The sequence below is a fragment of the Pseudophryne corroboree genome, chromosome 4 (assembly GCF_028390025.1).
Source record: "Pseudophryne corroboree isolate aPseCor3 chromosome 4, aPseCor3.hap2, whole genome shotgun sequence".
Classification (NCBI taxonomy): Eukaryota; Metazoa; Chordata; class Amphibia; order Anura; family Myobatrachidae; genus Pseudophryne; species Pseudophryne corroboree.
Genome location: NC_086447.1, coordinates 228265542 through 228409720, shown reverse-complemented (window position 1 = coordinate 228409720; position 144179 = coordinate 228265542). Strand labels below are relative to the sequence as shown.

Here is a 144179-nt window from a genome sequence, read left to right as displayed (position 1 = left end):
GAAGAAAAAACGGCATCTCGGTCAAAATCGGGACCTTAGTAAATATACCCCATAAACTTGCCAATATGCCATTTACGACACGGAGTGGCAAGTAACGGCTGAGGCCCTGGCCTATGTTCATAGCTAGTGGTTCAGCTTCACATGACGATGGAAGCCCTCATCCTCCCGCTAGAAAAATTAAAAGAATTAAGCTGGAAAGAGCACAGAAAAGAACTGTGCGCTCTGAGAAGGTATCACAAATCCCCAAGGAGAGTCCAAGTGTGTTGGCAGTTGGGATGCCTGACCTTCCCAACACTGGATGGGAAGAGTTGGCTCCTTCCACCATTTGCACGCCCCCTGCAAGTGCTGGAAGGAGCACCCACAGTCTAGTTCCTGATATTCAAATTGAAGATGTCACTGTTGAAGTACACTAGGATGAGGATATGGGTGTTGCTGGCGCTGAGGAGGAAGTTGACGATGAGGATTCTGATGGTGATGTGGTAGGCACCTGGGGAGACACCTGTTGTCCTTGAGACAAAGAAGCCCATTGTGATGCCTTGGCAAACTACCAAAAAAGCCACCTCTTCAGTGTGGAATTATTTCTCCACAAATCCGGACAACAGGTGTCAAACCATCTGTTGCATCTGTCAATCTGTAATAAGTAGGGGTAAGGATGTTAACCACCTAGGAACATCCTCCCTTATACGTCACCTGCTGCGCATTCATCAGAAGTCAGTGTCAAGTTGTGAAACTTTGGGTAAGAGCGTAAGCAGTCCACTGACACCTAAATCCCTTCTTCCTCCTGTACCCAAGCTCCTACAAGCCACACCACCAACTACCTCAACGTCAACTTCCTCCTCAGAGAGGAACGTCCATAGTCCTGCAGGCCATGTCACTGTGAAGACTGAGGAGTCCTCTCCTAACCGGGATTCCTCCATAGGATCCTTGAGTGGTACGCCTGCTATTGCTTCTGCTGCTGTTGTTGCTGCTGGGAGTCAATCGTCATCCCTGAGGGGAAGTCGGAAGACCACTCGTACCACTTCCAGTAAGCAATTGACTGTCCAACAGTCCTTTGTGAAGAAGATGAAATATGACAGCCGTCAACCTTTTGCAAAGTGGATAACTGAGGCCTTGACAGCTATGTTGGTGTTAGAGGTGCATCCGGTATCCACTATTAGTTCAGTGGGACTTAGAGAATTCATGGAGATAGTGTGTCACCGGTATCAAATCCCATCTAGGTTCCACTTCTCTAGGCAGGCGATACCGAGAATGTACACAGACGTCAGAAAAAGAGTCACCAGTGTCCTACAAAATGTGGTTGTATCCAGTGTCCACTTAACCACGGACATGTAGACAAGTGGAAAAGGGCAGACTAAGGACTATATGATGGTAACAGCCCACTGGGTAGATGTATGGCCTCCAGCAGCAACAACAGCAGCGGCACCAGTAGCAGCATCTGGCAAATGCCAACTCGTTCCTAGGCAGGCTACGCTATGTATCACCACTTTCCATAAGAGGCACACAGCTGACAACCTCTTACAGAAACTGAGGAACATCATTGCAGAATGGCTTACTCCAATTGGACTCTCCTGGGGATTTGTGATTTCGGACAACGTCACCAATATTGTGCGTGCATTACATCTGGGCAAATTCCAGCATGTCCCATGTTTTGCACATACAATTAATTTGGTGGTGCAGAATTTTTTGAAAAATGACAGGGGTGTGCAGGAGATGCTGTCGGTGGCCCGAAAAATTGCGGGCCACTTTTGGCATTCTGTCACTGCGTGCCGAAGACTGGAGCACCAGCAAACACTCCTGAACCTGCCCCACCATCAACTGAAGCAAGAGGTGGTAACGGGGTGGAATTCAACACTCTATATGCTTCAGAGGATGGAGGAGCAGCAAAAGGCCATTCAAGCCTATACATGGAGGAGCAGCAAAAGGCCATTCAAGCCTATACATCCATCTACGATATAGGCAAAGGAGGGGTAATGCACCTGACTCAAGCGCAGTGGAGAATGATTTCCGTCTTGTGCAAGGTTCTCCAACCCTTTGAACTTGCCACATGTGAAGTCAGTTCAGACACTGCCAGCTTGAGTCAGGTTATTCCCCTCATCAGGCTTTTGCAGAAGCAGCTGGATAAATTGAAGGAGGAGCTAAAACAGAGCGATTCCGCAAAATATGTGGTACTTGTGGATGGAGCCCTTCATTCGCTTTGCCAGGATTCAAGGGTGGTCAATCTGTTGAAATCAGAGCACTACATTTTGGCCACCGTGCTCGATCCTAGGTTTAAAGCTTACGTTGTATCTCTCTTTCCAGCAGACACAAGTGTGCAGAGGTGCAAAGACCTGCTGGTTAGTAAATTGTCAACTCAAGCAGAACGTGACCCGTCAACATCTCCTCCTTCAATTTCTCCCGCCACTGGGGCTGCAAGGAAAAGGATAAGATTTCCTAGCCCACCCGCTGGCGGTGATGCAGGGCAGTCAGGAGCGAAAGCTGACATCTGGTCTGGTCTGAAGGACCTGCCAACGATTGCTGACATGTCTACTGTCACTGCATATGCTTCTGTCACCATTGAAAGAATGGTGGAGGATTATGAGAGTGACAGCATCCAAGTAGGCATGTCAGACAGTCCATACGTATACTGGCAGGAAAAAGAGGCAATTTGGAGGCCCTTGCACAAACTGGCTTTATTTTACCTAAGTTGCCCCCCCTCCAGTGTGTACTCCGAAAGAGTGTTTAGTGCAGCCGGTAACCTTGTCAGGGATCGGCATAGGAGGTTGCTTCCACTAAATGTGGAGAAGATGATGTTCATCAAAATTAATTATAAAATCCTCCGGGAAGACCTGTGATGGTGGATTCCAGTGGGGACGACTTAATACTCAGTGAGGAGGATGTACACAGTGAAAGGGGTGAGGAATCAGAGGATGATGATGTCGACATCTTGCCTCTGTAGAGCCAGTTTGTGCAAGGAGAGATTGATTGCTTCTTTTTTGGTGGGGGCCCAAACAAACCTGTCATTCAGCCACAGTCGTGTGGCAGACCCTGTCGCTGAAATGATTGGTTTGTTAAAGTGTGCATGTCCTGTTTATACAACATAAGGGTGGGTGGGAGGGCCCAAGGACAATTCCATCTTGCACCTCTTTTTCTTCTTTGCATCATGTGCTGTTTGGAGACTAGTTTTTTTAAGTGCCATCCTGTCTGTCACTGCAGTGCCACTCCTAGATGGGCCAGGTGTTTGTGGTGCACACTTGTGTCGCTTAGCTTAGTCATACAGCCACCTTGGTGCAACTTTTAGGCCTAAAAACATTATTGTGAGGTGTGAGGTGTTCAGAATAGACTGGAAATGAGTGGAAATGAATGTTATTGAGGTTAATAATACCGTAAAATTACCCCCAAATTCTGTGATTTTAGCTGTTTTTATGGGGGGGGGGGGGGGTGTTTCAAAAATCATCCAGATCCAAAACCGAAACCAAAACACGAAAGTGTGGTTTTGGCAAAACCAAGCCAAAACCAAAACACGAAAGTGGTATTAGAACCAAAACCAAAACACAAAACAAGAAAAATGCCCATGTCTAGTTAAAATAAATACTTTACATTTTTATTACATTGTACGTAGTGTTCATTCAACACAATTAAACATCCCAGTACACATTTCCCTATCCCTCTCTTGTTGCATACAACACAAGGTGAGCGCCAAGACCAACATTTCCCTTGTGCTTTTGCATGTAGACAGCTTTATTTTTACACTGCAATTTAAATCAGATTGGACACACCCCACACAAACCTCAATATCTTTGCACGTTACATCTGCACCTGTGCAACATGTTTTGCCTAGTTGCTTGATCCAGTCAGCAGCCACTACCAAAACTCTCATGTATCTCAGCGATGCCAATCATGTTTTTGTCCCAACTGCGGCGGATGTTGGTAGAAAGCCCAGATCACTGCTGTGCTGCATAGAGCATGATGTGAGTAGCATTCATATTGGTCCCCGAAGGGAGGAGAACTGGACAGGAGGTAGCCTATAATGTTGGAAACTCTAGTCTGTGACATGTGGTTATGACCTTCGCACTCATGTCCCCCTTCCCATGCACACTTGTTACCGCGGTAACACAATTTACATTTTAAGTGAGTAATATCTATGGTATTGATTTCCAAACCTTGAGTTTGCCGTGAAATGTTTCACAGGTGTATTGTAAAAATGTTCAGGGTCACAGCTATAATTAAACAGCTGCAAAGGAAAGAAAAACAACATGAAATGCCGGCAGTCACTCCACAAAATAAGGAGGCTAAAGGTATAAAAAGGTGCAACACCTAAACTTGCCGTTCTCCTAATCACAATGTGGACTGTATTATTTTTTGCCAGCGTTTTAGCAGTTTCTGCAGAACCGATAACTTATCATGGGTAAGAATACATGTTATATTGGCAAGGTTTATAAAGGTTCATTATACTCACTTTACTCTGTACATTTATTTATATTTTTCTAAAGGGACAAAGTGTTTCGAGTAGAGCCACAAAATTCTGAACATGTGGAACTTCTCAAGTCTATAGCTTTTAGCACAAAGGTATGTTATTGCTTTTATATTGGTTTTGCTCCTATGCTTCAAAACATAGTGACGTTTATTTATTATTCATTTTACTGGGAAATAAATACACTCACACTAGTTTCAAATTAAACAGATATCTATACTATAACATTTACAATAAGATTTATTAAAAGTTGCGTTATTAATTTGTGAAGTGAAGGGTTATAGCTGTGACCTTCCAGATATCATTCACTTTCTTTATTCCATTGCTCTCTGAGAATCCTCTCGTTTTACAAGTCTTGGAAACCGTGCTTTGTAGTGAAACGTGTTTTGTTTTTCTGTACATCACCACAGTGGGTGTAGTATGATATGCCGGCGGCCGCCGGCATACCTGCAGCTGGGTGAGCGCAAATGGGCCCATTGTGGGCTCGCTGCGCTCGCTATGCTGTGGGCACAACGGCATGCTGTTTATTCTCCCTCCTGGGGGATCGTGGACCCCCAAGAGGGAGAATAGTTGTCGGTATGCCGGGTGTCGGGATTCCAGCGCCGGTATACTGAGCGTCGGGATCCCAACAGCCAGCATACTGATTGCCACCCCACCACAGTATGTGACTGGCAAAAATGTTGATTTTATTTTGGCTTTTGCAATCTCTTGTGTTTGTTCTCTTTGTACATAAAGAAAATCATACATATATACATAATATTAAAATAGATGTGATGCTGCAATCCTGCAACATTCAGATAATATTCTCAAGTTTCAAAGTTTGAATGCTGAATGTCGGAATGTGAGGTTGAGAGCAGAACACTGCAGTACTGCATCTATCTAATAGTATTAAGTGGGTACCTTACATAGGGGTCTGTTTACTAAGCCTTGGAGAGAGATAAAGTACCAGCCAATCAGCTCCTAACTGCCATGTTGCAGGTTGTGTTTGAAAAATGACAGTTAGGAGCTGTATGGCTGGTGCTTTGGGGGATATTTAATAAACTAACATGTTTATGTTTGTTCACTTCTGCTGCCCACTAGGACAGTAGTAGTGAAAACGAGCCATCCTGGTGAGCTTTCAGTTGCTGCTTTAGGCTTGTGTGTAATGCGTATGCTGTTGTTCCTAGGAATGGTGAGTGTGGTAGATTATATGGAAGAAAATATGTTTATATTTGAGTTAATTTTGAATTTGATTTTCAGTGATCACAGCTTTCTCATGCACCCCTGTCTAAGCTCATTTACTTTCAATTAGAGATGAGCGGATTCGGTTCCCTGGGGCAAATTCCAGCATGTCCCATGTTGTTTGTGCCGCACACTTGTGTCGCTTAGCTTAGTCATACAACTACCTCATTGCACCTCTTTTTCTTCTTTGCATGATGTGCTGTTTGAGGCCTATTTTATTTTTTAAAAGTGCCATCCTGTCTGCCACTGCAGTGCCACTCCTAGATGGGCCAGGTGTTTATGCTGCACACTTGTGTCGCTTAGCTTAGTCATCCAGCGACCTCGGTGCAAACTTTTGACCTAAAACAATATTGTGAGGTGTGAGGTGTTCAGAATAGACTGGAAATGAGTGGAAATTAATGTTATTGAGGTTAATAATACTGTAGGATCAAAATTACCCCCAAATTCTGTGATTCTAGCTGTTTTTATGGGGTTCTTTTCAAAAATCATCCAGATCCAAAACCAAAACGAAAACATGAAAGGGTGGTTTTGGCAAAATCAATACAGATCCAAAACATAAGCATGGAACCAGAACCAAAACCAAAACACGAAAAGTGCCCGCCGCACATCTCTACTTTCAGTCTGTGTCAGCTGCGTCCTTAGTGGTAATTCAGGAGTTGTGTTGGTGACTTTCTCACCTTTAAAAGCTATAAGTTAGTTGGCAGGTGAGCTTTAAACCAGGTGGCACATTTTCAGTTTAACTTTGGCAAGATAGCATTTGCCAGGTTCTCAAAAAATCTGGGTGATAGAGTAGGACTTGCAGTGAAATGTAGTCCCTTGATGTTGAGCGGCAGCTTAACTGCATTGTACAATTCATGAACTAAGGGGTCATTCCGAGTTGATCGCTCGCTAGCTATTTTTTGCAGCGCTGCGATCAGATAGTCGCCGCCTACGGGGAAGTGTATTTTCGCTGTGCAAGTGTGCGAACGCTTGTGCAGACGAGCAGTACAAAAACGTTTTGTGCAGTTTCTGAGTAGGTCTGAACTTACTCTGCCGCTGCGATCACTTCAGCCTGTCCGGTGCCGGAATTGACGTCAGACACCCGCCCTGCAAACGCTTGGACATGCCTGCGTTTTTCCAAACACTCCCTGAAAATGATCAGTTGACACCCATAAACGCCTTCTTCCTGTCAGTCTTCTTGCGATTGGCTGTGTGAATGGATTCTTTGTTAAATCCATCACCCAGCACCAATCCACTTTGTACCCGTACGACGCGCCTGCGCATTGCGGTGCATATGCATGTGCAGTTTTGCCGAGTTCTGACCTGATCGCAGCGCTGCAAAAAACAGCTAGCGTGCGATCAGGTCGGAATGACCCCCTAAGGGCCTAATTCAGAGTTGTTCACAGCAGCAAATTTGTTAGCAGTTGGGCAAAACCATGTGCACTGCAGGGGGGGGGGCAGATATAACCTGTGCAGAGAGAGTTAGATTTGGGTGGGGTGTGTTCAAACTGAAAACTATATTGCAGTGTAAAAATAAAGCAGCCAGTATTTACCCTGCACAGAAACAATATAACCCACCCAAATCTAACTCTCTCTGCAAATGTTATATCTGCCCCCCCCTGCAGTGCACATGGGGGGTCATTCTGACCCGATCGCACGCTGCCTTTTTTTTGCAGCAGTGTGATCGGGTCTGAACAGCGCATGCGTGCGGGTCACAATGCGCAGGCGCGTCGCTGGTCGGCGACAGAGGTCGCCAGACAGCGATGGATTCTACAAAACAATCGATCGCAGCGGAGATCGCAAGAAGATTGACAGGAAGAAGGCGTTCGTGTTCGGCAACTCCCCGTTTTCAGGGAGTGTCCAGGAAAACACATACGTCCCCGGCCATTTCCAGGGAGGGTTCCTGACGTCAGCTCCGTCCAGGATCATCGCGGTGGCTGAGAAAGTCCTGAGCTATGCAGAGACTGCACAAACTTTAGTTTGTGAAGCTCTCTGCACAAACATTCGTACCACTGCACAGCGATTACCCCCTCCCCTGTAGGCAGCGACTACCTGATCACTGCAGTGCAAAAAATTGCCTGCTAGCAATCAGGTCTGAATCACCCCCATGGTTTTTACCAACTGCTAACAAATTTGCTGCTGCAATCAACTCTGAATTACCCCCTAAAACCCCATTGTTTATTAATGTATTTATGTAATAAGGTGAGGTGACTGAGCTTACCATGGTGAGTGCTGGGCTCGCTGAGTTTTTTTATTTAAGCAATGTCACAGGCCACTGCAATCCAACCTAACAATGGCAAGTGCAGGTGTGCACCCCATTCCTAGGAATGGTGAGTGTGGTGGATACATATAAATATATATATATATTAGTGATGAGCGGGTTCGGTTCCTCGGAATCCGAACCCCCCCGAACTTCACCCATTTTACACGGTTCCGAGGCGGACTCGAATCTTCCCGCCTTGCTCGGTTAACCCGAGCGTGCCCGAACGTCATCATCCCGCTGTCGGATTCTCGCGAGATTCGTATTCTATATAAGGAGCCGTGTGTCGCCGCCATTTTCACTCGTGCATTGGAGATGATAGGGAGAGGATGTGTGCAGCGTTCTCTCAGTTGTGTTCAGTGTGCTGCAAATATCTGTGCTCAGTGTGCTGCAAATATCTGTGCTCAGTGTGCTGAAAATATCTACGTTTTCTGCCTGAAAAACGCTCCATATCTATACTGCATTGTAGTATATAGTAGGAGGACAGTGCAGAATTTTGCTGACCAGTGACCACCAGTATTATATCAGTACGGTACAGTAGTCCACTGCTCTACCTAACTCTGTGTCGTCAAGTATACTATCCATCCATACCTGTGGTGCATTTTAGTTGTTGTGCGCAGTATATATAGTAGGAGGACAGTGCATAATTTTGCTGACCACCAGTATATAATATATAGCAGTACGGTACAGTAGTCCACTGCTCTACCTACCTCTGGGTCGTCAAGTATACTATCCATCCATACCTGTGGTGCATTTTAGTTGTTGTGCGCAGTATATACAGTAGGAGGAGAGTGCATAATTTTGCTGACCACCAGTATATAATATATAGCAGTACGGTACAGTAGTCCACTGCTCTACCTACCTCTGTGTCGTCAAGTATACTCTTCATCCATACCTGTGGTGCATTTAAGTTTTGCGCAGTATATATAGTAGGAGGACAGTGCATAATTTTGCTGACCACCAGTATATAATATATAGCAGTACGGTACAGTAGTCCACTGCTCTACCTACCTCTGTGTCGTCAAGTATACTATTCATCCATACCAGTGGTGCATTTAAGTTTTGCGCAGTATATATAGTAGGACAGTGCATAATTTTGCTGACCACCAGTATATAATATATAGCAGTACGGTACAGTAGTCCACTGCTCTACCTACCTCTGTGTCATCAAGTATACTATCCATCCATACCTGTGGTGCCTTTAGTTGTTGTGCGCAGTATATATAGTAGGAGGACAGTGCATTATTTTGCTGACCACCAGTATATAATATATAGCAGTACGGTACAGTAGTCCACTGCTCTACCTACCTCTGTGTCGTCAAGTATACTATCCATCCATACCTGTGGTGCATTTTAGTTGTTGTGCGCAGTATATATAGTAGGAGGACAGTGCATAATTTTGCTGACCACCAGTATATAATATATAGCAGTACGGTACAGTAGTCCACTGCTCTACCTACCTCTGTGTCGTCAAGTATACTATCCATCCATACCTGTGGTGCATTTAAGTTTTGCGCAGTATATATAGTAGGAGGACAGTGCATAATTTTGCTGACCACCAGTATATAATATATAGCAGTACGGTACAGTAGTCCACTGCTCTACCTACCTCTGTGTCGTCAAGTATACTGTCCATCCATACCTGTGGTGCATTTAAGTTTTGCGCAGTATATATAGTAGGAGGACAGTGCATAATTTTGCTGACCACCAGTATATAATATATAGCAGTACGGTACAGTAGTCCACTGCTCTACCTACCTCTGTGTCGTCAAGTATACTATCCATCCATACCTGTGGTGCATTTAAGTTTTGCGCAGTATATATAGTAGGAGGGCAGTGTATAATGGGGCGAAACTAGGATTTTCGGGACCCGGGGCAAGGCAGTAATTTAGCGCGCTTCTCTCCCCCCCCCCCCCAAAAAAAAAAAAACATGGAAATAAAATAAATAATAATAATGAAATAAAATAAATAACTAAAAATACAAACTACGCCATACGGTAGTGGACCCTTAATCTCATTACACTGCACAGTAGTATGCCTCATTAACACACACACACATATACCGTATATACTCAAGTATAAGCCGACTTTTTCAGCACTTTTTTTTGTGCTGAAAAAGCCACCTCGACTTATACTCAAGTCAGTGGCAGTGCAGTGTGACAGGCAGAGCAGTGTGAAGGAGGGACACGGAGCGCACAGCGCGCGCCTCTCCTGTGTCCCTCCTGCATCTCCGGCGGCAGCGGCGGGTCTATTAAAGGAAGTACCCGTTCGTGACCTCTGATCACGAACCGGCACTTACTTTAATAGACCCGCCGTGACCGCCGGAGATGCAGGAGGGACACAGGAGAGGCGCGCGCTGTGCGCTCCGTGTCCCTCCTTCAGAAGACAGCGTGGGATCAACGGAGGGGTAAGTAACAGGTACTGGGGGAGCATATTTGGCACTTGGGGAGGGGTCATATGTGGCAGCATGAGGGGCATATCTGGCAGCATGAGGGCATATCTGGCACTGTGGGGCATATCTGGCAGCATGAGGGCATACCTGGCAGCATGAGGACATATCTGGCACTGTGGGGCATATGTGGCAGCATGAGGGGCATATCTGGCAGCATGAGGGCATATCTGGCACTGTGGGGCATATGTGGCAGCATGAGGGGCATATCTGGAAGCATGAGGGCATATCTGGCAGCATGAGGGCATATCTGGCACATCTGGCACTGTGGGGCATATTTGGCAGCATGAGGGCATATCTGGCACATCTGCACTGTGAGGCATATCTGGCAGTATGAGGGCATATCTGGCACTGTGGGGGCATATCTGGCAGTATGAGGGCATATCTGGCACTGAGGGCTGTGTACGGCTAGAGCTGCATTTCCCACCCTAGGCTTATACTCGAGTCAATACGTTTTCCCAGGTTTTTGTGGTAGAATTAGATGCCTCGGCTTATATTCGGGTCGACTTATACTCGAGTATATACGGTATATGCATGTATGTATATATATATATATACATACATACAGTATAGTCCATCATCTGATATGCGGCACTTACGGGTCCTCCTAATGCAAGCCGAATGCAGCAGGTTTTCCTGGCTTGTCAATGTTACATTATTCATATAAATTTCGTTGTGTCCTGACTAAATTGACATGATTAAATGAAACTTTGACAAGCCAGGAAAACCTGCTGCATACTGCTTACATTAGAACCCGTGAGTGCCGCATCTCGGCCCTCATTCCGAGTTGTTCGCTCGCTAGCTACTTTTAGCAGAAATGCAAACACAAAGCCGCCGCCCTCTAGGAGTGTATCTTAGCATAGCAGAATTGCTAACGAAAGATTAGCAATTCCTCCGTTTCTCCAGCCACTCCTGCGTTTTAACCTGGCATGCCTGCGTTTTTTAGCACACTCCCTGAAAACGGCCGGTTTCCGCCCAGAAACACCCACTTCCTGTCAATCAGCAGAGCGATTGAAAAGCTTTGTTCGCCTGTGAGTAAAATAGCATAGTTTTGTGTAAATTTGCTTAGCCAGCAATGCCAGCAATGGGGACACAGTAAAGCCTTTCTGGATGAAGTACTGAAGGCCTTTTTCAGGTCCCGATGGACCTGCGGCAGATATCAGTACGATGTTCAGTATTTTGCGCATGCGCCAAATCGATACTGCAATGATGGATGCAAGGTGACATCAGACTGTCGGTGCTTGACAGATGCCGTTTGGGGTTGAAGAGGGGGCGTCGATGGCCTCCGTTGTGAGGGAGGGATGAGGCCAGGCTCTCCATCCAAGGACAGAGATTTCCTGGCCTCTTGGTAGCTCCTGCAGTGGCCGGCTTGCACGACCTCATGGGTCAAGCAGCCGGACGATAGTGTTGCAGATGATTCGATACTGCATCCTTGGACACAACTCGGATCAATAATGCATGCAGGAGATGTGACGCTTCCTGCTGCATTAACATACAATATAAGTGCTATCACTGCTGCTTCTGTGTAAGCAGCAGCAATAGCAACTCCTACCACATCTGAATCAGGCCCTATGTGCATGTGTTGACGGCTTACATGCATGTGCAATTAACAAAAATCTGTTGCCTGTAGCGTTATGCTGCATGCAACACCAGAAAGGACACTGCTGAGGAGGTGGAAATCGCTGGACTTCGCTGGACAAGTAAGTAATATTAAATACTGGTGGTATAATAGTAAGTATCACTATGAGAGGCAGGAAAACTAAACAAAACACTATCTCCCGCTCCAGAAAGCTACATTTCCAGTATGAGGTATGCGTTGTTAGGTCCACCACACATAGATCGATAGTCAATAGTTCGATTAATATTGGCTGACATACATTGGGTTGACATGGTTCAAAGGTCATATATAGTGGTAGATGCTAAATTAGCTTAGTGATATCACTCAGGGGCTTGCAAGTGAGGGGTATTTCTAAGCAAGAAAATAAAAGCATTTTGTTTCCCCCAGCACACTGAATGTTACTAGTAACCAGATTAAATCCTACAAAATAATAGAATTCATAGATCTTGGTTACATGTATTTGCGCAAATGTATGAATAAGCCCCCAAGCCTTGTCAAGGCCTCTCTGTATATTGGAGGTTCCTAGTGCTATATCTATATATGGTTCAAAGGTCGACATTGACAAAAGGTCAACAAGGCAAAGGTCGACACAGGAAAGGTCGACATGAGTGTTTCACTTTTTTTTTCATTTAAGGAAGTTTTTCATACTTTCCGATCCATGTGGACTACGATTGGGAAAAGCAACCGTGCGAGGGAACCCGGTGCACTAATTGGGGTTCCACTGATTTTATGGAGTAAACGACACCAAAATCAAAACACTCATGTCAACTTTTAGTCAAAACACTCATGTCTTCACTTTAGATGGGAGATCGGAGGCGCAAAACAATTGAATATCGTCCCAAAAATTAGTTATTTGAATATCGTTAAAGATAGTCTTTTTGTTTTGTGGCTTATTCTTGGATAACTGAAAATAGTCCTCCTTGTTAAAAGCAAAATGCACACACAGCACCAAATTGGAAACAATAAATTAGCTAATTAAAATGTGTTATGAGAGCCAATTTCCTTAACTTGAATTAGGAAGCATTTGTTCCTCAATCCTACCACAGTATTGCTTAACAATACTGATATTTACTGTAGCATCTTCCTTATGGTGACAGACTACAATTCATTGTAACTTTGGCACACCACTATTGTGCTGTATTATATTTATTATATATTTCATTTGTCTGGCATGTCACTCTTTTGTCATTCTGCTACAATTGGGAAAATGTGAGTCATAGCTGAATTACCAAATAGCAATACATTAATATGCCTTTCAGTATTAGTGTGTATTTGATAGAGATGTTGGAAACCTCATATTGCCAAAATATTCTCTATCAGCTTGGGACATGAAAGTATGAAATATAAAATTATGAAATATGAACCAATAAATTATTTCAAAGTATACTGTCACCATGTTACCTAGTTCCCAAAACACAAGTTCAAAGTAGAGATGAGCGCCTGAAATTTTTCGGGTTTTGTGTTTTGGTTTTGGGTTCGGTTCCGCGGCCGTGTTTTGGATTCGAACGCGTTTTGGCAAAACCTCACCGAATTTTTTTTGTCGGATTCGGGTGTGTTTTGGATTCGGGTGTTTTTTTCCAAAAACACTAAAAAACAGCTTAAATCATAGAATTTGGGGGTCATTTTGATCCCAAAGTATTATTAACCTCAAAAACCATAATTTACACTCATTTTCAGTCTATTCTGAATACCTCACACCTCACAATATTATTTTTAGTCCTAAAATTTGCACCGAGGTCGCTGTGTGAGTAAGATAAGCGACCCTAGTGGCCGACACAAACACCGGGCCCATCTAGGAGTGGCACTGCAGTGTCACGCAGGATGTCCCTTCCAAAAAACCCTCCCCAAACAGCACATGACGCAAAGAAAAAAAGAGGCGCAATGAGGTAGCTGTGTGAGTAAGATTAGCGACCCTAGTGGCCGACACAAACACCGGGCCCATCTAGGAGTGGCACTGCAGTGTCACGCAGGATGGCCCTTCCAAAAAACCCTCCCCAAACAGCACATGACGCAAAGAAAAAAAGAGGCGCAATGAGGTAGCTGTGTGAGTAAGATTAGCGACCCTAGTGGCCGACACAAACACCGGGCCCATCTAGGAGTGGCACTGCACTGTCACGCAGGATGGCCCTTCCAAAAAACCCTCCCCAAACAGCACATGACGCAAAGAAAAAAAGAGGCGCAATGAGGTAGCTGACTGTGTGAGTAAGAGTAGCGACCCTAGTGGCCGACACAAACACCGGGCCCATCTAGGAGTGGCACTGCAGTGTCACGCAGGATGTCCCTTCCAAAAAACCCTCCCCAAACAGCACATGACGCAAAGAAAAAAAGAGGCGCAATGAGGTAGCTGACTGTGTGAGTAAGATTAGCGACCCTAGTGGCCGACACAAACACCGGGCCCATCTAGGAGTGGCACTGCAGTGTCACGCAGGATGTCCCTTCCAAAAAACCCTCCCCAAACAGCACATGACGCAAAGAAAAAAAGAGGCGCAATGAGGTAGCTGTGTGAGTAAGATTAGCGACCCTAGTGGCCGACACAAACACCGGGCACATCTAGGAGTGGCACTGCAGTGTCACGCAGGATGTCCCTTCCAAAAAACCCTCCCCAAACAGCACATGACGCAAAGAAAAAAAGAGGCGCAATGAGGTAGCTGACTGTGTGAGTAAGATTAGCGACCCTAGTGGCCGACACAAACACCGGGCCCATCTAGGAGTGGCACTGCAGTGTCACGCAGGATGTCCCTTCCAAAAAACCCTCCCCAAACAGCACATGACGCAAAGAAAAAAAGAGGCGCAATGAGGTAGCTGTGTGAGTAAGATTAGCGACCCTAGTGGCCGACACAAACACCGGGCCCATCTAGGAGTGGCACTGCAGTGTCACGCAGGATGGCCCTTCCAAAAAACCCTCCCCAAACAGCACATGACGCAAAGAAAAAAAGAGGCGCAATGAGGTAGCTGTGTGAGTAAGATTAGCGACCCTAGTGGCCGACACAAACACTGGGCACATCTAGGAGTGGCACTGCAGTGTCACGCAGGATGTCCCTTCCAAAAAACCCTCCCCAAACAGCACATGACGCAAAGAAAAAAAGAGGCGCAATGAGGTAGCTGTGTGAGTAAGATTAGCGACCCTAGTGGCCGACACAAACACCGGGCCCATCTAGGAGTGGCACTGCAGTGTCACGCAGGATGTCCCTTCCAAAAAACCCTCCCCAAACAGCACATGACGCAAAGAAAAAAAGAGGCGCAATGAGGTAGCTGACTGTGTGAGTAAGATTAGCGACCCTAGTGGCCGACACAAACACCGGGCCCATCTAGGAGTGGCACTGCAGTGTCACGCAGGATGTCCCTTCCAAAAAACCCTCCCCAAACAGCACATGACGCAAAGAAAAAAAGAGGCGCAATGAGGTAGCTGACTGTGTGAGTAAGATTAGCGACCCTAGTGGCCGACACAAACACCGGGCCCATCTAGGAGTGGCACTGCAGTGTCACGCAGGATGTCCCTTCCAAAAAACCCTCCCCAATCAGCACATGATGCAAAGAAAAAGAAAAGAAAAAAGAGGTGCAAGATGGAATTGTCCTTGGGCCCTCCCACCCACCCTTATGTTGTATAAACAAAACAGGACATGCACACTTTAACCAACCCATCATTTCAGTGACAGGGTCTGCCACACGACTGTGACTGATATGACGGGTTGGTTTGGACCCCCCCCAAAAAAGAAGCAATTAATCTCTCCTTGCACAAACTGGCTCTACAGAGGCAAGATGTCCACCTCATCTTCACCCTCCGATATATCACCGTGTACATCCCCCTCCTCACAGATTATCAATTCGTCCCCACTGGAATCCACCATCTTAGCTCCCTGTGTACTTTGTGGAGGCAATTGCTGCTGGTCAATGTCTCCGCGGAGGAATTGATTATAATTCATTTTAATGAACATCATCTTCTCCACATTTTCTGGATGTAACCTCGTACGCCGATTGCTGACAAGGTGAGCGGCGGCACTAAACACTCTTTCGGAGTACACACTTGTGGGAGGGCAACTTAGGTAGAATAAAGCCAGTTTGTGCAAGGGCCTCCAAATTGCCTCTTTTTCCTGCCAGTATAAGTACGGACTGTGTGACGTGCCTACTTGGATGCGGTCACTCATATAATCCTCCACCATTCTATCAATGTTGAGAGAATCATATGCAGTGACAGTAGACGACATGTCCGTAATCGTTGTCAGGTCCTTCAGTCCGGACCAGATGTCAGCATCAGCAGTCGCTCCAGACTGCCCTGCATCACCGCCAGCGGGTGGGCTCGGAATTCTGAGCCTTTTCCTCGCACCCCCAGTTGCGGGAGAATGTGAAGGAGGAGATGTTGACAGGTCGCGTTCCGCTTGACTTGACAATTTTGTCACCAGCAGGTCTTTCAACCCCAGCAGACCTGTGTCTGCCGGAAAGAGAGATCCAAGGTAGGCTTTAAATCTAGGATCGAGCACGGTGGCCAAAATGTAGTGCTCTGATTTCAACAGATTGACCACCCGTGAATCCTTGTTAAGCGAATTAAGGGCTGCATCCACAAGTCCCACATGCCTAGCGGAATCGCTCCCTTTTAGCTCCTTCTTCAATGCCTCCAGCTTCTTCTGCAAAAGCCTGATGAGGGGAATGACCTGACTCAGGCTGGCAGTGTCTGAACTGACTTCACGTGTGGCAAGTTCAAAGGGCATCAGAACCTTGCACAACGTTGAAATCATTCTCCACTGCACTTGAGACAGGTGCATTCCACCTACTATATCGTGCTCAATTGTATAGGCTTGAATGGCCTTTTGCTGCTCCTCCAACCTCTGAAGCATATAGAGGGTTGAATTCCACCTCGTTACCACTTCTTGCTTCAGATGATGGCAGGGCAGGTTCAGTAGTTTTTGGTGGTGCTCCAGTCTTCTGTACGTGGTGCCTGTACGCCGAAAGTGTCCCGCAATTTTTCTGGCCACCGACAGCATCTCTTGCACGCCCCTGTCGTTTTTTAAAAAATTCTGCACCACCAAATTCAAGGTATGTGCAAAACATGGGACGTGCTGGAATTTGCCCATATTTAATGCACACACAATATTGCTGGCGTTGTCCGATGCCACAAATCCACAGGAGAGTCCAATTGGGGTAAGCCATTCCGCGATGATCTTCCTCAGTTGCCGTAAGAGGTTTTCAGCTGTGTGCGTATTCTGGAAAGCGGTGATACAAAGCGTAGCCTGCCTAGGAAAGAGTTGGCGTTTGCGAGATGCTGCTACTGGTGCCGCCGCTGCTGTTCTTGCGGCGGGAGTCCATACATCTACCCAGTGGGCTGTCACAGTCATATAGTCCTGACCCTGCCCTGCTCCACTTGTCCACATGTCCGTGGTTAAGTGGACATTGGGTACAACTGCATTTTTTAGGACACTGGTGAGTCTTTTTCTGACGTCCGTGTACATTCTCGGTATCGCCTGCCTAGAGAAGTGGAACCTAGATGGTATTTGGTAACGGGGGCACACTGCCTCAATAAATTGTCTAGTTCCCTGTGAACTAACGGCGGATACCGGACGCACGTCTAACACCAACATAGTTGTCAAGGACTCAGTTATCCGCTTTGCAGTAGGATGACTGCTGTGATATTTCATCTTCCTCGCAAAGGACTGTTGAACAGTCAATTGCTTACTGGAAGTAGTACAAGTGGGCTTACGACTTCCCCTCTGGGATGACCATCGACTCCCAGCGGCAACAACAGCAGCGCCAGCAGCAGTAGGCGTTACACGCAAGGATGCATCGGAGGAATCCCAGGCAGGAGAGGACTCGTCAGAATTGCCAGTGACATGGCCTGCAGGACTATTGGCATTCCTGGGGAAGGAGGAAATTGACACTGAGGGAGTTGGTGGGGTGGTTTGCGTGAGCTTGGTTACAAGAGGAAGGGATTTACTGGTCAGTGGACTGCTTCCGCTGTCACCCAAAGTTTTTGAACTTGTCACTGACTTATTATGAATGCGCTGCAGGTGACGTATAAGGGAGGATGTTCCGAGGTGGTTAACGTCCTTACCCCTACTTATTACAGCTTGACAAAGGGAACACACGGCTTGACACCTGTTGTCCGCATTTCTGGTGAAATACCTCCACACCGAAGAGCTGATTTTTTTGGTATTTTCACCTGGCATGTCAACGGCCATATTCCTCCCACGGACAACAGGTGTCTCCCCGGGTGCCTGACTTAAACAAACCACCTCACCATCAGAATCCTCCTGGTCAATTTCCTCCCCAGCGCCAGCAACACCCATATCCTCCTCATCCTGGTGTACTTCAACACTGACATCTTCAATCTGACTATCAGGAACTGGACTGCGGGTGCTCCTTCCAGCACTTGCAGGGGGCGTGCAAATGGTGGAAGGCGCATGCTCTTCACGTCCAGTGTTGGGAAGGTCAGGCATCGCAACCGACACAATTGGACTCTCCTTGTGGATTTGGGATTTCAAAGAACGCACAGTTCTTTGCGGTGCTTTTGCCAGCTTGAGTCTTTTCAGTTTTCTAGCGAGAGGCTGAGTGCTTCCATCCTCATGTGAAGCTGAACCACTAGCCCTGAACATAGGCCAGGGCCTCAGCCGTTCCTTGCCACTCCGTGTGGTAAATGGCATATTGGCAAGTTTACGCTTCTCCTCCGACAATTTTATTTTAGGTTTTGGAGTCCTTTTTTTACTGATATTTGGTGTTTTGGTTTTGACATGCTCTGTACTATGCCATTGGGCATCGGCCTTGGCAGACGACGTTGCTGGCATTTCATCGTCTCGGCCATGACTAGTGGCAGCAGCTTCAGCACGAGGTGGAAGTGGATCTTGATCTTTCCCTAATTTTGGAACCTCAACATTTTTGTTCTCCATATTTTAATAGGCACAACTAAAAGGCACCTCAGGTAAACAATGGAGATGGATGGATTGGATACTAGTATACAATTATGGACGGGCTGCCGAGTGCCGACACAGAGGTAGCCACAGCCGTGAACTACCGCACTGTACTGTGTCTGCTGCTAATATATAGACTGGTTGATAAAGAGATAGTATACTCGTAACTAGTATGTATGTATAAAGAAAGAAAAAAAAACCACGGTTAGGTGGTATATACAATTATGGACGGGCTGCCGAGTGCCGACACAGAGGTAGCCACAGCCGTGAACTACCGCACTGTACTGTGTCTGCTGCTAATATATAGACTGGTTGATAAAGAGATAGTATACTCGTAACTAGTATGTATGTATAAAGAAAGAAAAAAAAACCACGGTTAGGTGGTATATACAATTATGGACGGGCTGCCGAGTGCCGACACAGAGGTAGCCACAGCCGTGAACTACCGCACTGTACTGTGTCTGCTGCTAATATATAGACTGGTTGATAAAGAGATAGTATACTCGTAACTAGTATGTATGTATAAAGAAAGAAAAAAAAAACACGGTTAGGTGGTATATACAATTATGGACGGGCTGCCGAGTGCCGACACAGAGGTAGCCACAGCCGTGAACTACCGCACTGTACTGTGTCTGCTGCTAATATATAGACTGGTTGATAAAGAGATAGTATACTCGTAACTAGTATGTATGTATAAAGAAAGAAAAAAAAACCACGGTTAGGTGGTATATACAATTATGGACGGGCTGCCGAGTGCCGACACAGAGGTAGCCACAGCCGTGAACTACCGCACTGTACTGTGTCTGCTGCTAATATATAGACTGGTTGATAAAGAGATAGTATACTCGTAACTAGTATGTATGTATAAAGAAAGAAAAAAAACCACGGTTAGGTGGTATATACAATTATGGACGGGCTGCCGAGTGCCGACACAGAGGTAGCCACAGCCGTGAACTACCGCACTGTACTGTGTCTGCTGCTAATATATAGACTGGTTGATAAAGAGATAGTATACTCGTAACTAGTATGTATGTATAAAGAAAGAAAAAAAAAACACGGTTAGGTCACTGGTATATACAATTATGGACGGGCTGCCGAGTGCCGACACAGAGGTAGCCACAGCCGTGAACTACCGCACTGTACTGTGTCTGCTGCTAATATATAGACTGGTTGATAAAGAGATAGTATACTCGTAACTAGTATGTATGTATAAAGAAAGAAAAAAAAACCACGGTTAGGTCACTGGTATATACAATTATGGACGGGCTGCCGAGTGCCGACACAGAGGTAGCCACAGCCGTGAACTACCGCACTGTACTGTGTCTGCTGCTAATATAGACTGGTTGATAAAGAGATAGTATACTACTAATATTATATACTGGTGGTCAGGTCACTGGTCACTAGTCACACTGGCAGTGGCACTCCTGCAGCAAAAGTGTGCACTGTTTAATTTTAATATAATATTATGTACTCCTGGCTCCTGCTATAACCTATAACTGGCACTGCAGTAGTGCTCCCCAGTCTCCCCCACAATTATAAGCTGTGTGAGCTGAGCAGTCAGACAGATATATAATATATATAGATGATGCAGCACACTGGCCTGAGCCTGAGCAGTGCACACAGATATGGTATGTGACTGAGTCACTGTGTGCTGTGTATCGCTTTTTTCAGGCAGAGAACGGATTATAAATAAAAGTGGTGGTCACTGGTCACTATCAGCAAAACTCTGCACTGTACACTACTGAGTACTCCTAATGCTCCCCAAAATTAGTAAATCAAGTGTCTCTCTAATCTATTCTAATTCTAAACGGAGAGGACGCCAGCCACGTCCTCTCCCTATCAATCTCAATGCACGTGTGAAAATGGCGGCGACGCGCGGCTCCTTATATAGAATCCGAGTCTCGCGATAGAATCCGAGCCTCGCGAGAATCCGACAGCGTCATGATGACGTTCGGGCGCGCTCGGGTTAACCGAGCAAGGCGGGAAGATCCGAGTCGCTCGGACCCGTGAAAAAAAACATGAAGTTCTGGCGGGTTCGGATTCAGAGAAACCGAACCCGCTCATCTCTAGTTCAAAGTGAGGATTATTTATTTGGATGCCAAGGATGTATCTGTAGAAGGATTATATGGGAAAGCGCCGCATAGAGAACCTGAACAGATTTTATCATATAACATAATATTACTCTGGGGTGCCAGGCTTGTGGGCAGTGGTGGATTTCCCATTAGTCATGTGAGGCATGTGCCTAGGTGCAGGAGCGTATCTAGAGAGGAGGAGACCCGTGTGCAGGATCCGTCTGGGCTCCCTCGTCTCTAGCCGGTAGCGCTGTAGCTCTTGACACTAGCGTCCCTAAGGGACCCTGGCACTGTCCCAGAGTCTAGAGCGTATGCGCTGATCTCCGGGAAAATTGTGCAGCGGCCATTTGCCCAGTGATTTTCCTACTGTGCATGCGAGAAACACTGAGAAAATGGTGCAGCGCGGGACTCCGGAGGGTAAATATTACAAATAATGGGTGCAGGGTGTGCGGTGTGGGCCCCCTGGACCCCAGGGGCCCGTGTGCACAGCACACATTGCACCCATTATAAATACGCAAGTGTCTAGGTGCCTCACTTGCTTGGGGAGGCAGAGCAGATTCCCTGCATCATAGTACTAGCGCTGTCCGGTAGGAAAAATCAGCAATTAGGACCGCTAAACAGTTTCCCCTGCATTTCTGCAATTCTACTGCTCTGTTCATCTTACAACCATCACTCCTATTTCTAAATGTATAATCCTATTTACCTCATCCACACTACAGCATATCCAGCATGTCACTAACACCGCCAACACTCCTTGTCTGTACTATCCTTTTCTCTGTTCCCTGCTCCCACTTCTATCCTTCTTCCCTAGTCCCCTAAATCTCCTCTCTCCCCTCCTCTGTCTCCCATCCTCCCCACTGCTTCCCTTCCACTCCTCACCTGTTACTCCACTGTCATTTACCTCTACCCTACCTTGGGCCCAATCCTCCACCACTCTGCCCTGCTCCCTACCTCCTCTCCCTACCTCAACTCATCTCCCCCTGTCACATTCTTTACTCCCTCCATGCTCAACTGCTGCAGTGTCCCTTCCTAGCTCAGGAGCCAGCGCCCTCACTACACCCTCTGTATCCCTGCCTTCAAAATCCATCTCACCTCATTGCTACAGCAACCCTGATAATCTCATTTAAATCACTCCCTCAGACTCTCTCCCTCTCTACTGTGACTTCTGGAAAGCCAGATCTGTCTGTAATAAACTGGTCCCCAGCCATGACCTTTTCATCTCCAATTCCGTGCATCTCCTAGCCATCACTGAAACCTGGATGACCCCCTCTGACTAGTGATGAGCGGGTTCGGTTTCTCGGAAACCGAACCCCCCCCGAACTTCACGCTTTTTACACGGGTCCGAGGCAGACTCGGATCTTCCCGCCTTGCTCGGCTAACCCGAGCGCGCCCGAACGTCATCATCCCGCTGTCGGATTCTCGTATTCTATCGCGAGACTCGGATTCTATATAAGGAGCCGCGCGTCGCCGCCATTTTCACACGTGCATTGAGATTGATAGGGAGAGGACGTGGCTGGCGTCCTCTCCGTTTAGATAGAGAGTGAGACACTTGATTTACTGGAGCATTAGGAGTACTCAGAGAGTGCAGAGTTTTGCTGATAGTTATACTAGTGACCACCAGTTTTATTTATTATTTAATATAATCCGTTCTCTGCCTGAAAAAAAACGATACACAGTCACATACCATATCTGTGCTCAGCCTCAGTGTGCTGCATGATAATATCATCTATGTATATCTGACTGTGCTGAGTAGTGCTCACTGCTCACACAGCTTAATTGTGGGGGAGACTGGGGAGCAGTTATAACAGGAGTACATATTTAACAGTGCACACTTTTGCTGCCAGAGTGCCAGTGTGACTGACCAGCAGTGATCACCAGTATATTGTCTGCCTGAAAAAGTTAAACACTCGTGTGGTGTTTTTTTTTTTTTATTCTATAAACGCATTCTGCTGACAGTGTCCAGCAGGTCCGTCATTCATTATATTTCTATCTTCTTCATACTAGTAGTTTAGGAGTCTGCAGTGCTGACAGTGTCCAGCAGGTCCGTCATTATATAATATATACCTGTCCTGCAGTAGTGATATATATATATTTTTTATATCATTATCATCCAGTCTATACTAGCAGACGCAGTACGGTAGTCCACGGCTGTAGCTACCTCTGTGTCGGCACTGGCAGTCGCTCGTCCATAATTGTATACCTATCTGTGGTGGGTTTTTTTTTTCTATCTTCTTCATACTAGTAGTTTAGGAGTCTGCAGTGCTGACAGTGTCCAGCAGGTCCGTCATTATACAATATATACCTGTCCTGCAGTAGTGATATATATATATTTTTTATATCATTATCATCCAGTCTATACTAGCAGACGCAGTACGGTAGTCCACGGCTGTAGCTACCTCTGTGTCGGCACTGGCAGTCGCTCGTCCATAATTGTATACCTACCTGTGGTGTTTGTTTTTTTTTCTATCTTCTTCATACTAGTAGTTTAGGAGTCTGCAGTGCTGACAGTGTCCAGCAGGTCCGTCATTATATAATATATACCTGTCCTGCAGTAGTGATATATATATATTTTTTATATCATTATCATCCAGTCTATACTAGCAGACGCAGTATGGTAGTCCACGGCTGTAGCTACCTCTGTGTCGGCACTGGCAGTCGCTCGTCCATAATTGTATACCTACCTGTGGTGGGTTTTTTTTTTCTATCTTCTTCATACTAGTAGTTTAGGAGTCTGCAGTGCTGACAGTGTCCAGCAGGTCCGTCATTATACAATATATACCTGTCCTGCAGTAGTGATATATATATATTTTTTATATCATTATCATCCAGTCTATACTAGCAGACGCAGTACGGTAGTCCACGGCTGTAGCTACCTCTGTGTCGGCAGTCGCTCGTCATCCATAAGTATACTAGTATCCATCCATCTCCATTGTTTACTTGAGGTGCCTTTTAGTTGTGCCTATTAAAATATGGAGAACAAAAATGTTGAGGTTCCAAAAATAGGGAAAGATCAAGATCCACTTCCACCTCGTGCTGAAGCTGCTGCCACTAGTCATGGCCGAGACGATGAAATGCCATCAACGTCGTCTGCCAAGGCCGATGCCCAATGTCATAGTACAGAGCATGTAACATCCAAAACACCAAATATCAGTAAAAAAAGGACTCAAAAATCTAAATAAAATCGTCGGAGGAGAAGCGTAAACTTGCCAATATGCCATTTACCACACGGAGTGGCAAGGAACGGCTGAGGCCCTGGCCTATGTTCATGGCTAGTGGTTCAGCTTCACATGAGGATGGAAGCACTCAGCCTCTCGCTAGAAAAATGAAAAGACTTAAGCTGGCAAAAGCACAGCAAAGAACTGTGCGTTCTTCGAAATCACAAATCCACAAGGAGAGTCCAATTGTGTCGGTTGCGATGCCTGACCTTCCCAACACTGGACGTGAAGAGCATGCGCCTTCCACCATTCGCACGCCCCCTGCAAGTGCTGGAAGGAGCACCCGCAGTCCAGTTCCTGATAGTCAGATTGAAGATGTCAGTGTTGAAGTACACCAGGATGAGGAGGATATGGGTGTTGCTGGCGCTGGGGAGGAAATTGACCAGGAGGATTCTGATGGTGAGGTGGTTTGTTTAAGTCAGGCACCTGGGGAGACACCTGTTGTCCGTGGGAGGAATATGGCCATTGACATGCCTGGTGAAAATACCAAAAAAATCAGCTCTTCAGTGTGGAAGTATTTCAACAGAAATGCGGACAACATTTGTCAAGCCGTGTGTTGCCTTTGTCAAGCTGTAATAAGTAGGGGTAAGGACGTTAACCACCTCGGAACATCCTCCCTTATAGGTCACCTGCAGCGCATTCATAATAAGTCAGTGACAAGTTCAAAAACTTTGTGCGACAGCGGAAGCAGTCCACTGACCAGTAAATCCCTTCCTCTTGTAACCAAGCTCACGCAAACCACCCCACCAACTCCCTCAGTGTCAATTTCCTCCTTCCCCAGGAATGCCAATAGTCCTGCAGGCCATGTCACTGGCAATTCTGACGAGTCCTCTCCTGCCTGGGATTCCTCCAATGCATCCTTGCGTGTAACGCCTACTGCTGCTGGCGCTGCTGTTGTTGCTGCTGGGAGTCGATCGTCATCCCAGAGGGGAAGTCGTAAGACCACTTTTACTACTTCCACCAAGCAATTGACTGTCCAACAGTCCTTTGCGAGGAAGATGAAATATCACAGCAGCCATCCTGCTGCAAAGCGGATAACTGAGGCCTTGGCATCCTGGGCGGTGAGAAACGTGGTTTCCGGTATCCATCATTACTGCAGAGCCAACTAGAGACTTGTTGGAGGTACTGTGTCCCCGGTACCAAATATTATCTAGGTTCCATTTCTCTAGGCAGGCGATACCAAAAATGTACACAGACCTCAGAAAAAGACTCACCAGTGTCCTAAAAAATGCAGTTGTACCCAATGTCCACTTAACCATGGACATGTGGACAAGTGGAGCAGGGCAGACTCAGGACTATATGACTGTGACAGCCCACTGAGTAGATGTATTGACTCCCGCCGCAAGAACAGCAGCGGCGGCACCAGTAGCAGCATCTCGCAAACGCCAACTCTTTCCTAGGCAGGCTACGCTTTGTATCACCGCTTTCCAGAATACGCACACAGCTGAAAACCTCTTACGGCAACTGAGGAAGATCATCGCAGAATGGCTTACCCCAATTGGACTCTCCTGTGGATTTGTGGCATCGGACAACGCCAGCAATATTGTGTGTGCATTAAATCTGGGCAAATTCCAGCACGTCCCATGTTTTGCACATACCTTGAATTTGGTGGTGCAGAATTATTTAAAAAACGACAGGGGCGTGCAAGAGATGCTGTCGGTGGCCAGAAGAATTGCGGCACACTTTCGGCGTACAGGCACCACGTACAGAAGACTGGAGCACCACCAAAAACGCTTGAACCTGCCCTGCCATCATCTGAAGCAAGAAGTGGTAACGAGGTGGAATTCAACCCTCTATATGCTTCAGAGGTTGGAGGAGCAGCAAAAGGCCATTCAAGCCTATACAACTGAGCACGATATAGGAGGTGGAATGCACCTGTCTCAAGCGCAGTGGAGAATGATTTCAACGTTGTGCAAGGTTCTGCAACCTTTTGAACTTGCCACACGTGAAGTCAGTTCAGACACTGCCAGCCTGAGTCAGGTCATTCCCCTCATCAGGCTTTTGCAGAAGAAGCTGGAGACATTGAAGGAGGAGCTAACACAGAGCGATTCCGCTAGGCATGTGGGACTTGTGGATGGAGCCCTTAATTCGCTTAACAAGGATTCACGGGTGGTCAATCTGTTGAAATCAGAGCACTACATTTTGGCCACCGTGCTCGATCCTAGATTTAAAACCTACCTTGGATCTCTCTTTCCGGCAGACACAAGTCTGCTGGGGTTCAAAGAACTGCTGGTGAGAAAATTGTCAAGTCAAGCAGAACGCGACCTGTCAACATCTCCTCCTTCACATTCTCCCGAAACTGGGGGTGCGAGGAAAAGGCTCAGAATTCCGAGCCCACCCGCTGGCGGTGATGCAGGGCAGTCTGGAGCGACTGCTGATGCTGACATCTGGTCCGGACTGAAGGACCTGACAACGATTACGGACATGTCGTCTACTGTCACTGCATATGATTCTCTCCCCATTGAAAGAATGGTGGAGGATTATATGAGTGACCGCATCCAAGTAGGCACGTCAGACAGTCCGTACTTATACTGGCAGGAAAAAGAGGCAATTTGGAGGCCCTTGCACAAACTGGCTTTATTCTACCTAAGTTGCCCTCCCACAAGTGTGTACTCCGAAAGAGTGTTTAGTGCCGCCGCTCACCTTGTCAGCAATCGGCGTACGAGGTTACATCCAGAAAATGTGGAGAAGATGATGTTCATTAAAATTAATTATAATCAATTCCTCCGTGGAGACATTCACCAGCAGCAATTGCCTCCACAAAGTACACAGGGAGCTGAGATGGTGGATTCCAGTGGGGACGAATTGATAATCTGTGAGGAGGGGGATGTACACGGTGATATATCGGAGGATGATGATGAGGTGGACATCTTGCCTCTGTAGAGCCAGTTTGTGCAAGGAGAGATTAATTGCTTCTTTTTTGGTGGGGGTCCAAACCAACCCGTCATTTCAGTCACAGTCGTGTGGCAGACCCTGTCACTGAAATGATGGGTTGGTTAAAGTGTGCATGTCCTGTTTATACAACATAAGGGTGGGTGGGAGGGCCCAAGGACAATTCCATCTTGCACCTCTTTTTTCTTTCATTTTTCTTTGCGTCATGTGCTGTTTGGGGAGTAGTTTTTGGAAGGGCCATCCTGCGTGACACTGCAGTGCCACTCCTAGATGGGCCAGGTGTTTGTGTCGGCCACTTGGGTCGCTTATCTTACTCACACAGCTACCTCATTGCGCCTCTTTTTTTCTTTGCGTCATGTGCTGTTTGGGGGGTGTTTTTTGGAAGGGCCATCCAGCGTGACACTGCAGTGCCACTCCTAGATGGGCCAGGTGTTTGTGTCGGCCACTAGGGTCGCTTAGCTTACTCACACAGCTACCTCATTGCGCCTCTTTTTTTTCTTCTTTGCGTCATGTGCTGTTTGGGGGGTGGTTTTTGGAAGGGCCATCCTGCGTGACACTGCAGTGCCACTCCTAGATGGGCCAGGTGTTTGTGTCGGCCACTTGGGTCGCTGAGCTTAGTCATCCAGCGACCTCGGTGCAAATTTTAGGACTAAAAATAATATTGTGAGGTGTGAGGTGTTCAGAATAGACTGAAAATGAGTGGAAATTATGGTTATTGAGGTTAATAATACTTTGGGATCAAAATGACCCCCAAATTCTATGATTTAAGCTGTTTTTTAGGGTTTTTTGAAAAAAACACCCGAATCCAAAACACACCCGAATCCAACAAAAAAAATTCGGTGAGGTTTTGGCAAAACGCGTTCGAACCCAAAACACGGCCGCGGAACCGAACCCAAAACCAAATCACAAAACCCCAAAAATTTCCGGTGCTCATCACTACCTCTGACACAGTTTCTCCCTCTGCTTTCTCTACTGGGGGTCTCACTTTCTCACCCCCCCCCCCCAACCTGTTTCACAATATCACGCTCTAAGGCCAACTTCCTCCACTACAAATTTATGCTCTCATCCTACTTTGCTGCCCTCTCCCTCTCTAAACAATCTTACTTCAAAAACCTCATCTTCTCCCAGTCCTCAAACCCCTGGCACCTCTTTGCCACTGTCAACTCGCTCCTCTTCCCACCCCGCCTCAACTCCCCTCTTCACTCTCTGCTCTTGACTTTGCCACCTACTTCACATCTAAAATTAACTCCATTTGTCAGGACATAACATCCCACCACATCCTAAGCAACCTCCATCCACCAATCCCCAACCCCCCTCTCCTTCCCTCCTACCAACTCTGACATCTTTCTTCCCTGTATCTGGAGAGCAAGTCATGATCCTCATCCGGTCCTCACCCCCCTTCTCTCCACTTGACCCTATTCCCTACCACCTTCTCTGCCTCCTCTCTTCTGCCTATTCCCATCTTGCCCATCTACTCAATCTCTCACTCTCATCAGGTAATGTCCCCTCTGCCTCCAAGAATGCACTTGTCTAACATGCTCTTAAAAAAATACCCTTGATCCAACCACTCTCACCAACTACCAACCTATCTCTATCCTCCCTTTGCCACCAAACTCCTTGAATGTATTGTTTATAGCTGCCTCACTGTCTTTCTTTCCTCCCGCTCACTGCTTAACCCATTCCAGTCTGGTTTCCATCCTCTGCACTCCACTGAAACTGCCCACATTAAAGTCTGCAAAAACCTCCATGCTGCTAAATCCAAGGCCCACTACTGTCTGCTTATTCTCCTTGACCTCTCTGCTGCTTTTGACACTGTGGGCCACTCTCTCCTCCTGCAAATCCTTTATTCCATTGCTCTGCATGATACTGCTCTCTCCCGGCTGTCCTCCTAACTTTCTGACCATATCTTCTCTGTCTCCTCTCATGACTCCACCTCCACTCCACTTGCTCTACCAGTAGGTGTCCCCCAAGGTTCTGTTTTTGGGCCTCTCATTTTCTCTCTCTACATATCCTCATAAGGTGAGCTTATTAGCTCTTTTGACTTACAATATTGTCTCTACGCTGACTATACTCAAATCTACCTTTCCTCCCATGACAACTCCCCTGCTCTACTCACTCATATTTCCAACTGTCTCTCTGCTATTTCTTCCTGGAGGTTCCAGCACTTTCTTAAACTTAACATGTCTAAGACTGAGCTGATCATCTTCCCTCCCTCCCGCATAACCTCAACGCCCACAATTTCATTATTTTTGATGGCACTACTATCTCCTCTAGCTCCCAAGTGCACTGTCATGGAGTAATCCTTGACTCCTCCCTCTCCTTCAAACCACACATTCAGTACCTCATTCGTTTCCATCTCAAAACCATCTCCAGGATCAGACCCTTTCTCACTCAGGACGCTACTAAGACCCTCAACTACTCACTGGTCATCTCCAGATTGGACTACTGTAATCTCCTTCTATCTGGCCTCCCTGAAAAATGCCTCTCTCTACTCTAAAGAATTAGAACAAAAATGTGGAGGATAAAATAGGGAAAGATCAAGAACCACTTCCTCCAACTGCTGCTGCTGCTGCTGCCGCCGCTGCTGTTGTTGCTGCTGTGAGTCGATCGTCATCCCAGGGGGGAAGCCGGAAGACCACTTGTACTACTTCAACTAAGCAAATGATTGTCCAACAGTCCTTTACGAGGAAGATGAAATATGACAGCAGTCATCCCGATGCAAAGCGGATAACTGAGGCCTTGACAGCTATGTTGGTGTTAGACGTGCATCCGGTATCCGCCATTAGTGCAGTGGGACTGCAGTGTCAGCCCTAGATGGGCCAGGTGTTTGTGCCGCACACTTGTGTCGCTTAGCTTAGCCATACAGCTACCTCATTGCACCTCTTTTACTTCTTTGCATGATGTACTGTTTGGGGATGATTTTTTTTTTTAAATCTGCCATCCTGTCTGCCACTGCAGTGCCACTCCTGGATGGGCCAGGTGTTTGTCCCGCCCACTTGTGTCACTTAGCTTAGTCATACAGCCACCTCGGTGCAACCTTTTGGTCTAAAAACAATATTGTGAGGTGTTCAGAATAGACTGGAAATGAGTAGAAATGAATGTTATTGAGGTTATTAATACCGTAGGATCAAAATTACCCCCAAATTCTGTGATTTTAGCTGTTTTTATGTTTTTTTCAAAAATCATACAGATCCAAAACCAAAGCCAAAACACGAAAGCGTGGTTTTGGCAAAACCAATCCAGATACAAAACACGAGCATGGAACCAGAACCAAAACACAAAACACGAAAAGTGCCCGCTGCACATCTCTATGGAGGCCTGGAGCTGGAGCTCCATTCACCCCATTGTTAATCTGGCCCTTATTGTGGGATTTGTGAAATGGGGGCACACAGTGTGACATATAATGTGAATTGGCAGCATACACTGTGTGGTTTATAATGTGAATTGAGACCAGTGGCTGATTGGCCGCTAAACGCATGTGGTCTCGAGCCCAGTACCTGTAAGAGACCGGCAGCTTGGAGAATATTCTGAAATCACAAGATAAGCTGTATGCTCATGAGACAGAGCTCCTCCAATCACCATTTTCTGGTACCCAGGCAGAAGAGATGAGGCACATGCAGCGGATCCACAGTGGTCCAGGAAGATGTGAGCAGCCGCTATTGACAGTGAGCCAACCCCTCAATCCTTCCCATCTGCTACACCAAAGCTTACAGGGCCAAGGAAACTGCATCTTGCGATACTGTCCTTGGCCTCACCAGTCACGGAAAATGGGGGCAACACACCCCTGTTTTCCTGAACGCATACGCATAACGGGTCTTGTACACGCGCAGAACGGGTATGCCGCATATGACATCTGTGTAGCCAGCACGCGGGTGAGGGTTCCCATTCACCACACGCTAGCTCTGTAGTTCTAGTGTCCCTGTCACCAATGAGGCTCCATTAAATGTATATAAAGGCATTATTTACAAATAAACAGTAAATGTTCTCACTAGGAATGGGGCATCACAGTAGTATCTCTTATACACGTTGCACCTGACCACACATTATTGTCCGTTATTCACATCCAGGGGCGGATTGGGATGGAAAACCAACCCGGGAAATCTCTGGAAACAGCCCTAATAGGGGTGGGGTCTGTTGAGGGGTGGAGCCTAAGGGGCTGGACTAAATTACAGATTTCTAGTGTAAATAATAGGTGTCCCAGAATCAAAGAATTTTATGGCTAGCCTATGCAATATATATATATATATATATATATAGAGAGAGAGAGAGAGAGAGAGAAAGGAGTCTGTGTTTACAGGAGGATGCAGGGAGGCACAGGAACCAATGTCTGAGGACCAATCACTCTGCCCCATACCTTACCTATGTGTCATGGGTGACAGTGGGACACACGTATGCGGGGAGACAGTGGGACACAGGTACGCTGGGTGACAGTGGGACACACATACGTGGGAGACTGTGGGACACACGTATGCTGGGTGACATTGGGACACACGTACGCGGGGACACAGTGGGTCACATGTACACGGGGAGACAGTGGGGCACACGTACGCGGGGAGACAGTGGGACACACGTAGGCGGGGAGATGGTGGGACACACATACATGGGGAGACATTGAGGCACACGCATGTGGGGAGACAGTGGGACACACGTAGGCGGGGAGACAGTGGGACACACATAAATGGGGAGATAGTGGGGCACACGTACGCGGGGAGACAGTGGGACATTTGTACATGGGAAGACAGTGGGATATATGTATTGGTGCGGCCCCATCTGGAATACTGTGTCCAGTTCTGGAGACCATATCTCCAGAAAGATATAAATACATTAGAGAGTGTACAAAGAAGGGCAACTAAAATGGTGCATGGCCTACATCACCAAACTTACCCGGAAAGGCTAAAAGATCTTAACATGTATAGTTTAATGGGGAGAGAAGGGAAAGGGGGGACATGATAGAAACTTTCAAATATATCAAGGGTCTTAACAAAGTTCAGGAGGGAAACATTCTTCAAAGAAAGAGAAGTATTAGAATTTGAGGACATACACTGAGACTGGAGGGGGGGGGGATTCAGGGGAAATTTAAGGAAAAATTACTTCACAGAAAGGGTAGTGGATAAGTGGAATAGCCTCCCATCAGAGGACTGTAGAGCAATTTAAACATGCTTGGGATAGGCATATGAATATCCTTACAAAGAATTAAGGTTCAAAAAGGGTTGAGATTGCCTAAAGGATAAAAAAAAAAGGGGCAGACTAGATGGGCCAAGTGGTTCTTATCTGCCGTCAAATTCTATGTATGTTTCTATGTACGCGGAGTGGCAGTGGGTCATGTACACTGGATGGCAGTGGCTCATGTACACAGTAGGATGTATGTATCCGGGGTGGCAGTGGGTCATGTACACTGGGTGGCAGTGGGTCATGTACACTGGGTGGCAGTGGGTCATGCACACAGTGGGTCATATGTACGCAGGGTGGCAGTGGGTCATGTATGCGGGGTGAGAGTGGGTCATCTACGTGGGGTGGCAGTGGGTCATGCAAACAGGGGAACATATGTACGCAGGGTGGCAGTGGGTCATGTACACTGGGTGGCAGTGGGTCATGCACACAGTGGGACATATGTACGCAGGGTGGCAGTGGGTCATGTACGCGGGGTGGCAGTGGGTCATCTATGTGGGGTGGCAGTGGGTCATGCAAACAGTGGAACATATGTACGCGGGGTGGCAGTTGGTCATGTACGTGGGGTGGCAGTGGATCATGCACACAGTGGGACATATGTACGCGGGGTAGCAGTGGGTCATGCACAAGGGTGACAGTGGGTTATGCACAGGGTCTGCCAGTTCTGCCAGTCACCATATTACTGTGCCCCATCCCCTGCTGGCCCTTTCAATCCATGATTAGGCACTGACCTGAAAGTCCTTTTTAAAGTGGATTCGGCTGTCTCCCCATTATTATCCAGTCCTGCGGCTCCCAAGGCAATGTGTAGGAGTGAGTCGGCTCTCTAGGAGGCTGCCAGTGACTACTGTGTTGCTGGCTGCGCAGGGGTCCTATTCAGAGCCAGGCACACCGCTAGCTTATCCTGTATAGCAGCGGGTGTCCAGCACAACTTGCGGTAACCGGCGGCATCTGCGTATGGTGGGTGGTCTGTGGAACCAGCCATGCTGCTCTGAACTCCGGATGGCTCCACCCCTTCTTTACTACAGCCATCACAGTCAGTGTGATACACTGAGCTAGCGCTGGCTTTCATGCAGCCCGGCAGCCAGCCCAGGACAGAGAGGGGAGGGAAAGGCTGGCACATCAGAGCCGGCCAAGGGGGAAGTGATCCGGCGTCCCGGTGTACCAATCCGCCCATGTTCACATCACACCACTCAGCAGTCCCCTTATACATATCACACCACTCATCAGTCCCCTTATACACATAACACCGCTCAGCGGTCCCCTTGTACATATCACACCACTCATCAGTCCCCTTATACACATAACACCGCTCAGCAGTCCCCTTATACACATTATACAACTCAGCAGAGCTCCTTGTACACGTTAGGCAGGACAGATGACCCCGTGATAGATGCAAACTCCGTAATATATTGAAGTACATTCATCGCTTCCAGGTAACAGTTTAGGTGCAATCATTTGGTGTCACATTTCAGCATAAGGAAACATGTATTTTTTGCCTGACATGTCATATTACAGTCTTAGTGTATGCACAATGACTTATGACAAACACAGAAGAAAGTAAATGACACATAAAGTTTTATGTGGCAAAGTATCTGCCATATAAGATAGAGGCTCTGGTGACCGTGTAAAAAGGCGCAGAATGGCTCCTATAAGTCTCTCGCATCATTACTTTTTCTTACACCAAGTTCCGTTGTGCTTCATCTGCGACTTGTTACATGTTGAAAATGAATTCCTGTGCGGAAATCACAGCCCAGCATCTATAGTACAGAGTGGTATTTTGCCGTGTCTGAAATGTGAATAATTAAAAGAAAAACTCGTTACGTTACACCTCTCCTTGCAGCTCAGCAGAGCAAAGTGTCTCATGCCCTATGATGTATTGAAGCTTGGTGTATGAGGACACCTGTAGAATCTCCACTCTCTCATCTGGTCTATTTCTTATTGCTAAGTGTGCACAGTACTTCATCTTGTGACTATAGATGAATACACCACTGGCGTATTTATAATTGGTGCAGTGTATGCAGTGCACACAGGCCCCTGAGTCCCGGAGGGCCACACGTCATATACTGCATCCATTTTTTTTATATTTACCTCTCTGGAGTCGTGAGTCGATGGCAGCAGTGCAGCAGAAAAGTCACAGCTTTAGCATTAGAATCTGAGCCCCTAGTCCTTAGACACTACACCGCTGCTGGCTACAGAAGAGGGGACTCAGATGGAGGAGACTGTACATGGGCTTTCTCCTCTCTTTAAGCACCCCTAGAATCAGAGCTGGATTAAGCTAGGGGCAACAGGGGCAGCCATCCCGGGGCCCCCACACATCAGGGGCCCCCACACACTGCTTCAGAGGAGTCTCCCTCCGGCAGCTCAGCTGTTAATTAACAGCGGCCGCCGAGGAGCTCCTCCATGCACAGTCTTGCGGGATCGTTTCACGATCCCACAATACAATGTGTGCTCTGGCGGCGCTGTACCCTGCTGGTTTGGGGACAGCACCGCCAGAACAGGGGGTTAGCGCTGGTGTCCTAGTGTAGCAGCGGTGTCCGGCGGAACAGCACTACACGGTGGAGCATATCTAAATAAAACTACAGCTCCCAGCAGCACTTGCTGTCGGAAGCAAGGGATGCTGGGAGTTGTAGTTTTATTTAGAGCTCCTCCACTGTAGTGCGGTGTGGCTGAATACTGGGTGCTGTGTTTCTGCAGCCAGGCAAGTAAGTGTGTGTGTGTGTGTGTGTGTGTGTGTGTGTGTGTGTGTGTGTGTGTGTGTGTGTGTGTGTGTGTGTGTGTGTGTGTGTGTGTGTGTCTGTGTGTGTGTGGGGGGGCACTTTGCCAGCAACTTTACTGGTGGGGGCCCCCACAACCTCCGTTGCCCTGGGCCCCCACCAACCTTAATCCGGCCCTGCCTAGAGTACACAATGTAATAATATACAGATACAGGCATCTGTTTTATTGTCTTGTAATATTCTGTAATCTAAATATTGCTGCAAAGTCTAAACAAATAAGCTTAATGTACAAACTTCACACTATGCAGAGGTGCATACACTCATCAGGAGCCATACATGACCAGACCATGGTTGCTGAGATATTAAACCAGCCCATACTGGGGGTCATGACCACTGCTTGGCCACAGCCATCCATTATTTTGAATCAAATTGTTATGTTGTAATAGGGGCGTGGTCGCATTATCACAGGGGGTGTTGTTATGCCCCCCCCCTGCACTCCTGGACTGCCACAGGTACCCAGGTAATTGGTACCTGATCCCCCCTTCTCTTGGCACTCCTGCACACAGGGTCGGACTGGCTTACAGGGGAACAGAGGAAACCCCCAGTGGGCCCTACTGCCTGTGGGCCATCCTCTTCCTCTACGGATCAGGTTCCAGACTCTACCCCAGTGGTTTCCAAACTTTCACGTTGCCCTAGAATATCAGAATTTTTTTCATGGCACCCCTAGGCCAAACATTTCTTATTAAGAAATTTAGAAAGAAATATTACATTAAGTAGATCGCGTTTATATGTCATCCTTAGGGTCAGTTGTGTGGTGAGGGACAAGATTTGCTTCTGTTTGGCCACATATCTTATGACTGGCAGCCAGCAGCACTGGTTTTGCCTATTATATTGACCATGAATAATTTGAATTGGTCCTGGACCACCAACCCAGGGCACCCCTGCAAGTGTCCCGAGGCACCCCAGGGAGCCACGGCACACAGTTTGGGAACCTCTGCTCTACCCTAATGCACTTAAATTATGCATTATACATATGTTACATTATACTTCACAAGAATATGGTTTATTATATATTTACCAAGGGGCACACAACATGTACTCTGTAATGGTTAGCCAAACCTCTGTGGTGGCTTGCCATGCCCCAGTGGAGCCTGTCCGCACCCTTAAGCATGGGCTCCTACAACAGCATTCCCACGGTGGGACCTTCATGCCCAAGTCCAACACTGCCTGCACATCACTGCTGTTAGCCAGAGAAGTTATTTTATTGACAAAGGTATGTTTCATATTTAATATTATTGCTGTTTTAAATGAAGTCAATGCTTAGCAAAGTTACTGTAGCATTGATCCTATGGCTTACTGAATGCCTCCATTCCCCACCTCAGATAATGATGCTTTCCTGTCACATGCCGCCATGTCCTCACTATGTAAATATATTACTAGATTAGTAGTAACACTCTCTCAGTCCTATAAGATCAGCACAATCAGCTCCTTCAAAACTTTGTTTTAAAACACTCCAATGATTGCATGTGCTAGAGTTTGTAATGTCCTGGTCAACTTCAAAATTGAGGAAAATGAAATAATTCATTAAGTAAAGTGCTTAGATGTTAGTCTAAAGCAGCTTATAATAAAAAAAAAAAACTTTCGTCTTCAAAACTAAAATCTCATGTAATCAACTGATCTAAGTTCTTTCGCACATTCATCTGTAAAATAAATGCACAGATATATAAGTGGTTAATGCTAAAAAAAACTGCTGAGTTGTATAAAAACGTCACTGCAGGAAATGTGAAATGGCACAATGACATTTTTTAATTATCTCTGGAAGAGTAGGAGTCGTCCAGTAACTGCAGAGTGGTCACCAATAAACAGAAACTCCTACAGTCTTCATTCCTAAATTTGTGCATACAGTGCATGCAGATGTTGGAAACTCTATACATCAGTATATCAGATAAGCACACAGCGCACTGCAGCATTTAATCCTGTCATTTCACAAATATAAGGATATACTGTAAATTGTGGGCACTTTTAGATAGCCATAGCAACAAAATGTGTTGTAACTTTATTCCTATTTCTCAATATATTTTATTTGCTAGATACAACCAGTTTTGCAGTATATTATTGTTAGCACCAATAACAAATGTCTTTCTGTTTTGCATACATACAGTATACAGCAGCGGTGGCCAACCTGTGGCTCTTGAGCCACATGTGGCTCTTTCTTTCTTCAAATGTGGCTCCTAACACACAAAGTCACATGACCACAACAGATCCGGTAACCACTGCTCTCCAGAAAAACACGTAGCAGCACTACGGGGACTTAGAACTGAGGGAGCCAAATACTAGAGATGAGACACCCACCAGCCAACAGAGGACACATAAGGGGTTGCTGCAGTGGCATGAATTGGGGGAAGCTGAAGTGACACATGAGGGTGCTGGCTGAAGTGACAGCAGGGTGCTGGCTGAAGTGACAAGAGGGTGCTGGTTGGAGTGACAAGAGGGGGCTGGTTGGAGTGACACATGAAGTGTATTATGTGAATCTGGATCTTTTATATATATATTATGTGGATCTGGCTTTTACAATTATTTTATGTGGAAGTGGCTTTTGTTCAATGTATTTTATGTTGTATCTGGCTTTTTCAATGTATTTTATACCAGGGGCGTGGCCTAGAAGGCACAAGGCCACACCCCATTTTTGCATGTGCGCTTTCGGCTCGAAGTCGGCTCTTTGACGCACCTAACACATTTTTTGGGGCTCTTTGTCTCTGACTGGTTGGCCACCCCTGGTATACAGTATAACATTAATGTTGCCATGAAGCTGGTACCAAGCGCGAGCATATTTATTTTTATGTTTTGTTTCAAAATGTTGCCTAGTGTTATCATATCTGCATCTAATCAAGGCTATAAAATGCCTATGTGAGTATTGCTCACAAGTCAGCAATTGTCTGTATATTGGTGGTCATTCCGAGTTGTTCGCTCGGTAATTTTCTTCGCATCGCAGCGATTTTCCGCTAATTGCTCATGCGCATTGTTCGCACTGCGACTGCGCCAAGTAAATTTGCTATGCAGTTAGGAATTTTACTCACGGCATTACGAGGTTTTTTCTTCGTTCTGGTGATCGTAATGTGATTGACAGGAAGTGGGTGTTTCTGGGCGGAAACTGGCCGTTTTATGGGTGTGTGTGAAAAAACGCTGCCGTTTCTGGGAAAAATGCGGGAGTGTCTGAAGAAACGGGGGAGTGTCTGGGCGAACGCTGGGAGTGTTTGTGACGTCAAACCAGGAACGAAACTGACTGAACTGATCGCAGTTGCCGAGTAAGTCTGGAGCTACTCAGAAACTGCTAAGAAGTGTCTATTCGCAATTCTGCTAATCTTTCGTTCGCAATTTTACTATGCTAAGATTCACTCCCAGTAGGCGGCGGCTTAGCGTGTGCAAAGCTGCTAAAAGCAGCTTGCGAGCGAACAACTCGGAATGAGGGCCCTTGGCCCTCATTCCGAGTTGTTCGCTCGCTAGCTGCTTTTAGCAGCATTGCACATGCTAGGCCACCGCCCTCTGGGAGTGTATCTTAGCTTAACAGAATAGCGAACGAAAGCTTAGCAGAACTGCTAATAAATAATTCTTTGCAGTTTCTGAGTAGCTCCAGACCTACTCACAGATTGCGATCAGCTCAGTCTGTTTAGTTCCTGGTTTGACGTCACAAACACGCCCTGCGTTCGGCCAGACACTCCCCCGTTTCTCCAGACACTCCCGCGTTTTTCCCTGACACGCCTGCGTTTTTTAGCACACTCCGGAAAATGCTCAGTTACCACCCAGAAACGCCCCTTTCCTGTCAATCATTCACCGATCAGCAGTTCACCTGAAAAGCGCCGCAGGATCCACAGCAAATCTACTAAGTATTTAGTTAAATAACTAAGCGCATGCGCCCTGCGTGCCTTGCGCATGCGCATTTAGCAACAAAACGCAGCATAGTGAAAATCGTCAATGAGCGAACAACTCGGAATGACCCCCATTACCCTCTGTACCTGTGCGGTAAGCAGGGTCTGGCTGGCAAACTATTTTGGGGGCCAAGGTCAAAGCACTGGCCCATGAGTAGCCCATACTCAAAAGGCAGCCCAACGTCATGAACATGGGATGATTCAACAAACATGAAAAGCCGATCTGCCGGAAAAAATTGTGTTCTCCCTTTGCCCTACACACCAGTGTGGCCACCGCTCATGACAACCACGATGGGGAAACTTACTCAAGTCCCAAAGTGGTCCTCCTAATTCTGGCAACATCATTCCCATAATGACGCCACCAGAACAGAAGCATCAAGAACTACCACGACCTTCAAACAAAGCTCCAGTACTATTCAGTACTGGCCAAACTATTGCCCTTATTTATCATTGAGTGATACATTTCACTGTGAGTGATATATTGCACCAGCCAATCTGCTCCTGTAATTTTTCAAACCCAGCCTGTGACTTGGAAGTTAGGAGCTGATTAGTTTATGCAATTTATCACTCACAGTGAAACTTATCACTCAATGATAAATAAGGGCATATGTTCCACACAAAATGGTACCCAATGATACGCAGCTGTAGCCCATGAGTTCCACGCAGCCTTCTCCACCCGCAACACTGCCTAGCCTACACCAACAAAGCATCAAAACATTCAAAACAGCAGCTCAGAGAAAGCAGCATCATGCGACTGATGAAAGACAGTGGGTGACAGCCAAAAGCACACTAGGGGTGAGAACGCAGACACAGGTCGCCTGGCCAGACAGACAGCATGCAGGGCCATGAAGAGTCAGGTGTGAGTGGTGTGTGTGTGTGGGGGAGGGAGTGTTGGAATGCAACATACTTGGAACCGTGCATGGCCGGGGTGGGAACAGATGCACCAGGCTCCACTGCCACCAGGCTCCTCAGCCACTGGCCACCCCTCCTCTGGCTCCCATACAGCACAGCTACAGTCCCTTCCAGAGCAAACTGCAGGGCAAAGCAAACCGACAAATGAAAGTCAATCACGTGGACGGACGAACCTCCATGTATCACACAGACCAGCCAAATGGAGAGCAGAGGCAGAGCCACTTGCCACCAGCTGAAAGGCAGGGGTTGGGGGCCAAGGCCATGCCTGAAGTTGGCGCTTGACAAACATGCACAACAATATGGTTGTGCGCTGCCCATCCATGGCAATGGGCAGCACGCAGCCAGTGCTACAACATTGTGCACTCCAGAGGCTGGCGGCCGGCCAAAGGACCCAAAAATAGTATCCGGCCCGGTGGGCATTGGGCCCCCGGCCCCCTGGCCCAGCCCGCCACTGAAGGCGAGAGCACTTAAGTGAAATTTAATGGTATCAGTGATATGCAGTCAGGGTAGGCAGGGGAGGCAGAGCCTCACTGGTCAGACTGCAATATACTCCAGAGTATTGACTATAAAAATGATTAGACTAATACAAAGAAAATATTTTGAACTTATAAATATCATCTTTGTATTATTCTAACCATTTTTAAAGAAAAAGTTTTACTTTGCAGCGATCCACTGGAAATACAGGGAATGTCAGAGAGAGACCAGAGGTAAGGCAGCTGTGAGCTCAGTCTCCCCTCTGTGATAGTCAGATTTGCCTGGAGCTGGAGCCGGGCCACACTGTGGCAATAATAATACAAAACAAAAGCACAAGGGGAGGCAGCTATCAGAACTGCCTTACTAAGAGGTGTGGCTTGATGCAGTGTCAGGTGACCTACACAGGAAATTCACCAGCAATCAACCAGGAGCTGCTACAAGAAGGAGAAGCTGATGATCAAGATGGCTAAAATGCTGGGGCAGGGCAAGGAGGTCACTGGGCTGGGAAACATATTCCCCTGCCATGGGGAGGAAGCAGATAGTGCCCAACAAATTTTAGGCCGCTTGAGCAGAGGTTCTACAACATGTTATGTGTTATTTTATGGTGGGCCCCTCTTTCCTGTGGCTACCTCTTTCCTGTGGGCACCCCCTGGTCAGCCCCAGGCATGGCACCATTATTATATTAGTCTTATATTTTACCTACAACTTTCTGAAACAAATTGTCTTCATATAATAGTGTTTTAGATGAAATACATTGTGATTGAATGTTATTATGCATAGGTGTTCCACAATGCAATATATTTTTGAGAGTTAACTAAAACCTTTAATATTCAGCTAATTGAATGTAATTTGCATTGTATATTCAGGTGTGTTGCATATTTGTTTGTGTATGAATATTTACCAATTTATTTTTTCTATGTAAAAGAAAATACTTTGCACTAAATTTATAGGGTCATACACTGGTAAAACTGCACATTGGGCCTCATTGCCCATTGTTGCAAAGTACTGATTTTTGTTACTTTGGGCATGCTCAGGATCCATGCTGCGTGTGCGTGAAAAGGTCCCGTGATATAGAATGCAGAGCAGCAGCAGACTGTCAGTGATTGACAGTCTGCTGCCCTCTGGGGGCGGGGTGGGGGCCATTTGTGAAAATGGAGGCGTTTGCCGCCGTATAGCAGGTGGGAAAAGGCCAGGGATCTCCATTGTAGTACTGAGATTTCCTGGCCTCTACAATGGATGGCTTGCGCGGCACCATGGGTGCCGCAGGTCACCCGATGGTGGGAGAGAGATCCGATGCTGCATCCTAGGATGTTGGTCGGATCAGTACTGCAGCAGGATGTATCTGCTTGTAATAGATGCCTTGTGCTGCAGGTCACCCGATGGTGGGAGAGAGATCCGATGCTGCATCCTAGGATGTTGGTCGGATCAGTACTGCAGCAGGACGTATCTGCTTGTAATAGACGCCTCGTGCTGCATTACCATACAGTGGAAGCAGCAGTGAAAGCAGCTACAACCGCTTCTGAATGACCCCCATTGTGTACTTGGTGCCACAGGGTAACACAGGGTATTTTGCTGCCCCTTTGCATAATGCCAGCATGAACCATTGGGTTTATATATATGTGTGTGTAAATCTGTCTCTGATACTAACCAGTGCCTCACCAGTCATTGACCTCACCACACATCACTGACATATATGCTAGTGTAGGAACTTGCAGAGATTAGGGTTCCATGACAAAGCGCTACAAGATTAATGTTTTTATCAAAATTTCAACAAAATCCGCAGTGCAGTATAATATTGTTAAGCTGGGAACACACCTGTACAATCTCCGGGAGTATCGACTTCCGACAGTCGGGTCTCCTGGTTTTAAACCTGCTTAAAAACTAGGAGACCCGACCGCCGACCAGGCAACCGTTATTATAGTGCGTAGGCAGCGGAGACCGGAGCTGACGACCGATCTCCAGTTCCGGCAGCCCAGCACACTATCAGCATGGCGGCGGTGCGGGATTCGGAGGAATACCATCACTGTCCACCACTTCTGCTGGAATCAGCGGAGGGTGAGAGGTGCCATGGGGTATTGCAGCAGGGGGCAAGGTGGTGGGACAGGACACTGCACCATTGCAGAGTTTGGCAGTGGGCACCATGCAGAATAGTGACGGTGCAGTTTTCCTTTTTCTGCAGAATGTTTCAGCAGACACAGATTGGTCTGCTGAAAAATTGTAGTGAAGATTGGATGTAGAATCTGCAAACAGATCTGCAGAAGGATTCTATAAACAGTTTGATCTGCAGTCTGATCTGACGAGGATTTGACAAGTGTGTACCCAGCTTTAGGCGTATATTCAATTGCGGTCGAATTGCCGAAATTGTCGAAAAACGGGTCATTTTCGACACAAAAAACCTGTCGAATTTGATTCGACAATTCAATACAGTACTTTTCGACAAAAAAACTGCCGTTTCATTTTCGACTTTTTGCAATTCGACATGTCTGCAATGTAAAAAATGCGGCTTTTCGACAAAAGTATATTCAATTGAAGAATGTCGATTCGACAACAGTGCTTTTCGACAGTCATTTCGTCAATTTCATTCCGCCTCATTTTTCTGTCGTGATCTAATAAAAAAATTTAATAACATGTATTTTTTGGTGCTATTTTTATTGCTAATAGCATATCTATTTATATTTGAAGGGATTATCTACTTGGTTTGTCTATTTATGAGGCACAAGTATTATTTAATCGATTTTTTTAAAGATTTTTTTTTTCTACTGACTGCAATAATATGGAGAGATCAGTGCATGTTTTTCAGTTTGAAGGGGTGTCGAAAGTATAAAAAATCCTGAAAAAAATTGCGTGGGGTCCCCCCTCCTAAGCATAACCAGCCTCGGGCTCTTTGAGCCGGTCCTGGTTATAAAAATACAAGGAAAAAATTGACAGGGGTTCCCCCATATTTTAACAAGCAGCACTGGGCTCTGCGCCTGGTCCTGGTGCAAAAAATACGGGGGACAAAAGACGTAGGGGTCCCCCGTATTTTTAACACCAGCACTGGGCTCCACTAGTCAGAGAGATAATGCCACAGCCGGGGGACACTTTTATATAGGTCCCTGCGGCCCTGGCATTAAATCACCAACTAGTCACTCCTGGCCGGGGTACCCTGGAGGAGTGGGGACCCCTTAAATCAAGGAGTCCCCCCCCCCCTCCAGCCACCCAAGGGCTGGGGTGAAGCCCGAGGCTGCCCCCCCCCCATCCAAGGGCGGCGGATGGGGGGCTGATCGCTTTTTGTGTCAAAAAAAGAATATTGTTTTTTGCAGCAGAACCACAAGTCCCAGCAAACCTCCCCCGCAAGCTGGTACTTGGAGAACCACAAGTACCAGCATGCGGGGGGGCCCGCTGGTACCTGTAGTTCTACTACAAAAAAATATACCCATAAAAAAACACAACGCACACACCGTGACAGTATAACTTTATTACATACATGCACACCGACATATACACATACTTACATACTGTATGTTGACACAAAGCAGTCAGTCCTCTTCTCCAGTAGAATCCAGGGGTACCTGTAAATAAAATTATACTCACAAACAATCCAGTGTAGATCGGTCCTCTTCTTAAGTTTGTAATCCACATACTTGGTAAATAAAAAAATGAAAAACCCGAACCACGCACTGAAAGGGGTCCCATGTTTACACATGGGACCCCTTTCCCCGACTGGCAGGACCCCCCATGACTGCTGTCAAAGAGGGTCCCTTCAGCCAATCAGGGAGCGCCACGTCATGGCACTCTCCTGATTGGCTGTGCATGCCTGAACTGTCACTCAGGCGGCGCACTGGAGATACAATGTAGCGCATAGGCGCTCCATTATATCCAATGGTGGGAACTTTGCGGTCAGCGGTAGACCACAAGAGTGACCCCACATAACCTTGCGGTCTGCCCTCTTTGGCAGCAGTCACGGGGGGTCCCGCCAGTCGGGAAAGGGGTCCCATGTGTAAACATGGGACCCCTTTCAGTGCATGGTTCGGGTTTTTAATTTTTTTATTTTACCAAGTACGTGGATTACAAACTTAAGAAGAGGACCGATCTACACTGGATTGGTCGTGAGTATTTATTTACAGGTACCCCTGGATTCTACTGGAGAAGAGGACCAACTGCTTCGTGTCAACATAGGTAAGTATGTGTGTATGTCGGTGTGCATGTATGTAATAAAGTTATACTGTCACGGTGTGTGCGTTGTGTTTTTTTGGGGGTATTTTTTTTGGAGTCGAACTACAGGTACCAGCGGGCCCGTTTCCCCCCGCATGCTGGTACTTGTGGTTCTCCAAGTACCAGCTTGTGGGGGAGGCTTGCTGGGACTTGTGGTTCTGCTGCAAAAAACAATATTCTTTTTTTGACACAAAAAGCTATCAGCCCCCCATCCGCCGCCCTTGGATGGGGGGGACAGCCTCGGGCTTCACCCCAGCCCTTGGGTGGCTGGAGGGGGGGACCCCTTGATTTAAGGGGTTCCCACTCCTCCAGGGTACCCCGGCCAGTGGTGACTAGTTGGTGATTTAATGCCAGGGCCGCAGGGACCAATATAAAAGTGTCCCCCGGCTGTGGCATTATCTCTCTGACTAGTGGAGCCCGGTGCTGGTGTTTAAAATACGGGGGACCCCTACGTCTTTTGTCCCCCATATTTTTTGCACCAGGACCAGGCGCAGAGCCCGGTGCTGGTTGTTAAAATATGGGGGAACCCCTGTCAAGTTTTCCCCCCGTATTTTTACAACCAGGACTGGCTCAAAGAGCCCGAGGCTGGTTATGCTTAGGAGGGGGGACCCCACACAATTTTTTCAGGATTTATTCATCACTTTTGTCATGTCCATGAAGTCGAATCCAGGCCACCCACTATTCGTCAATTGGTCCGTTTTTCGACAAGGGGACGGTCGAATCTGTTATTAATTGAATATGTTGAATTCTGGTCCCGGGTGGAGGGTTTCGCCTGTCGAATTGTGTCGAATCCAAAAACTGTCGAATTCACGCCGGAATTCAACCGCAATTGAATATACTCCTTAGTGTCAAAATCTTTAGATTAATATAAATATTTAAGCTTTGCCAGTAGTTTGTCTCATTTGGAAAGAATAATTAGACACCAAGCTAGAGTGGGAAACAATTTTCAGTTCCAGATATTCAAATTACCATTTGCCATAAACCAATTCCATAGGAATTAAATTACCCAGCAAGGATTCCACTCATTATAAACAGGCATTGTTTACAGGCATTATTACTGGGATATAAAGAATGTACTGGGATATAAATAATTCTCCAGGAAATCTAAATATCCCGTCCCAATTTGCTACTGCTTAATTAGTTCAGTAACAGCTGGTTGACGTAGGTTCAGAACCAATGTTAGCAGATACCTAATCTCAAGTATGGAAATAATTTTTCTGTCTTACTATATCCTATTTTATACAATGATTTTGCTGTTACACAGATGCCTGTAGACTAAACTGCCCTAAAATATTTATTATTTTAAACATATATGTATCTGCTTCATCTTCAGAAAGGGGCTGGTTGAATTGGGCATTTGTAGATAAATGTAACCAATTGGCATGAATGCTCCTTAAATTGCACCCATCAGGCAGAGGGCACGTCCCCTGCTTTGCAACTGATCAGTACTGTATATTGGCATCTCTGTATGGGTCTACCTTAGTTCACAGTCTTTCGATCCCCTGTTCCACCTCTAAAAGCATACGGAGGAACAAGTATTTAATCAGCATGCAACTTACTGTATGTGTACGCTCTTTTGTACAGTGCATATTTGTGCATCTTACACTAAGCAAATGGGCGTACATCCAAATTACGATGATCCACAAAGTGTTAAAATACAGAATAAGCTTTTACTGTACTCTCTGCCTTCCTTTGTAGCTTGACTTCTGGGTTCCAGATTCAGTATTGCTCCTAGAAGAGGGAAAAAGTGCTGACTTCCGTGCTGAATACAATGTAGCTTATGACATCCAAGCTCTTCTGGACCAAAGTGGCATGCCCTATGAGTGAGTTCCTTGCAGCAGCACAATGTGTTTGAGATTCTGTTATTTTAATTAATTTATGTCCAAAACTAAAGCTGTTCTGTTTTGATGTGATACATAGAACAATGTGGGTGTTTAAGGCTCTTGCCACAAATGATTTACCTGTGCAGCAACTCCACTGCAGAGTGTTTGCATAGAGGGACCAATGCAGAGATGGGTGCAAGGATGGAACCGAAACTTTATGGGCCCCATAGCAACATATTTAAGAGGCCACTGTCCCAATGCTTCTTGAAAGACTTCTCTCTGCTGCAGTTATTAATGTGATGAACCATAGTTGTGTCCTAGTTCAGTTTCTAAACCATCGTAGTTACCTAGTTTACATGATGTCACATTGTAAGGCTGCCAGTACACATTATGCCACACAGTATCCACAATTCCCTTTATAACATACAGTTCTCCAGAAATGGGAAATACAAACATACCCATATCTAGAATGTCACAGTGTCTAGAAAGAAGAACAGTACCTGCTGCTGAAATGGTTACAATTCTCTTTTTCCATAGATTCCCATAAATGTAGGATAACCCTATAATGTTTTGTAACTAGAGGACATTTGGATGCACTTTTTCTATATGTAGTAGTTTAGCTCACATCATTAGAATTGTATGAGAAGAAAAGAATGCAATGTTAAAGTCATTATAAAGGTTAAAGTACAGTAATTAACACATACAATTTCTGAGAAGATTATTTGCAAATACAGTATGCATCCTTCTCTTTGTACTCCCAGCTATTTGCCTTAGATACAGTATAGTGAAAATCAGCTGATGATGGGGGCTGCCTGGTGATCTAATGTAATCTCTTATGATCGTGCAGGGTGAATATTAACTATGTTTTGAAAAAAATGCCTTTTAAAATATTTCATAACACTTTATTACAAAAAGGCAACTATTCACTGTACATTACAATGTAATAATATATAATATAAGTCACATGTTATGTATTTTTCTCTAGAATTCTAATTGATGATCTGCAGGTGGCCATGGAAAAGCAGCTCAGTAGCAACATCCGTTCTGCCCATAGCTACGAGAAGTACAATGATCTTGAGACGGTATATGTGTATATAATCTGGCACCAAGTTTATGAAAATCAGTTTTTTGGGGCATGTTCTATAAAACAGCATTTCTTCTACAGATTTATGCCTGGTCTGCTAATATTGCCGCTCAGAACCCGGACCTCGTCTCTCGCTCACAGATCGGAACGTCATATGAAGGTCGTCCTATTTACTTGCTTAAGGTAAACTAATCCTTAAATGCATCTTTAGTTAAATGAAGGAAACACTGTGGTCCAGCTTTTACCATACATTGAGGTCAAGTGTGTTTGTTCTTCCGACTCCTGTTTGAATGATTTGCCTTATGTATGCAATTGCGCTAATATGGACAGAAGCTAACCTGTGCAAAAGGACGGTCACTGCGATCACGTCTTTTGGGTATGGCACCGCATGATTACAGAAACATTGGCAACAATGTTGCATATCAGGTCACCGCGCAGAGTCTGAGTGCCTATGAAGACACGCAGGCTGAGCTGCTCTCCCGGGACACACAGCCCTGTCCAGAAGCAAGTGTGAATGCAGCTGCTAATGCATGCACACCCAGAAAACTGCATCCAAATGGCCATGACACGCCTGTGTTCACATGACCACTTCCTGTTACCACCCCCAAACCCTGACTTCCTGTCACTCACTTTGTGACTAAAATCTTGCTGCAACAGCACTCGCAAATCACTTGATGTGCCTGTGCACTTCGGCTCATATGCATAAATATTGATCAACATGCATACAACCGCTGCTTTGTATCTGCACCTGAATGACCCCCATTGTGCACAGTCACATGCATGGATTAATATGTTGTTGAATAGCACTGGTTTATGAAATCAATGCAAAGCAATCTTGCTGTTTCTGTATGAACAGTCCCACCATTACATTTTTTACCTTTATTCTAATTTCTGGTAAGAAACCTACCTTGATTATCTTTTGATAATGGTGCAGCATTTAAACTGGATGATATTAGAACTCCTGTTACAATAATGTGCATTACATCATACACTCCGAGGGCCTGGTTGGAGTACGGTATGTCGCCATTTTGCTGCCTGGCCATGCACGTAAAAGTACAGCCGCAATAAAAGTCTAAAATATGCAGCTGTATCAAGATACTCTTTAAGCATAAGATGATACAGCCATAGTAATACTAAATCCATCATCATCATCACCATCATCATCAGTGATGATGAGAATGATTAACACTGCTGTGCAATTAAATTAAATACATTTAAAAAAGAACATACCCCTCACTTATACGTGTAACCAGTATCAATGCTTAAAGCACAGGTTCTCAAACTCGGTCCTCAGGACCCCACACAGTGCATGTTTTGCAGGTCTCCTCACAGAATCACAAGTGAAATAATTTGCTCCACCTGTGGACCTTTTAACATGTATCAGTGAATAATGAATACACCTGTGCACTTGCTGGGTTACCTGCAAAACATGCACTGTGTGGGGTCCTGCAGACCGAGTTTGAGAACCACTGGCTTAAAGCATGGGCTGGCTCCCACTAAAGTGGAGGACACAGAGTGTGTGGTCTCTATTGCACTACAGCAGAAGCCATGGAGCGTGCAGAACTGCTAGTGGCAACATGATCTGCCATGGAAAAACTGATACACAAACCTCAAATACAGTATTCATGAATAAAGTAGCCAACACTTATTGTAATACCGTAAGTAATTGGTGGAAATACTGGATGCACTCTGAGGAGCTCTACTGAGTTTCTCTGAAAATACTTATGTTAGGTTTGTTATTTTCAGGGAGAACTGCTGGCAACAGACTCCCTGCTTCGTGGGACTGAGGGGGCAGAAGTAGGAACCAACTTCCTGAAGAGTTTCATGGCTCTGCTTCTGGCTGACAGGACACCGTTAGCTCCTGAAGGGTACTGAACGCTAGCTGTGCCTAGATGCTCACTCCCACAGCACGCAGTCACCCCCCTCACAGAGCCAGAAGTCATAAGACAGGTGAGTAGAAGAAGACAGATCTTCTATCAAGAAAAGTGACGGCTGAGGTACAGCACGGCTGGCGGGAGCGCAGCGCGCCATTGCTGCCCACACACACAGGCACTGCAGGGTGCAGGGCGCGGGGGGGGGCACCCTGGGCAGCAAAAACACCCCTATAAACTGGCAAAAAGGGGACATAAGATGCCCAGGCACAGCCCTACCCCCACCAGTACAAATATTATTAAAAGTTTCTGAGGTAAAAAAGGGCGGAGCTTCTTCCTCAGGCAGGCAGCACACTGCTCAGTGCCATGTTCTCTCTCCTCAGGCTGCAGAGAAATCACTGGTCCTCCTTCACTTCTGACTACAAGTATCAGGGTGCAAAACAGGAGGGGGGGGGGCACAAGCAAATTTGGTGCTTTACAAGTGTGTTTTACTGTGTAAAAAGCGCTGCATGTCAGTGGGCATTCTGTGTTCACAGGCATTAGATACTGGCGCTGGGGTTGTGAACTGGCTGCTCCTAAACTGTGTCCCTCTGACAGATTTTACTGTGGGTCTGTCCCCTAATAAGTCCCAGTGTGTCTGTGTGTGTGTTGTACACGTGTGTAAGACATGTCAGAGGCAGGGAGTTCCTCCCCGGAGGAAACCATTTTAGAGACACAGAAGTGTAATGTGGTGACGCTGCCAGCACACCAAGAGCCTGCATGGGTGAAATAAATACGTGATAGTATGCATCATATCAATAGGAGATTAGATAAGTCTGAATCTCATGCTGAGTGCTGGAGAAAATCTGTGGAGGATGTGATTTTTTCAGGGCTCTGTTCTTCCATTCACAGACGACCCTTCTGGGTCATATAAGAGACCATATGCAAATATTGTGAATACTGATACCGACACGGACACTGATTCTTGTGTCGACGATAGTGACTCCAGGGAAATAGATCATAAATTGGCAAAAAATATACAATATATGATTGTGGCTATAAGGGAAGTTCTAGAAGTCACGGAAGCCACTCCTGTACCTCAGGAGAAGGCTTATTTTTATAAAGAAAAGAAATCTAAGGTCACTTTCCCTCCTTCCCACGAGCTCAGAGCCGGCCCTAACCAATATGATGCCCTAGGCAAGATTCTGGCTGGTGCCCCCTAGCACCACAGCTGGTTCCGCCTCTAACCTTGCACCTCTTTCCCAGCACCATCACCCCTCACCCATAGCAGTCCTTATTTTGGTGTTTGTACCCCCTATATTTTAAATAGGAACAGTTCGCACATTTGGCGCACAGCCCAAGAAGGGGTGTGTTTTTGCTGGCAAGGGGCATGGCCACACAATAGTAACCCCAATTCAAATTATGCCACACAGTACTGCAACTTTATTCACATTTGATCATGCAATAGTGTCCATAATTCACATTACATCCCACAGTAGTATCACTTTACCTTATAAACGATACTCCTCACAGTAGAGCCCCTTATTCACATTACATCACACTGAATTGCTACTTATTCACATTACACCACACCCTATTGCTCTTTATTCACATTAGACGACACAGTAGTGCTCTTTCTATACGCAATGCCACATAGTAGAGCACCTTACACATAATGCCACACATTAGTAATGCATTTATACACATAATTCTGCACCGTAATGCTCCTTACACATATGAGACACATTATTAATGTCCTTATAAACATAATGGGCCTTACACATTATGACAACCTTTATTAATGCCCTTTTACACATAATGTCCCTTATACATATGCCGCACATTATTAATGCCCTTACACACATAATGACACACATTGTGCCCCCTACACATTTGCTGCACATTATTAGTGCCCCTATACACATAATGACACACATAGTGCCCCTTACACATATGTTGCACATTATTAATGCATTTTTACATGACACACATAATGCTCCTTACACATATTCCGAACACTACTGCACAACCAACCCGCTCACATGCACACAGCACTCACACTGCCGCTAACACGGTGACCTCTGCCTCTGCTTGGATACATAATTCATAATTCTTGCTTCAATGCTAACGTCGGGCACCTTTTTTATGAAAATACATCTTATTTGCATTGCTATGTGGCTAGGAAGCACAAGCAGCTTCTGCTGATTAAAATGATATGCAGCATGCCTATATACTATGTGAGACTGTGGCTGTATCTGCATATGAAATGCTACACACAGAATATAGGCATGCTGCATATCATTTTAATCAGCAGAAGCTGCTGATGCCCCTAGGCATATCAAATGCCCTAGGCAATTGCCTAGTTTGCCTATGCCTATGGCCGGCTCTGCACGAGCTTAATACACTCTTTGAAGGGATGTGGGTGAATCCCGAAAATACATTTCGTATTCCCAAGAGAATTCAGATAGCTTATCCTTTCCCGGTGGAGGACAGGAAAAAATGGGAGTCACCCCCTGTGTTAGACAGTGCACTGTCCAGGTTGACAAAAAAGGTAATTCGTCCTGCACCTGGCACTGCTTCACTAAAAGAGCCGGCAGACCGAAAGATGGAAACTACATTGAAATCCATTTATGTTGCCAATGGTACGCTGCTCAGGCCCACAATTGCTTGCGCGTGGGTGAGTCACGCTATTGAAAAATGGTCAGAAAGCGTGTCATCAGAAATTGACACGATTGATAAAGATGTGATACTCCTTAAGTTAGGGAATATCAAAGATGCTGCCGCATACATGCTAGAAGTGATGAAAGATATTGGACTCTTGAGTTCACAAGCCGCTACCATGGCAGTATCAGCTCGGCGGGCGTTGTGGATTCGCCAGTGGAATGCGGATGCAGATTCCAAAAGAAATATGGAGGCTCTCCCATATAAAGGTGAGGCCTTATTTGGCGATGGACTGGATGTGTTAGTCTCGGCGGCTACCACAGGTAAGTCAACATTTTTGCCCTCTGTGCCTGCACCGGCAAAAAAAGACATATCACCCGCACATGCAGTCCTTTCGTCCCAATAAATACAAAAAAGCGAGAGGTTCCCCCTTCTTTGCGGGGGTATCCGTTCACATGGTCGACCATGTTATGGTCAACAGTCATTAGGTCGACCACTATTGGTCGACATTGACATGGTCGACATGGATACATGGTCGACACATGAAATGGTCGACGTGCGTTTTTTACTTTTTTTTCTTTTGGGGAACTTTTCCATACTTTACGATCCACGTGGACTACGATTGGAATGGTAATCTGTGCCGAGCGAAGCGGTAGCGGAGCGAAGGCACCATGCCCAAAGCATGGCGAGCGAAGCGAGCCATGCGAGGGGATGCTAATTGGGGTTCCCAGTCACTTTACGCAAAAAACAACACCAAAAAAAGTTTAAAAACTCATGTCGACCTTTTCATGTGTCGACCTTTCATGTGTCGACCATTTTCATGTGTCAACCATGTGTCCATGTCGACCATGTCAATGTCGACCAATAGTGGTCGACCTAATGACTGTCGACCATAACATGGTCGACCATTCATACCGGAACCCTTTGCGGGTAGGGGAAAGGGAAAGAAGTCCACAGCAGCTTCAGGTTCCTAGGAGCAGAAGTCTACCCCTACTTCTGCCAAATCTTCAGCATGACGCTAGGGCTCCTTTGCGGGAGGCTGCTCGGGTGGGGGCACCTCTCAAACTGTTCAGCCAAGGTTGAATTCTGTCTGACCTGGATCCCTGGGTGTTGCAAATAGTGTCCCAGGGATACAAGCTGGAGTTATTCAAATTGACCTTGCCAGCTTCTCTTCCAGAAAGGGAAGCAGTAACAGCGGCAATCCAAAAATTATGTCAGGATCAGGTCATAGTCCTGGTACCTTTGTCACAACAAGGGGAGAGGTTTTATTCAAGCCTTTTTTGTAGTTCCGAAGCCGGACGGCTCGGTCAGACCGATCCTAAACCTGAAAAATCTGAATCTCTACTTCAAACGATTCAAGTTCAAAATGGAATCACTAAGGGCAGTGATTTCCAGTCTGGAGGAGGGGGACTACATGGTGTTGGTAGACATAAAGATGCTTACCTGCATGTTCCCATTTATCCTCCTCACCAGGCTTATCTGAGATTCGCGGTTCAGGATTGCCATTACCAATTCCAGACGTTACCTTTCGGTCTCTCCGCGGCGCCGAGGGTATTCACCAACGTGATGGCGGAGATGATGGTTCTCCTGCGTCAAAAAGGAGTCAATATAATTCCTTATCTAGACGATCTCCTGATAAAGGCGAGATCCAGGGAGCAGTTGTTACAAAACATCACACTCTCCCTGTCAATACTCCTACAACACGGTTAGATCATAAATTATCCAAAGTCACAGTTGGAACCGACGAAAAGATTGTCTTTTCTAGGGATGATTCTGGACACAGAAGTTCAGAGAGTATTTCTTCCAGTGGAAAAGGCTCTGGAAATCCAGAAAATGGTAAAACAGATATTGAAACCATCGAGTGTGTCGATCCATCAGTGCATTCGGTTGTTGGGGAAGATGGTGGCGGCCTACGAGGCCATACAGTTTGGCAGGTTCCATGCCAGGGTATTCCAGTGGGACCTGTTGGACAAGTGGTCGGGATCCCACCTACACAGGCACCGGAAGATAATCCTGTCGTCAAAAGCCAGGATTTCGCTCCTGTGGTGGCTAACCTACTAGAGGGACACAGGTTCGGGATTCAGGACTGGCTCCTGGTAACCACGGAAGCAAGTTTCCGAGGCTGGGGAGCTGTCACTCAGGGAGAAAGCTTCCAGGGAAAATGGTCGTCAGGAAGCCTGCCTTCACATAAACGTGCTGGAATTGAGAGCCATTTACAACGGCCTTCAACAAGCGGTACATCTTCTTCAAGATCATCCCGTGCAGATCCAGTCGGACAATGTAACAGCAGTCGCGTACATAAACAGGCAGGGCGGAATGAAAAGCAGAGCGGCAAAGGCAGAGGTGACAGAGATCCTCCTCTGGGCAGAAAGACATGTAAAGGCTCTGTCGGCAATTTTCATTCCGGGAGTAGACAACTGGGAAGCAGACTTCCTCAGCAGACACGATCTCCATCCAGGAGAATGGGGCCTACACCAAGAAGTCTTCACAGAGGTGACAAGTCTTTGGGGAGTTCCTCAAGTAGACATGATGACATCTCATCTCAACAAGAAGCTTCAGAAATGTTGTTCCAGGTCGAGAGACCCTCAAGCAATAGCAGTGGATGCGCTGGTGGCCCAGTGGGTGTTCCGGTCGGTGTATGTCTTCTCTCCACTTCCGCTGATCCCAAAAGTGCTCAGGATCATAAGAAGAACAAGAGTTTGAGCAATCTTCATTGCCCCAGACTGGCCAAGGAGGGCTTGGTATCCAGATCTTCAGGAGTTACTCATAGAAGATCCTCGGCCTCTTCCTCTTTGCGAGGACCTGCTGCAGCAGGGGCCGTGCGTGTATCAAGACTTACCACGGCTACGTTTGATGGCATGGCTGCTGAGCGCCGGATCCTAGCCCGAAAGGGTATTACCAAGGAAGTCATCCCCACCCTTATTCAGGCCAAGAAAGGAGTAACGTCAAAACATTGCCACGGTATTTGGAGAAAATATGTGTCTTGGTGTGGATCCAAGAAGGCTCCTACGGAAGTTTGAGTTGGGACGTTTTCTCCATTTTCTGCAGGCTGGTGTGGAGGCGGACCTACGATTGGGATCAATCAAGGTCCAGATTTCGGTCTTGTCAGTGTTCTTCCAAAAACAATTGGCCTCTCTTCCAGAGGTTCAGACCTTTGTGAAAGGGGTTCTGCACATCCAGCCTCCATTTGTGCCTCCAGTGGCACCATGGGACCTTAACGTGGTGTTGCAGTTCCTTCAATCAGATTGGTTTGAGCCTCTACAAGAGATAGAGTTGAAGTTTCTCACTTGGAAAGTGGTGATGCTTTTGGCATTGGCATCCGCGAGGCGGGTGTCTGAATTGGGGGCCTTGTCTCACAAGAGCCCTTACCTGATCTTCCATGAAGATAGGGCAGAGTTGAGGACTCGTCAACATTTTCTTCCGAAGGTGGTTTCATCTTTCCACATAAACCAACCTATTGTGGTGCCAGTAGTGTCAAAGTCTCTAGATGTGGTTAGGGCTTTGAAGATTTATGTCGCTAGAACAGCTCGAATACGGAAAACAGAGTCTTTGTTTGTCCTGTATGCTCCCAACAAGATTGGGTGTCCTGCTTCCAAGCAGACTATTGCGCTTTGGATCAGAAGTATGATTCAGCACGCTCATACTACGGCTGGATTGCCGTTACTGACGTCGGTGAAGGCCCATTCCACTAGGAAGGTGGGCTCATCCTGGGCGGCTGCCCGGGGGGGGGGGTCTCGGCATTGCAACTTTGCCGAGCAGCTACTTGGTTAGGGTCAAAACATTTGCTAAATTCTACAAATTTGACACCTTGGCCGATGAAGACCTCAAGTTCGGTCAATCAGTGCTTCAGGGTCATCCGCACTCTCCCGCCCGTACTGGAGCTTTGGTATAGACCCCATGGTCTTGATGTCGTCCCCAGCATCCTCTATGACGTATGAGAAAATAGGATTGTGATACCTACCGGTAAATCCTTTTCTCCTAGTCCGTAGAGGATGCTGGGCGCCCGTCCCAGTGCGTACTTTACCTGCAGTTTAGTTATTAGAATTACACAAGTTGTGTTATCTTAGTTTTCAGCATGTTGCTGCAATTGGTTCATGTCTGTTGGCATGTGTTATGTTGAATGCCATGTGTGCGGCATGGCTCAGGATGTGAGTTGGTAGATATCTCACCACTAGTTTAAGTAATTCTTTCCCTCGAAATGTCAGTCTCCCAGGGCACAGTTCCTACAACTGAGGTCTGGAGGAGGGGCATAGAGGGAGGAGCCAGTTCACACCCAATGAAAAGTCTTTAGAGTGCCCATGTCTCCTGCGGATCCTGTCTATACCTCATGGTCTTGATGTCGTCCCCAGCAACCTCTACGGAATAGGAGAAAAGGATTTACCGGTAGGTATCAAAATCCTATTTTTCTTTTTTTTCTTCCACCGTGAAGATATCCAAGAATAATAGTTACATAACATTTTCATATGTAATTACTTTTTATTTCCAAATCAATTTTACAGTTTGTTTTATGTTTGTTTTTGGATGGGAGTATTTTAATATTTACACCCTTATTACTGTTAGTTTAGGTAATTATAAAATATATTTATATACAGCATATTATTATAAATTAACATGTAACTAAACAATGCCAGCATATTCCCATGTGTTTTCTAATTGGGACTAAAACAGTAATAAAACAAGACTGGGTAATAACAGACAGATGTAGAGGTAGAAAGGCTCTGCTCACAGGCTTACACTCTATAGGCAAATATGCATTGGTACACAAGGGGGGTCATTCCGAGTTGTTCGCTCAGTAAATTTCTTCGCATCGCAGCGATTTTCCCCTTAGTGCGCATGCGCAATGTTCGCACTGCGACTGCGCCAAGTAAATTTGCTATGCAGTTAGGAATTTTACTCACGGTTTTTTCTTCGTTCTGGTGATCGTACTGTGATTGACAGGAAGTGGGTGTTTCTGGGCGGAAACAGGCCGTTTTATGGGTGTGTGTGAAAAAACACTACCGTTTCTGGGAAAAACGCGGGAGTGGCTGGAGAAACGGAGGAGTGTCTGGGCGAACGCTGGGTGTGTTTGTGACGTCAAACCAGGAACGACAAGCACTGAACTGATCGCAGATGCCGAGTAAGTTTCGAGTTACTCAGAAACTGCACAAAAATGTCTTATCGCAACATTGCAAATCTTTCGTTCGCAATTTTAAGAAGCTAAGATTCACTCCCAGTAGGCGACGGCTTAGCGTGTGCAAAGCTGCTAAAAGCAGCTTGCGAGCGAACAACTCGGAATGACCCCCAAGGATAGGTGCTACCTATTGCTACTGGTCCAGCCAGATAGCAGATGTTCTTGGTGAGCTCTATGATACAGTATAGTCAGTGGCGGAACTAGCGAGCCGTGGGCCCAGGTGCATCAAAATGCTATGGGCCCCCAACTCATCCTGTCCAAGTCCACCCCCTCACCCCCAACTCCAAATTAGGGATTCTTTGCATGCTCCCATATAATATATATATATATATATATATATATATATATTATGTATAGATATTGATATATCATTTAAAAAAGGGATTGCTGGCCACACAGGTGTCCCCTTTTTACACATTATGGCAGAGAGTGTCAATCTTTTACACATTACGGCAGACAGTCCCCCGTTTACACTTTTACGGCAGACAGCGTCCTCTTTTTACACATTACAGCAGACAGCGCACCCTTTTTACACATTACGGCAGAAAGCGTCCCCTTTTTACACATTACGGCAGACAGTGCACCCTTTTTACACATTACGGCAGACAGCGTCCCCTTTTTACACATTACGGCAGACAGCGTCCCCGTTTTACACATTACGGCAGACAGCGTGCCCTTTTTACACATTACGGCAGACAGTCCCCCTTTTTATACTTTTACGGCAGACTGCATCCCCCTTTTACACATTACGGCAGACAGCGTCCCCTTTTTACACATTACGGCAGAGTCAACCTTTTACACATTACGGCAGACAGTGTCCCCTTTTTACATGATATAGGCAGACAGTCCCCCTTTTTACACATTACGGCAGACAGCGTCCCCTTTTTACACATTACGGCAGAGTCCACCTTGTACACATTACGGCAGACAGCATCCCCTTTTTACACATTATGGCAGAGTCCACCTTTTACACATTACGGCAGACAGTCCCCCTTTTACACTTTTACGGCAGTGTCCCCTTATTACACATTACAGCAGACAGCACCCCCTTTTTACACATTACGGCAGACAGCGTCCCTTTTTACACATTACGGCAGAGTCTCCTTTTTACACATTACGCCAAAAAGCGTCCCCTTTTTACATATTACGGCAGACAGCGCCCCCTTTTTATACATTACGGCAGACAGCGTGCCCTTTTTACACATTACGGCAGACAGCGTCCCCTTTTTACACATTACGGCAGACAGTCCCTCTTTTTACACATTACGGCAGACAGCGTCCCCTTTTTACACATTACGGCAGACAGCGTCCCCTTTTCTCTTACGTCCTAGAGGATGCTGGGGTCCATATTAGTTATTTTTTAGAGTTTGTTTTTATACAGGAGGCTGTTGGCAACAGCCTGCCTGCAGCGAGGGACTAAGGGGGGGAGCAGTGTCCACCCTGCGGGGCTGAGCCACTGTCTCCGCTGACTGGACATTGAGCTCCAGAGGGGATAGATCGCTCCCCGCCACAGGGAAACGCTCACCCCAGCAGCAGGCCGCCACCCCCTTGCAGAGCTGAAGTGTGGCGAGTGAGTCGCCGTCCCCCCTAACAAGCGGGGGGGGGGTCGATGTCAAGATGGCGGCTTCAGGGTAGGAGCGCAGTATTAACTGCACTCCCGGACGGCTCAGCGGTACTTCAGTGCGGCGCTGTGAGTGGAGCCCTGAGCCAGCGCCTGACCCTACACTTACCAATTCAGCCTGTCGGGGTCTGCGGATCTCAGCCAGCACTTAAAATCCTCAGGCCAGTATAATCTTGAAGAGCGGGAAGACAGCGCCATTAAGGGGGCGGAGCTTCTCCTCAGAGTGGACCCAGCGCGTTTCAGCACCATTTTCCTGCCTGCAGTTGGATGCAAGTGGAAGATCAGTTCCTCCAGTGCAACTCCAGCTATCTGTACGGTACTAGGGGGTTGTAGAAGGGAGGGGAGGCTGTGTAAAGGCTGTGTCACCTATTAAAGGACACAGTCAGCGCTGGTTTAGGGTTTCCCTATACCTGTAATAGCGCTGTGTGTGGGTTGGCTCCAATCTCTGTGTCTCTCTGCCATTCTTGGGGGGGAAACTCTGTCTGCCCAGTACCCAGTGTGTACAGTACATGGGGTGATTGGTGTGTATTAGCAAACATGTCTAGATACTCTGTTTTATATGCTGCAGAGGATTTATCTTCTCAGGAAGATCCCATCCCATGTAATCAGGATAGCACTGTTGTAGCGCAGATTCCAGCTAGAGAACCGGAGTGGTTAGCCTCTCTTAGGGGGACTATTTCTCAGATTTCTGAAAGGGTTGCTAGAACTGAGCATGCCACTCAGGTACTGCAATCCTCTACGGTTGTATGGTCTGATACTGCTCCCTCAGGGTCCCCTGCGGTATATTCTCACAAACGTGCACTTGCCAAGATTATGCAGGATGACACGGACACCGATTCTGACACTGCAGACGGTGACATGGATGTGTCGAGGGGGACGGCATCACTTGCAAAGGGGGTGCAGTTGATGATTGAAGCCGTACGGGATGTGTTGCACATTTCTGACACAACTCTTGAGTAGGTTGAGGAGGCCTTTTTCATGGACAGTAAAAAGGCCCCTCTCACCTTCCCAGCATCTAAGGAATTAAATGCTATCTTTGAAAAAGCCTGGGAAAATCCGGAGAAAAAATTCCACATCCCCAGCGGAAGATAAAAAGAAGTGGGAGTCTCCACCGATAGTTGACGCCTCTGTCTCCAGGCTGTCAAAACAGGTGGTTTTACCAGTCCCGGGATCTACCGCGTTGAAGGACCCAGCAGATCGCAAGGTGGATGCTACGCTCAAATCCATAAACACGGCCTCAGGGGCTATACTGCGGCCTACTATTGCCTGTGCATGGATTTCTAAAGCAAAAGCCAGGTGGTCAATCACTCTGCAGGAGGACTTGACCACGATGGATAAAGGTGACGTTGATTTATTTTTACGTAATATTCAGGATTCTGCAGGGTTCCTAGTAGATTCCATGAAGGACCTGGGTTCCATGGCTGCGGGGATCTCCTCCATGTCCGTCTCGGCTCGCAGGGGTCTAAGGCTGTGCCAATGGTCTGCGGATGCGGAATCCAGGAAAAGTGTGGAGGGCCTACCCTATACAGGTCAGGCTTTGTTTGGGGAGGTGCTGGATGCGTGGATTGCCACGGCTACCGCGGGTAAGTCTCCTTTTCTCCCCTCAGCTGCACTGGCTACAAAGAAGCCTTTTACACCAGCCACGTCACAGTCCTTTTGGCCCGCGAGGCCTAGAAAGAACAAACCTCACACCTTCTTCAGAGGTGGTTGTGCTAAAGGAAAAAAGCCTGCTCCCGCAGGTTCCCAAGACCAGAAGCCTGCTTCTGGTACCTCAAAGTCCTCCGCATGACGGTGGACAGCACAGCCTGGAGGAAGGTCAGGTGGGAGCAAGACTCCGGCATTTCAGCCGCGTCTGGATGTCGTCTGGCCTGGACCCTTGGGTACAGGATATAGTATCCAGGGGGTACACGCTGGAGTTTCAAACTCTCCCACCTCACCGTTTCTTCAAATCAGGCTAGCCAGCTCTGCCGGCAGACAGTACAATTCTTCTGGAAGCTATTCGAAAATTGGTAGTGTCCGAAGTCATTGTTCCAGTTCCGCCTCATCAGTGGAACAAGGGTTACTATTCGAACCTTTTCGTGGTACCGAAGCCGGACGGTTCGGTACGGCCAATTCTGAACTTAAAATCTTTGAACCCTTATCTCAGGGAGTTCAAATTCAATGTAGAGTCTCTGAGAGCTGTCATCTCAGGACTGACGGAGGGGGAGTTCCTGGTGTCCTTGGACATCAAGGATGCATACCTCCACATTCCCATTTGGTCACCGCATCAGGCATATCTCAGGTTTGCACTGTTAGACGATCGCTATCAGTTTCAGGCGCTGCCGTTCGGCCTCTCCACAGCACCGAGGGTCTTCACCAAGGTGATGGCAGAAATGATGGTTCTCCGCAAGCAAGGGGTGACCATAATTCCGTATCTGGACGATCTCCTGATCAAGGCGTCGTCCAGGGATAAGTTGTTAAAATCTATTGCTCTCACAACACAACTGCTCAAGAAGCACGGTTGGATCCTGAACCTTCCAAAGTCTCATCTGGAGCCGACAAGGAGGCTGTCTTTCATGGGGATGATCCTAGACACGGAAGTGCAGTGGGTGTTTCTACCATTGGAGAAAGCATTGGTGATTAAAACAATGGTCTGGGATGTCTTGAAGCCTACCCGGGTATCGGTTCATCAGTGCATCCGCCTTCTGGGGAATATGGTTGCCTCCTATGAGGCTCTGCACTACGAAAGGTTTCATGCTCGATCCTTTCAGCTGGATCTCTTGGACCAGTGGTTGGGATCTCACCTACATAAGCACCAGAGGATACGTCTGTCACTGAAAGCCAGGATTTCGCTCCTCTGGTGGCTACAACTACCACACCTTCTGGAAGGTCGAAGGTTCGGAGTTCAGGACTGGATCCTTCTAACCACAGATGCAAGTCTAAGAGGTTGGGGGGCAGTCGCTCAGGGGGAAACCTTACAAGAAACGTGGTCGAATCAAGAATCCCTTCTCCCAATAAACATCCTGGAGCGAAGAGCCGTATACAATGGCCTTCTACAAGCAGCACACCTTATACAGGATCGGGCTGTTCAGGTGCAGTCGGACAACGTGACCACAGTGGCCTACATAAACCGACAGGGCGGAACGAAGAGCAGGGCTGCAATGTCAGAGGTGTCAAGAATCCTCCTGTGGGCAGAAAGACATGCGGTGGTGATGTCGGCAATCTTCATTCTGGGAGTAGACAACTGGGAAGCAGACTTCCTCAGCAGACACGATCTCCATCCAGGAGAGTGGGGCCTCCATCCGGAGGTGTTCAAGGAGGTAACCGGTTGGTGGGGGGGTTCCTCACATAAACATGATGGCCTCCCGCCTCAACAAGAAGCTGCGGAGGTACGGTTCCAGGTCGAGTGACCCGCAGGCAGTGGCGGTGGATGCACTGGTATCACCGTGGGTGTTCACGTCAGTGTATGTGTTCCCTCCACTTCCTCTGATACCAAAGGTTCTTCAACTGGTAAGAAGAACAAAGGTTCTGGCAATTCTCATTGCTCCGGACTGGCCAATTAGGGCTTGGCACGCGGATCTGCTGGACTTACCATGGCTACGTTTGACGGCATGGCGGTTGAACGCCAGATCTTAGCTCGGAGTGGTATCCCGAGTGAGGTTATTCCTACCCTGATACAGGCTAGGAGGGGGGTAACGTCTAAACATTACCATCGAATTTGGAAAAAATATGTTTCTTGGTGTGAATTCAAGAAATTTCCTGCAGTGGAGTTTCAACTTGGATGTTTTCTCCTTGTCCTGCAAGCAGGTGTGGATATGGGCCTGAGATTGGGCTCCATCAAGGTCCAGATCTCAGCTTTGTCCATTTTCTTCAAAAAACAATTGGCTGTCCTCCCTGAGGTTCAGACCTTTTTGAAAGGGGTTCTGCACATCTAGCCTCCCTTTGTGGCGCCAACGGCACCCTGGGAACTTGAGTGGTGTTGTAGTTCCTGCAGTCAGCTTGGTTTGAGCCTCTACAGGAGGCTGATATTAAGTTTCTCACGTGGAAGGTGGTCACTTTGTTGGCCTTAGCTTCTGCTCGATGGGTGTCGGAATTGGGGGCTTTGTCTTGTAAAAGTCCCTATCTGATCTTCCATGAAGATAGGGCGGAACTCAGGACTCGTCCGCAGTTCCTGCCTAAGGTTGTATCACCTTTTCATATCAACCAACCTATTGTGGTGCCAGTGGCTACTGACTCCTCAATTACTTCAAAGGCCTTGGATGTTGTGAGGGCTTTGAAAATTTATGTTAAGAGGATGGCTTGTCATAGAAAATCTGACTCTCTGTTTGTCCTCTATGATCCCAAGAAAATTGGGTGTCCTGCTTCTAAGCAGTTGATTTCGCGCTGGATCAGGTTCACCATCCAGCATGAGTATTCTACGGCAGGATTGCTGTGTCCAAAATCTGTAAAGGCCCACTCTACTCCTAAGGTGGGCTCTTCCTGGGCGGCTGCCCGGGGTGTCTCGGCTGTACAGCTTTGCCGAGCAGCTACTTGGTCTGGGTCGAACACGTTTGCTAAGTTTTACAAGTTCGATACTTTGGCCTCTGATGACCTCAAGTTTGGTCAAGCAGTCTTGCAGGAGCCTCCGCGCTCTCCCTCCCATTCTGGGAGCTTTGGTACATCCCCATGGTACTAATATGGACCCTAGCATCCTCTAGGACGTAAGAGAAAATAGGATTTTAATTACCTACCGGTAAATTCTTTTCTCGTAGTCCGTAGAGGATGCTGGGCACCTGCCCAGCACTTTGTTTTCCTGCATTAATTGTATAGTTCAGTACTACCAGGTTCCTAGGTAAGTTCTGCGTTATTTACTGTTTCAGTACTGTTTCAGCTGTTGCTGAGTTTTCCGGCATGTTAGCCGGATTTGCCTGTTGTGTGAGCTGGTATGAATCTCGTCACTATCTGTGTATTTCCTTCTCTCGAAGTATGTTGTACTCGGGCACAGTTTCTAGACTGAGTCTGGTAGGAGGGGCATAGATGGAGGAGCCAGCCCACACTATGAAACTCTTAAAGTTCCAATGGCTCCTGGTGGACCTGTCTATACCCCATGGTACTAATATGGACCGCAGCATCCTCTTCGGACTACGAGAAAAGGATTTACTGGTAGGTAATTAAAATCCTATTTTTACACATTGTGGCAGACAGCGTCCCCTTTTTTACACATTGCGGCAGACAGCGTCCCCTTTTTTACACATTGCGGCAGACAGCGTCCCCGTTATTACGATAGAAGGAGGAGGAGGGAGGGGTACTCGCGAGCCACCGCCGCCGCTGTGATGAGGGAAGCGCCAGCCTATGTGGAAGGAGAGGGACAGCTGCAGCGGTGCCTCCACAAATGACATTGCGCTGCTGCGGCTCCCATGTCCCCCTCCCTCCTCCTCCTTCCCCCCGTGGCTGCGTCCCTGTGCTCTCCTCCTCTCCTCTCCGGCGGACCGCAGCACACAGCGGCAGGTGGCATGTAATGAGTTAATTTGACTCATTACATGCCGCTGGCTTTGGGCCCCTTCATAGTGCGGGCCCCAGTGCAAGGCACCGCTTGCACTGGTGGTAGTTTCACCACTGAGCATAGTCACATAGTGATACAGTATAGTCACATAGCAATGTTGGCCTAGGGTCAGAGAGATGTGTGAGTGTACAAAGAAAACATATGTAAAGTAATGTGTGGACTGTGCAGAGGATTGGTGGTTATTAGAATAGTTTACGGAGGTTACATGAATGTTCAGGGAACGCTTGAAGTTTTGGAGGCTAAAGGAGAGTCTTAAGGGGGGTACACATGGAGAGATCCGTGCTTAAAATCCAAGCAATCTTGCTAGATTGCTTAGATTTTAAGCATGGATCTGCCGTGTGTATGCCCTCCAGCGATAGCGATGCGCGGCCCCGCGCATCGCTATCGCCGATGCTAGATTGAGCCTGCATGCAGGCTCAATCTAGCGGGTCGCTCACTTCACCATTGTGTGAAGTGAGCGCCCCCCCCGTCGGCTTTCCCCCTCGCTCAGCACATCGCGCTGTGCTGAGCGGGGTGAGAGATGTGTGCTGAGCGGTCTGTGTTAAGATCGCTCAGCACACATCTCTCCCGTGAGTACCCCCCTTTATTGTGCTTGCTAAGGCATTCCACAGAGTGAATGGCAGCAGGTAATGTGTGGATGAGAGCTGCAGATCTTGTGCAGAGCGCAGCAGTCAACCAGGGAGATATTTAGAGCTACAGTAAGCAAGAACATGTCTGTTGATGGAATTTGGATAAAAACATTATGTTTAAATGGAAGTATTTTATATTTAATTTGTTATAAAAAATAAAACAGGTAACCAATGTATAGTGTGGAGCAGCAGTCTAGCAACTGCAAGCAAAAAAGACTAGAGGAGAAAATCGGTTTAGAAGAAGGAGACTATTGCACTAATCAATGCTGAAGATGATGTGCCTAATTCTGAATCTCATGCAAAATGACTGTTTATTATTGAAGCCACAGAAGCCTAATTTACTACCTTTTGCTAATGCCAGATTCCATACAGCTAATGTGAAGATCTGTGCATCTGCAAGCGGGAAGCCGGGCCGACCACTGATTTTATGCAAGCCGCCGCGACTGCCATCATTACTATCACCAGTTCCACCAGCACCATGCTAGGTGCAAGAGATCCACCAGAAACAGGCTTCCATTCACTCTATACACAGCTCAGAATTGCACGGAGGTTTAGCTGCACGTCAATGACACTCCCATGAAGCAGATCTCTTGCATATTGCTGACCAATTTCAGTCCATTTCACACAGTGAGATTCAGAGGAGATCTGTACAACTTAAAATCATTCATAGGTGCACAAAAATGAGCAAACTCACTTCTGTGCATGTGCCTCATGGTAAAAAGTCACTATTTGCATCCATGAGGAGAGATCCGTCCGACTCAGGCCTAGCCAGTACATAAATGAGATGTTACAGGATCCTGTGTGAGTTATGGGTGAATTCTGGATATGTTTGCTACATGTACAGTGTGTAACAGGAATTGGAAACGGATTGATCATGGAGAACAAAGGACAGTTCAGATATAGCGTCTCTGTCTCATAACTACAGTAATTCACTATAGACAATTCTTTGTTACTGGCATAGCCGCATAGCTAATTATATTTATACTTGCTTCCATTTAGGTTGGAAAGGCTGGGGCTAACAAACATGCTATATTTATTGATTGTGGATTCCATGCAAGAGAATGGGTCTCGCCTGCATTCTGCCAGTGGTTTGTGAATGAGGTAAAGTAATTTTATGTATCTAAAGGAAGTAATGATGTTTATAATACAGTAGAATATAATAAAAGCCTGCGGTTGGCATATATATATATATACACTGCTCAAAAAAATAAAGGGAACACTAAAATAACACATCCTAGATCTGAATGAATGAAATATTCTTATTAAATATTTTGTTCTTTACATAGTTGAATGTGCGGACAACAAAATCACACAAAAATTATCAATGGAAATCATATTTATTAACCCATGGAGGTCTGGATTTGGAGTCACACTCAAAATTAAAGTGGAAAAACACACTACAGGCTGATCCAACTTTGATGTAATGTCCTTAAAACAAGTCAAAATGAGGCTCAGTAGTGTGTGTGGCCTCCACATGAGGTGGCGGATGGTCTCATGAGGAATCTCCTCCCAGACCTGGACTAAAGCATCCGCCAACTCCTGGACAGTCTGTGGTGCAATGTGGCGTTGGTGGATGGAGCGAGACATGATGTCCCAGATGTGCTCAATTGGATTCAGGTCTGGGGAACGAGCGGGCTAGTCCATAGCATCAATGCCTTCGTCTTGCAGGAACTGCTGACACACTCCAGCCACATGAGGTCTAGCATTGTCTTGCATTAGGAGGAACCCAGGGCCAACCACACCAGCATATGGTCTCACAAGGGGTCTGAGGATCTCACCTCGGTACCTAATGGCAGTCAGGCTACTTCTGGCGAGCACATGGAGGGCTGTGCGGCCCCCCAAAGAAATGCCACCCCACACCATTACTGACCCACTGCCAAACCGGTCATGCTGGAGGATGTTGCAGGCAGCAGAACGTTCTCCTTGGCGTGTCCAGACTCTGTCACATGTGCTCAGTGAGAACCTGCTTTCATCTGTGAAGAGCACAGGGTGCCAGTGGCGAATTTGCCAATCTTGGTGTTCTCTGGCAAATGCCAAACATCCTGCACGGTGTTGGGCTGTAAGCAAAACCCCCACCTGTGGACGTCGGGCCCTCATACCACCCTCATGGAGTCTGTTTCTGATCGTTTGAGTAGACACATGCACATTTGTGGCTTGCTGGAGGTCATTTTGCAGGGCTCTGGCAGTGCTCCTCCTGTTCCTTCTTGCATAAAGGCGGAGGTAGCGATCCTGCTGCAGGGTTGTTGGCCTCCTCCACGTCTCCTGATGTACTGGCCTGTCTCCTGGTAGCGCCTCCATGCTCTGGACACTACGCTGACAGACACAGCAAACCTTCTTGCCACAGCTCGCATTGATGTGCCATCCTGGATGAGCTGCACTACCTGAGCCACTTGTGTGGGTTGTAGACTCCGTCTCATGCTACCACTAGAGTGAAAGCACTGCCAGCTTTCAAAAGTGACCAAAACATCAGCCAGAAAGCATAGGAGCTGAGAAGTGGTCTGTGGTCACCACCTGCAGAACAACTCCTTTATTGGGGGTGTCTTGCTAATGCCTATAATTTCCACCTGTTGTCTATTCCATTTGCACAACAGCATGTGAAATTGATTGTCAATCAGTGTTGCTTCCTAAGTGGACAATTTGATTTCACAGAAGTGTGATTGACTTGGAGTTACATTGTGTTGTTTAAGTGTTCCCTTTATTTTTTTGAGCAGTGTATGTATATATATATATATCGATAGATAGATATATTTATATATATATATATCGATAGTTATATATCTTAATTGTATATCCAAGTGTCTTTAACACTGCAGTCAGGGCTGCTATCAGAAATTGCGGGGCCTGGGATTGATAAAATAGGCAGCCTCCCACTCAAAAAAGAGAGGTGGGTGGAGCTGTAGATAATGTGGGTGGAGCTACAATGGCGGGTGAGGTAACAATTGGTTGTATAACCAATTAAAAAAATTGAATGCAGGGCAGGAAGGGCTGGTTCTGGTGGTGTGTGTGTGTGTGTGTGTGTGTGGGGGGGGGGGGGGGGACATGTATGGCCTTCCGGGTGCGCAGAGATGGATAGACGTGGTGTGGGGTTGGTACAGTGCAGTAAAGGCTGTTCCTTGATGGGGGTGCACAGGGCATGGAAGGCTGGGCTGTATGGGGAAAACCGAGCAAGAAAGGCTGCACCTGGAGGATGGCACAGTACAGGTAATGCTGGACCTGGGAGGGCAACGCTGAGGTACAAGGCACCTATGTGTACAGACCCTTACTGTACTCAAATCATGCTGTCCTCTCCAGGTGTTAGGAACCATAGTCTAAGATATGTACCAATCTAAATATGAATTCATTTTGGTATACATTTGCAGCACAGAAAAATCTATGTTTACGCCATAAAAATGTACATATATACAGCTTTAAATAAGGCCCTTAGTACTCAAATAATTGATAAAATATGGTTTCTTCCAATGGTATAGCAATTGACATAATGTGTTTTCATTCTATATTTTATATTAAAGGCTATTAATTCTTATGGCTCCGATGCTCAATTTACCAATCTCCTCAACAAACTGGATTTCTATATTCTACCAGTCCTAAATGTTGATGGCTACGTGTACACCTGGACTACCGTAAGTCAGATTATTCATTCATTCATTCTTCTAAACTGTATTTTTCTAGAAAGCTGCTGTGATTCTCACAAATGACTATTGTTCTGCAATATTTGTTATAGGACCGTATGTGGAGAAAGACCCGTTCTCCTAATAAGAATTCCAAATGCACTGGCACTGATCCCAACAGAAATTTTGATGCAGGATGGTGCAGTAAGTTATATGTTCTGAAAATGTTGTCAAACTCTAGGCGCTTAGGGTGGGATGTAATGAAGTCCCGAGTTCAGCGGCCGTGCGGGATGCTGGCCAAACTCGGATGTTTTTTTAAAGGGGCAATCAAGGACTGATTTAGCCTTGTACATCATTGCCTCTTTAAAACAAACGTCAGAGTTCAGCCAGGATCCCGCACGGCCGCTGAACTCGGACTTCTTTACATCCTGGCCATAGTGTACTTATCTGTGACTAGAGCATGCTTGCCAATGTTATGGCAGCTCCCTCCACTACAGGGGGTGCGTTTCAGGTATAGGCTGTGGTCCAGGGGGCATAAGATGGCGTCTTGTGACTAAGGAGTGGATCTCTTTTAGTTAGTGACAGGGTCATGAACGTTTACTATGTAATGGATACTGGTCTGCGGAATAGCCAGAATAAAGGGGGGATGCAGAACATACTGTACCCCGAGCCTCCTTCTGTCAGGGGGCCCCACGTCCAGAGCACACTGACATCACTAGCTTTCCCTCTTATGCAGCAGCAGAATCAGACAGCCAAAATGCGAGCAGGACAGTACGCAGGTGGGATCCCTGTGTCACATACAGCTCTCTCCACACTTGGGTGTCTGAGTCCTCTGTAACTTGTTATCTAATTAGGGTCGAGAGAGAGAGTCACACACACACACGCACACAGTTCTCCTGAGTCATGTTCCATTGTGTAAGTAGTACAGAGGATGATGCTATTTTTGCATGTGACAACATAAATTATAGATTTTATTTTTCTATATGTATTTTAAGGTTGTTTAAGTTGTATTTGTTCCACTACAAGAACATTTGATAAAATTGTTGTCTTTCAGTTAGGTGGAGCTATAAACATTACCCAGGCATTATTAAACAATTAGTTTAAATCTAATATACACACAATCCATACATCACAACATGACCCCTTCCAGGAGGGACAAAATGCTCTCTACCTGGACTACCTTCTTAAGTTATTATTGCAATCATCTGTGTTGATACACCTTTCTTATCAATTAAATAGTTCAACACAGGTGACTACAATCGTATATTAAGAGTGCATGTAAAGAGCATTTTTTTCCCTCCTGGAATGGGTCATGTTGGGAGGTATGCACAATCTTATATACAGCTCCCCCCCCCCCCACCCCCACCCCTTCCACAGGGGCCCCATGTCTAAATTGCCCCAGGCACCCCCAAAGCTTAATCCAGCCCTGGTCTGCGGTCATCCTGATGGAGAAGAACCATAGTGTAGAAGTCCAGAATCTGTGTGCTTCCACTACACAGCTATTTTATCACAATGTAACAGCTATTTTATCACAATGTATATAGAGGAGTACTTTTGTGAAATTGTGTTGTAAGGAAAATGGGGGTTATTCAGAGTTGTTAGCAACCGAAAAAAGTTAGCAAGTGAACAAAACCATGTTGCACTGCAGGTGGGGAAGATGTAACATGTGCATAGAGATTTAGATTTGTGTGGGTTATATTTCAAATTAGATTTCAGTTAAAACCTGGCAACTGCCAGCCAGTGTCAGGTGACTAGTGTACCTTTAAAAGCCATAAGGTATGTGGCAGGTGCACATTAAACCAAGTAGGCATATTTGCAGTTATATTATGTGTGATACAGTTGCCAGGTTTTAATTTTTAAGACTCTGTGATAGTGTAGGACCTGCATGAGGGTGGGGTACCTTGGCGAGCGGTATGCAGGCTTCCGTGCATTGGCCAATTCACTAACTAAACCCCCATAATTTATTTATTGATGTTGTGAGGATAAGTGAGCTTGCTATGGTGAGTGCTGAATTTTCTGTTTGTATATATTTAAGTAGGTGGACATGGGCTACATGCACCCGACCCTATGAGTGGTGAGTGCAGACACTGCACCCCGCTTCTGTGGTGGCGAGTGCTGTGGTTTTATATTTGTTTGTATGTATATTAGAGATGAGCAGGTTCGGTTCCTCGGGATCCGAACCCCCCTGAACTTCACCCATTTTACAAGGTTCCGAGGCAGCCTCGGATCTTCCCGCCTTGCTCGGTTAACCAGAACGCGCCCGAATGTCATCATCCCACTGTCGGATTCTCGCGAGATTCGTATTCTATATAAGGAGGCGCGCGTCGCCACCATTTTCACTTGTGCATTGGAGATTGAACGGAGAGGACATGGCAGCGTTCTCTCCCCTGAAAAGCTCCGTAATCTGTGCTCAGTGTGCTGAAAATATCTGTGCTCAGTGTGCTGCAAATATCTGTGCTCAGTGTGCTGAAAATATCTATGTTCTCTGCCTGAAAATGCTCCATATCTGTGCTCAGTGTGCTGCAAATCTCTGTGCTCAGTGTGCTGCAAATCTCTGTGCTCAGTGTGCTGCATTGTGGGGACTGGGGACCACCAGTATAATAATATATACTATTCTATAGCTTCTATACTGCTTGTCAGGACACGTGTCACAGTTACGCCGCTCTGTACTGATATATATATATAGTAATATATACTATTCTATAGCTTCTATACTGCTTGTCAGGACACATGTGTCACAGTTACACCGCTCTGTACTGATATATATAGTAATATATACTATTCTACAGCTTCTATACTGCTTGTCAGGACACGTGTCACAGTTACACCGCTCTGTACTGATATATACAGTAATATATATACTATTCTATAGCTTCTATACTGCTTGTCAGGACACATGTGTCACAATTACACCGCTCTGTACTGAGATATATATATATATATATACAGTAATATATATACTATTCTATAGCTTCTATACTGCTTGTCAGGACACATGTGTCACAGTTACACCGCTCTGTACTGATATATACAGTAATATATATACTATTCTATAGCTTCTATACTGCATGTCAGGACACATGTGTCACAGTTACACTGCTCTGTACTGACAGTAATATATATACTATTCTATAGCTTCTATTCTGCTTGTCAGGACACATGTGTCACAGTTACACCGCTCTGTACTGATATAACAGTAATATATATACTTTTCTATAGCTTCTATACTGCTTGTCAGGACACATGTGTCACAGTTACACCGCTCTGTACTAATATATACAGTAATATATATACTATTCTATAGCTTCTATACAGCATGTCAGGACACATGTGTCACAGTTACACTGCTCTGTACTGACAGTAATATATATACTATTCTATAGCTTCTATTCTGCTTGTCAGGACACATGTGTCACAGTTACACCGCTCTGTACTGATATATACAGTAATATATATATACTATTCTATAGCTTCTATACTGCATGTCAGGACACATGTGTCACAGTTACACTGCTCTGTACTGACAGTAATATATATACTATTCTATAGCTTCTATTCTGCTTGTCAGGACACATGTGTCACAGTTACACCGCTCTGTACTGATATATACAGTAATATATATATACTATTCTATAGCTTCTATTCTGCTTGTCAGGACACATGTGTCACAGTTACACTGCTCTGTACTGATATATATATATATATATACAGTAATATATATACTATTCTATAGCTTCTATACTGCATGTCAGGACACATGTGTCACAGTTACACTGCTCTGTACTGACAGTAATATATATACTATTCTATAGCTTCTATTCTGCTTGTCAGGACACATGTGTCACAGTTACACCGCTCTGTACTGATATAACAGTAATATATATACTTTTCTATAGCTTCTATACTGCTTGTCAGGACACATGTGTCACAGTTACACCGCTCTGTACTAATATATACAGTAATATATATACTATTCTATAGCTTCTATACTGCATGTCAGGACACATGTGTCACAGTTACACTGCTCTGTACTGACAGTAATATATATACTATTCTATAGCTTCTATTCTGCTTGTCAGGACACATGTGTCACAGTTACACCGCTCTGTACTGATATAACAGTAATATATATACTTTTCTATAGCTTCTATACTGCTTGTCAGGACACATGTGTCACAGTTACACCGCTCTGTACTAATATATACAGTAATATATATACTATTCTATAGCTTCTATACTGCATGTCAGGACACATGTGTCACAGTTACACTGCTCTGTACTGACAGTAATATATATACTATTCTATAGCTTCTATTCTGCTTGTCAGGACACATGTGTCACAGTTACACCGCTCTGTACTGATATATACAGTAATATATATATACTATTCTATAGCTTCTATACTGCATGTCAGGACACATGTGTCACAGTTACACTGCTCTGTACTGACAGTAATATATATACTATTCTATAGCTTCTATTCTGCTTGTCAGGACACATGTGTCACAGTTACATCGCTCTGTACTGACAGTAATATATATACTATTCTATAGCTTCTATACTGCTTGTCAGGACACATGTGTCACAGTTACACCGCTCTGTACTGATATATACAGTAATATACACTGTATACTATTCTATAGCTTCTATACTGCTTGTCAGGACACATGTGTCACAGTTACACCGCTCTGTACTGATATATACAGTAATATATACTGTATACTATTCTATAGCTTCTATACTGCTTGTCAGGACACGTGTCACAGTCACACCGCTCTGTACTGATATATACAGTAATATACATACTATTCTATAGCTTTTATACTGCTTGTCAGGACACATGGGTCACAGTTACACCGCTCTGTACTGATATATACAATAATATATATACTTTTCTATAGCTTCTAGTATTACAGTGCAGCATTTTTGTGACCAACAGTATACATATATAGTACAGTACAGTAGGCCATTGCTATTGATATATTACTGGCATATAATTCCACACATTAAAAAATGGAGAACAAAAATGTGGAGGGTAAAATAGGGAAAGATCAAGATCCACTTTCACCTCGTGCTGAAGCTGCTGCCACTTGTCATGGTCGAGACGATGAAATGCCATCAACGTCGTCTGCCAAGGCCGATGCCCAATGTCATAGTAGAGAGCATGTAAAATCCAAAAAACAAAAGTTCAGTAAAATGATCCAAAAATCTAAATTAAAAGCGTCTGATGAGAAGCGTAAACTTGCCAATATGCCATTTACGACACGGAGTGGCAAGGAACGGCTGAGGCCCTGTCCTATGTTCATGGCTAGTGGTTCAGCTTCACATGAGGATGGAAGCACTCATCCTCCCGCTAGAAAAATGAAAAGACTTAAGCTGGCAAAAGCACAGCAAAGAACTGTACGTTCTTCTAAATCACAAATCCCCAAGGAGAGTCCAATTGTGTCGGTTGCGATGCCTGACCTTCCCAACACTGGACGGAGAGAGGTGGCGCCTTCCACCATTTGCACGCCCCCTGCAAGTGCTGGAAGGAGCACCCACAGTCCAGTTCCTGATAGTCAAATTGAAGATGTCACTGTTGAAGTACACCAGGATGAGGATATGGGTGTTGCTAGCGCTGAGGAGGAAATTGACAAGGAGGATTCTGATGGTGAGGTGGTTTGTTTAAGTCAGGCACCCGGAGAGACACCTGTTGTCCGTGGGATGAATATGGCCATTGACATGCCTGGTCAAATTACAAAAAAAATCACCTCTTCGGTGTGGAATTATTTCAACAGAAATGCGGACAACAGGTGTCAAGCCGTGTGTTGCCTTCGTCAAGCTGTAATAAGTAGGGGTAAGGACGTTAACCACTTAGGGACATCCTCTCTTATACGTCACCAGGAGCGCATTCATCAGAAGTCATTGACAAGGTCAAAACCTTTGGGTGACAGCGGAAGCAGTCCACTGACAACTAAATCCCTTCCTCTTGTACCCAAGCTCCTGCAAACCACACCACCAACTCCCTCAGTGTCATTTCCTCCTTAGACAGGAACGCCAATAGTCCTGCAGGCCATGTCACTGGCAAGTCTGACGAGTTCTCTCCTAACTGGGATTCCTCCGATGGATCCTTGAGTGTAACGCCTACTGCTGCTGGCGATGCTATTGTTGCTGCTGGGAGTCGATTGTCATCCCAGAGGGGAAGTCGGAAGACCACTTGTTCTACTTCCAGTAAGCAATTGACTGTCCAACAGTCCTTTGCGAGGAAGAGGAAATATCACAGCAGTCATCCTGCTGCAAAGCGGATAACTCAGGTCTTGGCATCTGTGGTGGTGTTAAACGTGTGTCCGGTATCCACCGTTAATTCACAGGTAATTAGAGAATTGCTTGAGGTACTGTGTCCCCGGTACCAAATACCATCTAGGTTCCATTTCTCTAGGCAGGCGATACCGAGAATGTACACATACGTCAGAAAAAGAGTCACCAGTGTCCTAAAAAATGCAGTTGTACCCAATGTCCACTTAACCACGGACATGTGGACAAGTGGAGCAGGGCAGACTCAGGACTACATGACTGTGACAGCCCACTGGGTAGATGTATTGTCTCCCGCAGCAAGAACAGCAGTGGCGGCACCAGTAGCAGCATCTCGCAAACGCCAACTCGTTCCTAGGCAGGCTACGCTTTGTATCACCGCTTTCCATAAGAGGCACACAGCTGACAACCTCTTACGGAAACTGAGGAACATCATCGCAGAATGGCTTACCCCAATTGGACTCTCCTGGGGATTTGTGACATCGGACAACGCCACCAATATTGTGCATGCATTACATCTGGGAAAATTCCAGCACGTCCCATGTTTTGCACATACTGTACATTGAATTTGGTAGTGCAGAATATTTTTTAAAACGACAGGGGTGTGCAAGAGATGCTATCGGTGGCCTGAATAATTGCGGGCCACTTTCGGCATTCAGCCACCGCGTGCCGAAGACTGGAGCACCAGCAAACACTCCTGAACCTACCCCGCCATCATCTGAAGCAAGAGGTGGTAACGAGGTGGAATTCAACAATCTATATGCTTCAGAGGATGGAGGAGCAGCAAATGGCCATTCAAGCCTATACATCTGCCTACGATATAGGCAAAGGAGGGGGAATGCACCTGACTCAAGCGCAGTGGAGAATGATTTCAATGTTGTGCAAGGTTCTGCAACCCTTTGAAATTGCACATGTGAAGTCAGATCAGACACTGCCAGCCTGAGTCAGGTCATTCCCCTCATCAGGCTTTTGCATAAGAAGCTGGGGAGATTGAAGGAGGAGCTAAAATGGAGCGATTCCACTAGGCATGTGGGACTTGTGGATGGAGCCCTTAATTCGCTTAACCAGGATTCACGGGTGGTCAATCTGTTGAAATCAGAGCACTACATTTTGGCCACCGTGCTCGATCCTAGGTTTAAAGCCTACGTTTAATCTCTCTTTCCGGCAAACACAAGCCTGCAGAGGTGCAAAGACCTGCTGGTGAGACACTTGTCAAGTCAAGCGGAACGTGACCCGTCAACAGCTCCTCCTTCACATTCTCCCGCAACTGGGGCTGCGAGCAAAGGGCTAAGAATTCTGAGCCCACCTGCTGGCGGTGATGCAGGGCAGTCTGGAGTGAGTGCTGACATCTGGTCCGGACTTTGCCTATATCATAGGCAGATGTATAGGCTTGAATTGTCTTTTGCTGCTCCTCCTTCTTCTGAAGGATATAGAGGGTTGAATTCCACCTCGTTACCACCTCTTGCTTCAGATGATGGCGGGGCAGGTTCAGGAGTGTTTGCTGGTGCTCCAGTCTTCGGCATGCGGTGGCTGAATGCCGAAAGTGGTCCGCAATTCTTCGGGACACCGACAGCATCTCTTGCACACCCCTGTCATTTTTTTAAAAATTCTGCACTACCAAATTCAATGTATGTGCAAAACATGGGACGTGCTGGAATTTTCCCAGATGTAATGCACGCACAATATTGGTGGCGTTGTCCGATGTCACAAATCCCCAGGAGAGTCCAATTGGGGTAAGCCATTCTGCGATGATGTTCCTCAGTTTCCGTAAGAGGTTGTCAGCTATGTGCCTCTTATGGAAATCGGTGATACAAAGCGTAGCCTGCCTAGGAACGAGTTGGCATTTGCGAGATGCTGCTACTGGTGCCGCCACTTCTGTTCTTGCTGCGGGAGGCAATACATCTACCCAGTGGGCTGTCACAGTCATGTAGTCCTGAATCTGCCCTGCTCCACTTGTCCACATGTCCATGGTTAAGTGGACATTGGGTACAACTGCATTTTTTAGGACACTGGTGACTCTTTTTCTGACGTCTGTGTACATTATCGGTATCGCCTGCCTAGAGAAGTGGAACCTAGATGGTATTTGGTACCGGGGACACACTACCTCCAGAAATTCTCTAATTCCCTGTGAATTAATGGTGGATACCGGACACACGTTTAACACCAACACAGCTGCCAAGGCCTGAGTTATCCGCTTTGCAGCAGGATGACTGCTGTGATATTTCATCTTCCTCGCAAAGGACTGTTGGACAGTCAATTGCTTACTGGAAGTAGTACAAGTGGTCTTCTGACTTCCCCTCTGGGATGACGATCGACTCCCAGCAGCAACAACAGCATCGCCAGCAGCAGTAGGCGTTACACTCAAGGATCCATCGGAGGAATCCCAGTTAGGAGAGAACTCATCAGACTTGCCAGTGACATGGCCTGCAGGACTATTGGCATTCCTGTCTAAGGAGGAAATTGACACTGAGGGAGTTGGTGGTGTGGTTTGCAGGAGCTTGTGTACAAGAGGAAGGGATTTAGTTGTCAGTGGACTGCTTTCACTGTCACCCAAAGTTTTTGAACTTGTCAATGACTTCTGATGAATGCGCTCCAGGTGACATATCAGGGAGGATGTTCCTAGGTGGTTAACGTCCTTACCCCTACTTATTACAGCTTGACAAAGGCAACACACGGCTTGACACCTGTTGTCCGCATTTCTGTTGAAATAATTCCACACCAAAGAGGTGATTTTTTTTTGTAATTTGACCAGGAATGTCAATGGCCATATTCATCCCACGGACAACAGGTGTCTCCCCGGGTGCCTGACTTAAACAAACCACCTCACCATCAGAATCCTTCTTATCAATTTCCTCAGCGCCAGCAACACCCATATCCTCATCCTGGTGTACTTCAAAAGTGACATCTTCAATTTGACTATCAGGAACTGGACTGTGGGTGCTCCTTCCAGCACTTGCAGGGGGCGTGCAAATGGTGGAAGGCGCCACCTCTTCCCGTCCAGTGTTGGGAAGGTCAGGCATCGCAACCGACACAATTGGACTCTCCATGGGGATTTGTGATTTAGAAGAACGCACAGTTCTTTGCTGTGCTTTTGCCAGCTTAAGTCTTTTCATTTTTCTAGCGGGAGGATGAGTGCTTCCATCCTCATGTGTAGCTGAACCACTAGCCATGAACATAGGCCAAGGCCTCAGCCGTTCCTTGCCACTCCGTGTCGTAAATGGCATATTGGCAAGTTTTTTTTCCCATCAATAGTTTTTATTGAAATTTTTAGCATTGCAAACAGGGGTACAAAAAGGAAAAAGGAATGGAGGGGGAAGTAGGTACATACGCACGTAAGAAAGCGCTTTAACAGACATATGCAGACAATTCAAAGTCGATCACACCAATACATTGTAAGGCAAACAAAAAATAATTAATGGAGGTGGCAGGGCGGCAATGGGCTTGAAGTAAATATAACACAAATAGGAGGTCCTTGCTGTTTTGGGGGGGGGGGGGGGGGGGGCCCACATCAGCCGATGTGCTGGGGGTGATTGTACAGGGGTTCGGGGACGTAGTATCAATGCAGCACCCTCACCCTCCGTGGTAAATAGATGCCAAGGCATCCAGCGCACAAATGGAGATTTGGCAGTGAAGGAGTATGGGATGTGTTCAGTCTCCATCAAGAAGTGCAGCTGCATTTTGTGTATCACCTTCAACACTGGAGGTGGTGTGGGTTGTTTCCAGTTTTGGGCTAAAGCCGCACGTGCAGCGAGGCAGATGTGGCCTAGGACATAATGTAGATGTACCCCCATGCTTCGCGGGTATATATTCAATAGAGCTATAAGTGGGGAGGGGGAGAGGTCGAGGTTCAGGACTTTGTTGATAAGGCCAAATACTTCTGTCCAGTACCCTTGGATATGGGGGCAAGACCAAAAAATATGGAAGAGGTGGCCAACCTCTCCGCATAGGCGCCAACAAAACTTCGAACATGCCGGCCAGATCGTATGTAGCCTTTCCGGTGTGAGGTACAGTCTGTGGAGTAGCTTAACGTGCATTTCGGAGTGATTCAGGCATTTAGACATAGTGAAGGATGACATAAAAATGTGTTGCCACTGAGAATCTTGGAGAACACATCCCACATCCGCCTCCCACCTGACTTGGGCTCTAGATTTAGAAACAGGGAGTAGTGAGAGTAATGTTTTATACCAGAAGGAAATCTCCCCTCTGGAAGTAGCGTTAGAAAATCGGCCTGTGACTTGCAGGATATCATGTGATGGTAGGGAGGGGGAGAGGTGGAGGCTAGTCCACCAGTGCTGTATTTGATAATATCGAAGCCTCTCAGTGTCTGGTAGAGAGAAGCGTCTCTGGATATCAGAAAAAGAGGTGAATACGGACCCATTAAACAAGTCTCCCAGGACCTCCATCCCTCTGGACCTCCAGCCCGCCAGGCCAAGATTAGGGACTAGAGCGGCTACCATTCGTAGTGAAATCAGAGAGAGATTATGATAGGAAGGGGATATGGCCGCAGTCAATTTGTCCCAAATCTGGAGTGTGGCACGGGTAGAGGGGAGGATATTTAAGCACTGCGGGCGAAGGGGCCTAGGAATCCAAAAAAGATCCTTCAAGGGAAAACGGGGGCAGGCTGCCTCCTCCAGACACGTCCACTCCGGACATATATCTTTGTAGAATTCTTTAATCTGGGCAAGAAGGGAGGCCTCTTGGTACAGTGATAAATTGGGCATATCTAGGCCACCGGCTCTCCTTGGTAGAGACATCCTCGCGCGAGCAAGTTTAGGCGGGCGCGAAGACCATATATAGTTAGTGAGGATTGTAGTGGCCTTATCTAGGTACTTTTTAGGGAAGATAAAAGGGATAGTTCGGAACAAGAACATTAACTTAGGGAGCAGCAACATTTTAAAGGCGGCCAGACGGCCCAACCAAGAAACTTCATAGTTGAGCCATGATTTGGTGAACATCTGGAGGGAGGACAGCAGAGGAGGGAGATTGACATCAAATACAGAGGAGGTAGATGGGGGAATGAGAATACCCAGGTATCGTATCGAGGATGTTTTCCAGTTATACGGATACTTAGTGCGTAATAGGGGCAAGGAGTTAGAGAGGTTAATGGGCAGAGCATCCGTCTTAGAGGCATTTAGTTTATAATACGATGCTGCAGAGTAGCTATCTAAAACAGTATGCAGATGGGGGAGAGTTGTGGCTGGGTCTGTTACGAATAAGAGAACATCGTCTGCGAACAGACATAGTTTATGCGACGTGGTGCCTAATCGCAGTCCAGGGAACTGTGGGTCCGCTCGTAGCCTAGCTGCCAGTGGTTCAATGGCTAGTACGAATATGAGAGGGGAGAGGGGGCAGCCCTGGCGGGTGCCATTATAGATTGGAAAAGGGCGAGATAAAAAACCATTACTAAATACCCGGGCCGTCGGGGAGCTATACAGGGCTACTATCGAGGAGAGGATGCGATCGCGCAGGCCGAATTTGACTAGGACTTCTCGCATATAAGACCAGTTTAAACGATCAAAGGCCTTCTCTGCATCCAAAGATAGCAGAAGGAGACCTTGCTCGGGGGTTAGGGAATCAACCAGATTAAAGACCCGGCGTGTATTATCGGACGCCTGTCTTCCCGGGATAAAACCAACTTGGTCTGGATGTATCAGGGAGGGGAGGAGGGCGTTCAGCCGAGAGGCTATTAATTTAGCGTATATTTTAATATCCCCATTCAGTAACGCAATGGGACGATAATTTTGGCAAGAGGTCACATCTTTGCCCGGTTTAGGGATCGTGACAATACGCGCCTCGAGCATCTCCTGAGGGAGGGTGCCCTGCGAGGTAATATCGGTGTAGACCGCCACTAAAGAGGGAGCTAGAAGGTCCTGGAACGAAACATAAAAGTCATTAATAAAGCCATCCGGGCCCGGTGCCTTACCCTGAGGGAGGGACTTGATCACTTGGAGGGTTTCTGATAAGGACCATGGGGCATTCAGCAATGCTAATTGATCGTCTGAAATATTTGGGAGGGTTAAATCCGCTAAGAAGGAGTTGATAGAGGAAGGGGTAGGTTGTGGGGTGTCAGGATCTGCCGAGAGGTTATAGAGATGGGAGTAGAAGTTGGCAAACTGATTCGCTATCTCCCTCGGGTTAGAAATTTTGTTGCCTGTGGAGGATATAATGAGCTTGATTCTATTCCTAGCCTGCTGAGCCCTAAGCTTCCGGGCAAGCATTTTCCCCGGCCTGTTCCCCGCTAGATAAAACTTCTGACGTATCCTATTTAGTGAAGCCTGGGTGCGCGCCATTAGCATTGTCTGAAGTTGGGACCTAATATCTACTAACTGCTTCTGTAAAGATTTCGTAGGTCTAGATTGGTTTTCGTCCTCTAAGTCCTTCAGTTTGAGTTCCAAATCGGTCTGGCGTTGTAGATTAAGTTTCTTGAGCTGTGCTCCCGCCTGAATCGCCGCTCCCCGGATGACAGCTTTAAGTGCGCACCAGAAGTTCAGGGTGGACGTGTCTGAAGGAGAATTAAACTCCAAATAGGATGATATACTGTCAGCTATGATTTTTTTTGAAACTGGGTTGGACAGCAAATGGGGAGAGAGTCTCCAAGGACGGGGGGGCAGTGTTGGCTAGCTACACTCCATTTAAGAATCAGCGGGGCGTGGTCTGACCAAGTTATAGGGAGAATATCTAAAGATCTGGCGAACTGGAGGGTCCATTTGTCCGAAAATATAAAATCAATACGGGAGTAAGAGTTGTGGACAGGGGAATAATAGGTGTACTCCCGTCCTGTGGGGTTTTGCCCTCGCCAAATGTCATAGAGATCAAATTCAGCCAAGAGGTTACAAAAGGCTAAGGAAGGGGCGTTGGGGGGGACTGAAGTGGCGGGAGAGGTCCTGGGAGACCTGTCCAGCTTAGGGTCAAGGACTAAATTAAAATCCCCCATGAGCAAAAGGGAGCCCTTGCGAATCTTATGAATAGTTACACATAACTTTCGGATAAAGGCAACTTGGTGTGAGTTCGGGGCATATGCCGAGACCAGAGTTACCGGTTTTTCGTTTAAAAGGCCGCTCAGCATAAGATACCGGCCGTTTTTATCCGCTATCTGAGAGTGTAGAGTGAAGGAGATGGAGTCTCTAAATAATATGGCCACACCGTTCCTCTTAAAAGGGCCATTGGCGAAATAACCTAGAGGGAATCTGCGATCTTTGAAAATAGGGGGTGCAACAGATGAAAAGTGTGTCTCCTGCAGGGCAACAATATCAGCTTTATTCTTAGTAAAATAACCCAGAGCCAGTCTACGCTTATTAGGGGAATTCAGCCCCTTAACATTCATGGATAATACCCGAACCATCGGAGCAAGCTAATGTACGTTGTGAGAGGTGAAGGGTCTTGACGCCTACCCAAATAGAATTGTCTCGAGCAGCGAGTACCTACATCATAAAACTGGGGGTGGGGGGGGGAGGGAGGGGGGGTACAGGGAGGTGGGGGGGAAGGAAAAAACCAAAACGACCCAGTGTATCGGGTCGGCATAACCACTGCAAGGGAGGTAAAAAAGTGCAGTAGTATATTACCAGGGGGGAACATGTGGCCTAGCGCCACCACCCATGAAACTGAACAGAAAAAAAAAAAAAACAAGAGTAATCAGAGGTAAATATGCTTACCAACAGTACACATGAGAGCACATGGAAAATTAAAAAAAAAAAGACAGATATACATGAGAGGCTGGTACACCATTATCACGACATCACATAGGACAACTCACGTGACCTTATCATGAACAATGGCGAAGTCAATTCTGTAGTAACGGTATCAGAAACAGTTCAACTTGAGAACCCAAGCTGGATGTATTAACGTCATGCGGTGACCCATTCTGAGCGGATGGTGGGCTGTTTCTTGGATCCAGGAGGTAGTGTAACAGAGATATCCCACTCCGCCAATAATTTGACTCCCGTCTCCAATGAAGTCACTGTGTAAGACTTGTTTTCATGCGAGATGACAAGCTTCACTGGAAAGCCCCATCTGTACGTGATGTCTTGGTCGCGAAGTGCCAAAGTGACGGGAAGGAATGCTCGTCGTTTGGCCAGGGTTAGGGCGGAGAAGTCCGGGAACAATTGTAAACCGCCGAGGGCATTCAAGTCGGAGTCGCCCGCCTCTCTGGCTGCTTTCAGGATGCGTTCCTTGATTGTGAAAAAATGCACCCTCAGGAGTGTATCTCTCGGGAGCGAGGGGGCAACTGAGCGTGGTTTAGGCAGTCTATGAATCCGGTCAATAAGCAGCTCTCTAGCATCAGCTCTAGGTAGCAGCTTCTGGAACAGGACAGTAGCGTAATTTTCCAACTCGGAGTTCTGCATGGAGTCGGGGATGCCTCGGATCTTAATATTATTCCGCCGGGATCTGTCCTCTATATCTGCAATCTTGAGTTTAAACGCCTCAAGGTCACTTTGCTGCTGGTCGTGCACCATTATGAGGTCATTATGAGACGAGACCAATTCCTCTACTTTCCTCTCTAGATGGTCCGTACGGTCTCCTATGGCGTGCAGCTCCGTCTTAACCTCCCGAAGGGCTGCGGTGAGGTCCTGCGTCAACTCAGATTTAAATGTTGAGAGGGCCTGGTACAGGGTTTTAACTGTGAGAGGTGCATCAGAATCAGGGTCAAACCCCGGTGGGGAGGTAGGGCTGCTGGGGGTAGCTTGCGGAGAAGCGGCAGCCGGGGACTTCCGTAGAGAAGAGGCGGCAGATGTCGACTTCTGAGGCGGGAAAGATACTCTCGGGGGCAGCACCCCTTTGACCTTTTTAGAAGGCATTCCAGTGGAGTGAAGTTCCGCAGACGGGATGCAGATAATAATAAAGAAGCTCAGGATCTCGCAGAATATAACGAAAATTTAGGTAAGCATAAAAGACACGGGTGGTGGCGGGCAGATGATCTGCGCTACATCAGAAGAGCGATATCACACATGGCGAGGCAGAGGGTAATCTCCATCTTGCGGGGCCCAGATGGAAGGTGAGAGGTTCCCAGCCGGGAGAGGGGGTTGGGAGGCCAGGTACACACCTCTGGTCCAGCGGCTCTATTAAATAAATGCTGTGAGATAGAGGTGAATAGACGTGGCATGCTTCTCCCCAGGGACTTCTCTGTCGCAGGGTCCAGGAATCTCAGTGCTTTCTGCAGCTTGCAGCAGCTCCCCTTGTAAAAACCAAGATGGCCGCCGCAGCTCTCTCAGTTTGTGTGAGTCTCACACTCTTCCTCCACTTTCAGGGGTCCCCACAGCACATAGCCCCACAGGTATCCTCCCTAGAGGTCAGGGGGGTAATCTGGAAGGATCCAGAGGCTCCGGGGGGGTACGCAACTCTTTCCGGCGCCGCGGATCCGCCGTGGAGCTCAAAACGCGGGCGCCGGGAGTACGCGAGTCCCCGGCTTCTGGCTAGTCCTAGGCCGCAACCTGCGGGAGCCGTAAAAACAGCTCCCCGGCTCCGCGGCGGACACTGCCGGGTATAGGAGGCTGCAGGTGGACTGGGGAGCCTCCGGAGGTGGGTTGGAATGGCCCAAGGTGGATCTTGTAGAGGTGTTTGAAAGGCCAGGAGAGAGGAGTGCAGCAGAAGCACGTCTTCTCTCTTCTCCTGCTAGGCCACGCCCCCGCATATTGGCAAGTTTACGCTTCTCCTCAGATGCTTTTAATTTTGATTTTTGGATAATTTTACTGAACTTTAGTTTTTTGGATTTTACATGCTCTCTACTATGACATTGGGCATCAGCCTTGGCAGACGACGTTGATGGCATTTCATCGTCTCGGCCATGACTAGTGGCAGCAGCTTCAGCACGAGGTGGAAGTGGATCTTGATTTTTCCCTTATTTACCCTCCACATTTTTGTTCTCCATTTTTTAATGTGTGGAATTATATGCCAGTAATATATCAATAGCAATGGCCTACTGTACTGTGCTATATGTATACTGCTGGTCACCAAAATTCTGCACTGTCCTACTATATACTGCTCACAATAATGCAGCACAGATATGGATAGTATACTTGACACAGAGCTGCAAGATACAGCAATGTCCTACTGTACTGTACTATATGTATACTGCTGGTCACCAAAATGCTGCACTGTCCTACTATATACTGCTCACAATAATGCAGCACAGATATGGATAGTATACTTGACACAGAGCTGCAAGATACAGCTATGGCCTACTGTACTGTACTATATGTATACTGCTGGTCACCAAAATGCTGCACTGTCCTACTATATACTGCTCACAATAATGCAGCACATATAGGGATACTATACTTGACACAGAGCTGCAAGATACAGCAATGGCCTACTGTACTGTACTATATGTATACTGCTGGTCACCAAAATGCTGCACTGTCCTACTATATACTGCTCACAATAATGCAGCACATATATGGATACTATACTTGACACAGAGCTGCAAGATACAGCAATGGCCTACTGTACTGTACTATATGTATACTGCTGGTCACAAAAATGCTGCACTGTCCTACTATATACTGCTCACAATAATGCAGCACAGATATGGATAGTATACTTGACACAGAGCTGCAAGATACAGCAATGGCCTACTGTACTGTACTACTATAATTATATACTGGTGGTCCCCACATTGCAGCACACTGAGCACAGATATTTGCAGCACACTGAGCACAGATATGGAGCGTTTTCAGGCAGAGTATGTAGATATTTTCAGCACACTGAGCACCGATATTTGCAGCACACTGAGCACAGATACGGAGCTTTTCAGGGAGAGAACGCAGCCACGTCCTCTCCGTTCAATCTCCAATGCACGAGTGAAAATGGTGGCGATGCGCGTCTCTTTATATAGAATACGAATCTCGCGAGAAACCGACAGCGGGATGATGACGTTCGGGCGCGTTCGGGTTAACCGAGCGAGGCGGGAAGATCCGAGGCTGCCTCAGAACCGTGTAAAATAGGTGAAGTTCGGGGGGGTTCGGATCTCGACGAACCGAACCTGCTCATCTCTAATATATATATATATATATATATATATACACACACACAAATAGAATACTACAGCACTCACCGCCCCAGAAGCGGGGTACAGCAATGCACTTACCACTCATAGGGTGGGGTGCACGTAACACAGCACTTGCCACCCCAGAAGCGGGGTACACAGCTGTACTCACCACTCACAGGGTGGGGTGCATGTAGCCCATGACCACATCACTCTAATACATACAAACAGAAAACCCAGCACTCACCAAAGATAAGATAAGAATAATTTATTGTCACTATAACATGAACATGTATAGCGAAATTACATGCAGTTCTCGTATCATATACACCAGATAAAATATATCACATAAAATTTAGCAAAAATGTAAAAAAAAATAAAAAAAAATACATTATTAGTTACTGAATTGTTGAGGATAAGTGAGCTTACTTTGGTGAGTGCTGGGTTTTCTGTTTGTGTGTGTATATCAGGGACGTGTTATCCATACCTACATACATGTAGAAGGGCACTCGTTGTATTATAGAAACACTTGCCATCCTAAGGGTTAACAGTATACAGACTGTGTCCCTGATCCCAGAGATGAGGTGGCACTCCATGGTCTTGATAAACTGCAAAAATTATCTTTGCACTTTATCAAGACCGTGCAGTGCCGCATCGACTCTGGGATGAGAGAGAGAGAGAGAGAGAGAGAGAGAGAGAGAGAGAGAGTGTGTGTGTGTGTGTGTGTGTGTGTGTGTGTGTGTGTGTGTGTGTGTGTGTGTGTGTGTGTGTGTGTGTGTTTCTTATATCTCCACGTAGTGAACTCGGCACTCACTTATAATAAAACTACAATCCTAAACTACAGTACTGCTGTCTGTAGTTTACCTGCTCTCTGCCACTTCCCTTATGCAGTGTGTGCTGCACCATCACCTCCTCCATAGCCCTCTCCTGTCCATGACTTCTCTGTCCTGTGCACACTCTCATGTCCCTGTCCCATCTGTCCTGTCCCTGTCACCTCTCTCTCCTGTTACCTCTGTTCTGTCCTATCCCTCCTGTCCTGGTCCTATGACCCTTGTCCTTTCACTGTCCTGTTCCCTCTGTCCTATCACCTCTGTCCTGTCCTCACTGCATTGTCCCAGTCCCCACTGTCATATCCCTGTCCCCTTTGTACCAGCGCTATCATTCTTCTCTCCTGTCCCCTCTGTTCTGTTCTGTCCCTGCTCAATCTGTCCTGGTCCTAACACCTATGTTCTAGCCCTGTCCATGCCACCTCTGGTATCCGGTCTCTTGGTCGACAAGACTTAGGTCGACAGTGTCAAGGTCGACCACTATTGGTCGACAGTAAGTAGGTTGACATGGTTTCTAGGTCGACAGGGACTCTAGGTCGACACGACAAAAGGTCGACATGACAAAAGGTCGACATGCGTTTTTCAGAGTTTTATTTTTAAATTTTTGAACTTTTTCATACTTTACGATCCACGTGGACTACAATTGGGAACGGTAACCTGTCCCTGTCACCTCTTTCCTACCCTGTCACCTCTGTCCTGGTCCTGTCCTCACTGTCATGTCCCTGTCACACCTTTCTCCTGTCCCTTCTATTCTGTCCAGAACCTTTTTCCTCAGTCCTAACTCTCTCCCTGTCACTCAGTGTCTTCCTGCCACCCACTATCTCCCCACCTCCCTTTCCCTAAATCACCCACTATCTCCCTGTCAGCCACTATCGCACTGTCTCCCTATCCCCAACTATCTCCCTCGGGGGGAAGGCACCAGACAGAATTTCCCCTACAGCATCAAATTGGCTAAGGCTGGCTCTGTGTTGCCGGACACGGAGTGCGGGAGCAGCGTCCCAAAGCTTCATCTCCCAAGACCATTAGGTGTGACTACACTTAAAAGAGCCAAATTCTGCACTTCCTGCACCCATGGCAGTTTGTCAACAGGAGGTTGGAGCCTGTATGCAACTGAGATGAGCCTAATGAGGCATTGTGTGGCATATTGTGGGAACTGTGTGGCATAATAATGGGGCACTGTGTTGCATATTTTTGGCACTGTGTGCCATAATGATGGGGCACTGTGTGGCATATTGTGACACTGTGTGCCATAATAATGGGGCACTGTGTGGCAAATAATTTTTGCTCAGTTTGGCATAAAGGTGGAAACTATTGCATAATAATAAGACACTGTGTGCCATGATAATGCGGTGCTTTGGAACTATGTGGCATAATAATGTGACACTGTGGCATAAAAGTGGGGCACTGTGTATTATAATTCTATGGGGGTCAATGTGCATTTAAAAGGGGGATGTAGCTGATCTGGGCCTGTAAAAATTCTTGCATAGACTGCTAATAAACATGGGGTTGGCTATGCGTGACTATATCTGGCGTTAAAACCAAATGAGGAGTTACCATCCAGGGGATAAATTTACTAAGATGGGAGTTCTATTTAAGATGGTATGTTGCCCATAGCAACCAATCAGATTCCAGGTATTATCTTCTAGAAGGTGCTAGATAAATGAGAAGTAGAATCTGATTGGTTGCTATGGGCAACATCCCATCTTAAATAGAACTCCCATCTTAGTAAATTTACCCCCAAGTGTTGCAGTTCTGGGCCCAGGACAGTAAATTGTAATAGACAGATATACCCATGCTCAGCTTTACCACAGAGCATCTTAGTTGTGGCAAAGCTGGTGTAGCTAGTGTGCCCATATACTATGCACACGCCTCCATAGAAAATACATTGGGCTGCAGCTAGTCGTAACCTGGCATATTAAGTCGCACCCGTGGCACAACATGGCATATGTGCCACTGCCCATACAATGGGTGCATTGAGCATGACTACATCTGTATTTGTCACAGACTGCCTGTTACCTTCTCACCAACTGCCTCTCTCTGTTACACTCTCCTTGCCACCCACTGCCTCTCCCTGTCATCCTCTCCCTGCCATCCACTGCCTCTCTCTGTCACCCTCTCTTTGTCACCCACTGCCTCTCCCTGTCACTCTCTCTGTCACCCACTGCCTATAACTGTCATGCACTGCCTCTCCCCATCATCCACTGCCTTTCCCCGTCACCCACTGCCTGTCTCTTTGTCATCCACTGTCGCTCTTTGTCACCCATTGCCTCTCCCAGTCACCATCTGCCTCTCCCTGTCAACCACTATCTCTTGCTGTCATCCATTATCTGTCCCTTTCACCAACTACCTGTCATCCTTTAACCATCACCATCTGTCTCTCCCCATCATCCACTGTCTCTCTCTGTCATCCACTACCTCTCCCCATCACTCTCTGTCACCCTCTGCCCGTCACCTTCTCCGCGTCACCCTCTCCTGTGTGGTATATTATAAATTTGGGGTGGGGTGGAGGAGGGGGGCCCAAAGCATATTGTTGAACCTAGGCCTCACCACTCACAAGTTCGACTGTATGTATGTATATAATATGGGATGTGGTCAAAATACCGCCAGTCAGAATTCAGACAGATTCCAGGTGCAAGTATTGGGGTTAGAGTTAATACGCAACCTATATATGTGTGTGTGTATATATAGATATATACTGTATATATATAAAACAAGTTGAAACAATCCGGCACTCCAATGAATACTGATAAGTACCTGTGTGCCTTTGCTGAATTGAACAGTCACAGTCAAGTACCAAATTCCAGAGCAAGGCACGGCACTCCAGGATTTTTAAAATGCTTATATTAATGAAGAACAATACATCTCACCCATCTTGGCAATAATATGCACAGTGTCGATGCGGCATTTCGGAGCCTCTAAGGACTCCTTCGTCAGGACATTAAATGGGTGGGTAGTAGAAAAACAGAGAACCAGGGACGTGCAATGAGCTAAATGGCTCAGGAGGCACTGGCTAAACCCAGAGCCAGAATTCCAAGCAATATATGAGCCAAAGGGTACATCTGGGTATTACACACAGGTGCAGCAGTATAAACTCCTGGAAATTTGGTGAGTTTTGATCAGAGATGTGCTCACCTGCCATAGACTTTTTACTCCAGAGTTTGGGCTATAAAAATTATTAGAATAATGCAAAGAAGATATTTCAAACAAATTATTAGTATTTTTCATATACTTTATGCAATCAAAACTCTGGTCTAAACGTTAGTATGCAAAAAAATGGTGAACTGCTCAATCAGATAGTGATGTCACTCAGGTGCTAAAAGGGAGGGGTAATTCTGTGAAGGAAAAAACAATGGTTCCCTAATGCACACTGAGTGAATAATATTCCTACATAATAGTCAGATAATACGGAGATCTTGGTTGCGTATATCTGCAGATATAGGGTTAAGCCCCCAGGCCGATCGACAAGGCCTCTCCGTCACTGGGGGTCCCTAATATTAGGTATGGGTCCGGGGTGCAGGACCCCATAATGTCGGCACAGGTCGGCTACCCCAGGTCAGCACACAGGTGAGAGTTAATAAGGTTAATAAGAAGCACAGAAGTGCTATGTGAGTGGTGTGATTAAAATAATACAAAAATATATACAAAGTGATAGGGAAACTCATAAGTGTTAATAAAGTGTTAGGGTGTGCCGACCTGAAGCAGCCCAGCGATACCGACACAGGGGCCACCACACCCCACACCCACCCCATAAATAATTCCAAATATGTCTGGGTTGAATTCCCAGTGTAAGGCCCCTGTGTCGGTATCGCTGGGCTGCTTCAGGTCGGCACACCCTAACACTTTATTAACACTTATGAGTTTCCCTATCACTTTGTATATATTTTTGTATTATTTTAATCACACCACTCACATAGCACTTCTGTGCTTCTTATTAACCTTATTAACTCTCACCTGTGTGCTGACCTGGGGTAGCCGACCTGTGCCGACATTATGGGGTCCTGCACCCCGGACCCATACCTAATATTAGGGACCCCCAGTGACGGAGAGGCCTTGTCGATCGGCCTGGGGGCTTAACCCTATATCTGCAGATATACGCAACCAAGATCTCCGTATTATCTGACTATTATGTAGGAATATTATTCACTCAGTGTGCATTAGGGAACCATTGTTTGTTCCTTCACAGAATTACCCCTCCCTTTTAGCACCTGAGTGACATCACTATCTGATTGAGCAGTTCACCATTTTTTTGCATTGTATTGAGAGGCATGAACGGGTCAGCATTAGGAGGGATTGCTGACTCTAGACTGCCATAGGGGGAAGTCAGGGGTATCCCCAGGTAAGCTGGCTCTCAGATGCTGTAGGAGCCATTACCATGTGGCCTTACACTGGGAATTCAACCCAGACATATTTGGAATTATTTATGGGGTGGGTGTGGGGTGTGGTGGCCCCTGTGTCGGTATCGCTGGGCTGCTTCAGGTCGGCACACCCTAACACTTTATTAACACTTATGAGTTTCCCTATCACTTTGTATATATTTTTGTATTATTTTAATCACACCACTCACATAGCACTTCTGTGCTTCTTATTAACCTTATTAACTCTCACCTGTGTGCTGACCTGGGGTAGCCGACCTGTGCCGACATTATGGGGTCCTGCACCCCGGACCCATACCTAATATTAGGGACCCCCAGTGACGGAGAGGCCTTGTCGATCGGCCTGGGGGCTTAACCCTATATCTGCAGATATACGCAACCAAGATCTCCGTATTATCTGACTATTATGTAGGAATATTATTCACTCAGTGTGCATTAGGGAACCATTGTTTTTTCCTTCACAGAATTACCCCTCCCTTTTAGCACCTGAGTGACATCACTATCTGATTGAGCAGTTCACCATTTTTTTGCATTGTATTGAGAGGCATGAACGGGTCAGCATTAGGAGGGATTGCTGACTCTAGACTGCCATAGGGGGAAGTCAGGGGTATCCCCAGGTAAGCTGGCTCTCAGATGCTGTAGGAGCCATTACCATGTGGCCTTACACTGGGAATTCAACCCAGACATATTTGGAATTATTTATGGGGTGGGTGTGGGGTGTGGTGGCCCCTGTGTCGGTATCGCTGGGCTGCTTCAGGTCGGCACACCCTAACACTTTATTAACACTTATGAGTTTCCCTATCACTTTGTATATATTTTTGTATTATTTTAATCACACCACTCACATAGCACTTCTGTGCTTCTTATTAACCTTATTAACTCTCACCTGTGTGCTGACCTGGGGTAGCCGACCTGTGCCGACATTATGGGGTCCTGCACCCCGGACCCATACCTAATATTAGGGACCCCCAGTGACGGAGAGGCCTTGTCGATCGGCCTGGGGGCTTAACCCTATATCTGCAGATATACGCAACCAAGATCTCCGTATTATCTGACTATTATGTAGGAATATTATTCACTCAGTGTGCATTAGGGAACCATTGTTTTTTCCTTCACAGAATTACCCCTCCCTTTTAGCACCTGAGTGACATCACTATCTGATTGAGCAGTTCACCATTTTTTTGCATTGTATTGAGAGGCATGAACGGGTCAGCATTAGGAGGGATTGCTGACTCTAGACTGCCATAGGGGGAAGTCAGGGGTATCCCCAGGTAAGCTGGCTCTCAGATGCTGTAGGAGCCATTACCATGTGGCCTTACACTGGGAATTCAACCCAGACATATTTGGAATTATTTATGGGGTGGGTGTGGGGTGTGGTGGCCCCTGTGTCGGTATCGCTGGGCTGCTTCAGGTCGGCACACCCTAACACTTTATTAACACTTATGAGTTTCCCTATCACTTTGTATATATTTTTGTATTATTTTAATCACACCACTCACATAGCACTTCTGTGCTTCTTATTAACCTTATTAACTCTCACCTGTGTGCTGACCTGGGGTAGCCGACCTGTGCCGACATTATGGGGTCCTGCACCCCGGACCCATACCTAATATTAGGGACCCCCAGTGACGGAGAGGCCTTGTCGATCGGCCTGGGGGCTTAACCCTATATCTGCAGATATACGCAACCAAGATCTCCGTATTATCTGACTATTATGTAGGAATATTATTCACTCAGTGTGCATTAGGGAACCATTGTTTTTTCCTTCACAGAATTACCCCTCCCTTTTAGCACCTGAGTGACATCACTATCTGATTGAGCAGTTCACCATTTTTTTGCATTGTATTGAGAGGCATGAACGGGTCAGCATTAGGAGGGATTGCTGACTCTAGACTGCCATAGGGGGAAGTCAGGGGTATCCCCAGGTAAGCTGGCTCTCAGATGCTGTAGGAGCCATTACCATGTGGCCTTACACTGGGAATTCAACCCAGACATATTTGGAATTATTTATGGGGTGGGTGTGGGGTGTGGTGGCCCCTGTGTCGGTATCGCTGGGCTGCTTCAGGTCGGCACACCCTAACACTTTATTAACACTTATGAGTTTCCCTATCACTTTGTATATATTTTTGTATTATTTTAATCACACCACTCACATAGCACTTCTGTGCTTCTTATTAACCTTATTAACTCTCACCTGTGTGCTGACCTGGGGTAGCCGACCTGTGCCGACATTATGGGGTCCTGCACCCCGGACCCATACCTAATATTAGGGACCCCCAGTGACGGAGAGGCCTTGTCGATCGGCCTGGGGGCTTAACCCTATATCTGCAGATATACGCAACCAAGATCTCCGTATTATCTGACTATTATGTAGGAATATTATTCACTCAGTGTGCATTAGGGAACCATTGTTTTTTCCTTCACAGAATTACCCCTCCCTTTTAGCACCTGAGTGACATCACTATCTGATTGAGCAGTTCACCATTTTTTTGCATTGTATTGAGAGGCATGAACGGGTCAGCATTAGGAGGGATTGCTGACTCTAGACTGCCATAGGGGGAAGTCAGGGGTATCCCCAGGTAAGCTGGCTCTCAGATGCTGTAGGAGCCATTACCATGTGGCCTTACACTGGGAATTCAACCCAGACATATTTGGAATTATTTATGGGGTGGGTGTGGGGTGTGGTGGCCCCTGTGTCGGTATCGCTGGGCTGCTTCAGGTCGGCACACCCTAACACTTTATTAACACTTATGAGTTTCCCTATCACTTTGTATATATTTTTGTATTATTTTAATCACACCACTCACATAGCACTTCTGTGCTTCTTATTAACCTTATTAACTCTCACCTGTGTGCTGACCTGGGGTAGCCGACCTGTGCCGACATTATGGGGTCCTGCACCCCGGACCCATACCTAATATTAGGGACCCCCAGTGACGGAGAGGCCTTGTCGATCGGCCTGGGGGCTTAACCCTATATCTGCAGATATACGCAACCAAGATCTCCGTATTATCTGACTATTATGTAGGAATATTATTCACTCAGTGTGCATTAGGGAACCATTGTTTTTTCCTTCACAGAATTACCCCTCCCTTTTAGCACCTGAGTGACATCACTATCTGATTGAGCAGTTCACCATTTTTTTGCATTGTATTGAGAGGCATGAACGGGTCAGCATTAGGAGGGATTGCTGACTCTAGACTGCCATAGGGGGAAGTCAGGGGTATCCCCAGGTAAGCTGGCTCTCAGATGCTGTAGGAGCCATTACCATGTGGCCTTACACTGGGAATTCAACCCAGACATATTTGGAATTATTTATGGGGTGGGTGTGGGGTGTGGTGGCCCCTGTGTCGGTATCGCTGGGCTGCTTCAGGTCGGCACACCCTAACACTTTATTAACACTTATGAGTTTCCCTATCACTTTGTATATATTTTTGTATTATTTTAATCACACCACTCACATAGCACTTCTGTGCTTCTTATTAACCTTATTAACTCTCACCTGTGTGCTGACCTGGGGTAGCCGACCTGTGCCGACATTATGGGGTCCTGCACCCCGGACCCATACCTAATATTAGGGACCCCCAGTGACGGAGAGGCCTTGTCGATCGGCCTGGGGGCTTAACCCTATATCTGCAGATATACGCAACCAAGATCTCCGTATTATCTGACTATTATGTAGGAATATTATTCACTCAGTGTGCATTAGGGAACCATTGTTTTTTCCTTCACAGAATTACCCCTCCCTTTTAGCACCTGAGTGACATCACTATCTGATTGAGCAGTTCACCATTTTTTTGCATTGTATTGAGAGGCATGAACGGGTCAGCATTAGGAGGGATTGCTGACTCTAGACTGCCATAGGGGGAAGTCAGGGGTATCCCCAGGTAAGCTGGCTCTCAGATGCTGTAGGAGCCATTACCATGTGGCCTTACACTGGGAATTCAACCCAGACATATTTGGAATTATTTATGGGGTGGGTGTGGGGTGTGGTGGCCCCTGTGTCGGTATCGCTGGGCTGCTTCAGGTCGGCACACCCTAACACTTTATTAACACTTATGAGTTTCCCTATCACTTTGTATATATTTTTGTATTATTTTAATCACACCACTCACATAGCACTTCTGTGCTTCTTATTAACCTTATTAACTCTCACCTGTGTGCTGACCTGGGGTAGCCGACCTGTGCCGACATTATGGGGTCCTGCACCCCGGACCCATACCTAATATTAGGGACCCCCAGTGACGGAGAGGCCTTGTCGATCGGCCTGGGGGCTTAACCCTATATCTGCAGATATACGCAACCAAGATCTCCGTATTATCTGACTATTATGTAGGAATATTATTCACTCAGTGTGCATTAGGGAACCATTGTTTTTTCCTAAACGTTAGTATGACAGGAAAGGCTCTGCCTCACCCCACTGCACGTTGCTGCAGAGAACATGACAACGCTGCCGATGCTGCAGGAGGCTTCCAATGAGCTTGTAATGACCTCGACCCGCTCTGCAACAGTGTGCACTGAATCAGTCTGATTATTCCACCCATATTTGCTATTTAAACTTCCTCTGAGCCATGTATACAGAGCCCTTGAAGAAAACCACTCGGTGCTGGTTGAAACAGCTGTCAGGCTGCAGCTGTCGGTCTATATGTAATGGAATCTTTATTAAGATTAAATAATCGTTTTTCATCTCCAAAAGTGAGAGCTGGTATCTCTCTTTTCATTACCTGGGAAAAGTGAGTGTTAATATTAACCCTTTTTTAACCTTGCACCACACATTTTTTTTATCTTTCACTGAGTGCTGTCTTTTTTCCACTTTTCTATACATATATATATATATATATATATACTTGTCTTAGGTCCGGCACTCCATGTTCTGTAGCAACTGCGTCGGTGCCCTCACAAACAGGTATAAGATATATGTGCAGAGGTGCGGCACTCAAACTGAATAAACTGACACTTCAGGCTCGTGGAAAGATAATCAATGTTTCAATATTTTAAATATTGTCATCAGGATGACAATATTTAAAATATTGAAACGTTGATTATCTTTCCACGAGCCTGAAGTGTCAGTTTATTCAGTTTGAGTGCCGCACCTCTGCACATATATATATATATATATTTACTCTACATACTGTATGAAATGTATTGATTTTTATTTTAATTCATACAGTGTTTGTTATTCTGAAATAATAAAATGACTCAGATAGTAAACAAACTGCTTTTATGGATTTTTCAGCTGCTGGAGCAACGTCAAGTCCTTGCAGTGAGATTTATTGTGGCAACGTTCCTGAGTCAGAGAGTGAGACTAAAGCGTTGGGTGATTTCATCCGCAGTAACCTCTCTTCCATCAAAGCCTACCTGACCATTCACTCCTATTCCCAGATGTTGCTTTTCCCCTACTCCTACAAGCATGCTCTAGCAAAGGATCATGATGAGCTGGTGAGTACTTAGAAGAAATACTGACGTTTTATATTTTTGGAAAATTGGCCTTAATAAATAAACGGGAGACATTTTGCAAAGAACTTACCCCTAAAGACAACTTAGCTAACATTTCTGTTTTTGGGAGTAACACAGTATAGCACAGTGGTGGATTTCCCACGAGGCAGGGCGTGACTTAGATGTTCCGCCACGCGCTGCAATTCCTATAATTTCCTACCTTTTTCCTGTATTTTGCACCTAATGCACATCATAGCCACACACATATTTGCTACTAGTGTCCTAGGCGCTAAGTATTAGTATTTTTGTCACAAAGGAATTGGTATAAAATCGCAGATTAGGCATAACGATGCATTGTGCGAAGCCTGGCATGGGTCACTCCTAATGGAAATCTGATTTATGTATTTTTCACCCAGATCAGTGAATTATTTGCACACAGTAACTATTGCTATCAACAGTATTTAGGGCACCCGTGTGTTGTACTTTTATATTATTCATGAATAAAAGGCGTATCTTATTAAACAGTCTCTGGGATGCGTGACGTGGCTAAGTCACAAGATCTGTGGCATTTACAAATGGGACTATTTGGTGTAATTTGAGGATAGGAGCAATGAATGTGGACACATCTGTACCTATGGCATACAAAGGAGTGGTGCATTCTACATGTCCTCATCCTTCAGCAGTCACTGAATAGTACTGACTGTTTAACCTAAATCTGCTGCCTCTATTTTCTCTATTATTATTATTATTATTATGATTACAGGTTGAGTATCCCTTATCCAAAATGCTTGGGACCAGAGGTATTTTGGATATGGGATTTTTCCGTATTTTGGAATAATTGCATACCATAATGAGATATCATGGCGATGGGACCCAAGTCTAAGCACAGAATGCATTTATGTTTCATATACACCTTGTACACACAGCCTGAAGGTCATTTTAGCCAATATTTTTCATAACTTTGTGCATTAAACAAAGTGTGTGTACAGTCACACAATTCATTTATGTTTCATATACACCTTAGACACACAGCCTGAAGGTCATTTAATACAATATTTTTAATAACTTTGTGTATTAAACAAAGTTTGTGTGCATTGAGCCATCAAAAAACAAAGGTTTCACTATCTCACTCTCACTCAAAAAAGTCCGTATTTCGGAATATTCCGTATTTCGGAATATTTGGATATGGGATACTCAACCTGTATTATTATTATTATTATTATTATTATTGTTATTATTACTATTATTATTATTATTATTATTATTATTATTATATATCTATTTCTATTACAGGTTGAGTATCCCTTATCCAAAATGCTTGGGACCAGAGGTATTTTGGATATGGGATTTTTCCGTATTTTGGAATAATTGCATACCATAATGAGATATCATGGTGATGGGACCCAAGTCTAAGCACAGAATGCATTTGTGTTACATATACACCTTATACACACAGCCTGAAGGTCATTTTAGCCAATATTTTGTATAACTTTGTGCATTAAACAAAGTGTGTGTACATTCACACAATTCATTTATGTTTCATATACACCTTGGGGGTCATTCCGAGTTGTTCGCTCAGTAAAAATCTTCGCATCGCAGCGATTTTCCGCTTAATGCGCATGCGCAATGTCCGCACTGCGACTGCGCCAAGTAAATTTGCTATGCACTTAGGAATTTTACTCACGGTATTTTCATCGTTCTGGCGATCGTAATGTGATTGACAGGAAATGGGTGTTACTGGGCGGAAACAGGCCGTTTTATGGGCGTGTGGGAAAAAACGCTACCGTTTCCGGAAAAAACGCAGGAGTGGCTGGAGAAACGGGGGAGTATCTGGGCGAACGCTGAGTGTGTTTGTGACGTCAAACCAGGAATGACAAGCAGTGAAATGATCGCAGATGCCGAGTAAGTCTGAAGCTACTCAGAAACTGCTACGAGGTGTGTAATCGCAATATTGCGAATACATCGTTCGCAATTTTAAGATGCTAAGATTCACTCCCAGTAGGCGGCGGCTTAGCATGAGCAAATCTGCTAAAATTCACTTGCGAGCGAACAACTCGGAATGACCCCCCTTATACACACAGCCTGAAGGTCATTTAATACAATATTTATAATAACTTTGTGTATTAAACAAAGTTTGTGTACATTGAGCCATCAAAAATCAAAGGTTTCACTATCTCACTCTCACTCAGAAAAGTCCGTATTTCGGAATATTCCATATTTCGGAATATTTGGATATGGGATACTCAACCTGTATCATGCAATATTGGGATATTATGTCACTGAGGGATTAGTATGAGTTGCCGGCGGCCGGGTCCCCGGCGGCCAGCATACCGGCACCGGGATCTTGACCGCCAGCTTGCCGACAGCGGGGCGAGCACAAATAAGCACCTTGCGGGCTCGCTGTGCTCACCATGCTGCGGGAGCGGTGCGTCACACTATCTATTTTCCCTCCAGGGGGGTCATAAACCCCCAAAAGGGAGAAAAGGTGTTGGTATGCCAGTTGTTGGGATTCCTGCGCCGATATACTGTGCGCCGGGATCCCAACAACCGGTATACTGAATTCCACCCGTCACTGAAATGTCCTGTAACCATATAAAGAGAAACGGTTGCATGTTATTCTTCATACTACTTAATACCTCTTGTATTCTAAAAATGGGCCTAGTTCATGTTTGTACACAATGCCTATGCAGCTGCAATGTTTCAGGCTAATCATCGCAGGTGAAGCTGCCGCCCAGAAAAGGATGTAAACGCCCACTGCAGCCATCGCTAAGTCCTTAGCGTCTGAGTACACATACGCAGCACTGAAGCAATTAGAGATGTGCGGATTCGGATTTACCCAGATCTCAAAATGGCATCTTATTAACTCTCGGATGTAACTCCCGTTAATTCTGGCATTAAGAACAGATTAAATCCAAACCCACACATCTCGAGAAGCAATAATGAGGAACATCGACTCCTCCAGTGTGTTTGTGGTCACGCAGACTGGCTGCGGCAGTAGCGATGCTGCTGCCATGTGTTTCTATGTACATGATAGCAGCTGACGGTAGATACATGCCATAAAAATGGTCATGACACGCCTGCGTTTTTGCCGCCACTCCATGTTACTTCCCAGAAATGGTCCCTTCCTGTCAATCACTCTGAGTTAAAAATATCACTGCATGTGCAGTCTGACGATAATCGCTCAGTTGCATGAATATCGGCATTGTGTACAACCATGAATTAGGCCCAATGGGGGTCATTCCGAGTTGATTGCTCACTAGCTATTTTTTGCAGCACTGTGATCAGATAGTCACCGCTTATTGAGGAGTGTATTTTCGCATTGCAAATGTGCGAACGCTTGTGCATCTGAGCGGTACACAAAAGTTTTGTGCAGTTTCTGAGTAGGTCTGAACTTATTCAGGCGCTGCGATCACTTCAGCCTGTCCGTTCCCGGAATTGACATCAGACACCCGCCCTGCAAACGCTTGGACACGCCTACGTTTTCCAACCACTCCCTGAAAACCGTCAGTTGACACCCATAAACGCCTTCTTCCTGTCAATCTTCTTGCGATTGTGTGCGAATGGTTTCTTCGTTAAATCCATCGCTCAGCACCGATCCACTTTGTACCAGTACGATGCGCCTGTGCATTGCAGTGCATGCGCAGTTTTGCAGAGTTTTGACCTGATCGCAGCGCTGCAAAAAATAGCTAGCGTGCGATCAGGTCGGAATGACCCCCAATGTTCCTAATGCTGCAAAATGTGCTTATTCCATAGAATAACATGTCCACTGGCTTAAAGTAAAAGGATAATAAATGTAAGAGGCGTACACCACAGAAGACTGTTAGATATGTTACGTTATTCCTTAGAACACACACGTTGATCCTTATGAATAAAGAAGAAATGCTATAATTAAAAAAAGATAAAAACAAATATAAAAAGCACTGATTATATATGTAAATTATGTGCTATAGTTTATAGCTACTTCTGTGTTTTAAAAGAATAAACATATCCCATTATGATAGTATAGCCAAAAATTGCAGCTCCTCTAACCAAAGCAACATGGGGGCTCATTCAGATCTGATCGCTGCTGTGCGTTTTTGCTCAGCGGGCGATCATATCTGAACTGTGCATGCGTATGCACCGCACCGGCGTATCGCACTGCTGCAATGGGCATCAGCGCCCTGCGACGGGATTGTGCGAAGGAACTATTTGCACGGGCGTTTGTAAGGAGATTGACAGGAAGAGACCATTTGTGGGTGGCAACTGACCGATTACAGGGAGTGTCCGGAAAAACGCAGATGGGATCAAGCGTTTGCAGGGAGGGTGTCTAATGTCAAATCCGGTCCCGATCAGCCTGATGTGGTCGCAGTGGAAGAGTAAGTCCTGGGCTGCGCAGAGACTGCACAAAATCAGTTTGTGCCGCTCTGCTACACATGCGATCGCACACTTGCACAGCGAAAACCCACTCCCCCTGTAAGCGGCGACTATCTGATCGCAGGACTGCAAAAATCACTGCCTAGCGATCAGATCTGAATGACCCCCACTGCCACCAGGTTTTGGAGAAAGACCACCACCTAGCAAACATTATATGGCACATTTACTCCAATGCAGTGCAATGCAAATACCCATTTCTTAAGTCTCAGCAAACAGCAATATGTCTTTATTTCAGACCAGTTGTGGATTGTACCATGTTCGGTGAAAGGGCTGCCAATACTGTAGTCTGGTGGGTGCCGCGCTCTGAAGGTCCAGGAGTCTGCCACACTCAGTGGGTCTTGAGGTTCACATACACACAAACACTGGCTTCTAGGAACTGCATCAGCCGTGGGACCTAGAAGCCAAGAAGGGCTGACAGCGAGGCGGGGGAGTGACTTCCCATTGGTATCTCTCTCTGCTTATCACAGTCTGGTCTGGCAGGCCCAGGGGGAGAAAACACTACCCCTCGGGACTGCCTGTTTAGTGTGTGATTAGAAAATAAGTGCTTCCAATGGGAAGCCACTGCCAGTAAACACTCCGACTGGCTCAGTGTGGGTGTCAGATTTTACTGGTGGGGTAAACTCCGCCATTGGTCCTGACCCATACCAACTCAATTACTATATGAAGTGGAAAGTGTTGTTATTTTTTATTGGAACTGGCCCTGCAACAAATTAAAACAGAGAAAATAAAACAAACATCAGGCTGATTTAGTAAGACCCATTTTTGCATGTATTTGCTTTCGGAATGTGTTTTGTTTCTTTGGTCGTTTTGTAGTTTTAGATCTAAGTTTTTGTTATAGCTTTAGGTTTGTCCTATGAATACATACTGTACATTTTCACTATAGTGTAAACTTAAGTTAAATGGTACTGTATATGTAAAGTAAACGGACACCCCTGATCTTGTCCACTACAGTAAATATATCTAACAAGTAAGTAAGTGAAAGAGCCCCAAAAACAATTTCTAATGCAGAGATAGAAAAGAAACACAATTACCACTCTGGCACCCACATTCATATAGTACCATCTCTCTACGTAATTTATTACAAGCCTTAGAAATATGTTGGGGTAGTGCATAACTAAACTACCCCACCCCCGAAAGATTAAATCACTATCTAACCCTTGGCTCTACACTATAACTAGGGATGTGAGAGTGGTGCCATTGACCAGGGTTCAGTGTCCCATGCCACCTGCATCTGATTAGCAGGGTCTTATATACACTCCAGGCACACACCCTGCGCTCAGGGCAGTGCCATACTTCCTGAGTCTGCCCCTGCCCCTGAGTGTGACATCATGAAGTAATGCACGCAGGGGCCAATGCAACCATTTATTGGTCTTCATCTTGACTCAATATGGTCTTCTAATGATTTAAGTGAATGATTTTATTTCAAGTGACATTATCTATCTATTGCAGTACTCACTCTCAGAAGGAGCGGTTAATGCACTGTCTTCTTTGTATGGAACCATTTACACTTATGGACCAGGGGGGAAAACCATCTGTAAGTTATCTTTGTCTTCTATGTTCACTACTTTTATTTCTATAACATTGTATTCCAGTATGACAATATGTCTAAAAAAGTGTACTCATGAGAACAGAGCAAGTTTGATAGCCCCAAGAGAGTGTGACCACATTCCCTTCTGTAAGTGGTGCACGGCATCTGCAAAGAACCCAGATATTCACAATGAGCCACGGTCATGACCACACTAGTATCAAGATTCATACATTACTGTAATGACGTACCAGCATCTGTTGCTTTTACTAATGGGGCCCGTATATGAGCAATCACTAAAAAGAAGATTCACCAATTCTGCATTTTTCCCCCCCAATTTCATGATTCAACAATCCACCTATATTCGCCCAAACATTGCAAATATTGGGGGTCATTTAATCCGGCCCCATCAGCTGCCCGCATGTGCAGTGGACACACAGAGGCTGTGCGGTCACACACATTGCAGTTGCATCCCCGATGGATGCAACTGCAATGTGATTGACAGTGGCGGGCATTTGCGGGGCACAACATGGCATTGGCAGGGTAGGCTGGAACTCGGTCACATGCAGCCGCACTGAAGAAAAAAATGGGGGCCAACTGCCTGACAGCACAGCCAGGTTGTACTGCTAGGGGTCAACTTTAGTTCAGATGCGTTCACAATTAGGCCACCCACATGCTGGTTGGTCCCCAGCATGTGCAGAGATGAACGCAAATCTGTCTCAGTATGCAGCGATCTGCGTTCATCTCTGAATAACCCCCATTGCACAGTGTGTCGCAGATAATTTTTATGATCAGATCTGCAAATTATGAAAGTAACCATTTTAATAGTAAATTACTCTTAATGGTCTGCTAATTGGCTGATCGTTAACATACTTTAGTAATCTACAGCCCTGATTGGTCAGTGAAATCCAACATGTTGGAAAACATCAGTTACTGATTTCAATTACTTTTTGATCAGAATCAGCGATAGGTGAACTCCATACATTGCTGATTTTTTTAAACAATCATCTGCAAAATATAGAATTTCCTTGATTGATTGCTGATATATGGGCTTCTTAACACATGGGGGAGTCATTCCGAGTTGATCGCTCGCTAGCAGTTTTTAGCAGCCGTGCATACGCATAGTCGCCGCCCACAGGGGAGTGTATTTTCGCTTTGCAGGGGTGCGAACGCCTGTGCAGCAGAGCTTCTGCAAACACATTTTATGCGAAACAAGACCAACCCTGTAGTTACTTATCCTGTGCGATGATTGCTGCGACGAGTGACACGGTATTGACATCAGATACCCGCCCAGAAAACGCCCTGCTACGCCTGCATTTTTCCAAACACTCCCAGAAAACGGTCAGTTGACACCCATGAACGCCCTCTTCCTGTCACTCTTCTTGCGTTCGGCTGTGCGATTGGAATCGTCGCTAGAACCAGTGTAAAACCACAAAGGACTTCGTACCCGTACGGCGCGCATGCGCATTGCGGTGCATACGCATGCGCAGATTAGCCGTTTTTTTCACTGATCACTACGCAGCGAACAACGGCAGCTATTGATCAAGTCGGAATGACCCCCATAGTACAATATATTGCAAATATTTAAATATTTCCTTATAAGTGTATGTATTTATTTATAAGTGTATTCATTGTTTATCACAGACCTTGCATCTGGAGGCTCCGATGACTGGGCTTATGATATGGGTATTAAATACTCCTTTACATTTGAGCTACGTGATACTGGAAAATATGGCTTTGTACTGCCTGAGTCTGAGATTAAGGAAACATGTGAAGAAACTACATTGGCCGTCAAATACATTGCCAATCATGTCCTGAATAATGCTTAATAAAAATGCATTCTCCGTGGACAACTTTGTTTAATTCATTGCATTGTTTGTGAATTGTAGAACCAAAAAGGAAGTGATTCAATTTAAAAATCGATGAATCACAATCAAATCATAATGTCCATTGTTCCTTATTAATTAATTATGCAAATACAGGTTTACTATATACATATTACATTGTATAAAGGGGGTGATTCCAAGTTGATCGCAGCAGGATTTTTTTTAGCAATTGGGCAAAATCATGTGCACTGCAGGGGAGGCAGATATAACATGTGCAGAGAGAGTTAGATTTGGGTGGGGTGTGTTCAATCTGCAATCTAATTTGCAGTGTAAAAATAAAGCAGCCAGTATTTACCCTGCACAGAAATAAAATAACCCACCCAAATCTAACTCTTTCTGCACATGTTATATCTTCCTCCCCTGCAGTGCACATGGTTTTGCCCAATTGCTATCAAAAATCCTGCTGCGATCAACTTGGAATTACCCCCAAAGTTTCTTCACATCATGATGTCTGACTTCCATCTGGGCCCAAAGATATAAGAATGAGCAGGATACAAAATATGTAGTTTTCTCAGCAGGGCCTGGCTTGCCAGAGAGGTATAATCGCGCTCCCCAGTATGGTGGGGCTAAGCCCCTCAGAGCACATAGCTTTTTTAATGTCCCCATTTGACCATGTCATTACTCTCAGTATCAGGCTTACAAGAGATCTTCGTAGCCCTGAATCCACCAAAACCTAGTATTGCATACAGTACCAACAGAGGTAATCAGATTTATGTTGTTATTATTATTATTATGTTATTTATAAGGTGTCACAAGTGGTCCGCAGCGCCGTACATCTGGCAACAGTAGGACAGTACAGGGTACTGTGGAAGTCAGAAAATATTACAGTACACACATTACGTACAAACACCACATAGATGGCCTCCGTGTGCGTATGTATTCGGCCGTTCATGCACATATTCGCAATTTGCGTATGGTTGCTTCCGTGGTCCTGCGCAATAGAGCGTGGTATGAGTAATTACAGTGGAATTTATACTTGCATGGAAAAGCCACAAAGACATATCATATATCTAATCCATATATTGCATAAATCCCCCACTGTCTGCTTCCTGTTCTAATAGCATGAAGATCAGTCACACATAAATTAAACTCCCAGAGACTCAAATACAATGGCCTTATTTACACAAAGCTTTGAAATTCTATGAAGAAGGCAAACACCTTTGTTTACTCCTATTATTCTAGGGTAGCCCAGTTTCAAGACAAGACAAACAAAAAGACAATACCCAGGAACCTAGGCTGAGGAGAAACTCAATTAGCAATAGCTAACAAAAATACAAACCAGACATTTAGAAATCTGAGGTAATAACATTCATAGTCTAAACTCTTGGAGATATATATATATATATATATATATAAATCCTGTATAGAGTGCACTCACCAGACGAATTCTGTAGCCAACAGGGTTTTAATAGAGCATCATGTACAACATCACACCGACGTTTCGGTCCTTATTAGGACCTTTGTCAAGGTTCAAATAATACCCATACAGCTTATCCATATATAGCCATCACCTTAATTACAATGTATACAAAAAAAAACGACATAGAACATATATAACACGGACATACACATAATTAATATTACTTACTATAGTGCTTATTCAGACCCACTTATGCTCTCACAAATACCTCTCCTCCACCCCGTGTATTTACACGGCGGACTGTTGCTCGCTGCTTCCCGCCTCACCTACCGTCGCTGCTGAACCGCACGCTGGCGGAGGCGAAAGTATTCACAACTTTATTTGGAGCGCACCCACATGATCTCGTCACGTGGTGCCTCCAACAACCAATAGCGTCTGTAATGGTACCCACGTGTGGCGTGCGCATCATCACGTCTGGCGCACGCGTCATCACGTCATACGACTGATCACTAATGTATTACCCACACAGTCGTTGCCCGGAAACTTAGTCACCTAGCAACCAAGGTTTAACGTGAGCACATAATAAGCTACATAGCAACCGGAGCTGGTATAATCATATTCGATAATCATTACACTTATTTACATAGCAAATTCATGACATAAGAGGATCTGAAGGCCACTAGATAAAAATGGTTAAAGAACATAACCCACATAGTGAACCATATTCATCACCTTAATCACTATACATAGTATGGATCGTGCATAGAAACAGGTAACACAGACCGGAACACACATAAAAAATAAAAAAACAATCAGACTAAATCCTACAACGGGGCATTGAATCTAACAGACGATGTCCACATCCATATTTCATAGAAAGATATTGAAATGCACCGAATCATTAAGACCCTTTGGGTAGACAGTATCCAATCTTTGTATCCAATATGCCTCACGGCGTAAAAGGATCTTGGCACGGTCGCCACCCCTAGGAAGCGGTGGTATTCTGTCTATAACCATATACCACAGAGCTGTATCATATGTGGTAAGAAACACAAATGGTTTTTTGGTACTTTCCGGCAAAGACCTCTTACCAACCTTGTGGCGATGCTCAGCCATTTTCAGACATCGTTCAATAACATCAGGGTGATATCCCCTATCCAGAAAGCGGTGCTGCATTTCTCTAAGTTGGTCTTTGAGGATCTCTGTATCCGAGTTATTCCTTATTACTCTGATAAACTGAGAAATTGGTAAGCTCTCCTTAAGTGGCTTTGGATGGTAACTACTATAATGTAACTGTGTGTTCCGATCTGTGGCCTTTCTATACAATTTAAACCCATAACCCCCATCTGTGGTGAACACAGTCACATCCAAAAAGTGAATACTCCTAGAATCACACTCCGTCGTGAATCGAATCGGTGTATCAAGTTGATTGAGATGTGATACCATACTCTCCAATGTAGCTCTGTCTCCAGACCATAGCAGAAATATATCGTCTATGTAACGTTTATAGTAACCGATACTACCCCCAAACACCGGTAATATATACTGTTGTTCATATTCATCCATATACAAATTTGCATACGCCGGGGCTATATTACTCCCCATCGCGGTCCCGGATGTCTGGAGGTAGTATCGGTCACCAAACTTAAAATAATTACACGTCAGTGTCATATCAAGTAACTCCAGCAGAAATTCAATTGGTGGATTGTGTTGCTGATTTTTCACTAATGCTCTTTTTACAGCAGCCATATCTGCTTGATGAGGTATGACTGTGTACAGAGAGGACACGTCCATTGTCACAAGCAACCAATTTTCATCATAACCTTTTATGGATTTTAATTCAGTAATGAAATCATTGGTGTCCTTAATGTAACTTTTTATTTGTTTCACACATGGTTGAAGGTAGGTGTCAAGATATCGTGCAACAGGTTGAAATAATAATCCCCGGGCAGATATAATTGGTCTGCCCGGGGGAGCATCAATGCACTTATGCACTTTCGGCAAGGTGTACAGAATCGGACATATAGGGAAATCAGTGTGCATAAACGACGACACAGTTTCAGTGATGACACCCATATTCAATGCAATGTCCAGCACCGTATCTAATTTCTTTTTGAACAATGGCATAGGGTCAGTATCTAAAACTCTATAAGTACGCTCATCGCCAAGCTGTTGTAGAATCTCCTTGTTATATGCTACTGTATCCTGAAGCACAACCGCCCCACCCTTGTCTGCTGGACGTATAGTAATGGTGGGATTATCTTTCAATTGTTTCAGAGCAATCTTTTCTGTTTTACTGAGATTGGGTCTACCTTTAACAATATTTGTCATAGAATCAGTCACCGATTGATACATCATACGTGAAAAGGTTTGATATTAATATTGTACGATGAAGGATCATAGGTGATTTTCTTTTTGAACTCAGTGTCCGGTATATCACGCTTATTGTCCCCAAACTTCTCTTTAAGTCTAACTTTACGAGCCAAACAATAATTATCTATTTTCCATCTCATTGGACTGAAATGGACAGTAGGAATAAAGGACAAACCACGTGATAAAACCTTCTCCTGGTCCAAACTTAATGCTACAGATGAAAGTACCAAAAAACCATTTGTGTTTCTTACCACATATGATACTAGCAGTTTTGACACACGATCTGCCATTAAGAAAAATTGGGGTATTGTGGCTACGGATGGTGCACTCAAGGATGTGCTTCCAAAGCAACCGCTGATTGCATACAGACGGGGACCGAATCTACGGAATATGCTCATGCGCCCTGACCAATTGGTTGGTAAAGAAGTAGATAATTGGCTACCCACAAAGAAATTGGGATGCTATAAGTGCCCGAACTGCACAACTTGCAGAAGTATGCTAACTGGAAATAGTTTCCCACACCCACACGATGGTAGACGGATACCAATACAACACCGACTGACGTGCACATCTGATTACGTGATTTATATCCTGATATGCCCGTGTTCACTAGTGTACGTGGGAAAGACAATTAGGTCATTTCGCGAACGAATTACTAACCATCGTTCAAATATCAGACTGGCATTAAAAGCAGGTGGGTCGGACAAACCAGTTGCACGTCATTTTGTACAACATCAACACCAATTGACAGCTTTACGGTATATGGTTATAGACAGAATACCACTGCTTCCAAGGGGTGGCGACCGTGCCAAGATCCTTTTACGCCGTGAGGCATATTGGATACAGAGATTGGAAACTGTCTACCCAAAGGGTCTTAATGATTCGGTGCATTTCAATATCTTTCTATGAAATATGGATGTGGACATCGTCTGTTAGATTCAATGCCCCGTTGTAGGATTTAGTCTGATTGTTTTTTAATTTTTTATGTGTGTTCCGGTCTGTGTTACCTGTTTCTATGCACGATCCATACTATGTATAGTGATTAAGGTGATGAATATGGTTCACTATGTGGGTTATGTTCTTTAACCATTTTTATCTAGTGGCCTTCAGATCCTCTTATGTCATGAATTTGCTATGTAAATAAGTGTAATGATTATCGAATATGATTATACCAGCTCCGGTTGCTATGTAGCTTATTATGTGCTCACGTTAAACCTTGGTTGCTAGGTGACTAAGTTTCCGGGCAACAACTGTGTAGTAATACATTAGTGATCAGTCGTATGACGTGATGATGCGTGCGCCAGACGTGATGATGCGCACGCCACACGTGAGTACCATTACAGACGCTATTGGTTGTTGGAGGCACCACGTGACGAGATCATGTGGGTGCGCTCCAACTAATGTTGTGAATACTTCCGCCTCCGCCAGCGTGCGGTTCAGCAGCGACGGTAGGTGAGGCGGGAAGCAGCGAGCAACAGTCCGCCCTGTAAATACACGGGGTGGAGGAGAGGTATTTGTGAGAGCATAAGTGGGTCTGAATAAGCACTATAGTAAGTAATATTAATTATGTGTATGTCCGTGTTATATATGTTCTATGTCGGGTTTTTTTGTATACATTGTAATTAAGGTGATGGCTATATATGGATAAGCTGTATGGGTATTATTTGAACCTTGACAAAGGTCCTAATAAGGACCGAAACGTCGGTGTGATGTTGTACATGATGCTCTATTAAAACCCTGTTGGCTACAGAATTCGTCTGGTGAGTGCACTCTATACAGGATTTATATGTATTCATGGAGAAAGGAATATGTCTTTGACCCTATGAAATATTGAGTGACACCCCAGCAAAATTACATTGAATTGTGAGTGCAGACAACCTTGTTTTTTCTATATATATATATATATATATATATGTTTCCCAACAAATTGTAATAGCAGGAGTATGTGTGTGTGTATGTGTGTGTGTGTGTGTGTGTGTGTGTGTGTGTGTGTGTGTGTGTGTGTGTGTGTGTGTGTGTGTGTGTGTGTGTGTGTGTGTATATATATATATATATATATATATATATATATGTGTGTGTGTATCTCAGATGCAAACAACAGAAATCACATCTCAAGTCTTTTGCACTGGTTTACTTACAGGACTAAAAAGCACATACCTTAAACACACTTGATACACTTTAATATTGTGCCGCTGCGGCCGTGGTAATTACCCTTTCACCTTTATGTTATTCACAAACCTTATGTACACAAAGTCGCAGTGTACGCACTCTGCGTACGTATGCCTAAAGGGCGTAGTGACTACACAGTTTGCGTACACAGGCCTATACGCTATTAACACAATGCAGCAGCCCGAGTGGCTGTAAATACACTTTAATACCTTAGCAGGGAAAGGAAACACGACACCAGATTGTATTTAAAATGCCGGGTTCCAACACACCAACATATAATTACTGAAAGGGGGTTACAATAACAATACAATACAATAGAATAATGGCTACAGTCAATGGTACATACGTGTTTGGTTTTCGCCTGCGCTTCCCAGTCTGGTCCTCAGTCATCTGGGTAAATGACCTTTAGAGTCTGTGATAATGACCTGGCATGCAGCTGGCTCTTTATACAGTGGATTAAAACATAATACAATAGACACTGTGTGCTCTTCTTCCATTGGTTCGGGGGTGGGACATATCCTGTGTACCGGGGATCATTGGTCAGCTCAAGAAGTGGGCGATGGCTAAGACTTGAGATGTGATTTCTGTTGTTTGCATCTGAGTTCCCACCACATGACCAGTTAAACCCATCACATTAATCATACATAAATCTGGGATATTATTCCCACCAGATTAATGTTTACGTGACTCTGAACAATATGATCCCACATATGATATGATTATCTATTTCCATCCTCAAGATACACACACACATATATATATATATATATATATATATATATAAAAGGGAAAAGGTAAGGCACTCCATGTAACAAAACACACCGCCGGTGCCTCCGTAAAATGTAGTAAATATATCCAAGCAAGGACGTGGCACTCGTGCATAACATAATCACATACTCCGATGTAATTTACATCGGAGTATGTGATTATGTTATGCACGAGTGCCACGTCCTTGCTTGGTTAGATAGATAGATAGATAGATAGATAGATAGATAGATAGATAGATAGATAGATAGATAGATAGATACACACACATACTCATTCTATTACAATTTGTTAGGAATCATATATATATATATATATATATATATATATACACACACATCCAAAAGAGGACAATAAGGCACTCCAGAGGCTTTTATGAAAAAAAGTGTAATGTTGAAAGCGACGTTTCGGGGCTGTGCCCCTACCTCAAAGCATGCTTTGAGGAAGGGGCACAGCCCTGAAACGTTGCTTTCAACATTACACTTTTTTTCATAAAAGCCTCTGGAGTGCCTTATTGTCCTCTTTTGGATGTGTATACTGTTTCCTGGATTATGGCACCAGGGCATGCTGTTTATCTTAATCTGAGTGCCGGCTGAATTGTATCTGTATATATATATATATATATATATATCTCCAAGAGTTTAGACTATTAATGTTATTACCTCAGATTTCTAAATGTCCGGTTTGTATTTTTGTTAGCTATTGCTAATTTAGTTTCTCCTCAGCCTAGGTTACTGGGTATTGTCTTTTTGTTTGTCTTGTCTTCAGACAAGACAATGACAATCCAGTATTTATTGTTGTCCACAGAAACTGGGCTACCCTAGAATAATAGGAGTAAACAAAGGTGTTTGCCTTCTTCATAGAATTTCAAAGCTTTGTGTAAATAAGGCCATTGTATTTGAGTCTCCGTGAGTTTAATTTATGTGTGACCGATCTTTATGCTATTAGAAGAGGAAGCAGACAGTGGGGGATTTATGCAATATATGGATTAGATATATGATATATCTTTGTGGCTTTTCCATGCGAGTACAAATTCCACTGTAATTACTAGTGATGAGCGGGTTCGGTTCCTCGGGATCCGAACCCCCCCGAACTTCACCCATTTTCCATGGTTCCGAGGAAGCCTCGGATCTTCCTGCCTTGCTCGGTTAACCCGAGCGCGCCCGAACATCATCATCCCGCTGTCGGATTCTCGCGAGATTCATATTCTATATAAGGAGCCGCGCGTCGCCGCCATTTTCACTTGTGCATTGGAGATGATAGCGAGAGGACGTGCAGTGTTCTGCAAATATCTGAGCTCAGTGTGCTGCAAATATCTGTGCTCAGTGTGCTTGCAAATATCTGTGCTCAGTGTACTGAAAATATCTACGTTCTCTGCCTGAAAAAACGCTCAATATCTGTGCTGCATTGTAGTATATAGTAGGACAGTGCAGAATTTTGCTGACCACCAGTATAGCAGTATGGTACAGTAGTCCACTGCTCTACCTCTGTGTCGTCAAGTATACTATGCATCCATACCTGTGCTGCATTTTAGTTGTGTGCAGTATATAGTAGGAGGACAGTGCAGAATTTTGCTGACCACCAGTATATATATATAGCAGTATGGTACAGTAGTCCACTGCTCTACCTCTGTGTCATCACGTATACTACAAAAGTTCAGTAAAATGACCCAAAAATCAAAATTTAAAGCGTCTGATGAGAAGCGTAAACTTGCCAATATGCCAGTTACGACACGGAGTGGCAAGGAACGGCTGAGGCCCTGGCCTATGTTCATGGCTAGTGGTTCAGATTCACATGAGGATGGAAGCACTCATCCTCTCGCTAGTAAACTGCAGTGCCACTCCTAGATGGGCCAGGTGTTTGTGTCGGCCACTTGGGTCACTTAGCTTAGTCACACAGCTACCTCATTGCACCTCCTTTTTCTTTGCATCATGTGCTGTTTGGGGACTATTTTTTAAATCTGCCATCCTGTCTGACACTGCAGTGCCACTCCTAGATGGGCCAGGTGTTTGTGTCAGCCACTTGGGTCGCTTAGCTTAGTCACACAGCTACCTCATTGCACCTCTTTTTTTCTTTGCATCATGTGCTGTTTGGGGACTATTTTTTAAATCTGCCATCCTGTCTGACACTGCAGTGCCACTCCTAGATGGGCCAGGTATTTGTGTCGGCCACCTGGGTCGCTTAGCTTAGTCACACAGCTACCTCATTGCACCTCTTTTTTTCTTTGCATCATGTGCTGTTTGGGGACTATTTTTTAAATCTGCCATCCTGTCTGACACTGCAGTGCCACTCCTAGATGGGCCAGGTGTTTGTGTCGGCCACTTGGGTCGCTTAGCTTAGCCATCCAGCGACCTCGGTGCAAATTTTAGGACTATAAATAATATTGTGAGGTGTGAGGTGTTCAGAATAGACTGGAAATGAGTGTAAATTATGGCTATTGAGGTTAATAATACTATGGGATCAAAATGACCCCCAAATTCTATGATTTAAGCTGTTTTTGAGGGTTTTTTGTAAAAAACACCCGAATCCGACAAAAAAATCCAAAACACAAAAGAATCCAAAACACGGCCGCGGAACCGAATCCAAAACTAAAACACAAAACCCGAAAAATTTCCGGTGCACATCACTAGTAATTACTCATACCACGCTCTAATGCGCAGGACCGCGGAAGCGACTATACGCAAATTGTGAATATGTGCACGCACAGCCGAATACGTACGCACACGGAGGCCATCTATGTGGTGTTTGTACGTAATGTGTGTACTGTAATATTTTCTGACTTCGACAGTCCACCCTTTGGCAGTCATCAATAACTGCCACTAACTAATCAATAAACATGGAAAAAAAATTACCTATACAATATATACAAAAGCTTGGATGATCGGGGGAGAGTTGTAGGTGGGAAATGTATGACCTAGTGGGATAGTAAATAGCATGTATGTATGAATCCATGTCTGAGGGGCATGTATCATCGTGCCGTATATGTTCTAAATAAGCTTCAAGGTATTGCGAAGTATACATTAAATCCTTCTTATCCCATATTAAGGGTCTGTAAATGGGCCAACAAACACTACCGAGCTCTTTTCGGCTTCTTGTTCCAACAAATGGGGTGCACATTTAGTTGATGATACATGGAGGGGGAACATATGTGAGTGCTAGTATATGTGGATATCACCTGTCGACTATGTGTGCCATTAGCTGGAGGTTGCAGAGATGAAGATAAGACACATATATAAAAATACATTCACATAAACATTTTTGGGTGCTGACGTCTTTTCCTGTTGGATGTATCTGGGCAGAGGGGGAGACAAAGAAAAACGGGTGAAAGAAACAGCCCATGAAATTCATTTGCAATCCTTTTCATAACACTGTCTCTATGGATGGATCATAAATAAAATCTGCTGCTGTAACAGCGCCCTCGCTCCTTAGACTCATCAAATTTGTGCCGTGCTTGCGCCGCATTAGAATTTGAACACACCTAAATATCAAACCAATAATTATGATGACTCCCAGGATACAAAGGAGAAACTTCCCCACACTCATAATGACATTTTGAGCCCACTCTCCTAAACCTGAGAACCATTTGCGTGGGTTCAACCATGAGACCCAGCCGGTTAGTTCATTACTCACAGTCGCAAAGGTAAAGTTGTGTTTCCTCCTGAACTCCCACTTCAACTGCAAGATCTCGTCCATCTTCTGATTGATGATCTCCGTTGTGTCGTCAGTGCTGTTCATAATATATATACAGCACTTCACACCATATTGAGTTGCCAGAGTAACACAGTACCAACCTGTCACAGCTGTGACATAATTAAGGACCATCCTGTGCTGAATCAGTGCCTTCATGTAGGCTTGTAACTCCCTTCCTGTGTACCTGAAGGTGTCATCATACATCTCAGTGATATTATCTATCAAGTTCGCTAGCGCATGGATATACTTATAATTTATAGTTCCTCTGGCAGTAAGGGTAATGTCTAATGCGAGAAGGAACTGAATCACGGTGGATTTGTGGATCAAATCAGAGGCTGCGTGCTCTGTCCTATCTATGAGGTGTCTCTTAATGATGTGTTCATAGTGAGTATGAGTATAAGGAGCCTGAGCACTGCGGTGAACGTCTTTCATTTTATCATGGGTTATGGTCATGACCTCCGGTAGTACTCTCCCAATATAACACAATCCCTCTGAGCTCGGGGCAAGCCACTTGTACGCTTTCCTCCCACATATGAAATAGGCATCATCTGGGAGAACATAGGGGACAAAATGTAACATCACCATATTGCAAACTTTCCAAGTAAAGAAACCAATCTCTAGTTCTCCCATCTGCTCAGTACAAGTATCGGGCTGGATTATATGAGCACAATACCCTGACAATACTTTTCCAACCCACATGGTCTTGCTTCCACATGTATACCTATACCGAAAATACCTCCCACTGTTGGCTATCTGGCGTACAAGTTCAGAGACAATAGGAATCCTATCAGCTCTGTGTGAAAAAGTAATTGTCTGGTTATTCCAAGTCACTTCCCTATTTCTGGGTTTTCAGTAATTAGAAATATTAAAACACAACAGGGACCTATCTACGTTGTACTGGCGGAGCTTCAAGCTAGGGGGCCTAGAGATATTGAATTTATTGTCCACCGGTCTCCCACCCCGTAATTCGAGTACCTCATCTATTGCTAAAGGGTATAGTACTAATCCTGACTTACTCTGTCCTTGAGGTACCTGTAAGCACACCCAACATTCTGTCTGGTTTAAGACCTTACCCTCTAGTGAGTGGTAATCTTCAACTATGTTCTCACAATTCCTACAAATACAATATTCATCAGACAATAACACATTGCCTCCGAGCTCCATGACTACCCGAGAGCTTACTGATACCAGCCTTTACTCAAGTGATGTGCTGCTCCTGCGATCCTACAAATTCGTACTCGCCATCAGAACCCATTCCAGATCCCCGCTCGACCTCTCTGGGACCCTCACCAAAATAAATTGTCCTGATCAAAAACAGAATTACTAGTAGAACACGAAACGCAGTCTCTTGTGATAGATCCATTTCGTTAGGGGAAAGAAGGAAAATAAGGAGGAGAAAAGAAAGGAAAATGCAGGGGGAGGTGAAAAAAGAAAATGGTGCGACAACCGTCCTAGATCTTGTTGCTCTCTGTGCACAGATGCCCTTCAACAGTCCTGCCTCTCAACTTTCCCGGAACAAACACTGCAGTGATACGAGATTCTCTACACTCTGCTCTTTGTCTCGAGTACTCTCCGGGTCAGCGACCTTCTTGCAGTGGGACGAGTGGACCCAAGTCTCTCTTTCGGCGACCTTCAATGCTGTCGTGCTGGTTAACAAGACTTGATATGGTCCTTCCCACCTATCTATGAGGCAACCTGAGCGTAAGAAATTTCGAATCATCACATAATCCCCAGGCTCAATGTCATGACAATTACTGTTCGGTAGGTCAGGAATCACCAGCTTTAAATTTCTTTGTTGATTTCTCAGCTGCTGGCTCATCATAACCAAATATTTCACAGTCACTTCATTATTACATTTCATCCTGAGGGTCTATCATTACATGAGATTGTCGACCAAAAAGAATTTCAAAGGGTGATAAGTTAAATGGAGACCTGGGAGTGGTTCTGATGCTGTACAACACTAGTGGCAAAGCTTCTGGCCACAACAATGTAGTTTCAGCCATTAATTTGCTCAGCTTGTTCTTAATAGTGCTGTTCACTCTCTCTACCTTTGCACTCGCCTGTGGACGGTACGGAGTATGCAGCTTGCTATTAATTCCCATCAGTTTGCACATGACCTGAAAGTCTTCACCTGTAAAATGGGTACCCCTGTCACTTTCAATCATTCTAGGGATACCATATCTACACACAAATTCCTGCACAATTTTCTTTGCAGTGAACGTAGCAGTATTTGTGGCAGCAGGGAACGCTTCTACCCAGTTGGAAAATACATCAATACAAACTAACACATATTTCAAATTCCTACAGGGTGGTAACTGTATGAAGTCGATTTGTATTACCTGAAAAGGTCCGTCTGTAGGAGGGATATGGAATGGCTCTGTTTGTATTGTCTTTCCAATATTCTTCCTCAAGCAAGTAAAACATGTCATTGCTCTCTTACCTGCATGAGAATAGAATCCTGGCACACACCAGTAGGCTCTCATCAGCCTGCACATACCCTCTTTGCCTAGATGAGTCAGACCGTGTACCACCTCAGCTAGACTTGGAAGGTATGCTCTGGGGGCTACTGGCTTACCGTGTCCACCTGTCCACAGTCCTGAGGACTCCTGGCCATACCCCTTTGTCCTCCAGACTGCCTTTTCCTGTAGGGAACACAAATTTTTCATTTTAATTTACTATCATGTGTTATCAGTTGTGTGAAGTAAACCGTCTCTGGATGAGAGAAGAGAGAGGAAAAAAATAGTAAATAAAAAAAAGAAAATGTCAGGTTTGGCATTCACAAACAGGCTGTCACACCATCATGCATATCGGTGTCTGTACACAGTCTCCCTTCACCAGTATTCTCATTCTCCACCCTTTGTGCATGACCAGGCACACTGCATTAATACTGGTGTCCTTATGTCCTTATGCTGGTGAGATATACTGGATTTGGGCAGAGCTCTGAAGGACCGCGTAGGCATGTGGCGTTTGAACTGTGATCGGGTCCATGTATTGTACCCTCCTGTCGGTGAACGTAAGAAATGAGGAGGAAACTTTGAAGGAAAATCACATAGAGGTTAGTAACAGATAAGTTTGTAGAGGCAAAGAAGATTTTAGAAAATTTGACAAATGGATTGGGCACTATGGGGAAGTGATTCTCTACTGTCTACACCCCAAAAAAAATTCTGTGTGTCGTATCGCTACTGGGACTATCCCAGCCATCAATCCAGTGTCCTGTCCATCCTAAATTCATAGGGAACCCGGTATCTGTGAGATAATTTCCTCTACCTGTGATGGACATGAATCTAGAACCGTGAAATGCAACATTAGTCTTCGTGGGTATCCAACATACTTTGTGCTTCCTGGGCGGAAGCACGCTATATGTATACCATCTCTAACAAAACTCATTTAATCAGGGGCCATTTCTGCTAGAGAAAGAAGCAAAAGTTTAGAGGCCTCATTTTAACCTCAGCAAGTTTTGTCAAAAGGGTAAAGTTGCATTTATTCCGTTCTTCCCATTAACCGAATCTGTGTTTTCTATGTGGCTCGTGATTCCTTACTATATGTCCCTTGATTCCGTCTATGTGTTTAATAATGTGGCTTGTTTTCTCTGTCTAGGGGTCTATATTGACTATGTGTTCTACTACTCATACAGTCTCTGGCAAAATGACCTTTATTTCTAAAAATGTAACATATTATCGGTCGTGATGTACCACCAGGGGTCTGGGGTTTTGGTTGATGGAGCTTTCCTGTCAGAGCCTGTAAACTTATTGTCATCAGCTTCTCCTCCTGTTGTTTTCTGCGCCTAGCAATATTCTTGTGGTGTTCAATTGCGCACTCTCTAAGACAAGCTACTGTGGCCCCTCTCCAATTAGGCAAAGATGTTTGTACCCTGTCCCTTACTGCCTTATTAAGTCCGTCCATTAGCACAGAGACAGCCACCTCCCTGTAATTCGCATCGTTCCCTGTATCTGATATCCCAATGTATCTATCCATTATTTGCAGGGCCCGATGGAAATATTCAGATGCCATTTCATTTTCCCTCTGTTTTATGTAGAAAATTCTTCTCCACTTAACAGTAGTGGGGAAATACAACTCTAGTTGCCTGTTAATTCGGAACACATTCTCCTGATTGTTTCCGTCAGTCATAGGACTATCCAACTCTAAATTACAATCAGTGATACATTTTTGGGTGTCAATATTAGGGGGTAGGCACGCTTTCAAAAATATCCGCCAATCTTTGTTAGCTAGTTCATGAGCATTACCCAGATCTCTGATAAACTTCTGACATCTGGCTAAATGCTTCCGGGGATCCGGAAATTCTGAAATGATTGACCGCAGCTCAGCTCTGGACCACGGGCAATACATTGCATTATTCCTGGTGAGGATTACTCCCGGACTATCGGTTCCCCCATTGGGAGTTACTATTTCCAAGACAGGATGTAATCCTACCATTCCATTCCTAATCTGATTGCTGTAAGGTGTTGTTGTCTCTGTGTAATGACCCATCTCACACTTACCGGTAGCTGTGACCTCACCAGTTCTTTCAGTGGGGAATACTGTTACTGCTCTAACTGGATGGACATGCCCCACCTGAGTTTCCTGCAAGGCGACTGCCTGAATGAGAGCTGCGATTTGGCTGGGTCCTTCATCTTCCTGTGACCTATAACCTTGAAAAGACTTCAAAACAGGATACATCTTGCAAAAATTAGGGTTAATACATTTCTCTTGCATTATACTATCATTCATAGATATACCATTGACTGTAGCCATCTCTTCCCTCTCGACCTGTGTCGATAATGGTGTGTTTGTGTCCTCATTCCTGCTAGGTTTGGAACCTGCTTTGTGGGTTTGTTCCCTTTGCATTTCAACCTCTTGTTGCCATAGTTTTAAACAATCGTTATGTCTGATCCTTTGTTTTCTGGATTTAATTAGACATATTTTACTACTTACGTTCTGTAGTACCTCTGGTTCAAAGCTGCCCACCCTAGGGAATGATACTCTATCATTGTCAGTCATACGTACCCATTCATCACAATAAACTTCAGCGTGTGGACCATATTTTCCACACATAATAAACCTTGCTGACCCTCTCGGTCACAATTCTGACCTTCTCGGTCCTGAGTCTGACCTTCTCGATCCCAACTCTTCAGCCTGAACCCTGGCTACCATACGTCCCTTAGTTGAGCAACTGGCTCCCATAATTTGTGGGTCTTGCCTTCTCGGCTAATCCCACAAATACTAAAATACTCAATATAAGGCGACGGTGAAAGTTCTCCGAGCGCTTCCACCCACTCTCGCCCACGTTGGCCGGTACTACCATACACTGTCGATAGTTAAGGCGATGTACCCAACTTAGGGCCCCTAATTGACCTATATTTACTGGAAGTTTTTTAGGAATAACTTACCCTTTCCAGTAAAGTATCTGTCGTTGGAGATTTTCCTGAGAGAGACCAGCGAAAACTCCCTATGCACTTTTTATACACAAATCACGCTTGCATATGCTCTACACAGCGCTAATGATACTGCGATTTTACGCAAAAGCTCGTAAAAGGGGTATCAAGTTGCGCTATATATCGCACCCACAAACACGCGGTCCAATCGCACAGCGTATAGGTACTTGTTACCTATCCGCCTTACGACCACTGGAATCGAATCCCAAGCTACGAAATCTCAGCCGGAGCGTATCAAAAAACTATATGGGTCACAAATGTCACAATTTCCTACCAAGCTCCTGTGTAAGTCTCCTCACGACTTACGTATTCCAATCTATACTAACGTGAGTCAGCCGCCTCACGCCGCCAAGCCTCCACTCACTTGGTGTACCAACTACGGGATCCCGAATTCCCGGGTTCAATCCACTCACTCCTACTTTCGCTCACTCAAATACACTTTTTTTTCTGTACAGAAAATTTTCACTCATTCTGATTGGCAGCTTTACCCTCAGAGGCAATACAATTTAAACAAAAGTTTTATACTAATCTGCTTTAGAAACCGGATAGTTTTGTGCTATTGTAGCATAGCTACTGTCCCACCTTTTAACTAAACGACACTATTGTGTAATTTGTACTTAGCGCCCGCACTCTTATGCACTTTGCGTAAACACGCGACCGTGCATGTCTTTTACGCTGCGTGCGCGGTCCTGTACTTTGTCCAAGACACGTGTACAAAACCGTGCATCCGCAATAAAACAAATCCCACAACCTCTATAAATGTGAGCAATGCTAACTATAATCGCTCACAAGCACAACCGCTTGTTCTGTGTAACCTTTAATGACCAGGCCAGACCTGCGTGTTGTGCTTTATATTTACTTCCTTAAACACTTTTATTTCAAATTTAACTATATAGCAACAAATGTATCCGATTTCACACAGATCTAAATGAATCTAGCAATCTGAGTCTTGTGGCAACAATGTGAGAGGGTATGCAAAGTATCGGTGCCCTTTGTGTATGCTTTTTAGCACCAAAAAAATTTCACAGATTTTTAAATAGCTTTTTTCCTGTTTTACGGGTTCTATCAGCATCTCTGCAGACCAGACAGAGCAGACGCAATATAACAGCACACAAATAGGGTTTTCAGCACATCCATCGACCATGAAAAGGTTACGTAGGATGACTTTCCGCCCTTTGCTGATAGATTAAGTCTGCTATGACCTGTTAGGCTGTGAGCATGTGAAAACCGGACAATGCCCCCAATTGTAAATGCTGGTTTACTTACAGGACTAAAAAGCATATACCTTAAACACACTTGATACACTTTAATATTGGGCCGCTGCGGCCCAATATTAAAGTGTATCAAGTGTGTTTAAGGTATATGCTTTTTAGTCCTGTAAGTAAACCAGCGTTTACAGTACACAGAACATTATATTACAGTAATCAAAGCAAAAAGGTAACAAGTAACAATTAGCACCATACTGTAATTCTCAGTGCATAATACAGCTGGTCAGCAAGGTGAGCGAGGGAGTAATCGGCAAAGGGTGGAACCTGTCTCCAACACTGACGGCACGACTAGCAGGAGTAGAACCGCTGGAAGAGACGAACGGCTGTTTGTGAGAAGTATTCCAAGCTAAATGGTTACTGAGCATGTGAAGGCTGTCAAGTGCTAGAGAAGAGGGCTGTGAGATCAAAAGGGAGGAAGTCTCAATCTAGGGGAGACTGACAGATGACATGAGGGGTGAGCATGTGGATGGGGACCTGAGGGCAGGAAGTAGGTGAGGTAGAGGTGGCTGAGGTAGGAGGGCGGGGTTATTGACCTGGTGACAAGATTACATGTTCATAGATATATTCTGGAGCTTACAGGGAAGTGAGATTTGCATACACCACTGCTGTGTATTTGAGTTATGCTAGTTTAAGTTTAAGAACGGTTTTTAGATCATAGACTGTTGGCTGGTAAAATTAAAAACTTATTAGGAGATAATTTGCAAGGGGGGACCCTGAGATTTCTCCTGCCTAGGGGTCTACTCAGGGTTTAATCTGGCACTGATCTTACCATAACAAAAAAGCATATTTTAAGTTTAGAGTTTAATTTAAAGGTGTTGTTTCTCTTTAATGCCATAACACATATATCAGACACATTTATATAATATACATATATGGATGGGTTGGGTTCAAAATGCTGGCGATCAGGATGCTGGTGGTCAGAATACCGACCGCTGCATAACGACAGTGAGAACCCTGAAAGGCAGAAGGTGAGCATACTTACCTTCCCCAAATGGCAAAGTAACCCAAACCCTCCCTTCCCGCAGCCTAAACCTAACCCCCTCCCCACAGTCTAACCCCAACCCTCCCAGGTGGTGCCTAAACCTAACCCCCCCTTCCCGCAGCTTAAACCTAACTCTCCACACACCCCGCAGCCTAAACCTAACCCTCCCTTCCAGCAGCCTAAACCTAACCCCCCCCCTCCCCTTCCCTGCAGCTTACACCCCCCTCCCCCCCCCACGCCCTGGAAGTGTCTTGTTCAGGATCCCAGGTGTCGGAATGCTTGCGCCGGGATTGTGATCCCAGTTGGGATGCCAGCGTCAGCATTCCGAGCTGTGTCGGAATTCCAGAGTTTGATATTTCAGTTGCCAGATCCCACATATATACCTGCAATGTGTAGGCAAGTTGCAGTTAGAATGTAGCGAGTACAGTACCTACAGACAATTTAAGAAATATTGGGGCAGATGTATTAACCTAGAGAAGGCATAAGGAAGTGATAAACCAGTGATATGTGCAAGGTGATAAAGGCACCAGCCAATCAGATCCTAACTGTTAATTGACATATTGGAGCTGATTGGCTGGTGCCTTTATCACCTTGCACATATCACTGGTTTATCACTTCCTTATGCCTTCTCCAGGTTAATACATCTGCCCCATAAAAGGAAATACAGATGAGCAGTTCGGTTTTCCTGAAATACGAACCTACCCGAATTTAGGGGTTCCAGGTCAAATCGAGTCCCTGTTTGTAAACACATTAAGAAAGTAATCCCTAAAAACATGCACACACAAATGGCAAATTTATGTCCATATCTAAGAATGCTACAAAAATAGAGGTAGAAGAACAGCGCTAAGGAGATATACAGTACAAATATGTGCAATGCGGTTAGGTCAATAATACAATATAACATTTAATAATACAGTCAATGCTAAAGAAGCATCAAAATACATACTGTATATTAAAAAAGGACACACTTCTTAAAAGTTCATAATTAGCTATATACAGTCCATAGACCAGACTATTAGAAATGAATAGATGGAACAATGTCCATTTACCTTGTGCACTATGGCCCGCATTCCGACCCGATCGCACACTGCACTTCCTTGCAGCAGTGCGATCGGGTCTGGAATGCGCATGCGCAGCGTGTGCATTGCGCACGCGCATCGTTGCGGGCAACGACGCTGACAGCGGGGAAAGCGATCGCAGCGGCGACCGCAAGAAGATTGACTGCAGGAAGGCGTTCCGGGGCGTCAACTGACCGTTGGAGTCCGTTTTCGGGGAGTGGTTAGAAAAACGCAGACGTGTCCAGACGAACGGAGGGTGGATGTCTGACATCAAAGCCGGGACCTGCATCGCTGGATCTGTCGCACGGGGTAAGAATGTCCAGGGCTGGTCTTGATTTGTGAGAAACTTTTTTAGCATAGCAGGGCTGCACAAGCGATCGCAGCCCTGCTATGCTGAAATACACTCCCCCATAGGCGGGGATTAGTTGATCGCACCAGCAGCAAAAAGTTGCTTGGTGCGATCAACTCGGAATGAGGGCCTATATACTGTATGAGAGTTAGATGTACCCCTTTGAAAGATAGTCACTGGATGCAGACAAATCTTATCATGCACACAGTTCTGGTATATAATCCAGCAGTTAAGAGAAAATTACCCAGTCAGTGAATGGCAAGACGTATAATTCTTGCTGGCAAGAATTCCTCGCTGCGATGTTGAAGGTAAATGGTGGATCTGGGATTGTGTACATTCTCCAAGGATTGATGCTGGTCTGGGTATGTGAAGGTCCGCAGTGAGGAGCTTCACTGTTATGGGTTCTGTTAGGGGCTCAACATTTTTCAAAGTGAAAGTGCCCACATCTTCCTCAGGAGCCATGCTCATCCTCGCTGTAGTTTTGCCAAGCATGCATCTTAGTCACGGCATAAATATAGCACAGGTTGGCATGGTAAGGAGTACAGCATGCAATACACAGCTTCACCACTGGGTGGTGATTGCTCCCTTAATGAAAACTACCATGCTGAAAACAATAGTAGAGAATGGATATGGCTCTACAGAATACCATACAATAGCAAGCCTTGAAAAAGTAACTTACTGTAAAACTTTACAGTGTAAATAAAATAAAGTTATTTATTTAATACAGGTCACACATGGTCCTTGCCATTTCATCAGTGATGGCATGCCTCACAAATGGGCTCCAGGGGTGCTCCAAGAAATTACCACTTAGTCTCAGGACAGAAAAATAACTTTTTGCATAGGGCTGACAGCATATATTGCCCCCACCCCACCCCCACCCCCAAAAAATCATTGCAATCAGTGACATCACTATGTCAATGCTGGTGTGCAAGAACTGATGGAATGGCTGCCTTGGCCTAGTGGTATCATTAATGCTTAGCATACCCTTGAACTCTGGTTTGCTTTCTAGAATTGACAGATGTTTGCACTTTTTAAAACAATTTAGGAATCTGTTATCAATATTATACTTGATATATATTTAAGTCTCATTTTACTACACACAGAAAAAGGTCTGTCTGCTTGTTTGAAGAGCAGATTGTATGTCTTTAGATGCAAACAAGGATACACAGCTTCAGGGGGGCGCTGGCGATCACTTGCAGTAACTACAAGTATCAGCATAGAAAAAGGTCTGCTTGCTTCTTGCTGCTTGTTGTGACCTCTGGTTCCTTCCACCCATACCAAAGCAAGCATGATCCATTCATCACAAGTCTCACAAGGGTTTGGGAATGGGGATGAAGGCGGACTATGAATTTACAGTATTAAATACTGCGACTTGTGCCGCGCACATGGTTCTTGCAATTTCGCCAGTGATGGGCAGTAGTGATGCAAATATGCATGAATACCTTTGGCTTACACCAAACAGTGAAGTTGCAGGTATGCACACACACATATTATTTTTATATTTATTAATAATAATTTCAATAGTAATAATAATATAACTTTTTTTAATTCTTATGTACTTTTTCATTGTTGCTCTTTGAGGTGCTGTCTGTTGTTGTGGCCTCTGCGTCCCTTCCCCCAACCAAAGCCAGCATGAGCCATCAATTTACATATTGCAGATAGTCCGTGTTGTGTTAGTCATTTACGCAGTACACTCAATCTGTGAAATCACAAGTCTCACAGAGGAATGAAGGGGGGATGGTGGGCTGCTGGCTATGAATTCAATCGAGAAATAAAGTCAAAGTCTCAGCATATACTTTAATGACTGCTGTTATTACTTGAATGAGCTATGCATTTGGGGGGCTTAAGGGCCGGTCTTTGAAATCATCACTGAACTTCAGTACAAGTATCAGCACAGACTGGTCCAGATTAACAATGGGGCGGATGGAGCTATAACTCAAGACCTCCACATAGAAATAGTCTCATCATGATGACAGTATGATGATAATAAGCCATAGAGCTGGCCACATAATCGGCCATATATCATAAGTATTAAAATTGTATTTATAGTTTTCTCACAAAATTCGGCAATTTTGCTACAGTATTTATATATTTTGTGAGACATTGGGTCAGATAGTGTAGGGTGTACACACCCACATGGCACTGACCACACCAATGCAACACTGACCACAGCTCCTCTCTTTATCAATAAAACATTTTCAGCCCAAGTTCATGTGAACTTTCATCCTGCCCTGGGCACAGGAATAGGTCTTTTGGCGTTAAGCAGACTGTGAAAATAAGTAAACAAATGAATGGGGGGGAAAAAAATTCCAATCAGTGGCATCACTATATATTTTTACTTTGCTGTGGGTAAAAGATGAACAGTCAGCTCAATGCAAAAATAGCTTATTTTGTGCTGATACAGTACTTGTAGTTACTGTAAGTGATCACAAGTGCCCCAGCCATATGCAGTATAAACAGTACCTGATTGCTTGTGTCAAACGATGCACAATCAGCTCTTCATATAAGCAAACATTTTTCTGTCCCAAGACTAAGTGGCAGGGACGGACTGGGGACTCAATCCAACCCTCGCATATATGCGTGCATGCCGTGTAAAGGGCACGTGGACACTGCAAATGGGGCGTGTCACGAGTCAGGGGGCGTGGACTCATGGCACGCCCCCATATTGCTTAGCAATGGGCAGCGGGGGACAAACCAGAGAGCCCGGCTCTCTGTGGACCGGCCCATCTGCCCTTCTGGCATTTGCCAGAAGTGCTAGATGGCCAGTCCGGCTCTGCTAAGTGATAATTTCCTTGAGTGCTCCTGGAGTCCACCGTTCATTTGTAAGGCATGATATCACTGTGTCACTGCCACCTATCACTGCCCAAATTGCAAAGACCATGGCCCTCATTCCGAGTTGTTCGCTCGCAAGCTGCTTTTAGCAGCATTGCACACGCTAAGCCGCCGCCTACTGGGAGTGAATCTTAGCATAGTAAAATTGCGAACGAAAGATTAGCAGAATTGCGAATAGACACTTCTTAGCAGTTTCTGAGTAGCTCCAGACTTACTCGGCATCTGCGATCAGTTCAGTCAGTTTCGTTCCTGGTTTGACGTCACAAACACACCCAGCGTTCGGCCAGACACTCCTCCGTTTCTCCAGCCACTCCCGCGTTTTTCCCAGAAACGGTAGCGTTTTTTCGCGCACACACCCATAAAACGGCCTGTTTCCGCCCAGAAACACCCACTTCCTGTCAATCACATTACGATCACCAGAACGAAGAAAAACCTCGTAATGCCGTGAGTAAAATACCTAACTGCATAGCAAATTTACTTGGCGCAGTCGCACTGCGGACATTGTGCATGCGCATTAGCGACTAATCGCTCCGTTGCGAGAGAAAAATACAGAGCGAACAACTCGGAATGACCCCCCATGTGCATGGCATGAGTCACAGTATGTAATAAAATGAGACTTGTAATGTAAAAAATATATTGATAGCATAATATTGATAACAATAGAAGTCAGGGTTGTTTCAAAGAGTGTAAATATCTGTCTGTTCAGGAAATCAAACAGGAGTTATAGGGTATGCTAAGCACTAACGATACCAATAGGCCAAGACAGCCAAACAAGTCAAGGGGGTATATTTACAAAGATTCGTGTTTTGGCCGTTTTGAAGGGTGTTTGAACTCGAATGGTATCGGGTGCATTTTACTGCAACTTTTTGAATCCTGATACGATCATTCACTAAGCTGCCGAGTTTTGCACATTCGTCTTTTCTGATGTCGATGTGATTCGTAATATCAGGCAGTGTTTTACGGGAGTGATGAGTAAAACACTGCCTGACAAAACACAAGGAATCCCGGCCGGATCTGTGAGATCCGTGCAGGGCTTCATTGTGTACCTTAAAAAGTTGTTTAAAGTCTTAAAAAATCTGAAAAAAATTGCGTGGGGTCCCCCCTCCTAAGCACAACCAGCCTCTGGCCCTTTGAGCCGGTCCTGGTTGTAAAAATATGGGGGGGGGAATGACAGGGGTTCCCCCATATTTAATCAACCAGCACTAGGCTCTGCGCCTGGTCCTAGTTCCAAAAATACGGGGGACAAAAAGCGTAGGGGTCCCCCGTATTTTTGAAACCAGCACCGGGCTCCACTAGCCAGGTACATAATGCCACAGCCGGGGGACACTTTTATATAGGTCCCTGCGGCCCTGGCATTACATACCCAACTAGTCACCCCTGGCCGGGGTACCTTGGAGGAGTGGGAACCCCTTAAATCAAGGGATCCCCCCCCTCCAGCCACCCAAGGGCCAGGGGTGAAGCCCGAGGCTGTCCCCCCCATCCAAGGGCGGCGGATGGGGGGCTGATAGCCTTTTGTAAAAATGTGAATATTGTTTTTAGTAGCAGTACTACAAGTCCCAGCAAGCCTCCCCCGCAAGCTGGTACTTGGAGAACCACAAGTACCAGCATGCGGTGGAAAATCGGGCCCGCTGGTACCTGTAGTACTACTACTAAAAAAATACCCCCCAAAAAACAGGACACACACACGTGAAAGTATACTTTTATTACATACATGCACACCTCCAAACATACATACTTACCTATGTTCACACGAGGCTCTGTCCTCTTGTCCCTGTAGAATCCTTGGGGTACCTGTGAAAAAAATTATACTCACATAATCCAGTGTAGAATCAGACTTTTGTATAATCCACGTACTTGGCAAAATAATAAAACGGAAACCCGACCACGCACTGAAAGGGGCCCCATGTTTACACATGGGACCCCTTTCCCCGGCTGCCAGGACCCCCCCTGACTCCTGTCAAAGAGGGTCCCTTCAGCCAATCAGGGAGCGCCACGTCGTGAACTTTGCGGTCAGCGGTTGACTGAAAGAAACCTCACCGCTGACCGCAAAGTTCCCACCATTGGCTACAATGGAGTGCATAGGCGCTACATTGTATCTGTGCCGTGTGCTGCCTGACAGACACTACAGGAGCACACAGCCAATCAGGAGAGTGCCACAACGTGGCACTCCCTGATTGGCTGAAGGGACCCTCTTTGACAGGAGTCAGGGGGGGTCCTGGCAGTCGGGGAAAGGGGTCCCATGTGTAAACATGGGGCCCCTTTCAGTGCGTGGTCGGGTTTCCGTTTTATTATTTTGCCAAGTACGTGGATTATACAAAGGTCTGATTCTACACTGGATTATGTGAGTATAATTTTTTTCACAGGTACCCCAAGGATTCTACATGGAGAAGAGGACCGAGCCTCGTGGGAGCATAGGTAAGTATGTGTGTATGGAGGTGTACATGTATGTAATAAATTTATACTTTCACGGTGTGTGTGTCCTGTTTTTTGGGGGGTATTTTTTTAGTAGTAGTACTACAGGTACCAGCGGGCCCGATTTTCCACCACATGCTGGTACTTGTGGTTCTCCAAGTACCAGCTTGCGGAGGAGGCTTGCTGGGACTTGTAGTTCTGCTACTAAAAACAATATTCACATTTTTACAAAAGGCTATCAGCCCCCCATCCGCCGCCCTTGGATGGGGGGGACAGCCTCGGCTTCACCCCTGGCCCTTGGGTGGCTGGAGGGGGGGACCCCTTGATTTAAGGGGTTCCCATTCCTCCAGGGTACCCCGGCCAGGGGTGACTAGTTGGGTATGTAATGCGAGGGCCGCAGGGACCAGTATAAAAGTGTCCCCCGGCTGTGGCATTATGTACCTGGCTAGTGGAGCCCGATGCTGATTTCAAAAATACGGGGGACCCCTATGCTTTTTGTCCCCCGTATTTTTGGAACCAGGACCAGGCGCAGAGCCCGGTGCTGGTTAATTAAATATGGGGGAACCCCTGTCACTTTTTTCCCCATATTTTTTCAACCAGGACCGGCTCAAAGAGCCCGAGGCTGGTTATGCTTAGGAGGGGGGACCCCACGCAATTTTTTACTCAGTTTTTACACTAAACAGACCCTTTCCCATAGATAACCATGCACAGATCTCACTGATCCGTGCATGGTTATCCAAACTCGACTGGAAAAAGCAGGTCTATTTTTTTGCTGCTTTTTTTAACGATTCGAAAAAAAACAGACCCGCACTTGAGCACTCGGAAACTAACACCCAAATACGAATGAATAGTGAATGCCCGTATTGTATGAAATATCAGCCGCGTTTGACCGATGGTCTATTCCTTCGTATTTCGGAACTTTGCAAATCAAACCATTACGAATAGTCCAAACACTGCCGAGATTGGTGCTTAGTGAATTCCCGGATTGGGACTTAGAAAAAAAAACACAAATCGGACAAACTCGAATTCTTAGTAAATATTGGCCAAGGTGTGCACATATGCAGTGACATAGTGATGCCACTGATTGTAGTGATTTTTTTTTTTTAAACTTTGCTCTAACTTTCTACAGTACTTTTAACTGTTCTTTTTATCGGCAAAAGACACGCAGTCAATGCTGAATGCAAAAATATCTTTTTCTATACCAGCGGTCCACAAGGAACCCCAACGGTCCTGGTTTTAAATGTATCCATGCTTGGCCACAGGTGACTTAATTAGCACCTTAGTTAATTTGATTTAACCATCTTTGCTGAGCCATGGATATACCTAAAATCTGGACTGTTGGCGTACCTTGAGGACCACATTTGGGAACCTCTGTTCTATACCGATACTTGTAGTTACTGTAAGTGATCGCGAGCGCCCCAGAGCCAGCACTGAACAAATTGCAGTGTGTAAGAAAAAAAACTGTTATTGTGGTAAGGCTTGCAGACATAAAACATATAGCCACCATAATAGAACATGTTATATTAAACTGTACATTTGAGATGGAAATAAAAAAGCATCTAAAAAAAAGTTCTTGCACTGCAAGCATCATTTTACATTGGAGAAGTCACGCATGCACAGTGGCGGTTTTCAAATCTTTACACTGTCAGATATATGTAAACAATGTATGTTTAAGTGGCCCTCCAAAGATATGAAAGATAATGAAAATAAATACTGATATGGTGTAGTATCTCAATCAGAATCACTGCATGTAAATTCATGATACGGCGGCAAAAGCCAAAAGGTAGGTCAGTTGGCTCCTGGAAAAAAACAACTCTAGTGTGTGCATGTACATATGTTTAGGGCAGACTAGATGGGTCAAGTGGTTCTTATGTGCTGGCAAATTCTATGTTTACTCAACAGGAGTTGGCTTAAGAGACCATGGGGTATATTTACTAATATTCGTGTTTGTGCCAATTTTTAGGGAGTTTGATCTCAAATTTTATCGGACGTATTTTACTGCAACTTTTTGAATCCATCTACGGTAATTTACTAAGCTACCGAGTTTTCTATTTTCGTTTTTTCCTATGTCGATGCGATTCGTATTGTCGGGCAGTGTTTTACGGGAGTGATTAGTAAAACACTGCCGGACATAACACAATGAAGACCGGCCGGATCAGTGAGATCTGTGCAGGGCTTCATTGTGTACAGTATGAGTAGTGTGAAAGTTTAAAATCAAAGAAAAAAATTGCGTGTTGTCCCCCCTCCTATGCATAACCAGCCTCGGGCTCTTTGAGCCGGTCCTGGTTGTAAAAATACATGTGAAAAATTGCGTAGGGTCCCCCCATATTTATACAACCAGCACTGGGCTATGCATCTGGTCCTGGTTCAAAAAACACTCTTGTGGGTGACCCCAATTAACTTTGCGGTTAACCGCAGACCGCAAAGTTCCCATCATAGGCTATAATGGAGGACCGCGATCCTCCATTCTAGCCGCTGCGCTGAGTCTGATTGACAGGCAAGGAGCACACAGCCAATCAGGAGAGTGCCATGACGTGGCACTCCCTGATTGGCTGGCGGGACCTTCACTGACAGAAGTCACGGGGGGTCACGGCAGTTGGGGAAAGGGGTTCCAGGTGTAAACATGGAACCCCTTTAGTAGCGTGGATCGGGTTTTCGGTTTATTTTTTTAAACAAGTCCCTGGATTACATCGAGAAAGAAGAGGACAGATCTACACTGGATTGGTTGTAAGTATAATTTGATTTTTCCAGGTACCCCTTGGATGCTACTGGACAAGTGGACGTGAACCGCAACATTGGATGTAGGTAAGTATGTCAGTGTGTAAGTGTGTGTAATTAAAATTTTACTTTCAGGGTGTGTGTCTACTGTTTTTTTGGGGGGTATTTTTTTTGTAGTAGAACTACAGGTACCAGCGGGTCCGTTCTTTCCCCGCATGCTGGTACTTGTGTTTTACCAAGTACCAGCTTGCGGGGGAGGCTTGCTGGGACTTGTAGTTCTCCTACAAAAACAATATAAGATTTTTTACACAAAGGATATCAGCCTCCCATCCACCGCCCACGGATGGGGGGGACAGCCTCGGGCTTCACCCCTGGTCCTTGGGTGGCTGGAGGGGGGGACCCCTTGATTTAAGGGGTCCCCACTCCTCCAGGGTGCCCCGGCCAGTGGTGACTAGTTGGGGGGGTAATGCCACGGCCACTGGGACCTATATAAAAGTGTCCCCCGGCTGTGGCATTATCTCTGACTAGTGGAGCCCAGTGCTGGTTTTAAAAATATGGGGGACCCCTATGTCTTTTGTTCCCCGTATTTTTTGGACCAGGACTGGACACAGAGCCCGGTGCTGGTTGTATAAATATGGGGGGACCCTACGCAATTTTTCCCCTGTATTTTTACAACCAGGACCGGCTCAAAGAGCCCGAGGCTGGTTATGCTTAGGAGGGAGGACCCCACGCAATTTTTTTCTTTGATTTTTAACACTTTCACACTCCTTAACACAGATAAGCATGCACGGATCTCACTGATCCGTGCATGACTATCTAAACACGCCAGGAAAAAGCAAATCTATTTTAAAACTGCTTTTTTTTATGAAGTCTATGCTTTCCCGGCAGTGTTTGGCTATTGCTGGCAGTGATTGAGAATACAAATTCTTAGTAAATTACCGAATTGTATCAAATAACAGGCGTGTTTGATCGATGGTGTATTCATTCTTATTTGTGAACTTAGCCGGGGAAATCAATACGAATAGCCCCAACACTGCCGAGATTTGCGTTTAGTAAATTCCGAGATAACACTTAGGCTACAGGGAAGGGGGTTAGGTTTAGGCTGCATGAAGGGGGGTTTAGGTGACCCCGGGGAGGGTTAGGGATATGCTGTGGGGGGTGAAGGGTTATGTTTAGGCTGCATGAAGAGTTGAGATAGGTTTAGGCGACCCTGGGAGGGTTAGGGATAGGGGGCATGGTTAGGTTTAGGCTGCGGGAAGGGAGGGTTAAGGTTGGGAGACCATGGGGGGAAGGTACGTATACTTACGCTCCCTTCTGTCAGGATTCTCACTGTCGAGATGCCATGGTCGGTATTCTGACCACTGGCATCCGACCGCCGGCATTTAGAACCCAACCCCATCTTCAATGTTTTCTTCCTGTCTCTAGGAACTAGTTAAAACAATTAAATATTTTACAAAAAAAGGCACCAGTACTGTTAAGTGCCATCAGCAATAAAAGGGTCTGATTTAGATGTGGACACTGTGGGCTGTATTCAATTATTTTCAATCCCTTACACACCCGTTCTGTTACTGCTAATGGGCGTGGTATAAACATTTCAACTGGCTACTCCCAGGGTAGCGAGGGCGTCCAACCCTTTACACAGCTAAACCTGAATACTATGGGTGCGATATGCGCGATAACGGGGAACACTGTTGAAAGTAGATTGGGCATGATACATCATTTGAATACCGCCCAATGTCTCTGTTGCTGTGTGTTTGTACACAGCAACTATGCGACAATTTGCAATTGGCGCAGGAGGCGTCTAGTATAAAAAGACACCTTCTGCCATCTGCTTTGATCTGCTGCTGAGTCTTAAGAAACAGCACTGGATCAACTGCTTGAACATTGGACATCTCAGATTACTCAAGATATCTGCCAGAATCAAGCGCTAGGGACAGTAAAACTGCATCCAAGGCATGTTGGCCCCGTTCAACACCAGCTACATGCCAGTCAGTTGCAGACAAAGATCCAAAATAAGAAACTGATTTAGTATTGATGTTGTTCTTAGGTAAGGAAAGTGATGTATTGATAGACTGGGTGGGATGTACTAATGGGAAAATGCATCTAGAACTCCCAAAATGGCTGTTTACTGATTTTTAATTTCTCTCATATGTACTAAGCACTGGTATGTGAAATATTCCAGGGGTTAGATGCAGTGGGTAGTGCCATCTTTTGCCTTTTGTGGGTGTTTCCCTACAGAAGCCTTTGGGCTTCTTTTCACATTTTTTCCTGAGAGCAATCCAAACAGATACCTCCATCCCAGCAAACCCCCCACACACAGCCACCAAGACGCTTGTGAATGTGCAGAGGGACTCCAAGGGCCAAAACCCAGAAGTACTGTACCAACAACGCAAAGGACAGCTTTTATCTGGAGAGCTGTCATTTACAATACTAATTGGATATGTTAGTACATATTCGATTAGTATGTCTGTGGTAAGTGGCTGGATGTACCACATCGCAAATGCAGTGCTTAGTACATCCCACGCACAGAGAGATAAGTGTGTCACATACAAATGCAGCAAGTATTACATTGACATCTGGAATGTCATATTTCATTGCACAGCATACAAATGTAACAAACATTAAACTGAAATTCGGCACCTGATTATCAGCTGCACGCTCTAAAGATATACAGTACTGGTAGGTTAATTGGCTTCTGATTAATTAAGCCCTCGTGTGTGGTCTGTAAAGTATTAAACTTTCTATTGGCTGAGGTGTGGCATTGGTGCATACAATCAATTACAACCATTCTTGTAAAATAAGACACTAAGACGTAGATTTGGCAGAGAAACTGTTAGCAAATTTATTTAAAACATTAGATTAATCTTTGTATTAGAGCTGTGTTAAAGATGTATGGTGGCAAAGAAAGGACGGACAGAAATCTCCAGTCTGCAATGCTGAGACCTCAACAAACAAAACAAGCATTGCACGCATAGATCACCCAGTGTGTCCACATAACAAAGAGTACAATCAAACAGGAAGGTAAAGACTCAGCCTCGACTGAACTACCCACCAGTCATGTGGTGATACTGCCCCCCATCAGGGTGGTACAGCTAACTACTAGCCAGGAAGGGAGTACACCAATTGCACACGGACTGGTTCTTTCCCGCCAGAACAAGGTTCTGACCCGCAGCAACTGCCACACCGCCACCATAAGAGCTAAACAAACAGTTACACCACCCAAAACAGATCCTCAACAACAATAAACCTTCCTCTGACAAATGGACTCCATCTGCCCGGTAAAGGTTATTAAAGCGGTATTGAATTCTGGAGTGGAGCACTATGTCCCCTGCATTTGCTAACACAAACTTTGCTACCGCAGCATTTCATTTTTTGCGAGCCTCGTCAATAGCCGGAAAATCTCTAACACCATGCCAGGCCTGACATGGGACAATGTAAGACCAGATTATCTTGCACGAAGGCCAAGCTCCCAAGACCATTGACAAATCCAACAGTATGGAGCATCGCAGCTCAATAGTGGAAACCTGCCCTAAATCGTTCCCACCCAAGTGCACTACCAGCACCTGCGGAACTCCAAAAACACTGCGCTTACTGTAACAATCTAGGTCTAAAGGAACGCCACTGCATACCCCTGAAACCCAACCACCGCACTTTGCCGGTACTTACAATCCCCGGGGATCTCCCTGAAGCAACAAAATCTGTCACCCAGAATACAAAAGAGTGACCTACAATCCAACATACCCGGGAAGCAAAATGTGAACCTGAAAAGGAGGTGAGGAAGGGGTGTAAAAGAAAATTAATAATGCGTTTTACTAAAAATATCACTACATTAAATTAAGGATATGCCAAAAGAAAACTTCTAAATACCATGCATGCCATCTTGATAAAGAGGCGCGTATGACAGTAGACACAGGAGGAAATGCATGGGGTGGGGTGAAGAGTAAAACAAGTGAACTCGCGAGAGGTGAAATGATGAAAAACTGCTGAGGGACGTGACTAGTTCTGAATTGTTTGTATTGTGGAGCCGAATTAGCCGAATTGGGTCCATCAGTTCAGGTAGAAATATTCAAATCACTCAAGACCCACCATTGCCAACAATGGCGAGTTGCTAAGCCCGAGTAGGAAGGACAAGGGGGAACTGACAAAACAAGACAGGACAGACGTAAACAGAGACAAAACTTGACAATTGTAAATTACAGCATCGGCCTGACATAACGCTTGTAACTGGCTGATTACCACCACCCTAATGCCTTGATCTCCGCAATTGAGCAGCCTGCTGCCGAAGTGGCCGCACTAATGCAAAATAAATGTGTGTCGAAATCTTGCAGTGAGAGGCTGATGCTTGCAATGCATCGTTTAAGGAACCACCCGAACTGGTATTTTGTAAGTGGCGACCCATCATTATGTACTAGGCATGAGGCGGCAGCGTCTGGGCGCTGTGACACGTACAAGTGAGCTAGTGCTATCGGGCAGATTTACTGGTCCTTTGAGGTGCCCAGGGAAATCCACTACCCCGACCAGTCTGGTCGGTTTTTGATCGCCGAATTCTCACAAGAACCGACCCCTCACCCAGCAAGACTTCAGATTGGCACAACGTCGCCTCCTCCCGCTTCGCGTGTGTGACAAGTTCTGATACCCGCAGGACTCCAGGAAATGCTATAGTAAACGCGCCCCGTACCAGCACTGCGTCTCGTACTGCAAATGCACAATACCCCCAACTGCCTCTAATACTGATGGGAGTAACTGAATATCCACGGGCCTCCTGCTGTCTCCCGCAGTCGGGGAGGTCCTTGCCCACCCCTTCAGGGCTTTGGTAATTATAAAGCTTTTGGTGTGGTCGGGTATGCCCCTTAACTTGGAATAGAAGGAAATCCCTGATAAGGCACACACAACATATGCTTTGGACTTGCCCGCTGCGTAATGACTCCAAATAAAAGAAAGCATCGCGCAATGCCAACTCTTACCTGCTTACCTGCGGCCGTGGGCATATGCTTCCCAATCCCTCCATGCCTGGTGATAGTTTTGGAATGTGGCTGGTGCTAATGCCCGCTCGGCTAAGCCCTCCATGTCGGCTCGATTACCTGCCAAACATAAGAGGGGCAAAGTGTACCCACTTGGTCAGCATCAGGTGCCAGAGCACGAAAACGGGACCACTGAAATTGAGACAACGCGTCAGCTATGTCGTTCTCGACCCCTGGCATGTCATGTGCTTTAAAAGTTATGTTACAACGCAGGCAAGTCAGGACCACCTGCGCTAGCAGACGCAAAGCAGGTTATCACACCTGCGATTGCACAATCTCTCCCCCCAGATTTCTAAGGAGACCATGATTGGAAAAAGTTCGAGAAGGAGCAATTGCTTCATCAAACCTTTATCCAGCCAGTCGGTCGGCCAAGCGCACACACACTAGGCCCCATTAAGAAAACAGCCGAAACCTGAAGCCCCCATGGCATCAGTGAAAAGCTGTCCACGAACGGGGCTGACCAAAACCTGACACCATTAAACTCCTCGAGGAAGGAGACCTAAATAGCTATGTGCCTCCTGACTTCAGATGACAGCCGTATTAGGTGTCCAGGCTTCGAGACCCCGGTTGTGGCTTTCTGTAATTTCCGAGAGAACACCCTACCCATAGGAATAACTCTGCCAGCAAAGTTAAACAGACCCAAAAGCGATTGAGCCTGCCAAAGGGTAATTTAACAAGCCATTGCGCAATCCGCTAATGCTGCCTGCAATTTGTCCACCTTATGTCTGGGTAGGTGACAAGATCCCGCGCAGGTATCGACTTCAATACCCAGGAATGACAGGCAGGAAACTGGCCCTTCCATTATGTCACTCGCAATGGGAACCCTGAAGTGACTGAACAGTGCTTGCAATGAGAACAGCAGGAAACTGCACCTATTTGAATTGGCGGGACCAACACAGAGGAAGTCATCCAGGTAGTGTGCCAGCCCATCCCCGTATGAGTATTCAACACACCAGTGGAGGAAAGTGCTAAACCGCTCAAAGAACGCGCATGACACTGAGCATCCCATCGGCAGGCACTTATCAATGTAATACCCGTCGTCCAGGCGGATACCCATGAACCGCAATGACTCTGGGTGTAAAGGGAGCAGACGGAAAGCTGATTCAATATCCACCTTAGCCATGAGGGCCCGGGGCCGTAAGTTCGGACCACCTCTAAGGCCTCATCGAATGACTGATATACCACCAAAGAATCTTCTGCTGGTATGGCATCATTCACCGACCATCCTGTCGGGTAAGATAGATGCTGAATGAGCTGGTATTTACCTGGTGTTTTTTTGGCACTACTCCCATTGGTGACAAAACCAAATCAGGCATGGGCGGACTTACAAAAAGCCCTACCATGCGGCTTAACCTGACTTCTGTTGAAACTTTATCTCGCACCACCTGTGGCAACTCACTTGCAGACTTAAGGTTCCGAGGCGAACATGTATAAACCCTTCCGTGAACCCGAATGAAAGCCGAATCTAAAACCGTTGGATATAAAGGCAGCGTCCTGCTCATTTGGGTACCAGCCCAGCCATTTGGACATTGTTCCCAGAAGAACAGGAGATGGTGCCTTACTTAGGGCCTGCAGACTTGGCCGGAGGGCTGGGTTTATGCTGCGCCCTGGCTTTGAACCATCTTGAAATGGGGTGGATGCCCCCGCAGTGCATACAGCTGTGCCGAAAACGTCACCTGCGACCTTGCATGCAGGCAGCATTGTTAAAGGCAAAACATTTGCTACCTGCCATCCGCTGCGTATTTTGGCGAAATGCTATCTGAGATTTGCTAGCGATCGGGGCCTCCTTACCCATGGCTGGCTCGTCGCACGGAGTTGATTCAGTGACCTCCAGCCACACTTCAATGTCTTTTGAGCCCAAGGTCATAATACGCCTGCCGTCCTGCTTCCTGTGGAATTTCTCGTCATAAGTGCGCCATGCCATGCTAAGGGACGAACGCGGCATACTATGCAATAGATGAAGGTACCTGATAACATTTAAGTGTTCTTCCGGTCGCGACTCAAGATAGCATGCTGAAAAAATACAAATCCCTGCTAACTAATTATCATATGACTTAAAAGCGTCTATGCCCCCTTCTCCTTTCGCTCTAGCTGCTTTAAAAGCTTTTTTAGCTTTTTCTGTCAGAACAAACATGTCCACATAATGGCCTTTTCGTATGTTGGCGCAGCAAGTTTCCCTTAGACCACGCAGTACTGCCAAGCTCTCGCAATGCACCCCTGCGAACTCAGAGTATTCGTCCCTCTGTTTCTTATGCCTGTGCGTGCGACGTCCATGACCTGAATAGCATCTGGCCTCGCGTTTAGCATACCTGGTTGCTCGTCTATGGTCCCTGTGAGCACTATTAGCCTGTGACCCTAATGACGACAACAAAGAAGACAAAGTGCTAGACCCTGACAGAGACCCACCTGATGATACTGATGCATTGGACGCGGTGGCACCCGAAGATGACCATCCATCCGCGTCAAAGTCCCGGTGATCGTCGTTTTCTGGAACGGAACCTGAAACAGAAGAAAACACTTCCTCCCTGACTTCTATGGGGTCCTGTGTTACTGAAGCATTCAGGCTAACTGTCGGAGAGGTAGCAATGGTCGTTGTTGATTGCTTTCCCAGGGACAGAGCCAGCGCTCCTAACAACTGTGTTAGTTGGTTTGCATTTTGGGAACTATTACTGGTTGGAATAATGGGTGAAATTGCCTCTGCAGTGGGCCCTAAGGCGGACCAGAGCGGTGAAAAAACTGTTGCTAACACGGTTAAGGCAGATAATGCTGACGAAGGGTCTGGCTGACTCGCTATAGCTATGGCGCTGCTGTCTGTAATAGCCGGGTTGTGACCCGCAGACGAGACCCCCACACGTCCCCTGACTAAAGGCCCAGCTGCCTGCCTCCTTCTTCCTACTGACTCTCGCTGCTTACACTGCCGCCCAGGCACTGCCCCCTTTGGACTATCCCCCCTACCTGCATGGAGCTGTGGTGTATTGACTTTGGCTGCTGCATCTGCACCCTTTATGCCCCCAGATGCCCGCCAGCCCCTCCTGTGGGACTTCTGGCGCTTATGCCGGATAACGGTGCCTTCTCTACCGGGAGCTGCCCCTTGCCCTTTCTCCTCACACGCTACTGGTGCGTCCCTGCGACCTGTATTTTGTGTACCATCAGACACAGAGGCTCTAACGCTGCTGTCCCCCTTTGTCCAGTCGTGATGTGCTTGCGATCGAGTGCCACAATGAACATTGCGTGGCGCTGCTGGGGACCGATAAAAATTTATGGTGCTGCGGACTGGTGACCCCGCTGACTCGCCCCCACTTTCCGGTCGGCTGCATCCGGCCGTGCGATGATCGCAGGCGGGATGGTGCCTTTGGTGGGGGGCTTGACCTACTCTGGGTCGCGTGTGGCCACCCGCGAGCATATGCTCGCACGCAATTTGCACTGGGACCCTTTAATTGGTTGCCCAGGGATCGGGAAGATCCCCCGGTGCTTTCTGCAGAGTATTCTGTGGTCCCGCCCCCACTTCCAGCGGGCCACATTCAGTCTGGCGTTGACCGCGAACAGGATGCTGCCCTGGATTCCCCCACTGCGGTAGCTTTGGCACGGGACTGACGCCCGACTGCTGTCACCAACACCTGGGGATCCCGGAGGAGGTCAGCAACTGGGGCTACCATAAGTTTGTCTGCAGCTGGTTGGAAGCGGGAGGGGAGCTGCAGTGAGCTGCGGGGACGCTGCATGGCAGAGCGGGGAAGGTTAGGAAAGCAGGAGAGAGCGGAACTGATGGCAGTCCGGAGCAGGGGGTTGGGGGCAGATCACAGGAGGCAGCCACTAAAAAAATAGTACTAATAATTAGAGATGAGCGCCTGAAATTTTTCGGGTTTTGTGTTTTGGTTTTGGGTTCGGTTCCGCGGCCGTGTTTTGGGTTCGAACGCGTTTTGGCAAAACCTCACCGAATTTTTTTTGTCGGATTCGGGTGTGTTTTGGATTCGGGTGTTTTTTTCCAAAAACACTAAAAAACAGCTTAAATCATAGAATTTGGGGGTCATTTTGATCCCAAAGTATTATTAACCTCAAAAACCATAATTTACACTCATTTTCAGTCTATTCTGAATACCTCACACCTCACAATATTATTTTTAGTCCTAAAATTTGCACCGAGGTCGCTGTGTGAGTAAGATAAGCGACCCTAGTGGCCGACACAAACACCGGGCCCATCTAGGAGTGGCACTGCAGTGTCACGCAGGATGTCCCTTCCAAAAAACCCTCCCCAAACAGCACATGACGCAAAGAAAAAAAGAGGCGCAATGAGGTAGCTGTGTGAGTAAGATTAGCGACCCTAGTGGCCGACACAAACACCGGGCCCATCTAGGAGTGGCACTGCAGTGTCACGCAGGATGGCCCTTCCAAAAAACCCTCCCCAAACAGCACATGACGCAAAGAAAAAGAAAAGAAAAAAGAGGTGCAAGATGGAATTGTCCTTGGGCCCTCCCACCCACCCTTATGTTGTATAAACAAAACAGGACATGCACACTTTAACCAACCCATCATTTCAGTGACAGGGTCTGCCACACGACTGTGACTGATATGACGGGTTGGTTTGGACCCCCCCCAAAAAAGAAGCAATTAATCTCTCCTTGCACAAACTGGCTCTACAGAGGCAAGATGTCCACCTCATCTTCACCCTCCGATATATCACCGTGTACATCCCCCTCCTCACAGATTATCAATTCGTCCCCACTGGAATCCACCATCTCAGCTCCCTGTGTACTTTGTGGAGGCAATTGCTGCTGGTCAATGTCTCCGCGGAGGAATTGATTATAATTCATTTTAATGAACATCATCTTCTCCACATTTTCTGGATGTAACCTCGTACGCCGATTGCTGACAAGGTGAGCGGCGGCACTAAACACTCTTTCGGAGTACACACTTGTGGGAGGGCAACTTAGGTAGAATAAAGCCAGTTTGTGCAAGGGCCTCCAAATTGCCTCTTTTTCCTGCCAGTATAAGTACGGACTGTGTGACGTGCCTACTTGGATGCGGTCACTCATATAATCCTCCACCATTCTATCAATGTTGAGAGAATCATATGCAGTGACAGTAGACGACATGTCCGTAATCGTTGTCAGGTCCTTCAGTCCGGACCAGATGTCAGCATCAGCAGTCGCTCCAGACTGCCCTGCATCACCGCCAGCGGGTGGGCTCGGAATTCTGAGCCTTTTCCTCGCACCCCCAGTTGCGGGAGAATGTGAAGGAGGAGATGTTGACAGGTCGCGTTCCGCTTGACTTGACAATTTTGTCACCAGCAGGTCTTTCAACCCCAGCAGACCTGTGTCTGCCGGAAAGAGAGATCCAAGGTAGGCTTTAAATCTAGGATCGAGCACGGTGGCCAAAATGTAGTGCTCTGATTTCAACAGATTGACCACCCGTGAATCCTTGTTAAGCGAATTAAGGGCTGCATCCACAAGTCCCACATGCCTAGCGGAATCGCTCTGTGTTAGCTCCTCCTTCAATGCCTCCAGCTTCTTCTGCAAAAGCCTGATGAGGGGAATGACCTGACTCAGGCTGGCAGTGTCTGAACTGACTTCACGTGTGGCAAGTTCAAAGGGCATCAGAACCTTGCACAACGTTGAAATCATTCTCCACTGCACTTGAGACAGGTGCATTCCACCTACTATATCGTGCTCAATTGTATAGGCTTGAATGGCCTTTTGCTGCTCCTCCAACCTCTGAAGCATATAGAGGGTTGAATTCCACCTCGTTACCACTTCTTGCTTCAGATGATGGCAGGGCAGGTTCAGTAGTTTTTGGTGGTGCTCCAGTCTTCTGTACGTGGTGCCTGTACGCCGAAAGTGTCCCGCAATTTTTCTGGCCACCGACAGCATCTCTTGCACGCCCCTGTCGTTTTTTAAAAAATTCTGCACCACCAAATTCAAGGTATGTGCAAAACATGGGACGTGCTGGAATTTGCCCATATTTAATGCACACACAATATTGCTGGCGTTGTCCGATGCCACAAATCCACAGGAGAGTCCAATTGGGGTAAGCCATTCTGCGATGATCTTCCTCAGTTGCCGTAAGAGATTTTCAGCTGTGTGCGTATTCTGGAAAGCGGTGATACAAAGCGTAGCCTGCCTAGGAAAGAGTTGGCGTTTGCGAGATGCTGCTACTGGTGCCGCCGCTGCTGTTCTTGCGGCGGGAGTCCATACATCTACCCAGTGGGCTGTCACAGTCATATAGTCCTGACCCTGCCCTGCTCCACTTGTCCACATGTCCGTGGTTAAGTGGACATTGGGTACAACTGCATTTTTTAGGACACTGGTGAGTCTTTTTCTGACGTCCGTGTACATTCTCGGTATCGCCTGCCTAGAGAAGTGGAACCTAGATGGTATTTGGTAACGGGGGCACACTGCCTCAATAAATTGTCTAGTTCCCTGTGAACTAACGGCGGATACCGGACGCACGTCTAACACCAACATAGTTGTCAAGGACTCAGTTATCCGCTTTGCAGTAGGATGACTGCTGTGATATTTCATCTTCCTCGCAAAGGACTGTTGAACAGTCAATTGCTTACTGGAAGTAGTACAAGTGGGCTTACGACTTCCCCTCTGGGATGACCATCGACTCCCAGCGGCAACAACAGCAGCGCCAGCAGCAGTAGGCGTTACACGCAAGGATGCATCGGAGGAATCCCAGGCAGGAGAGGACTCGTCAGAATTGCCAGTGACATGGCCTGCAGGACTATTGGCATTCCTGGGGAAGGAGGAAATTGACACTGAGGGAGTTGGTGGGGTGGTTTGCGTGAGCTTGGTTACAAGAGGAAGGGATTTACTGGTCAGTGGACTGCTTCCGCTGTCACCCAAAGTTTTTGAACTTGTCACTGACTTATTATGAATGCGCTGCAGGTGACGTATAAGGGAGGATGTTCCGAGGTGGTTAACGTCCTTACCCCTACTTATTACAGCTTGACAAAGGGAACACACGGCTTGACACCTGTTGTCCGCATTTCTGGTGAAATACCTCCACACCGAAGAGCTGATTTTTTTGGTATTTTCACCTGGCATGTCAACGGCCATATTCCTCCCACGGACAACAGGTGTCTCCCCGGGTGCCTGACTTAAACAAACCACCTCACCATCAGAATCCTCCTGGTCAATTTCCTCCCCAGCGCCAGCAACACCCATATCCTCCTCATCCTGGTGTACTTCAACACTGACATCTTCAATCTGACTATCAGGAACTGGACTGCGGGTGCTCCTTCCAGCACTTGCAGGGGGCGTGCAAATGGTGGAAGGCGCATGCTCTTCACGTCCAGTGTTGGGAAGGTCAGGCATCGCAACCGACACAATTGGACTCTCCTTGTGGATTTGGGATTTCAAAGAACGCACAGTTCTTTGCGGTGCTTTTGCCAGCTTGAGTCTTTTCAGTTTTCTAGCGAGAGGCTGAGTGCTTCCATCCTCATGTGAAGCTGAACCACTAGCCATGAACATAGGCCAGGGCCTCAGCCGTTCCTTGCCACTCCGTGTGGTAAATGGCATATTGGCAAGTTTACGCTTCTCCTCCGACAATTTTATTTTAGGTTTTAGAGTCCTTTTTTTACTGATATTTGGTGTTTTGGTTTTGACATGCTC

The 144179-nt window shown here is 45.9% G+C and overlaps 1 protein-coding gene across 1 annotated transcript; it reads left to right on the top strand.

Annotated features, from left to right (window-relative positions):
• Window positions 1-46185: 46185 nt before the first annotated feature.
• Window positions 46186-104083, top strand: LOC134909262 (carboxypeptidase B-like). The gene is made up of 9 exons (XM_063915960.1): window positions 46186-46264; window positions 47250-47346; window positions 47430-47531; window positions 65800-65901; window positions 68310-68420; window positions 68522-68612; window positions 96117-96319; window positions 102179-102263; window positions 103899-104083. The coding sequence occupies exons 1-9, from the start codon at window positions 46254-46256 to the stop codon at window positions 104081-104083; spliced, it is 987 nt and encodes a 328-aa protein (XP_063772030.1). The 5' UTR covers window positions 46186-46253.
• The last annotated feature ends 40096 nt before the right edge of the window (window positions 104084-144179 follow it).

What these genes read in the sequence shown, in the direction of transcription:
- LOC134909262 (XM_063915960.1), top strand. An exon ending in ACGTGTACACCTGGACTACC is followed by an intron (nt 68,421 to 68,521) that starts GTAAGTCAGATT and finishes TATTTGTTATAG; the next exon opens with GACCGTATGTGGAGAAAGAC. An exon ending in ACCAGGGGGGAAAACCATCT is followed by an intron (nt 102,264 to 103,898) that starts GTAAGTTATCTT and finishes TGTTTATCACAG; the next exon opens with ACCTTGCATCTGGAGGCTCC.